We start from the raw sequence: 103779 nt of genomic DNA on the forward strand, positions 1-103779 counted from the left end.
ACTTATCAGTCAATGTCTTTATTTCTTTTGGCTAATAGGAAATGAGCATATTACTCTTACTTCTTTACTTCTTTAAATCTGTCTCCTGTAAGTCCCTGTAAGTATTGGCCCATAATAGATTATGCCAGGTGCTCCTACTCTGGGAGTTCTGCAGCACAAACTCCCAATGAAAAAAGTTACTTCAATAGTCTAAATAGTATATAGAGCAATTTCTAAGTTGTGGCGGCATAAAATACAAACATGCTGATGCAAAAAAACAAAAAAACAAAAACATCTCACAAAAAATAAATAATGGCTATCCATGACTCCACCTGTAACCGAGGAAAACTCCTTATGTGTAGGGAGGGGTGTTTTCATTTGGTTACTGTTTGAAGATTTTTTCCCCTAGTGCTTCAAAACTGCATTTATTTAGACCTACAATATTAAATTACAGCTTTTACCAGATTAGGGTTGCTTGCTTGTAGTAATCGGTTATTTTGGTCAATACTCAGATCACAGTTATTTGACACATCACACACTTAAATTTTTTTTAAAAAAATTGTAAATTTAAAACGTGTTAAAAAATATTATATTTTCAAGGGAATTTCCTTGAAATGTAAATACAATCCAAAAGTAAAGCAAAGGAATGTGCTGAAATGCAAATATAGGAATTATTTTCACAAGCAACTGGAGCCAAATACAGCAGCACAAAACGCACACTACTCTAACACAAGATTAGTGACTGTGTGCTAAAACATAGGAGGAAATCCTTCAACTTTTACTTCTTCCTTTTGCACAACACCGAATTGTCTTCACGTTTTCTGCATGTTAACAATTTGTAACTATCGCTTTATTTTCAAATCACAGAAAATTATGCACACACATGAAATAAAACCAACGGCTCTTACAAGATGCCATGAATAAGAGTGATGAATATTTTGACACCTGTTGTGGGCTTACTTACATCTGCCATCTTGTTAATGAAGAGTCCAACTAATTTATTGGCACACTTTATTGCAGAGCACGGAAAGGTCAGCAGTGTGAATTAGGCAGTCCTCAAACACAGTGAGGCACCCACGTATGTACCCGTGTGAAATTCTCGTGCTTGACTGATCCCTTTCATGACTTTATTGACATACAGATTGCTGGAGGTACAGAAATGATGAGGACAGATAAGGACTCCATGCAGGGAAATACAGTTTTGTGTTGAAAAGACTAAGGGTTCCATCTGGATAAGTCCACACACAACCCAGCAGAAAATTCGAGTGCGTATGGCTCCTAATATCATATCCTTGTTCAAGAATGACCTTAACAAAGCAGGATGAGTCACCTATGTTTAAAGGGCAGCGACAGATAGGACGCGCAGTGCAGCGTCTTATCAAATATTTGTTGGTTTATTTTTATGGAAGAAAACAAGCTCATGTAACAGAAAGAAAAATGTAAAAAAAAGACCAGGAATATGCAAGATGCAAGAAATACAAGGTTCAGTTGGAGGTTATTCCGTAAAATCATTCATAAAGCCATAGTTTAATTTATCACTTTCACCTTTTTTACTTTAACTGCTCACTTGGAACATTTTACCAACAAAAAAAGGAACAAGATGAAAAAAACATAATGAAATTACATTATCACCTAGTGAAAGTATGAACTTTGGATTACCCCACACTGAGAAGTGAAGGAGGTTTTCATTAACTCATTCAACGATTCACTAACACCTACTCATATCTGATTGCCTGGATTTGATCACTTGTACTAGAGGTCACTTTTTTTTTTCTTTTTTTTTTTAACTTTCAGCCTCATAATTAAACCAACTTAAATGACTTCTCTGAAAGAATAATTGTCCACATCAATCAGCATTTTGTATTTGGAAAGTAATAATTGTAGGTTGTGACGGAATAAAGTGAACTTTGAAAGTTTTACTAGTAATTTTCAAGCATAAAAGGCAATTCTTCACCACAGGTTGCCATACCCTACCATGTTTATCATAAAAAAAAAAAATCTTAACACATTCAACTGTAAAGCTCTATATTGCGCTCCCTTTGTTGGGATTTTAAACAGCAGATGGCAGTGTGGGGTGAATTTACAGAAGACTAAATTTGTGATTGAACTAAGAGTTGCAATATAAGTATAATATGTGATGTCAAAAGGCATGAAACTATTGATTTTACTTGTTTGATAAGTCTACAATCTAATTTTTGTTATTACTGTTATATAGTATTTTTTCAGCTTAGTATATAATTATTTTAATATGAGTTTTGAGCTGTGAGTATCATGTCATATGACGCATTAAGCAGTGTGATAGTGGTGTCACGAACACTGACTTTTAAATGGTGGTCTTTTTGGCAGCGTTCATTAAAATGAACAGTTTGCTTTGTGTTTGTCACAGTTTTGAGTGTGAAATCTTTTCAGAAAGACAAAAACACAATATTGCTTTCATTTTATTGCATAAGGAACCTACAGTGGGTTGTTTTGATACAAATGCCATGATGGCTTGCTCTAACTCATCAAATGAGTCAAAGAAGTTTATCCCTTAATTTTCCTGTTATAATCTATGTTTTATCCTTTTGTCAGTCATATCTTCATGTCTGTTTGTCAAGTTGTCTTGATCTGGACTCAGTGTGTGTTATTTCCTGTTTTATTTTGATAGTCTCCTGTCTCATGTGGGTGATGTTCAGTTTTGCTTCCCTTGTCTCGTCTGGTATGACACAGCGGATCCTCTCTGATCCCAGCCACCGCAGCCACAGACTTTTCACACTCCTGCCGTCCGGCAGGCGGTTTAGCAGCATTCAGACCCGCACTAGCAGACACGAGAAGTTTCTACCCACAAGCCATCCAGGCTTTTGAACTGCTGAGCATTCTGCACACACCATTACACACTCACTATACTCTGCACACTGTCACTTCAACAAATGCCACTTAAATGCTCATTGCAACAGGTTTTTGCACAAACTGTAAATACCAACATTGTCTAAATTCTCTAAATATTATAATTTCTTCTCTTACTTTATTATTTTGTTTGTTCATTTTATTCTTTTATTATTATTTATTATTCTATCTTTTTTCTTTATCTATATATATTATTATTACTTTATGCTTTTCTGTTATTCTTCTTAATATAACTGCACACTTTCTATATGTCATGTAAAGCTGAGGAGCACGAGCCAAAGAATTTCATTATGGGTAAATGTGGCTACACTGTTTATCTGTACACGATAAATGAACACTGTGTCTCCCTCTATTCTTTCTCGTGTCCTCCCTCATGCTGTATGAGTTTTATGCCGCTGCTTAGCCTCAAGTCAGTTTGTTCCTGTTCAGCTCAGATATTGTTTTTGGTTTTTGTTTCCTGCACAGTTTTACCAGTGTTAAAACAAAGCTGCGGTTTTGAGTTACATCAGTCTGCTAAGTCCTGCATCTGGGTCAACCCTCTGTTTGCCACACACCCATTCACATGACATTATAGGGTTAATTTGTTATGAAATGATAAAGGATCAGGCTGTTCCTGAACATGAAACTGCGTGTCTTCTCCTGACCAAGTGCTTCTTATGTATAACACACCTTGAATTTAAACATCTGCGCTTCATGGTATCTTGATAGTTTAATTTAAAATCCACATGGTGGTGTGCAGAGCTAAAAATCACAACACTTGTGTTCAATAACTTATGGACCTAACTGTAAATATAAGCAATAAAGTATACTATCTACTAGGTATACTGCTTCAGTTTTCTTCAGCACACATAAACAGTCAGTATTGCTGACATAATCATTAAATAATGAGACACTACTGAGTAACAACCATGTTTCACTAAATGATCCATAAAAAATTAAGCAGATAAAAGAGTTCATCTAGAACTATGCATGAACAAATACTGAACATATCTTCCAGTTGGTTCTCCAGTTAAAAAAAAGAATAGAAAGAAAAACACAGCATCCTGCACAGTTTATAGGGAAGTACTGAAGCACTCATTATCTACTAGGATGTCCTTTATTCATTTTTAGTACCCAGTTGTACCTACTGTAAAGTGATACTGTAGTCAGATGTTTTTGTAGCTGCCACTTATAATAGTCTACATACTCTATATCATGTAACTCCATAATTACATGATAGAAATAAGAAAAAGCGTCAAACAAATCAGGAATACATTGTTGGCGTTTCTTCTGCCTCCCTTTAAAGCATTGGGAAAACACATTCAAGTGATAATATCTCAAACAGGAAATCTGGTGGGGCAGGAGATGGCTTGCTTCTAGCAGCTCCTCTTATGCCCTGCATGAATGGAGACAACATGACGTCATGTGACTTTGTCTGTGTTAGGGGGTGGGGAGCAACCTCAGCCTCCTCTCCTGCACTGAATCTGTCACAGTGTAGAGAGACAGGAGGAACCATGAGGGCCTTTTTATAATATACATTCTCAGCTCCAGCTCCCCTTTCAGTGTAAAAAATGCATTTGTGTTGTCTGACGAATAAATCTGGCATGGTGCTTACATAATGAAGGATAATTAGTTTAAGCTGCAGCATTCGAGGCTGCCTTTGGTGGCTCTGCCAGATGTATCAAGGACTGGTAGCAGGCCAAAGAGAGTCAGTCTTATTCTGCTGAAAGCCTCTTCGTGCAGTCTGCCAGGTAGGTTATGAGCTATTTGATTTTGCGCACCAATTTTATCACACGTATTGTCATCGATGTTGTATGTTATACCTTGTGATTAGCTTGTCATTGGTATGTTATTTCTGTGCTTTGCTGTGTGGGCTAGAAGAATCATCAGATCAGGATGATTGAGCTCATGTCTGCAGACGTCCTTTGCATTGCAGTCACACCTCATGAATATTTTGTGTGCCGTTAAAAGCTGGGCAGCTGTTTGACCATCAATGCCAGTGCTTTAATGTTTAACAACAAAAACGCAGGCAAGAGTCTGGGTGGCAGCGGCACACAGACCGTTGGGCCTAAACAGAGGCCTGGGCTATTTATACATTTTGTTTCTGTGTGTTATGTATCACTGGGGAAAAATGCGCAGGATCAGAACATGGACATCAGCGGTGATCCTGTGTTAACATCATTTATTGACTTATATTTGTGTTCTGTAGCGTAAATATATGAACACGGTGCACAAAATCAGACCCTTATTATACGCTCGCGCTCATTTCCTTTTCCTCCATTTCCTCTCCGCCTCCCCCACCTCCCTGTGTTTTTGCCTCCCTCTCTCGCTCTCTTCTTTCTCTGCACCAGCTGCTGCTGTTTCAGAGCCAAAGTGGAGAGTCCTCTCACCACCTCCCCCCACCCCACTCCCTGCACAGGCAGAGACAAAAGGCCTGGTTCGCCCGCTGAATACTCCATCCGTCCCTTCATGCACGGCCGTAGTGGTGGTGGCGAGGGGTTCAGGATAATACGAGGCCTGGGCTGGGACTGAAAGCTAGGACTGACCCAGGGAAGGAGAGTGGGAGGAGGGGGAAGGGAGGGCTGAGGATGGAGGGTGGAAGCTGAAGTGGTTGGGGCTGAGTAAGGGCAGGTGCTGAGGCCTCCAAAGGAAGACTTTTTTCCACTCAATATCTCTCAGAGTGGGAAAAAAAATCTGAGAAGGGTATGCCAAGTTTACCTTTTCATATGTACATATGTATATGCATGACAGTGCATGTCTATGTCCCTGTGCGTCTCTGTGGGGGTGTATGTGGTGGTGGGGATGGCACGCGATTAAATTTTGGGAGGAAGGTGCATGTGCGGCCTGTTTGCCCATGTTTACTTTTGTTTACACTTCCTGTCATTATATCACAGTGATAGGAATAATTCTGTTAGGGGCCACATCAAAGTCTTCAGTTTTCAGAGGGGTTACTATCATGATTGGGGGTAAAGTACTGAGGGATGGGTCTGAGGAACAGGCCAAGGTTGCAGTATAAGATTTGGCTACTATCCTTATTGTTTAAACTTCCTTCTTCTTCTCAGTGCATTAGTAAGCAGCTATCATAAAGACTCATTTGGATGTCATTTTACCATTTAAGTCTTGTTGGCATCTATTACTTTTTTTTTTCAACATCTGTGTTCAAACCAATCATCATATTCTTCTCCATTATTTGTATTTTTTGGCTTGATTTCAAAGCTGTGCAAGCAACCAGACTAGTGTCCACCTGTGAAATGGTAATAGCTCAATCCTTGTTCTTTTATAAAATCTTTGACAATGTGGACCTGGTTTAGTGAGAATTGTTGCAGTGCTTCCTGGGAGGTGAGCACACTGCTTCTGTCTGCAGCAGAAGGCTTTTATGCTGGGTGACCGGAACCAGCTGAAACCGGTTTGAGGCAGTCAGAGTGCTCACAGGAACAATGCTGTCTCTGTGCTCCATGGGGATAGAGATAGCCTAGGCTGCTTCATGGCAGACCATCACAGCTCAACCATAGCACAAGCACAGACCCCGCTTCTCCTGCTAAATGCTGGCTGGATGTCCGAGCGCTAGCGTGCCGAAGCACAGCTCAGTGTGAGGGGAGCAGTGAGACTTGGGAAGGGACGAGTGCAGTGGGACGTGGCTGGCTGGGAGTCTTGAGAATCTGCAGCCTAGATCCTACCTCACACATACACACACATGCATACACATAGGAGCATGCTTTATCTGTTGTCTGTTTACATGTCTGTGTGCTCGAGTGGTGCAGAGAATCTAAGGACAATTTTTACCAAGACCACCATCACTCACCAGATCGCGGGATGTAACCTGAGCCTGTATTCTGGGCCTTTGCCTGGCTGGGAAGAAACAAGACTTTTTTCTTTTTTTTTTCAGGCAGGGTGGGGTGGTGGATGGCTTTTGTGGGTTAGTAGTATTGTGACTTTGTTTGTTTCAGGATGGAAAGAAGGAAGGAAAGAAGGTTTGGCTAGTGGCTGGAGAGGGACGGAGGCAAGAGGGTGAGGAGTTGCTGATTCACTTGCATGTTTCCTCTATTATTTATTAGACTTTAGTACTCTTTTACACATTGTGTCGATTTCAAGTGCTAACAATGCACGTCTATTAAACTGGTGTTGTCAAGATGGGTTCTATGTTGTGTATTTGACATATTTGCCTGCATTTAACCTTCACTTGGTTTCTACGTCAAGCTGTTCTGCCTGTCATGGCTGTGACTAGCTGTTCTTTCCACCAGGCCTTTCTCCCTCTGCTGCAGCTTCACACAGCTCAGCAGCCATTTTTTCCCCTCACTGCATATGTTTCCTGCCCTCTCCCCCCATAAGATTTCTCCTTTTCTCTGTCATTTCATCACCAGCGAACAATATGGATTACATGGGGAATTCTTTATTTTGCAATCCAAGTCCAGGTTAAAGGATATGGGTCTGTCTGTGGAACTTTGGCTCCTGTAGATTTGGATGAAACAGCAGCACTGATTTAGCTGCACGTACAAGCAGAGCAGCTTAGCTGTCCCTTTTGTCCCCAACACTCATAACAGGCTACATTCAGACAGGCCCAATCATAGCTAGTTTAAATTGTTTTTGTAATAAAAATAAAGGCTGATTCCTAAAAAAAAAAGATGTTCAAAACACAAAACATTTCACCTGACTGCCAAGAATATGTTCCTGATTTGTATTTGATTATGATAAACAGACACATAGTGTTCCTGTTTATATTTAAACAAATTATTTAACTAAGCCAATTTATTGTGAACATTTTATTTCATATTATTCAAGACAAAATTTAGCTGAGCAGTGACAACTGAAAAAGGAAAATCATATATACATATATATATAGTTGAGGCATAATTCCATAATTCAGCAAATTCTTGACGAGAGCTAAAATTGACATAATCAGCACTGTGGTATACTTTTAGTTTATTTCACTTTGACAAAAATATTATTACTGTTTTATTTATTAATTTATTTAATAACAAAGTGCTTTTAATGTCATCACAGCATCACATCTACACACTATGTGGATGGTGTGTTACAACCTGGTGTACCTGTCTAAAACTAGTTAGTGAACTTACTAAGTTATGACAGAAATAGGACTGAATTCTACATATTTATATTTAATGTATGAAGCAAACACAAATATAAATGGAACACATTTTCTTCCGTATCCAATTTTTTAAGACTAGCTTCATGCCATCATTGTATGACTGACCTGATCAGAATTCTTATATACTTGCACACTCTTGTAAACAGAACAATTACAATAGAGTTAAGGGTTGTAGCTCCCAAGACCAGCATAATAAAATGTTTTGATACTTTTGTCTTTCTAGGGTGATCACCTCACTGGAACAGGAGCAGGAATATGGGAGATATGAAGACGCCTGACTTTGATGACCTGCTGGCGGCCTTTGACATCCCTGACATGGTGGATCCTAAAGCCGCTATTGAATCTGGCCACCAAGATGACTATGATGGACAGCTCAAGCAAACCAGTGGTGGTGTGACTAACAGTGAGAATGAGGCCCAACACCCCTCAGCAGCACATGATGTAGGTGTTAGTGTCATTGTGAAGAACACACGAAACCTAGACACAAGTGACCATTGTGGGACTGAATCAGAGAGGGGTAGGCATTTCCACTCCCATTCCCGACTCCCTTCTGTTCACAATGGACTTCATAATATTTTGGTGTCCACAATACCAACTGGGGCTCAATACACGAAGAATGGATGTAAAATTCCCAGAGGGGAAGGCCAGAAAATGAACAATGAATCATGTACCTTCAATCAGTTTAGCCCAATTTCCAGCACAGAAGAGTTTGATGATGATGAGAAAATTGAGGTAGAAGACCCAGGAGACAAGCAGGGAGGTCACACAGCTAGGAAAGGGGAGCGGAACTCCAAATCTGCTAAAAGGGAAAGTCTTTCCAAGCCCAAAACAAATGGAGACCAAAAGCCTGATCTTAACAACAATAACAGTGGTACTTTTAGAAGTTGTAAGTTCAAGATTCTCTCTCAGCCAACTTTACCTGAAGGGAAACTTGAGGAAACAATGCCCAAGTCTCATAGCAAAGAGTACCAAGAAGGTGGGCAGTCATCGGGACTTGGTAATCCATCCAGCCTTTCACAAGTCAAATCCAAATCCTCAACAAAACTTTCATCTTGTATAGCAGCCATAGCTGCTCTAAGTGCCAAGAAAGCTAGTGCTGAAGACTTAGGTACTTTGGATTCTCCTACAACACAACAAGAACCAGCACAGGTCAAAGAAAATTCAAGAGTCCCTGAGAAGCCACAGGATCAGGAATCAGCCATGGAGATTGCAAAGAGACTGCTAACAAGACAACCAGACAGCCCCTCTAGTGTGACCAGTGAACGCAGCAGCAAAGGTTCCCCTGCCTCAAACACAGACACCACCCCAGTTATCCCAAAGGTCAGGATCAAAACAATCAAAACCTCAACTGGACAGATCAAGCGTACAGTCACCCGAGTCCTTCCAGAATTTGATCCTGAGGGTCTGAAAAAAAGAGAGAACAGCACATCTGTCATGACAACCACTAATCCTAGTGCAATTTTTTCAACCACAGTATTAACCACCACAGGGGGACCTTCAATTGAAATAACCAAGCAAATGACAATTAAACCTGTTGCAACAGCATTCCTGCCAGTCTCAGCAGTCAAGACAGCTGGTTCCCAAGTTATCAACCTTAAGCTGGCTAACAACACAACGGTTAAAGCAACAGTCATCCCTGCTGCATCAGTACAAAGTGCCAGCAGTGCTATCTTGAAAGCTGCTAATGCCATCCAACAACAGACTGTCATGGTACCTGCCTCTAGTCTGGCAAATGCCAAACTTGTGCCAAAGACAGTCCATCTTAGTAACCTCAGCCTTCTGCCTCATACAGTGTCCTCTGCTGCCTGTGATCTCCAACACACCTTGTACAAACAGCCCCAACATCAGCAATCACAGCAAGCAAAACAGCAGACAATTCTCACCAGTCAGCAGTCAAAGAAAGTCTCTAGAGTTCAAGTGTTCACTAGTTCTCAAAGCTCTGTGGTGGATGCCTTCAATAAAGTCCTGAGTAGCATGAATCCTGTCCCTGTGTACATCCCAAACCTCTCCCCACCAACCTCAGCCTGTATCTCTCTACCCTCACTTGGCTACAAGTGCTTGGAGTGTGGAGATTCATTTGCTCTTGAGAAGAGCCTGACACAGCACTATGAGCGCCGCAGTGTGCGGATCGAGGTCACCTGCAACCACTGTGCCAAAAGTATAGTGTTCTATAACAAATGCAGCCTCTTGTCTCATGCTAGGGGTCACAAAGACAAAGGGGTGGTTATGCAGTGTTCACACCTAATCCTAAAACCCATCCCTGCAGATCAGATGATTGGTACATCAGCTGCAGGACCACACAGCGTTAATGGCACCACCACTACCACTCAAGCACATGCGCCTGCGGGTCAAATGCAAGACAAGGTATCTGGTGCTGGGAACCAACCTGCAGTGATTTCAGCTCCAAGCAGTGCACCTGTTGTGGCAGCCATGCCGTTGGAGGATGATGCATCAAAGCTCTGCAGGCACAGCTTAAAATGCTTGGAGTGTAACGAAATGTTCCAGGATGACAACTCACTAGCAATGCACTATCAACAAGCATCGGAGCCCAGAAGTCAGGTGTGTATGTAATGCGTAAATCACCACAGGATGTGAGGGAAGCTATTTTTGCCAACTCTGGTCAATTTGACAAAATCTCTACAAAAGCCGCAGAAAATACCATGCTATGAAAACACAAGGCATTCTATATAAAGGGTAGAGTGTATAGTTGACTGTAAATGCCAAGATACATGTAAGGAAGAAATATAAAAATAATTTAATCTGCAGTATATATTAATTTGCATTAATAATATTTTAGTTAAATAACATGATGTATTCTGGAAGCAGTTTTCTAAACATAGTAGGTGAAAAAAGTCAATTTTTTAATGTCTTTTCTTTATCCCATAGAAAACATGCACCATTTGCCAAATGCTTCTCCCAAATCAGTGCAGCTTTTTGTCACACCAGCGGATCCACCAGCACAAATCACCTTACATCTGCCCTGAGTGTGGTGCCAGTTGTCGCTCTGTCCACTTCCAGTCACATGTGACCAAAAACTGTCTGCATTACACTCGGAGAGTCGGCTACTGGTGCGTTAGAACTTTATAAACTTGTTTTTTTGTCTTCTGTTATGCGACATAGTTTTTTCTTTTTCAAAACATGTGCTATTGAGACCCAGATGTTTATATGCATAGTGTGAAATCTGATTAAAATATGAAGCCACGTTGCACCATGATTTTCTGAAAGTGGCCATACACAGAATAAAATGTGTCTTGTTCTTGCTTTCCATTCAAAGTGGCACTTATAGTGTCATTTCTAATTACAGTTATTAAAACATCTGCAGCTTGACAATCCCATATCCCCAAAAGTGATATTATTCACAACAAAAATTACTGAGAAAAAATTAGACTGTCACAGTTGGAGTCACCCAAGTTACATGCCATTAAAAATAAAAGTTTGTCTTTGAGCAATTACAGTTCAATTATGACCCTGGTCAATCAAATTGTTATTAAACGAACAGTTGGCCATGAAGGTAAAATCCGCAACGATGTAATACATTTTATTACATTCTTGGCCTCTTGATGATATTTTTACAGTTGATATGACTTGTAATTGCTTATCAATTAAGAGTGCTATCAACTTCATAGACATGACACTATGTGCAAATGCACTTTCAGAACATTTCAATTTTAACTTAAATTCATAAATCAGCTCAATATACAAAAAATTTACTTTTATCCCCAAGACCAGAGGTTAACAATCCCAAAATATAAATGTATTTTCTATTTCTGTGTGACGATATCTGTATTTCTACTTCAATTAGTACTTTAAAATGTGATTATAGAGAGATTTGTCAGGCTGGTCATTTCCCGCTGTTTCCACATACTAGTTATAGCTTCAGTCACATGCATAGAGACCAGTTGGTAACCTCATGTTGACCTCTGGACCCTGGGTTAAAGTTTGAAATCACAAGGTTTTCAGCTCAGCATATATTCTTCCAATTTCACTTTACAACTGTCCCACATCTCAGTTGCTCACAGAATACACACTTTTACTGATGGCTGCCTGGTGGTCCTGGCAACCTGTCTCTAGTCCAGCAGAAATGGGGCTTCAGCTATTGATTTCACATCAACTGCCAGCAACTGCTTTTTTTCCCTCATGACTAATGGTTGCTAAAGGGTTGCCAGCCAGTCTTTAGGCCTTTGTGACTGGGGCCTAAGTTAACTATCGTGTATTTTAATATCCAATATAAATCTTTATATTTAACTCCTAAAACACATTTATGCATATTTATTCATATATTTTACTATAAACTCAAGAATCAGGTCCAAGTTTGACACGAGTCTTTTGCAGACTAAAGTGCTGGACTTTTGATGGCACAAAGTCAATGACCATTTTGAATTCATATCAACAAAGTTTCTGTTAGGAGAATGTGCTGAATTGATTCATAAAATGTAATTTGAGTCAATATCTTACCTGTTCTTCCTTTCTCCATTCTTTGTCCCTCCAGCTGTATCCACTGTAGTGTGATCTTTGCTGATGTCGCAACTCTAAAGTCCCACATACAAAGTGCTCACTGTGAGGTCTTCTTTAAATGTCCTCTCTGTCCCATGGCCTTCAAGTCTGCACCGGGAACACACTCACATGCATATACACAGCATCCAGGACTGAAGGCAGGCGAGCCCAAGTAGGTCTTCACATGCTGTATCTATCATCAAAAATATGTAAAATAGAACCTAATTCTGAAAATATTTTTGCAAAAATACAATCATTTGCAAATCACATAAGCCCATATTTTATTCACAATAGATCACAGAAAATGTATCAAATATTTTAACTGACAAAATGTACAATTCTAAGAAAAACATTATCTTATTTTGAATTTGATGGCAGCAACACATCCCAAAAAACTCGGGACACAGCCAAGTTTAACACTTTGTAGAATTAACCCGTGTGAAATTCTCGTGCTTGACTGATCCCTTTCATGACTTTATTGACATACAGATTGCTGGAGGTACAGAAATGATGAGGACAGATAAGGACTCCATGCAGGGAAATACAGTTTTGTGTTGAAAAGACTAAGGGTTCCATCTGGATAAGTCCACACACAACCCAGCAGAAAATTCGAGTGCGTATGGCTCCTAATATCATATCCTTGTTCAAGAATGACCTTAACAAAGCAGGATGAGTCACCTATGTTTAAAGGGCAGCGACAGATAGGACGCGCAGTGCAGCGTCTTATCAAATATTTGTTGGTTTATTTTTATGGAAGAAAACAAGCTCATGTAACAGAAAGAAAAATGTAAAAAAAAAAGACCAGGAATATGCAAGATGCAAGAAATACAAGGTTCAGTTGGAGGTTATTCTGTAAAATCATTCATAAAGCCATAGTTTAATTTATCACTTTCACCTTTTTTACTGTAACTGCTCACTTGGAACATTTTACCAACAAAAAAAGGAACAAGACGAAAAAAACATAATGAAATTACATTATCACCTAGTGAAAGTATGAAATTTGGATTACCCCACACTGAGAAGTGAAGGAGGTTTTCATTAACTCATTCAACGATTCACTAACACCTACTCATATCTGATTGCCTGGATTTGATCACTTGTACTAGAGGTCACTTTTTTTTTTCTTTTTTTTTTTAACTTTCAGCCTCATAATTAAACCAACTTAAATGACTTCTCTGAAAGAATAATTGTCCACATCAATCAGCATTTTGTATTTGGAAAGTAATAATTATAGGTTGTGACTGAATAAAGTGAACTTTGAAAGTTTTACTAGTAATTTTCAAGCATAAAAGGCAATTCTTCACCACAGGTTGCCATACCCTACCATGTTTATCATAAAAAAAAAATAATCTTAACACGTTCAACTGTAAAGCTCTATATTGCGCTCCCTTTGTTGGGATTTTAAACAGCAGATGGCAGTGTGGGGTGAATTTACAGAAGACTAAATTTGTGATTGAACTAAGAGTTGCAATATAAGTATAATATGTGATGTCAAAAGGCATGAAACTATTGATTTTACTTGTTTGATAAGTCTACAATCTAATTTTTGTTATTACTGTTATATAGTATTTTTTCAGCTTAGTATATAATTATTTTAATATGAGTTTTGAGCTGTGAGTATCATGTCATATGACGCATTAAGCAGTGTGATAGTGGTGTCACGAACACTGACTTTTAAATGGTGGTCTTTTTGGCAGCGTTCATTAAAATGAACAGTTTGCTTTGTGTTTGTCACAGTTTTGAGTGTGAAATCTTTTCAGAAAGACAAAAACACAATATTGCTTTCATTTTATTGCATAAGGAACCTACAGTGGGTTGTTTTGATACAAATGCCATGATGGCTTGCTCTAACTCATCAAATGAGTCAAAGAAGTTTATCCCTTAATTTTCCTGTTATAATCTATGTTTTATCCTTTTGTCAGTCATATCTTCATGTCTGTTTGTCAAGTTGTCTTGATCTGGACTCAGTGTGTGTTATTTCCTGTTTTATTTTGATAGTCTCCTGTCTCATGTGGGTGATGTTCAGTTTTGCTTCCCTTGTCTCGTCTGGTATGACACAGCGGATCCTCTCTGATCCCAGCCACCGCAGCCACAGACTTTTCACACTCCTGCCGTCCGGCAGGCGGTTTAGCAGCATTCAGACCCGCACTAGCAGACACAGAGATAGTTTCTACCCACAAGCCTCCAGGCTTTTGAACTGCTGGCATTCTGCACACACCATTACACACTCACTATACTCTGCACACTGTCACTTCAACAAATGCCACTTAAATGCTCATTGCACAGGTTTTTGCACAAACTGTAAATACCAACAATTGTCTTAAATTCTCTAAATATTATATTATACTATTTTTCTCTCTTTTTTCTCTTTATCATTATTATTATTATTATTATTATTATTATTATTATTATTATTATTACTGTTCCTTTCTGTTATTTTCTTCTTAATATAACTGCACACTTTCTATATGCTCATGTAAAGCTGAGGAGCACGAGCCAAAGAATTTCATTATGGGTAAATGTGGCTACACTGTCGACAATCTGTGTCTCCCTCTATTCTTTCTCGTGTCCTCCCTCATGCTGTATGAGTTTTATGCCGCCTGCTTAGCCTCAAGTCAGTTTGTTCCTGTTCAGCTCAGATATTGTTTTTGGTTTTTGTTTCCTGCACAGTTTTACCAGTGTTAAAACAAAGCTGCGGTTTTGAGTTACGTCAGTCTGCTAAGTCCTGCATCTGGGTCAACCCTCTGTTTGCCACACACCCATTCACATGACATTATAGGGTTAATTTGTTATGAAATGATAAAGGATCAGGCTATTCCTGAACATGAAACTCCGTGTCTTCTCCTGACCAAGTGCTTCTTATGTATAACACACCTTGAATTTAAACATCTGCACTTCATGGTATCTTGATAGTTTAATTTAAAATCCACATGGTGGTGTGCAGAGGTAAAAATCACAACACTTGTGTTCAATAACTTATGGACCTAACTGTAAATATAAGCAATAAAGTATACTATCTACTAGGTATACTGCTTCAGTTTTCTTCAGCACACATAAACAGTCAGTATTGCTGACATAATCATTAAATAATGAGACACTACTGAGTAACAACCATGTTTCACTAAATGATCCATAAAAAATTAAGCAGATAAAAGAGTTCATCTAGAACTATGCATGAACAAATACTGAACATATCTTCCAGTTGGTTCTCCAGTTAAAAAAAAGAATAGAAAGAAAAACACAGCATCCTGCACAGTTTATAGGGAAGTACTGAAGCACTCATTATCTACTAGGATGTCCTTTATTCATTTTTAGTACCCAGTTGTACCTACTGTAAAGTGATACTGTAGTCAGATGTTTTTGTAGCTGCCACTTATAATAGTCTATATACTCTATATCATGTAACTCCATAATTACATGATAGAAATAAGAAAAAGTGTCAAACAAATCAGGAATACATTGTTGGCGTTTCTTCTGCCTCCCTTTAAAGCATTGGGAAAACACATTCAAGTGATAATATCTCAAACAGGAAATCTGGTGGGGCAGGAGATGGCTTGCTTCTAGCAGCTCCTCTTATGCCCTGCATGAATGGAGACAACATGACGTCATGTGACTTTGTCTGTGTTAGGGGGTGGGGAGCAACCTCAGCCTCTTCTCCTGCACTGAATCTGTCACAGTGTAGAGAGACAGGAGGAACCATGAGGGCCTTTTTATAATATACATTCTCAGCTCCAGCTCCCCTTTCAGTGTAAAAAATGCATTTGTGTTGTCTGACGAATAAATCTGGCATGGTGCTTACATAATGAAGGATAATTAGTTTAAGCTGCAGCATTCGAGGCTGCCTTTGGTGGCTCTGCCAGATGTATCAAGGACTGGTAGCAGGCCAAAGAGAGTCAGTCTTATTCTGCTGAAAGCCTCTTCGTGCAGTCTGCCAGGTAGGTTATGAGCTATTTGATTTTGCGCACCAATTTTATCACACGTATTGTCATCGATGTTGTATGTTATACCTTGTGATTAGCTTGTCATTGGTATGTTATTTCTGTGCTTTGCTGTGTGGGCTAGAAGAATCATCGGATCAGGATGATTGAGCTCATGTCTGCAGACGTCCTTTGCATTGCAGTCACACCTCATGAATATTTTGTGTGCCGTTAAAAGCTGGGCAGCTGTTTGACCATCAATGCCAGTGCTTTAATGTTTAACAACAAAAACGCTGGCAAGAGTCTCGGTGGCAGCGGCACACAGACCGTTGGGCCTAAACAGAGGCCTGGGCTATTTATACATTTTGTTTCTGTGTGTTATGTATCACTGGGGAAAAATGCGCAGGATCAGAACATGGACATCAGCGGTGATCCTGTGTTAACATCATTTATTGACTTATATTGGTGTTCTGTAGCGTAAATATATGAACACGGTGCACAAAATCAGACCCTTATTATACGCTCGCGCTCATTTCCTTTTCCTCCATTTCCTCTCCGCCTCCCCCACCTCCCTGTGTTTTTGCCTCCCTCTCTCGCTCTCTTCTTTCTCTGCACCAGCTGCTGCTGTTTCAGAGCCAAAGTGGAGAGTCCTCTCACCACCTCCCCCCACCCCACTCCCTGCACAGGCAGAGACAAAAGGCCTGGTTCGCCCGCTGAATACTCCATCCGTCCCTTCATGCACGGCCGTAGTGGTGGTGGCGAGGGGTTCAGGATAATACGAGGCCTGGGCTGGGACTGAAAGCTAGGACTGACCCAGGGAAGGAGAGTGGGAGGAGGGGGAAGGGAGGGCTGAGGATGGAGGGTGGAAGCTGAAGTGGTTGGGGCTGAGTAAGGGCAGGTGCTGAGGCCTCCAAAGGAAGACTTTTTTCCACTCAATATCTCTCAGAGTGGGGAAAAAAAATCTGAGAAGGGTATGCCAAGTTTACCTTTTCATATGTACATATATATATGCATGACAGTGCATGTCTATGTCCCTGTGCGTCTCTGTGGGGGTGTATGTGGTGGTGGGGATGGCACGCGATTAAATTTTGGGAGGAAGGTGCATGTGCGGCCTGTTTGCCCATGTTTACTTTTGTTTACACTTCCTGTCATTATATCACAGTGATAGGAATAATTCTGTTAGGGGCCACATCAAAGTCTTCAGTTTTCAGAGGGGTTACTATCATGATTGGGGGTAAAGTACTGAGGGATGGGTCTGAGGAACAGGCCAAGGTTGCAGTATAAGATTTGGCTACTATCCTTATTGTTTAAACTTCCTTCTTCTTCTCAGTGCATTAGTAAGCAGCTATCATAAAGACTCATTTGGATGTCATTTTACCATTTAAGTCTTGTTGGCATCTATTACTTTTTTTTTTCAACATCTGTGTTCAAACCAATCATCATATTCTTCTCCATTATTTGTATTTTTTGGCTTGATTTCAAAGCTGTGCAAGCAACCAGACTAGTGTCCACCTGTGAAATGGTAATAGCTCAATCCTTGTTCTTTTATAAAATCTTTGACAATGTGGACCTGGTTTAGTGAGAATTGTTGCAGTGCTTCCTGGGAGGTGAGCACACTGCTTCTGTCTGCAGCAGAAGGCTTTTATGCTGGGTGACCGGAACCAGCTGAAACCGGTTTGAGGCAGTCAGAGTGCTCACAGGAACAATGCTGTCTCTGTGCTCCATGGGGATAGAGATAGCCTAGGCTGCTTCATGGCAGACCATCACAGCTCAACCATAGCACAAGCACAGACCCCGCTTCTCCTGCTAAATGCTGGCTGGATGTCCGAGCGCTAGCGTGCCGAAGCACAGCTCAGTGTGAGGGGAGCAGTGAGACTTGGGAAGGGACGAGTGCAGTGGGACGTGGCTGGCTGGGAGTCTTGAGAATCTGCAGCCTAGATCCTACCTCACACATACACACACATGCATACACATAGGAGCATGCTTTATCTGTTGTCTGTTTACATGTCTGTGTGCTCGAGTGGTGCAGAGAATGACTAAGGACAATTTTTACCAAGACCACCATCACTCACCAGATCGCGGGATGTAACCTGAGCCTGTATTCTGGGCCTTTGCCTGGCTGGGAAGAAACAAGACTTTTTTCTTTTTTTTTTCAGGCAGGGTGGGGTGGTGGATGGCTTTTGTGGGTTAGTAGTATTGTGACTTTGTTTGTTTCAGGATGGAAAGAAGGAAGGAAAGAAGGTTTGGCTAGTGGCTGGAGAGGGACGGAGGCAAGAGGGTGAGGAGTTGCTGATTCACTTGCATGTTTCCTCTATTATTTATTAGACTTTAGTACTCTTTTACACATTGTGTCGATTTCAAGTGCTAACAATGCACGTCTATTAAACTGGTGTTGTCAAGATGGGTTCTATGTTGTGTATTTGACATATTTGCCTGCATTTAACCTTCACTTGGTTTCTACGTCAAGCTGTTCTGCCTGTCATGGCTGTGACTAGCTGTTCTTTCCACCAGGCCTTTCTCCCTCTGCTGCAGCTTCACACAGCTCAGCAGCCATTTTTTCCCCTCACTGCATATGTTTCCTGCCCTCTCCCCCCATAAGATTTCTCCTTTTCTCTGTCATTTCATCACCAGCGAACAATATGGATTACATGGGGAATTCTTTATTTTGCAATCCAAGTCCAGGTTAAAGGATATGGGTCTGTCTGTGGAACTTTGGCTCCTGTAGATTTGGATGAAACAGCAGCACTGATTTAGCTGCACGTACAAGCAGAGCAGCTTAGCTGTCCCTTTTGTCCCCAACACTCATAACAGGCTACATTCAGACAGGCCCAATCATAGCTAGTTTAAATTGTTTTTGTAATAAAAATAAAGGCTGATTCCTAAAAAAAAAAGATGTTCAAAACACAAAACATTTCACCTGACTGCCAAGAATATGTTCCTGATTTGTATTTGATTATGATAAACAGACACATAGTGTTCCTGTTTATATTTAAACAAATTATTTAACTAAGCCAATTTATTGTGAACATTTTATTTCATATTATTCAAGACAAAATTTAGCTGAGCAGTGACAACTGAAAAAGGAAAATCATATATACATATATATATAGTTGAGGCATAATTCCATAATTCAGCAAATTCTTGACGAGAGCTAAAATTGACATAATCAGCACTGTGGTATACTTTTAGTTTATTTCACTTTGACGAAAATATTATTACTGTTTTATTTATTAATTTATTTAATAACAAAGTGCTTTTAATGTCATCACAGCATCACATCTACACACTATGTGGATGGTGTGTTACAACCTGGTGTACCTGTCTAAAACTAGTCAGTGAACTTACTAAGTTATGACAGAAATAGGACTGAATTCTACATATTTATATTTAATGTATGAAGCAAACACAAATATAAATGGAACACATTTTCTTCCGTATCCAATTTTTTAAGACTAGCTTCATGCCATCATTGTATGACTGACCTGATCAGAATTCTTATATACTTGCACACTCTTGTAAACAGAACAATTACAATAGAGTTAAGGGTTGTAGCTCCCAAGACCAGCATATTAAAATGTTTTGATACTTTTGTCTTTCTAGGGTGATCACCTCACTGGAACAGGAGCAGGAATATGGGAGATATGAAGACGCCTGACTTTGATGACCTGCTGGCGGCCTTTGACATCCCTGACATGGTGGATCCTAAAGCCGCTATTGAATCTGGCCACCAAGATGACTATGATGGACAGCTCAAGCAAACCAGTGGTGGTGTGACTAACAGTGAGAATGAGGCCCAACACCCCTCAGCAGCACATGATGTAGGTGTTAGTGTCATTGTGAAGAACACACGAAACCTAGACACAAGTGACCATTGTGGGACTGAATCAGAGAGGGGTAGGCATTTCCACTCCCATTCCCGACTCCCTTCTGTTCACAATGGACTTCATAATATTTTGGTGTCCACAATACCAACTGGGGCTCAATACACGAAGAATGGATGTAAAATTCCCAGAGGGGAAGGCCAGAAAATGAACAATGAATCATGTACCTTCAATCAGTTTAGCCCAATTTCCAGCACAGAAGAGTTTGATGATGATGAGAAAATTGAGGTAGAAGACCCAGGAGACAAGCAGGGAGGTCACACAGCTAGGAAAGGGGAGCGGAACTCCAAATCTGCTAAAAGGGAAAGTCTTTCCAAGCCCAAAACAAATGGAGACCAAAAGCCTGATCTTAACAACAATAACAGTGGTACTTTTAGAAGTTGTAAGTTCAAGATTCTCTCTCAGCCAACTTTACCTGAAGGGAAACTTGAGGAAACAATGCCCAAGTCTCATAGCAAAGAGTGCCAAGAAGGTGGGCAGTCATCGGGACTTGGTAATCCATCCAGCCTTTCACAAGTCAAATCCAAATCCTCAACAAAACTTTCATCTTGTATAGCAGCCATAGCTGCTCTAAGTGCCAAGAAAGCTGGTGCTGAAGACTTAGGTACTTTGGATTCTCCTACAACACAACAAGAACCAGCACAGGTCAAAGAAAATTCAAGAGTCCCTGAGAAGCCACAGGATCAGGAATCAGCCATGGAGATTGCAAAGAGACTGCTAACAAGACAACCAGACAGCCCCTCTAGTGTGACTAGTGAACGCAGCAGCAAAGGTTCCCCTGCCTCAAACACAGACACCACCCCAGTTATCCCAAAGGTCAGGATCAAAACAATCAAAACCTCAACTGGACAGATCAAGCGTACAGTCACCCGAGTCCTTCCAGAATTTGATCCTGAGGGTCTGAAAAAAAGAGAGAACAGCACATCTGTCATGACAACCACTAATCCTAGTGCAATTTTTTCAACCACAGTATTAACCACCACAGGGGGACCTTCAATTGAAATAACCAAGCAAATGACAATTAAACCTGTTGCAACAGCATTCCTGCCAGTCTCAGCAGTCAAGACAGCTGGTTCCCAAGTTATCAACCTTAAGCTGGCTAACAACACAACGGTTAAAGCAACAGTCATCCCTGCTGCATCAGTACAAAGTGCCAGCAGTGCTATCTTGAAAGCTGCTAATGCCATCCAACAACAGACTGTCATGGTACCTGCCTCTAGTCTGGCAAATGCCAAACTTGTGCCAAAGACAGTCCATCTTAGTAACCTCAGCCTTCTGCCTCATACAGTGTCCTCTGCTGCCTGTGATCTCCAACACACCTTGTACAAACAGCCCCAACATCAGCAATCACAGCAAGCAAAACAGCAGACAATTCTCACCAGTCAGCAGTCAAAGAAAGTCTCTAGAGTTCAAGTGTTCACTAGTTCTCAAAGCTCTGTGGTGGATGCCTTCAATAAAGTCCTGAGTAGCATGAATCCTGTCCCTGTGTACATCCCAAACCTCTCCCCACCAACCTCAGCCTGTATCTCTCTACCCTCACTTGGCTACAAGTGCTTGGAGTGTGGAGATTCATTTGCTCTTGAGAAGAGCCTGACACAGCACTACGAGCGCCGCAGTGTGCGGATCGAGGTCACCTGCAACCACTGTGCCAAAAGTATAGTGTTCTATAACAAATGCAGCCTCTTGTCTCATGCTAGGGGTCACAAAGACAAAGGGGTGGTTATGCAGTGTTCACACCTAATCCTAAAACCCATCCCTGCAGATCAGATGATTGGTACATCAGCTGCAGGACCACACAGCGTTAATGGCACCACCACTACCACTCAAGCACATGCGCCTGCGGGTCAAATGCAAGACAAGGTATCTGGTGCTGGGAACCAACCTGCAGTGATTTCAGCTCCAAGCAGTGCACCTGTTGTGGCAGCCATGCCGTTGGAGGATGATGCATCAAAGCTCTGCAGGCACAGCTTAAAATGCTTGGAGTGTAACGAAATGTTCCAGGATGACAACTCACTAGCAATGCACTATCAACAAGCATCGGAGCCCAGAAGTCAGGTGTGTATGTAATGCGTAAATCACCACAGGATGTGAGGGAAGCTATTTTTGCCAACTCTGGTCAATTTGACAAAATCTCTACAAAAGCCGCAGAAAATACCATGCTATGAAAACACAAGGCATTCTATATAAAGGGTAGAGTGTATAGTTGACTGTAAATGCCAAGATACATGTAAGGAAGAAATATAAAAATAATTTAATCTGCAGTATATATTAATTTGCATTAATAATATTTTAGTTAAATAACATGATGTATTCTGGAAGCAGTTTTCTAAACATAGTAGGTGAAAAAAGTCAATTTTTTAATGTCTTTTCTTTATCCCATAGAAAACATGCACCATTTGCCAAATGCTTCTCCCAAATCAGTGCAGCTTTTTGTCACACCAGCGGATCCACCAGCACAAATCACCTTACATCTGCCCTGAGTGTGGTGCCAGTTGTCGCTCTGTCCACTTCCAGTCACATGTGACCAAAAACTGTCTGCATTACACTCGGAGAGTCGGCTACTGGTGCGTTAGAACTTTATAAACTTGTTTTTTTGTCTTCTGTTATGCGACATAGTTTTTTCTTTTTCAAAACATGTGCTATTGAGACCCAGATGTTTATATGCATAGTGTGAAATCTGATTAAAATATGAAGCCACGTTGCACCATGATTTTCTGAAAGTGGCCCTACACAGAATAAAATGTGTCTTGTTCTTGCTTTCCATTCAAAGTGGCACTTATAGTGTCATTTCTAATTACAGTTATTAAAACATCTGCAGCTTGACAATCCCATATCCCTAAAAGTGATATTATTCACAACAAAAATTACTGAGAAAAAATTAGACTGTCACAGTTGGAGTCACCCAAGTTACATGCCATTAAAAATAAAAGTTTGTCTTTGAGCAATTACAGTTCAATTATGACCCTGGTCAATCAAATTGTTATTAAACGAACAGTTGGCCATGAAGGTAAAATCCGCAACGATGTAATACATTTTATTACATTCTTGGCCTCTTGATGATATTTTTACAGTTGATATGACTTGTAATTGCTTATCAATTAAGAGTGCTATCAACTTCATAGACATGACACTATGTGCAAATGCACTTTCAGAACATTTCAATTTTAACTTAAATTCATAAATCAGCTCAATATACAAAAAATTTACTTTTATCCCCAAGACCAGAGGTTAACAATCCCAAAATATAAATGTATTTTCTATTTCTGTGTGACGATATCTGTATTTCTACTTCAATTAGTACTTTAAAATGTGATTATAGAGAGATTTGTCAGGCTGGTCATTTCCCGCTGTTTCCACATACTAGTTATAGCTTCAGTCACATGCATAGAGACCAGTTGGTAACCTCATGTTGACCTCTGGACCCTGGGTTAAAGTTTGAAATCACAAGGTTTTCAGCTCAGCATATATTCTTCCAATTTCACTTTACAACTGTCCCACATCTCAGTTGCTCACAGAATACACACTTTTACTGATGGCTGCCTGGTGGTCCTGGCAACCTGTCTCTAGTCCAGCAGAAATGGGGCTTCAGCTATTGATTTCACATCAACTGCCAGCAACTGCTTTTTTTCCCTCATGACTAATGGTTGCTAAAGGGTTGCCAGCCAGTCTTTAGGCCTTTGTGACTGGGGCCTAAGTTAACTATCGTGTATTTTAATATGCAATATCAATCTTTATATTTAACTCCTAAAACACATTTATGCATATTTATTCATATATTTTACTATAAACTCAAGAATCAGGTCCAAGTTTGACACGAGTCTTTTGCAGACTAAGGTGCTGGACTTTTGATGGCACAAAGTCAATGACCATTTTGAATTCATATCAACAAAGTTTCTGTTAGGAGAATGTGCTGAATTGATTCATAAAATGTAATTTGAGTCAATATCTTACCTGTTCTTCCTTTCTCCATTCTTTGTCCCTCCAGCTGTATCCACTGTAGTGTGATCTTTGCTGATGTCGCAACTCTAAAGTCCCACATACAAAGTGCTCACTGTGAGGTCTTCTTTAAATGTCCTCTCTGTCCCATGGCCTTCAAGTCTGCACCGGGAACACACTCACATGCATATACACAGCATCCAGGACTGAAGGCAGGCGAGCCCAAGTAGGTCTTCACATGCTGTATCTATCATCAAAAATATGTAAAATAGAACCTAATTCTGAAAATATTTTTGCAAAAATACAATCATTTGCAAATCACATAAGCCCATATTTTATTCACAATAGATCACAGAAAATGTATCAAATATTTTAACTGACAAAATGTACAATTTTAAGAAAAACATTATCTTATTTTGAATTTGATGGCAGCAACACATCCCAAAAAACTCGGGACACAGCCAAGTTTAACACTTTGTAGAATTACCACTTCTTTTAACAACTGTCTAAAAATATCTGGGAACTGAGGAGACAGTTCTGGGTCTTCTTTGTCTTATTTTTAACTTCATGATGTGGCAAATATTTTTAGTTTGTTAAAGGTCTGGACTGCAGACAGGTCTATTCAGCATCCAGACTCTTCTACTATGAAGCCACACTGTTGTGCATTAGTGCTAATTCCATAGGCACTAATGCATACTATCAGAGATGCGCTGCCAATCAAATGACATCCTCTCTTCTGCAGCATCCATGTTTTCCAATAAGAGTTTTAAGTCCATTGTAAATGAGCAGTGTAGTCTGACAACCTGAAGATCGCAGACATGCAGTATTGAAGTTCAGCCTTGTACTTTGTGCACAGATATTTCTCCAGATTCTCAGAACATTTGATCATATTATGTACTGTAAATACTAAGATATTCAAAAGCCTTTACAATTTTACATTGAGAAACATTAATTAATTCTAAAACTGCTTCACAATTTGTATTTCTTGCAAATAGGTGAACCTTCTGACAAACTCTGCCTTTATAAGATACTTCTTTATACCAAATAATGTTACCAATTTGTTACCTAATTGGTTACAAGATACTCCTCCAGCTTTTTGTTTTAAGGGTTAGGCTTTTCCAGTCTTTTGTCCCCAATGTTGCTGCCATCAAATTCAAAATGAGCCAATATTTATCATGTATTTCCATTTCACACTGATTCCTAACATTTTCAGAGCTGGGTTTTCAAATTAATCTCAGTTATATACCCATATGATAATTGTTTCCATGGTTTACTCATCAACATAAATGTATGTAAGCTTTCTTTGACACAAGCACACGTCAATGTAACCCAATACCCATGTCCAATGCCTTTCATTATCTTTGCTGTTTCATCAGTAGTAGGATTTGTGTGTTTTAGATTTGGTGGCTTAGCTTTGGTTTGTTTTTTCCACACAGTAACCTTTCACTTACTTACTTACATCACCCATCATTAACAGTTCTGATGATATATACGCTCAGCAGCAGCTGTCCTTGACCCATTTGGCCTTAATGTCCCTCAAGTTGAATATTTCATGCTATATGTAGTGAACTGGCACCAACATTAATTATAAGCATGATGTAAACCCAAAAGTAGCATTTGAACAGCTCCCATCCCTAAATACTTCTCTGTCTGTCTTTCAGGATGATCTATAAATGTTCCATGTGCGATACTGTGTTTACTCTTCAGTCCCTCCTCTACACACACTTTGACCAGCATATAATCAATCATAAAGTTTCAGTGTTTAAATGTCCCGACTGCTCCATGCACTATGCACAAAAACAGCTCATGTTGGATCATATTAAGGTAGGCAAAAATATATAGTTTGATTTTTGTGCAATAGGATTAATTTTTGTATGAATATTTTTAACTTGAAAGTAAACATTTTACCGTAACTTCCAATTAATCTCATGAGTTGTACTTTAGAAATGTCAGACAGTAGATTTTTTACACTTTTTGCCCACATGGCTCATTTTCAGGCCATACATGGAACCTTGAAGACCACGGAGGGCCCGCCAAACCTGGGGATCAACCTTCCACTGAGCACGAAGCCCACTAATTCTAACAGCACCAACAGCAAGAGCCCCCGTAATAATAACAAAGATGGTAGAAATATCAACGGTCAAAACAAGGGAGAAAAGAAACCTTCAGCTTTGTCAGTAAAGAAAAATAACAGTAACTGTTCAGAAGACTTGAAGAGCCCTCCCAGTTCAGGATACACATGTAAAGACTGCAATAGCCTCTTCAGTTCCAGGGAGCTCTTTGTGGTGCACATGAGGCGAGAACATGGCAAGGTAAATATCTGCCACTCTCATAAGAAAGTTTTGATTTGCCAAATTATTGTTTTTAAGATTTGCTTAGTGCTGATAAATGAGTTGAGCCAGAAATGGAAAGCATTCACCTTCTTAGTGAAGCACATTGCCACTGCAACCAACATGTTTCAAAAGGGGAAATTTTTAAATTGAAGACAAATGGTCTTCATGGCAGTTACCATTTTCCATGCAAACAACTCCAAACGAGGTTTGCAGTGCAGCATCACATACCTCTTTGCAAGCAGTTTCACCTAGTGACAAAAGGCAACTTCCTGCAACTACATGCCACTGGGTGCAGGACTACACATTTTTCCCTAGCATCCAGTGGTTACTAGGGGCCACTGACTCTAGGTCAGGTGCTTAGGCAATCAATGCCACAGCAACTGCTAGCAACCTCTAGCAACCACTTGCAGCTGGTAGGGAATACTCATTTTCCATAGCAAATGGTGGTTTCCAGGCAGTTGCCAAACAGTCTCTAGGTCTGTATGATTTAGTCCTCAGATATTCTTCCCTTCCCTCTGCAGATGTTGAAAAAGCACCCCTGTCGACAGTGTGACAAGTCTTTCAGCTCCTCCCACAGCCTTTGCCGACACAATCGTCTAAAACACAAGGGCTTGCGGAAGGTCTACACCTGCCCGTGAGTATCACTTTCTCTGCAACTGTTTGTGTATGCTTACATTTCCTGAGCAAGTCTCACTCTGTAAATGAGCAAAAGTAAGAAATTATTTGTGTCCATGGTCTCCATGACCAACTCACATTTTTTGTAGGGATTTTACAGGTTTACAAAGTTCAGCATCAGAACAATGCAATGTGCCTTGTACGTAGTAAAGTCTGAAATACTTTTTTTAATGTGCTTTTACTTTTTTAAATTGTGATTTTACAGGCACTGCCCAGCTCTCAGTCAGCCCTTTACTAAAAGAGTGTTGCTGGATCAGCACGTTCAACTGATGCATGGAGTTAAAGATGTAGGAGGAAAGACTCATAACATGGAGGCTTTACCTGACAAAGAAAAGGTACTGTGGAACAATTTTAGAAGGAAATCACTTCTTTGTTTTTCATGACATCTCTGAGCTAACTTTCATATAATGTCCTTTACAGAGCCTCAGCCCCAAAAGGAAGACAGAAGATGATGAAGGAGATCCAGGGCTGAACTCCAGGGGCACTATCTCGCAGCCACTGAAGAGGCTTAAGGTGAACATCCTCAAAGTTCACAAGTGTGCTGTCTGCAGCTTCACCACTGAAGATTTTGCTGCGTTCCAAGAGCACATTCCTCAGCACAAGTCTGACGGCTCATCTTACCAGTGTCAAGAGTGCGGCCTGTGCTACACCTCCCACCGCTCACTTGCCCGACACCTCTTTATTGTCCACCGGCTGAAGGAGCCTCAAGGCCTTGGCCGATATAACGGACGGAGCAAGGAAGATGAGGAGAGTCAAAGAGAGAACCAGTTCGATGTTACTGATGAGAACAGTGATGGGACACCAAACACTAAATGTAAGGTGTGTGGGAAGATGTTTGAAACGGAGGGAAACCTGAACACTCACATGAGGACACACGGGATGGCATTCATAAAGGCAAGGAGACTAAGTGCAGCGGAAAAGTGAAAGAAAGACACTTTTTACTCATTCCACAATTCAACTTAAACAGCTTGTTAAACCTACAGTACCTCCACTGACTGTGTTTATGTTGTAGGTACATCATGCAAATGCAGTGGTATATAACATGTATACAATACAAACTAAAAGGTATGTGATATACATCAAAGATCATTTAACGTGTCTGAGGAAATTGAACAAAGTTTCTGGTAAAGATGTTTCTAAAGCCTTACATAGAACTTTTTTAGAAGAGCCTTTTATGTGAAATAGTTTCCATAGTTGTCTTCTTGCTAGGACCAGATAATGTATGGACAATATATTCTAATGGGATTAATCCTCATACAGTCAGCAGTGTTCTAAACTTTCAATGCCCAATGAATGTCTGTCAGAAAAATATATCAAACTGTGGGAAGCTTCAGCTTCCTACGGAGCCCCGCAGGGGACATGGGAGAGAAAAAAAATTAGGGAGAAAAAAAAAATTAAGACGGACTTTTGCGAGATCTCGCAAAACAAACTCGGGATCTCGCAAAAGTATTGCGAGATCTCGCAAAACTCCAACAATGGCGGCAGCTACTTAGTTGTAATATTACTCTTTCTGGGTCACAAAATACACTTTTAAGATATTTTGAGGCGTGAATGTAGTTGTGTAAACGTCAGATACCTGCTCGGTTTACAAGACATCACATATTTGCAAAAGAGCTCCGACGTTTTTGGAGATCTGACACCCACTAGCTCGAAGCTAACGGGAGGTCGAGACCTACTACAGCCGGGAGGAACACCGCTTTCCCGGCACATCGTGCCTCGACCTCCCGGTCGGCTTCGAGCTGGCGGCCACTAGCTCGAAGCTAACGGGAGTCGAGACCTACTACAGCCGGGAGGAACACCGCTTTCCCGGCACATCGTGCCTCGACCTCCCGGTCGGCTTCGAGCTGGCGGCCTCCGAAGAATGCGGCTAAAACTTTTGCGAGATCTCGCAAAAGTCCGTCTTAATTTTTTTTTCTCCCTAATTTTTTTTCCCTCCCATGTCCCCTGCGGGGCTCCGTATCCCATAGCGCAGCTAATTTGATTTGAAATTGTTTTTGAAAATTCACGGAGCCCTTTAAGACTTACCTTCTACAAAAAGACCGCACTTCTTATAACACACCCAGAAGAACACGTGTGCAGTAACTTTGAGCTGGAGTAAAAGTAAATATCAAACAATTCAGGACAATCGGTTAAAGAAGCAGCTTAGTGTCATTTGAATTTTCATAAAGTAAGCTGCTAACATATCAACAAAGTTTGGAATATGGAAACTTAAATATGTGACGCAGCATACAAAAGCTAGGTGAAGTTTTTTTTTCTTTCCATTTTTATGTTTCCTAAAATTTCCTAAAACTTCTCGATTAACCTGCGAAAATATATATATATTTATTTTTGATTATTTTCTATGAGGTAAATGATCAAACATTCATTACAAACTTCACGAAGCATACAAGTAACCGTCAGTCGATTACAATTCACAGGCTAGAGACAGAAAAAATATTCAGCATCACTAAAGGGAAAATTTCGTTGAGTATCTGAGTTGCACTCGTATGCCTGAATTACACTTCTGAGGCAAATCTACGTAGCGCCTGTGTTTCAGAAGGGTTTATGGTTACAACACACCTGCAGATGCAGATTTAACACAGAAGTATAAATCCCCTGTCAGGCATGTGTAGGGTGACCATATTTTGATTTCCAAAAAAGAGGACACTTGGCTCAATCATGAAGAACTTGCTTAAAGAAACATATTTAAACGGCAACTTCTCTGTGCGGTTATTGAATTGTGAAATAAAATATGCCATATAGGCTTTTACAAGTCAACAAGTGCAAAAAAAAAAGCCTCTGGAATTAAATAATGGTACAGATAATGGTATGCCTCATCTGCATAAGAAAAATTACCAGTACTGGGTCGGTACGAGGGAAATTTCTTTTGCAGTTCGTCTGAAAAGATGGACTTGCGCTTTGGGATCTTTTAAACATCATTAGGTGCGTTGCTGCGCGCTGACTGTCCCGTCTGTGAGTGCAGAACAAGCGCTCACAAAGCAGCAGTTCGGGGATGACGTCACACACATGGGTCCTCTGTCGGAATATAGGAAAACCCGGACATTTTTATCAATCACAAAAATCCCCCCTAACAGAACGTGAAGAGGACATGTCCGGGGAAAAGAGGACGGTTGGTCACCCTAGGCATGTGTGGCTGTGCTGTGTTTGATTTGAACTTGAGCTGAGAGCTTTGATGTGAGGATTTGGGGGTAACATTGCGCATTGTTTATATGCAGTTTATTCATCAGAAGCACTTACAGAATCTGTATTTGTCAGACGGTGAAGTTAAGATAAACACTGGCGATATCGTAAAGTCCCTTTCCTGTGCTGCGTCACATATGAGTTCAAAGCTCCCAACTTTACTGATCATGAAGTCAAACTTTACTATATCCTTTAAAGACACTTGTGGGCCAATTTCTTTTGGAAGTATTTTATAAAGGATTGTGATATTTTTTTAAGTTGATGTTTCATTACTGTCTTAATATACTGTAACTGGCAGCTCTTTGAGATTACAATTCACTTAAAATGTTTATTTACCTAAATATTGTAAATATGAGACAAAGCACTTGCCTTCCTTTGAACAGCAGTCCTCTTTACAGTGTATTAGCGTAATTCTAACAAGAGCACAATAACATTAAAATTGTAAGGACACTAGAGTATCGTTTAATTTGCTGCCTTATTGTGTGGATGTGAATCTTTTTTCATTTCATGGTTCTTCAAGTTATGCGATGTTATGTTCACTGACAGGAATTATACTGAAACAAACTTCTGAGACATAAGAAAACGTCTATGAATGTACGCTTGGCTGTAAATAGGCGACAGCCAATTCAGTGAAATAAACACAAGATTGTTGCTCATTGTTTTCTTTGGTCTCAGCCTTTCCCAAACGAAAGCCTCACTTTGTTTGTTGTTGTTGTTGTTGCTTTATAATGACAATAAGACTTGAAATGTCTTGCGCTGTAAAACTGCATGCGAGAACCAGTCTGTTGATTAGAATGTGTCTTGCTGCCACTGCTGCCATTTTTAAACATTTCTGATGCTTGTAAACAAAATTGTTCTAAATGTTAATAAATGATGTCTGTTACACAGGAGACATCACCTCTTCACTGGGGAAGAAATCCTGTCACGATCATCCTGATGTACCTGATTCTGCTTAATATTACTATTAAGACTAATGTCTAACAGCCAGATTGATATAATTGTACTCAATGATAAAACAACAAGTAGTTCTCTGATGAGCCACGCTCCCAGTAATACTTAAGAGTCAGGTGAAAAAGAAGGAAACTTTTAGCCACTTTTAGCAGAAATAAGTTTAGGGCAATCATTTTCTGCATGCCTTTATCAGTCTCTCACTTTGTTGTGGAAACATTCTGGCTCACGCTTGTTTCACAGTTCTCTTAAGGTCCCACTACAGCATTTCAATCTGCTTGACATCTGAGGTTTGACTTTGCCATTAAAATAACTTTATTCTTTACTTTTCAGTCATTCTGCTGTTGATCTGCTGATTTGTTTGGGACCATTGTCCTATTGTGTGACACAGTTTGGGGCAGGCTTTAGCTTTCAGACAGACGCCCTCACATTTGCCTCTAGAATACTTTGGTACACAGAGGAGCTGATGGTCAACTCAGTGGCTGTAAGAAGTCCATGTCCTATGGCTAGAACACAAGCCCAAATCATCACTCCTCCACCACCGTGCCTGATAGTTGATATTGGGTGTTTGTGCTGATTTGCTGAGTTTGGTTTTTGCATCATGTCCAAACATCTCCACTTTGTTCTTGTCTCTCCAAAGGGCATTGCTCCATCAGATGCAAGAGTCAGCTATTCTGCAGTGTTCTTTTTATATAGAGACGGACTTTCTCGGACAGCCCGTCTAAACATACTCTTTTAGTCTTTTTCTAATTGTACTGTCATGAACTTTAACATTTAACATTCTAACTGAGCCTTCTTTTTTGCATGACTATACGTGTTACATCATGTTTTTGTTTAAAAATATAAAAATTTCAACAATTTCATCACTTATTTCAACACTAAATCCAGTAGCTATCAATGCAAAAGAATCACTGGCATTTAGAAAAGTTTCACTCTGCAGTTCCCCTCGGCTTTTGCTTCATTTTTAGTATGTTGTGGCACTTTGTTATGGTTTGACTTCCTGCTACATAAATTAAGAAAAACTATTCTTTTACTTTTATTGATTGCCCTCCTTTGATGAAGCCACAAAATGTGTGTTCCGTGACAATAACACAAAATTGTTATTTTTTAGCCCAGTGTGACAATTCAAAATCCTCTAAATCGGCATGAAAAACATAAAATAAACATAAATAACCACACTGCACTGTTATCTTTTAGAATTAAATAACCCAGTAATGACTATGAGTATCTTGCAGCACATGGCTAACAAGTGCTGCTAATGCCCAGTATTGCATAGCTCTAAAGGTACCAGTTAGCTGCAATGTGAAAACAGAAAGAAATGTCTATTATTTATTAAAAACTCTCCTTTTCTCTATAGATTCTAATGCTGTCAGCGACAAAATGTTTTAATCATGCTATGGAGTAAGTAGTTAAAATAAGTGGTGATTGTAGGGTCTTTTCCTCTTTGTAAGAGACACAGAAGCACTTAAGCACTAAACTACTATTATTAGATCAAAATAGGGTTGCATTCTATTAAATATGTGTAATGTCCAATGCTGTTGCTAGGTAAAAACGAGACAGCCCAAGAATGTTTTATAGACAATCGCCCCCTCTAGTGGTCAGTTATTTGGAGTGCTGTACTCTGATGGCTGGATGATCTGTGGTGTTTCTTCCATCACTAGAGAAAAGTAGAAAATTGTAGTAATAGTTATAACTGAGCAGAGGAATTTTCAAGTAATTACCTTTGTGTCTCTGTGTCTATTTAATGCTATTTAAAATGTGTGAATATGTAAAATACAATTGGTATATAATAAAAATATAACTTAAAAATGTGTGCTTAAATGGTTATGTGGACTGGTCACCCGTCAAAGCTGCACTTTAATAATGTTGTTCTTGCGTAGTGAGAAAAATCACAGCCTGGATTGTTTTGTTAGCCTCTCATCCTCCTTCATGTAACCAAATCCTGTTTACACCTGCTAGTGAAAACCAGTTAAAGTCATTCAATTTAGCCATGGAAGATGAATTTCACAGTACACTCTGAATGGTGACGTGTTCCCTTCTCTGTTATTTAAACACCTTCTTCCCTAAAAAGAAACAGTCAGAGTCAAAATGATCCTCCATTTGGTGGCGTTTCTTCTTTTTGTGGGGGGCAGAGGAGCAGTGGAAAGCACACAGATTTTGACAGTGTCCCAAAGATGCTTGGAGGATACAAACACTTTTCTCCGGGAAATTAACCAGGATGAACCAAAGGGCTATGCTGTTCTAAGTAAGTGATTGTGATTTTTGTATGGCATTTCTTATGCGCTTGTGTGGCAAGTGGCATTTAATCCACTTTAGCAGAGGAGCCAAGATAGAAAAGTCAAAAATACAGAAATAGATTACAAATTCTCCAGGACAATGCAAGACCATAAGCTTAAGTTCATTTTCACCTTCTCAGAGAATAAAAATACTGCCGCTGGAAGCTTCTGAAAATTACAATGATTAGGTTTTTGTGACTGTCATGCTTACATCAAAATTGATCGATGCATACATCAAATCCGTGACTTTAACCTGCGCAGCTGGTGTAGAGCCTATGAAACTGCATAAGTGTTCAAACGAACTGTAAGAATATTTAAATAGTTAAGATGATGATGTTGAAAGTGTTCATTTCATACCTACATTGTAACTAATTCATACTCATTGTGTGCTTATGTATTTTCAGTGAGACAGTAACAAAGACCAGCCTTGAGGCTAATAACTAACTAACTGTACTACCAGCATAAGGAGTAGCACTGGACATTGCGTGGTCAACACCACCCTCCTGATGGAACCACTGAAATGCAAATCTATGTGGAGCTGTGATAAGAGGCTATAGCTAATAAATGTAGCTGTTAGCTAACACATACTTTTGTAAACTAACAGCTAACTTATGAAGAACAAAATACCTTATAAATCAAAATATGCTAATGCTACTCAAGTTCAATGTAAATGTTACAACTACTTCACTATTTCAATACTTTTTTTAAGAGCCACCAACTATAAACCCTACGCAATTAGCTTCAAAATTCACCCCTATCTGTTTTATTTAACTCCCTTTTCCAGCAACATTAATGACATCACTGTTTGTTTCACACTTACTAATAAAAGTAGGTATGCCAGCTCAGCAGGGGTCTTGGGACACACGTAAATCCAACCTACTAAACCTACTGTTAATGCCCTACAATCCACCTAGAGGGCGCTCATGAGTTAGTCTTCAGTGAATAGAGCCAAATGGCAGAATGAAGTATCTAAGCTTGCTCCTGCCACGGGGGAAAAAAATCTTTTTTTTTGTTATCCAGAAGTCCAAATTTGGGGTTATTTCCTCAAAATTTCAACTTTAAAATTACAAATTTCAAATTATTTTCCAAGGAGATACTAAGTTGAAACTTAACTATATTTTGGGGGATGCACTAGTATGTGTATGTCGTTTTGTGATCAAAATTAGCAAGACACAAGACACTTCTTCTTTATTTGTTATCTAAAGGGTGTCTTTAAAACCTAGAAATTCATGAAAAAGTGAGATTTACTTATATAGTAACACCATGCATCTTTACAGCCAATGGGCCTGTGAATGAATGGCTTTTTTTCTTCCTCTGTGTGTTTTGTCAGTGTATGATGCTTTTGGGAAAGTGGGCAGCAATGTTGTAGGAGGTAACACCAACCAGCCTGGTTTGCTGCAGCAGTGCCGCTCTGCTCACGGCCCCAGCTTTTCTGGACAGTACTGCCAGGTGTTCCTTCGGCAGGTAACAACTAACACGATAAAAAGTCATGACAACCAATAGATATTAGATGAAAGTAAGCATACTTTAAACTAAGTTTTCTTCTTAAACAGGGAAGAGTCCAGTACTTTGTCGGTATTTGTGTACCTGACTCCTGTGAGAAAGATGACGTGCAAACATTGGTGCTTTACGGTCAGTGATTTAAAAATGAATTTATGCGGTATCATCTATACAACACAATATCACTTCTTTCTTTTTTTTTTAAACGTGACTAATTTTCACTTTTCGACAGACCAGCTTCAGTTTAATCAGATGTCCCTCATTCCTCCTTTACCTTCCATCCTGGTCAATCAGTCCACTCAGGAGATGATCATGACTCACTGTTTGTCCAGCAAAATTGCCCCTGATACATCTGATATCACCTGCCTGTCAGTATACGATTACACTGCTCTCACTTTCTTTACTGTTTTATCTGCATGTGCACTTCCATTAGGGTTACCTGTGCAGCAAAGATGAGCATCTCTTCATATGTCCAGGCCTTTAGCTCAGGACACCTTGTTTTTGTCTTGTCAAACTTTATTTTCTCCTGCAGGTTTGTCTGTTGTGTAATGGTAGCAATTCCTCTCGGAGCCACCCTGTTAACAGCTATGATAAGGTGGCAGTGGAAAAGAAAGGTCGAACCTACATTAGAGTCTTCCTGCTTAAACGCTGCGCTCAACCTTTATGGGACCCTGAAGACCAGCAGCTCATCTAGCAGTGAAACTAATAGCTGGAGTTCAGGAGAAAGTAGTAAGTGCAAAGTGCATCATCTAGATTTGCTGAGGAGTAGTACTGCATATCACACATATTATGGTTACTATCTTCAGTAACCAAATAATGCGATTATGTGAGCTGCAGAATCAGTTATTACAGATGTATTTATATTGAGACAATGCTGACCTTGTATAATATTGGTTTTGGCAGATAGCAACCACCCCACACAAACATGCGCTCTTCAAAGCCGTGTGTATGGCTGCCTTCAAGCAATCTCTATACAGAAGACCACCCAGGGCATTTTTAGCACCTCCACATCAATTCCAGTCGGAGGCTACGCTTCACTGAATGGCATCCGTGTTCTCAGCCTGTTATGGATCATATGTGGCCACTCTGCACAGTTCCCTGTAATCAACAGCTTGGGTATGACAGTACATTGATGGTCTCATTACTCCATAACACACATATACTTTCACTTATGTTCATAAGACCTGTGTTGCAGACAATTACAAAGACTGGAGGAAAACTGTTGAAAGCAGCCCTTTCTATGTGCTAACCATAAGTGGACCTGTTTTCATGGCTGTCGATACCTTCTTACTGCTGGGGTGAGACTGGAACAATTTCAGATTGACAGTGTAAACATATATTTTTAATTATTTTATTGCCAGCTTAAGAAATTTGATGTTTTAGGGGTCTGCTTAGTGCCAGGTCCCTGCTGGGCTCTATCAACAAGGCTGAAGACAAACTGAGCCTCAGCCTGGTTGGGAGCTATCTCTTAAAGCGGATTACAAGGTGTTCTATTTTGGTCAGTTAACCAAATTAATTTGTGTCTGCGTCACTCCATTTTTACACTCAAGTAAAAGAGGCTTTCTGCATGTGTTATTCATTTTTTTAAATTGCTGTTCTCTGTCCTCTTTGCAGGATTCAGCCACTGCATCTGTTCATTATGTGTCTAACCATTGGCCTTATCTCTCTGGTCAAGTGGGGACCCTACTGGTTCCCATTTATAGACACAGTGATGGATTGTAAGACATACTGGTGGGCTAACTTACTATTGATCAGTAATCTGCTCCCAGTCCATGAGATAGTAAGTTTAACTTATAATTTAGTCCTACATTGGGTATTTTAGAACAGATTTATTTACCTGTTCTTAACCTTTTATCTTCATATCCCTGTGCAGTGTATTCCTTGGACGTGGTACCTGTCTCTAGACTTCCAGTGTTATGCAACCACTCCTCTCTTGGTTTATTTATACAGACTGTATGTTCACATCCTTTAATATGATTCTGAAATACTGTTAAAGTGATTTCTTCATTCTTGAACTAGAGCATCACTAGGAGCCGTATACATTTTTATTATCTCTGTGGTTGTAATCCTATCCCCTCCATGTTTTATTTGTCAGAAATAGGAGTGTGTTTATGGTTGTGGCAGGTGGCCTCCTCCTGATGACTATTGTGGCCAGTGCTATTATAACTGCACACCTGCAGCTACCAGTCTTTCAGCCATCTACAATGTAAGATTCAATGAAAAACAGCGTTTGGTGAAATGAATATCAAGGTTTTTTGTTTTTAAGTTTCAGTGTTTCCTTTTTCTACAATGCAAAAACATAATTGAGGCTGTCTACCAACTATGCATCTCTTCTTATGATTTCCCAGAAAATGAACTTGTTTATTTTGCAGGACATCTGAGAATTATGTTTTGTATTACTATGTGAAACCCTACACGAGATACGGGCCATTTCTAATAGGGATCTTGACCGGAATATATCTGACAACAAAGAAAAATCCACTGTTAAAGCAATGGGTGAGAGCATTTTGACAGGTTTCAATCCCAGACCGTGGCTTAGTCTTTTCTGAGAATTTAAAAACAGCATATGCCTTTTGGTTTATAGCCGAGCCAGAATTTGAACATTTGCCACCACACTTATGTGCTTATCATGTCTGTTGTTTCAGTGGCAGGCAGCACTTGGTTGGCTCTGTTGTCTGTCACTTTTGGCTCTTTTGGTTGGATTGCCCTACATCCTGAAGGAGACGCCAGCCAATCCATCTGTGCCACATGCCCTGTATCAAGGGCTGCATAGACCACTCTGGGCACTGGCTGTGACCTGGATTATACTGGCCTGTGAGGAAGGCTATGGAGGTAAACCAGGTGTTGGGATGAACTAAATCCCATATCTCTACATTAACAGTAATAACAATATATGAAAGCACATAGTATGTTAAAGGAAATTGAGTCTGTATGTTCTTATTTTTATATGTCTTTATATTTTCTTGTTTTTTATCACTCCAGGCTTTATCAAGAGGTTCTTATCCTTGACTTTCTGGGTTCCTCTTTCCAATATCAGCTTCGCCTGCTATCTCATACACCCTGTCTTCATCATCCTGTACATTGGCTTTCAAGAGACCCCAATCCATTACACAGACATCAATTTTGTAAGTATTTCATGTTGCACGTTCTGTTTTAGTGTGCTTATTTCAAATGATTTGGCACAGTTCTTCATAACATCAGACTTTTCTCCTCTGCTCAGATGTACCTGTTCCTTGGCCACCTGGTGCTGACATTGGCAGTGAGCTACATGCTCACTGTGTTAGTTGAGAAGCCCTACCTGCTCCCAAAATAGAGCAGGGCATGAACGTGCCCAGCTATTCACATCCTTAATAACTACCCTCATTATCTTTGTTTATGCATTGTGATCTCTAACACTGCTTTTATTTATAGCTGCTTTTGTAGCTAACGAAGCAATTTAATTAAAAACTTGGAAGTATGCTTTTAGTGTGTGTGCGTGTGTGTGTGTGTGTGTGTGCTGAGGTTATTATCTGACACAGTAAACACAATTTACATATCTGACAAGTCGCTATGGGTTGATGGAGAAAACATCCTGCAGGGTCACATGACATTTTCTTGACTACATTTTTATTGCCTCACATGTCCATGTTCTTGATGCCTTGCAGATACCACACAAGAAAAAGATAACTTGTCACCATGTGTTAGCGTAAGGTGCAGACATTTTGAGCAACCCCGTATTTCTTTATATTATCTCAGGAAAATGGGAAATAGGTGCAGTGATTTACTGAAGCGTGCCAACATAGATGGAAATACAGTAAATAAGGCAAGAACAGAGTTCAAATTCTGAGAAACAGACAAAAAGTTTATGTTTAGTATGACCACCTTTAAGCCCAAACTCTCTTTCTTGAAGTAGTCTTCGGGAGTAGTTCTCCAGGCATCTTGAAGGACATCTTTAAATGTTGGCATCCTTTCATTCTGATCTCTGTCAACATGATCCCACACTGCTTCAACAATGTTGCCGTTTTAGTCATGTCTATGTGCCACTGATTGACTGAAATCACAAACCATGACAGAGACAGCACTGTGTTTATGGCTGTAGATACTCACTGGTCTTCCTGTCTTCTCTGTACATATTGACAATGATTTGAACCAAAACTTTCAAATTTGGATTCATCACTCCATTACACCTGTTCCTATTGATTTTCAGTCCAGATCTTTTGTAATTTGGGATACCTTAACCATTTCTCCCTGTTTACCCTTCTTTTTGACAGCTACCCGTCTACTGAGACCATTTTTTTGGCAAACAGTAGATAGATCAGCTGAAGGACCAAATGTATGTCTCAGACCTTGTGTCAAGTCTTTGTTTCCTATTTCTTAAGTGCATGACTTTCAGACATTGTTCATTTGTTGTAGATAGTTGGGCTGCCACTTCTTCTTTTGTCCGGTTTCCTCAAATTTTCAAAGAACGCACGCTCTTTGGGAATCCCTTTGTTGCAAAACAAACTATTATCTTTGGTGTTTTTCATAGATTTAATGGAGGAAACTGGGTTAAAAAAATCATGTTCTTTGTAACAGGCTGCCAATATCAAAATGTTTGAAGATATAATTTAAAATTGGTTGTTTGCTAAGCTATGTGTAGACACAACACTGGTTCATCCCTTGAGGTCGATCGCTTTTTTATGCTTGAGTGATTCATAGGTCAACGTGAAGAGCAAAGTTTTTTTCTAGCAGGAGAAAAAAAAAAGAAGAAAACTTAAAAAATGAGAAAATGAGTAGTCATTTCAACACCAGTGCACTGAAAATGAGAGAAAAAGTTGCCAATGTATAAAGAAAGGTTTTGAAAGACTTTGAAAGCCTGGAGAACTAGTGCTCATGATAGTCTGGCCTTGGAAGCAAAATATAAAGAAATGAGCAATGGCTCAGGACTGTTGCATAGTAATGTAGGTATTCAAGCCCATTAGCCCTTTAAGAAAACCAAGCTCTGACTGTACATAGCCAGCCTGTAAGCAAGGTACAGATGGATGTGGTTGTGACTATAGTTATATACCTAAAACAACTACTACATCATTTGTGGTTGTCAAATATATATATATATGCCTTTTTCTTTTACTGAAATTACAGAAAAATACATCGAACACTCTTCTTGAGTGTCTAAGTGCTTTTCTGCTTTTCTTGCAACTGACTCATAGCTCACCCCACCATCATTTCCCTACCATTAACTTTTCTGATCAAGACAATACGTTTGAATTAGACCATGTTTTCACTTCACTTTCCATGTCAGTGACTCATCTTAAAGTGAAACTGATTGACGAGATCACGGCAAAAGGTTTTAAATGTTTGGTGACGCAAAACACACGGCTACGTTTCCATGAAAGCACTTAAAGTTACGACAAGTTTGGTTCTATCAAGATGCAAAATGTTTGGTGAGCAGCCTTAAAGAAAATCATTGTTTTCTCCATTGTGTTGCTTTTCTCTGCCACATACACAAAGACACACATTACATTTTTACTTGAGTAGTCTCTGCTTTTGTAAAATGTTGTCAAGTGGTTTAAAAACTCTTAATAATAGATCTATTTAGCTCATGTTTGACAAAAAAATCTGTATCACTCAAATTTTAGACAAGTTTTCCAGCTGCAGCATTTAGTGTGTCATTATGTAAATAATGTTTTGGTGACCTCGCCTTAATTGGTTATGGAACATCATCCTTTAGCTGACGCTCTCACGTACACGCAAAAACAAAACACGGCTGTGACGCACACTTCTTTCATGTGCGGGACCATTCTCACCCCCGCCATACTGCCCTAGAAGTTCTGGGAGAGAGAAAGAGAGAGGGAGCACATGCCGGGCTGAACAAGTTGGTGTAACAACATGGTGTAAAAATACATCTTGCTTTGGTAAGATGATACTTTTCTCTCCATGACTACACGACTCCATGGGGCCATGTCCCAATGACATGCTCGTGGTGGAGCAACTTGTCTGCCAAATGCTTTTAAAAAATAGTTTTAAGGTTTGTAATGCTGCAAAAATACTTTACGATTGTGTTTTTGTGTAACAAATAAAACTCTATCCAACCAACAGAACGAAGAAATTGGAACATGGACCTTAGGTTGACTAACATCTTCCTCTCACCCTCTGCTCTATGGGCTCTAGGGGACTGTCCAGAACAGAGCTAGCCCTCTTTACTAGTCTATTAAACCATTTCCTATCCCTCTCTGTGGTTCCACCTCCCCAGCAGAGAACCGTATAAAAGATAGCAGAAGCCATCACAGTGTCATAAAAGGTCCTTTGTAATGTTCTGCACATCCTAAAAGACTTCAGCCTGCCCAGTAAATGGAGCTGACTTTGGCCCTTCTTGTTTTGACCAGTCCAGTTTATTGTTAAAGTGAACACCCAGAAATGTGTACGTCGGTCCACTTGGTACCGATCAAGCCTGCCGCCATCGTGAAATGCAGAGTTTTGGAGCCAAATACAGATGGATGGAAACTAAACCAAAAACAAAACAAACTCCAACAAAGTCCGTTAGGAGAATAGACTAAATCCACAACTGGCTGGAGAAATGTGGGGAAGTTAAGAGACGCACAAAGAAGGGCAACCTGGGAAAGCAGACATGGCTTCCCCTGGAAAGGGAAAAAGTAAACTAAACCCAAGACACTGAAGAAATCCCCAAATTAAAACTAGAAATAAGTATTATAAGTAAACGGAGAAACACCATCACATATATGTACTTATCATAAGGGAGATGAAGACTCAAAAGGCAAACTAAGACTCCAAAAGAAGAAAATATAACAAAGGATTCAACCACAAGACCCAGAAACAGACCTAGGCCAGGATCATGACAGCCACAGCACCCTGTGAATCTATGGCAGAAAAAATGCATATCCTTTAACAGTTACATTATAACAAGTTCAGATTCATTAAATCAATAATTTTTCCATCTATACAATTCAGGGGAGGTAAAACTTATTCCAACTGCCAATGGACAAAAGGCAAGGCGCATGCTGGCATATACTCAACAACACATTCACACCTACAGCCTAACTCCATGCATGTGTTTGGACTGTGATTTCATTTTCTAAATCTAAAATGTTACCACAAAATACCAAATCCGGCCTCAGATCTTTTTTCTAAAGTAAAATAACAGAAGATCCCAACAGAAGAATGAAAATTTAAGTAAAAACAAACGCAGCGAAGACAAACAGATACACACTAAATGTCCATTAATATTCCCTGTGTTGCTTGGTAGATTTTCAAAGCCCCCGACAGGAAAGCAACAGCTGTGAGGACGCGAGCGTTACATAATGGCACAAATGAGTAAAATGATATGACACGGTTTCAATGGTTTGTGTCCTCATCCAGTCATTCAGGAAACGTGTCACTGATTTGCATGCGCAACAAACAATTATGATGCAGTGCTTTGTCAAAGCTGTTGTTGTTTTAGAGTTTGAAAGGATTAAACCAAAATACTCATAGAAAATCTGTTACACTGATATTTTTTTCTCTTAGTTTTGATGTATTGCTGTTTTATTGGACAGTGCTGGCTCCTAAACTACTATTTACAATGTGCTGATTTTAAAGCGGTAAAATGATCCGTTCCCGTCCTCTCACCTGTTCCAGGGAGGATGATGCAACAGCCTTGAATCACTTAGTTATAAATCTGTCCATCCCTTAAAGACAGGAACATGGGAAAGATTAGCTAAGAGAGAAGATATTTTACAGTTTTCCCTGCTGATAAAGAGCTCCATTATGACCATTCATGCTACACCAAAGTAATGAAGTAATAGATAATAATAAATAACAGTTAACTTCCTGTTTTTTCACCATCTACTATTGGAATGTCTGTTTTGGTTTGTTTTGTTCATAATGGGCCAACAGTGAAAAAATAATCCTTTCATTTTTCATTGTAATTCACAAATACTTTCAGTTTTATAATTAGAGGACATCCCGGGCAATGAATGAACAGAAATATTCTCCAGTTTTACACATTTATTTCTTACAATTTTCAGCCCTAAAACTTGTAACTATCTAATTTCTCCATAAGCATTTCATTTTGTGCAGAAAAACTGAGATGAAGTGTACATTTTGAATTTCTTTTTTCCGATATAAAGATATATTTGAGAGTAAATGAGTAGTTAAACTTCTTTGAGCTGATAGAAAAAGTAGTTTCATCAGTCCGGCCCACCTAAGAACAAAGTGGTCCATGATTTAAAATGAATTTGACATCACTGTCCTGAAGTAACCAAATGACTCATTGGTCTTCAGATTCTTTCTTCACATTTAGCATACGATGAGTATTGTATAGCACTATAAGACGATCACTCTCTGAATCCACATCTCAAAAGATAATTTGCTTCGTTTCCCAGAACTCTTCACCACTGACAACAGGGCATTGTTGCTTTGCCAGAGTAGTTGAAGGGGTATTAATTTCTCAAGGAAAATAGCCCTCATTGTTAAAGGTGTGCCGCTAGCACAGTTTAATCAGACAGGAACTTTAATTACATGAAAATAACTGAAATAGTATATGCTGTATTTTATTATATGTGTAATATCTGTTGTTATTTAAATACCGCTGTAAACTGGGGTTATTGGGGATGGGACAGAAACAAACAAGATTTTAAGATTTTTTTTTCCTGCAATCAGAATCTACAATTGAGGATAAAAATGATTTGAACAAGAAACCAAACAGACAATTAAACAACCGCAACTCAAGTCTTCAGTCTGTAAAGTAGGCCATCATTGAAACGGCCTGTAAATATAGATATCGGGTGTTAGATCGGCACATGTCCACTATATCAGGTAACCGACTTTGTACTTGTGGGGAGACAACATTTAAAAATAGACTCACACCCCGAGACCACCAGCTCTGCCTATGCTTGTACTGAAGTCCTACATCATAGGTCTATATTCTCAACCATACGGCTATCAAAAGGGTACGTACTACTTGCATGGCTGGAAATCCCCCCCACCTCACCAGATAGACAACTGTTTTAATGCCTTGAGTAATAGTTATACTTTTATCCTTTATGATTCACTTGTGTCATGACTTGTTAGACATTTGTTTGTGGCTTTCTTTGGAATGGTAAACGTGGACAGTCACACTTCATGTGGATATGTGGGCGCATAAACTCCGCTGTGCTACATGATACACAAGACACGCTTGGTTATTTATTATTATTATCATTATATTATTTCGGTTTTCATCTCCCTCTCATTTTTAATGTGTGACTGTCAGGAAACTCTTACATTATCAGGCAGCCTGTGCTGATATTATCAAAACTTTGTTCAAAAGCTTTTCAGGCAAAAAATTGAAAATAGATGCAGCACACTTGGGGAGGTTATTTGGCTGAGGTTGGTTTTATTTTGAAAGATCCACAAGAAGAATTCAAACACAAACACATTTACATTACGCGTTTCAATCCTGCCACCAAAACTGCTTTGAATTGCATGTGCAAGAGTGAAATGTGCTGTCATATCTTAACAAAGTCTCAATATGGGGTTAAGAAATGCACGACATGACACAAGAAAAAATTCAATTTACTTTGGTTGGTATTAAGGTCATTCATCAAATTAACTGGCTTTATTGTGATACAGAAAAATAATATTGGTGTTTTTTTTACATTGATTTTTTTTTCTGTCTAAAATCATTGTGAAATCAGTTTCAAATATAAGTTTGTCAATAAACTCAGAGTAGGTAGGATTTGAATTTCATAGTAAACATCTGAGGTGGAGGGCTGTGCGACGTGTCCTTCCGTGCAGCAGGAATGAATGTGACAAATGCAGGTCACGGGTAAAGATGTTCTGGTATTTTTCCAGTGTCTGTGCCACTACCTCCCCTCCAGAAATCTTGTATATCAGTGTGCATGATTTAAAGTCTCCACCATCAACACTTCATATAATGCCCGCTGCACGTGTGTCGGATTGTCTGCAATGGCATTTTAACGATGCTAAAGTCACGTAGAGACACCAAATAATTGCTGCTGTAGTCTGAAAAATAACAGTGAGGTATTGCTGTACAACTGAAATTGAAATTAAGATGAATGTGAAGGGGCTTAACTAACTATACTATAGCAATAATGATAATAGATACAGACCAGAGATGGTACCTTCCCTGTCGCTTCATGAACATCAGGTATCAGGTTAGCAACAATCATTACATTTTTAATTAACTTCTTTTGTTTTCACAAAGAATCCCAACTTTGCACCTTTTGGTTCGTCAAATAAATAGTATATTGATAATGTAGTCAATGCACATTTCACCACTTGACTATTCAAGAAAATAGACTTTAGAGGTTACAATCTTCCACTGGCAACAAGAAAAGCATCACGAGGCAGACTTCTTTATCAGCAAAGAAGTAATGGCAGGAAGGCTTCCCGTTGATAAGATATGTCAAGTGTGTCTTAAACGTCCTTGAAATAGATGCAACATGCCTCTGAATGAACCATCTCCTGCTGCTTAGATAAGCAAAATGCAAACTGACAGCTGAAAGGAGATAGTAGCTTTTGCTTCAGATACTTCAGGGAAGTAAATTCAAACTTAAGACTCAAGCCAGAGATTGTCTTTCACATCTTTGCATTTTAACTGTTTATTTATTTGAATTTTATGCTAACCTTGTGTGTCACTTTGCAGATATTGAATTAGATAAACAAGGATCCAAATGTACTCTGGGATGGAATAATGACAGAAGGTGCAACAAATCTGTCACTGTACACAAAACTTTGTCGGCCTCATGTTGCTGTCAGTTTTTTTGACAACCTCCCCGAGACGCTCGACTAGAAGTCCCCATGGACGCGTCACTTCCTTGCGCAGACAGCCAAAGTCAGCCGGCTCTGACAGACAGTCAGACTGTGGATTTTGACTCGGTTATGCACAGCCCCTCAGTAGACAAGCTGTCTGGAACGGAGACTGTGCACTGTCTTTCAGACACCACTGATAAATCCACACATCCACATGTTTCTGCAGACCCACACAGCCTAAAGTCTTTATCGTCCATCCAAAATGTATCAGAGCAGTTTTCGCTTTCCTCAGAGGCTCCACCAACGGATAACAATTCCAGGGTTCAGCGCTGTTTGAGCCAGTCAGGAAGGAAATCACCTCTAATACGTCAACTCTGTCAGGACCTCATTTTACCTCAGTCTGAATCTGCTTCATCTCTTCTCATGGAAGGACATACTCCACCTGAATCTTTTGGAGCTGTGTCACTCACACTTGAAGGTTTGATGGAGCAGTCTGTCACTGTCCCCTACTCCAGTCCCAATTTCAGCTCTGAAAACAAACCTCCATTATTTAGGTCGTTATCACCTCAGTCAGACAGTTCAGATAGCGATATGGCTGTAGCGCCTTTGTCAGATCTTTATATCTTTGAAAGTGACACGCAGGACTTCATTGTAAGGCCAAGTATAGCTCCCGGTGAGATTAAATGTTCTGAATACCAGCCATTATCACAAACAAGTGTGGAACAAGTGAACCGTGACTGCGATAAACATGTACTGATGTGTGATTCATCAGACGTGACAGGATGTCATCACAGCTCTTGTGAGGAACAATCCACAGAGAATAATGAGCCAGATGTGAGTGAACACTTGGGGCTAAGAACACCTGCTGTAGATGCTTGTGAGGAATACTTTATGTTTCTAAATGATGAGAGAGAAGGAGAAGCAGAGGTCACTGGAGCAACCCCGCAGCGCGGCAACAGCCCTATGGAGGTCTGGCAGGACGCACATCAGTATCTGGCTGGTGATGATACAGAAGATCGGGATGTTTTGCATCACTCTGTGATCCAAGAAGCTCTCTCTCCTGCCAGTCACTTGTCGTGTTCCCCAAGAGAGACACAGGTTTCACATTACAACCCTGAAGGTAGCAAGGGGATTGGCTGGACGGGCGATGACACCAAAGGTTGGGGGCCACCAATTGAGAGGTGGTCATCAGTAGACAGCTGGGCAAGTGCACTCTCAGATTGGACTGGGATCATTGTAGCTCCATCTGAGGACTTCACATCAGCCTTTTCAGAAATAGGGGCTGAAATAGATGCATTGACACAGGCTCTATCAGAGGTAAATACTCATACAGAAGCAGAGACTGTGAAAGAAGGACACAATCTAGAAACAACAGCTAAGGCACAAATGGGCGTGCAGGATCAACCTCTAAGTGCACAAAACATCTCAGAGAGCTCCATCCACTCTGGGCAAGGCTGTCTCTCTTTGTGCCTCGACTCTACAGGACTTGAACCCCATCACACAGAGGGGGCTGAATCCTTCTGCAATCCAACACCCACCACACAGGGAGACAAGTGCTCCCCATCCAGAGGTGCACCTGGTACAACGGTGGCCTCTTCAGGAGAAAACACAGCAGATGCAACTGTGGTTACACTGATGCCTGGATCTACTTCTGCTGATCTGGACCTCTCTCCGTTTGATGAATGTGCAGAGTCCCAGGACACAGAACGTTTCATCATCGATGAAAAAACCCCAGTCGTACTGAGTATAATAGAAGATACAGATTTGGACCCTCCTACAGATTTAATAACCAAGGAGGTAAGATGATAGATCTTTGAACACTTGAGAGGTAAAAGTTTGTGATCAGCATGAAGTGAAAACATGAACTATTACAGAATATTTTGCAGTCGTGCTTGGGGGATGTGTGCAACTCTTTCCAGTCTGTCTGTTTGCATGATGGCCAACAGCATCGTTGGCCAGCAGACAAATCAGTCATGCCCTTTAGAAACACAGGCACAAAGTTAAAAAACATTCCTGCTCTTGTCCTTGTCGGCGTTGTCATACCTCTAACATCACTAAGCCAGTCATGAGTTGCGCTGAATATAAAATCCACGTATGTCACCACACACCAGGCTCGCGAGCATTGTCGGCTTGCTTTGGATTGGAGCCATTCAGTTTGCAACCAAGTCCTTGCACCCACAGCCTTGATTGGATAAGTCGTTTGGCTCCCAACCTCAAAGACTGACAGCTGTGGGTGCTGAGGGAAAAATGAGTGCCTAAGAGGAAAACTTTGGATTGACAGAAATGGCACCTAATAATAGCTGAGAGTCCAGTGATAATAGCATGCATCCTTGGCGTGTCAGGGTGAGAGGAGAGCACAGCTGAAAACTGAAACACGACCCTCCATTGCCCTCTCTCTATTTGTACGCACCCTTTGACACACCCATTTCCACCACATCTCCTTTAAAAAGCCACGATCAGGACCCTGACAGGTTCTTGGGGCCAGGAGACTGATTTTGGTTGACTTAGAGGTGCAATCGCAGCTGGAGGTACAGTCTTTAACACTGACAGTCAGGGTTCCAGTTGCATGCAGGACATATGGACTGGTGGATTGGGTATAGAAGCATGGTGTTTTATAAACGTCTGATTGTTGGCTCTATAGAAAGGTACGTGCTAAAATAACAAATATCTGATCAGTCTTTAGTGTAATTGCCTGATACTGAACCCTAAGGCAGTATATTAACAGCACTGTTACAGTGTTCTGTGTTTGTCTATGTGCAGCCATAAAGGAAACTGAAAGAGAACTTTTTTTAATTCTCAGTTTAACACTTTGTTGTTCTTTGTCCTTTTCTCTATCAGCCCGTTGGAGATAGACTGTGTGAAGTGACAGATGATCACAGGCTTGTCCAGCTGGGCTCAGTGGCCGAGCCAGAAGCTAAACTGAGCTGTGGGCGATCTGAAGTTAATAGGGATGAAAACAAATCAATAACTGATTTTAGTGTCCTCACCGCGGACGCTCTGACAAACTCAAACGTGCCAGGTGGAGACACACAACCTGGCCTGCATTTTAATGCGGACAACTGCGTGTCTATTGGCACGTTGCCAGACCTTGATAGAGCACGTCAGGTGGAGGCGCAGAGGGACAGTCCCACATTTATTATGCCCTTAGCTCCAGTCAGTATTGGCCCTTCCCTCAACTGTAGGACAAGCAGCAGTGTGGAAGGTGATCAGATTTGTTTGAAAGGCTCTCTCAATAACAACAGTTGCAACCAAGTAAGACAGAGTGCTGTCTTGCCAACCCCGGATGGAATTACTAACAAAACGTCTCTGGAAGGCGGTGAGGAGTTGATTCATGAAAAGCAGAATACAACAAAGACTGCTGAGAGATCTTCACCAGAAGGACTACAAGACTTGAAAACTAGTGACACTATAGACTCTTTCTTTTCTAGAAAGACAATATTTGAGGAGATTGATGACTTCAATAGGGAACTAGAAAACTTCATCCCTATCCACGCTGAAAATCTCTTCATTTCAAAAGAGAAACACATTGCATGCATCACTTTAGATATTTATGATCCATTTGTCTCCAAGCCCGTAAAACCCAAAGCTATTAAATCGGAGAAGACTGATCTGACTCATAAAAAGACTGAAAAGATGCCTCACAAAACCCACAAGAACACCTCAGAGGGAAAAACACGATCCAAAAAGGATAAATCGGCCGGTCATCATCATTTCACCCAACCTTCCAAAAAACAGGAAAGCAAATGTCACCGTGTTTCTGCTCAGCAGACCTCCAACCAGCAAGAAACTCACCCTACTATTGGAGAAAATCATAGCAGTGAGAACAGTCAATCTGGACTTGAGGCCAAGGAGGCTACATTGGTTATTGAGACAGGTGTAACCGAGAAGGCAACAAGCAAGCCACACGGCAAGAAGAAAAAGAAACATGGTCAGAATACAGCGCCAGGGGAGCCACTGGCTGAAGTGGAGAATGGAGCAAAATCAAAGACTGCAAAAGGAAGAATCGAGCTGTTCGAATCTAAGTTGGGTGCCAAAGCTGGCAAAGCTCAAAAGGAAAGCGAACAGCCAGATGTAGCCGAAATAAAGTCCCAGCAGCAATCGGAGGCTAAAGCGTCAGAGGGAGAACAACCTCCACATCCCACAGACGATAAGGGCCACCAGCCAAAGAACTTTACAAGTCCTCTGAATGATGATGTGGTTAAAAGGCGACGTCTGTCAGAGGATAAGTTTGGGAAGATTGTGAGCATTTTGGAGTCTAAACTACCAAAGTCAGATGTGTCAGCAAAAGGAAAGGAAGCTGAGCTCAAGACTGATGTTGGAGGAACTCGTAAGAAGGCGTACAGTGAAGTGGTCAAACAGAGGATTCCACCCAAGGAAGGTACGGGAATTGATTAAACAGCTAGTCCTCTGCATGGAAAGACATAGTTCACATGGCATTATTAAAGCCTATCATAATATCTGCAGAGCCCAAGGTGGTGAAGCCTATACAGGCAGTGCCCGTGAGTGGTGACCCCCAGAGTCTGTGCCTGTGGTGTCAGTTTGCTGCTGTAACCTCGGCCTACACTGTGACCTGGAGCAGAGAGGGTACTGTCCTGGCTGAGATGAAAAGAAGGTAATTCATATGACTTTTATGTCATTTTTAGCAATAATAATGTCCTACCGAGCTGGTTTAGCTTCCCTGCAGCTGCTTTGTATCTGCAAGCTGCTTTGCAACCCACAAGGCGTGTCTGTTTTCTTCTACTGAGTAACACTGTCCCTTTGTCTGAAGTGCAGGGGATGAGAGCAGAGTGACCCTGACCATCAGCAATGCTTCTCACAAAGATCTGGGCAAGTACCTCTGCCAGCTCAGCAGCTTACATGGCTCAGTCAGCTTGGACTACCTGCTCACATATGAAGGTAACAAAAAAAAATTTAGCTCATTTTTGAAAGTGAAAATGTTTAAAATGTTTACATGATGTATATAAATGAAAACTACATGTTTTATTTTCCCTGTTATTTCACAGTGCTCAGTGAGGTTGTCATCCCCCTGGCTCCAAAAACCATTTCATGTGAGTTAAGATTTAGGAGCATGTTACTTTATACAGCTGAGCTTTAAAAAGAAGACCCTAGATGTAATATTGTGTCTATATTTTTTTCCTCCCCAGCTGACCCTGTTGAGGTTAGTAGTGAAGAAGAGGACGCCCATTTCTCCAGACTCTTGTTCAAAGACGATTTCTTATCCGATCAATACTTTGGAGACAGCCATCCTATCAGTATGATCACCGAGAAGGAACACTTTGGGGAGGGCATGCATCGGCGGGCTTTCCGGACCAAGCTGCATGCGGGTCAGATACCCCTGTTACTGCCAGGTCACTCCTGTGTGCTCAAAGTGCACAATGCTATCAGCTATGGGACCAAGAACAATGACGAGCTTGTTCAGAAGAACTTCACCTTGGCTGTGGAGGTACGAATATCACAATTAGTGTGTAGTAATTCTTCATGGCTCAAGGAGTAATTATGAGATTATAGAAGACTGTAGGAAAACAGCCCTCAGCTCACTACGCCCTCGCTAACTCTCCTGATGATATCTAGCCTCTTCACTAGTTTCAATTTTACTTTCAATTTACTTTTAATTTTTAATTTTACAAAGTAAAACATGAGGCTAATTTTGGAAATTACGGTCTCCATTAGAGTCAAAAAAGAGGACAAAGCAGATCATATTTTAAGGTAATTGCACCTCATTAGAGAGGGTGCATGGGGAGGGGTTGGTGGCTGTTGGAAAGATGGCACTGCACCAAAAACCTCCTTGTGATTGCTTTGGTTGTTAGCATATTGGTGCAGTCACCTGTAGTTTGCATGGAAGACACTGACTTGTCTGCAAACACTTGCTAAGCTCTAGCCATGCAGTGGCAAACCTTGAGAAAGTACAACATGAACCAGAATCAAAGTAAAAGTTGCGTCTCAGTGCTGCAGTTGGCATGTTTGCAGACATGTTAGCATCTTCCATGTTATCATGTTAGAACCGTAGCAATCAGCCAGCGATCGAATCAGTCAAAAGAAGGTTTCTGTCAACTGACTGGGGAACACATTTTCTCTCTAGCAGCTGTGGTTGTTAGGAGCTCACCGACTAATCTCTAAGCCTTTGTTACTGGGGCTATAAATCTGAGCAACCACTCACCAGCTGGTTGGAGCATACCTGTTTTTCCCTAATGACCCGCGGTTCCCCTATGCTTTTAGACCATTCTTAAGTGTGGCTGGGGCCTTAGTGATGTGACTCTACACTGTCACACGTCCACTATGGTGGCCAAGTTAGTTATCGTTAGATATCTGACTGCAAAACCTAATTTGGACTAATTGTGTCCAGTTTCAAAACAGTAAGGTAGTGACAGTGTTAAAGCTCAGGGTGAATCTTCATAACAGGAACTCAGTTACATTTTATACACAGTCTATATATGATTAGCTTTATGGTTGTTGCTATCATTTTTTGTTTTGGAGACTGAAGTGACTCTTGACTGTGAGGGAGACATGCTAGGTAGCACTAGCACATTTAAATGTGCTGGTGTGTGGTCTAGCAGCTTAAAACAATTGTTTTAAGCTGATTGACCACACTTGAGTTTCAATCACCAAACACTGCAAAACGGACCTCTTGGGCCAGCTTTAACTGCAGTTAAGCCCCAGTACACCACAGTATTTGACAGCTAATGGCGTATTTAGCACATACCTGTCACTCAAAGTGGCCATTCTCTCAATATTGTAAACTTTAAGCCTTAACGAAAGTTAAACAGCACACTTTTATAACATCTATAAGCCATAAAGGAAAGATCAAAAGTGCTCTTTTACCAGACTACAAAGGAAGTTTTACTTTTATCTTCAACTACATGCATCATAATGACAGTATTCTTATTTTACAACTCCAAAGTGTCTGTAATAGACAGTATGCTGTTCTACAGACCATACTGCAATTTTTTTCTTTGTATGTGTGTTAAAAGTTGGATTAAAAGATAAAATTCTCACCAATTGATTCAGTTCACTTCATTCTGTTTCATTTTATTATTTTATTTATTTTTAATGGTCTGCAGGAATGCCAGGTCCAGAACACAGCAAGAGAGTACATCAAAGCTTACACTTCTGCTGCTCAGTCCACTGAAGCCTTCGGAGACATCCCAGAGTGAGTGACACGTTTGATAAGCTCGTTATAATTTCTTCACTACATTAATTCGCTTTTAACTGGAGACACTTTTTTTGGGGCATTCACCAGGATAATTCCCATCTACCTGATTCACCGTCCATCGAATGACATCCCCTACGCCACACTGGAAGAGGAGCTAATCGGGAACTTTGTTAAATATTCAGTCAAGGATGGCAAAGAGATCAACCTGATGAGGCGTGATTCAGAGGCAGGACAGAAATGCTGTGCTTTCCAGCATTGGGTTTACCAAAAAACCGACGGCAACCTGCTGGTTACTGACATGCAAGGTCAGGGAAACAATTAAAATAAAATTTTTAAAAATATGTTTTTTGTGGGAACTATTTCTTTGCAGGTTAGAAATCTAAACACCTATGTGATTTGTTGCTTTTCAGGAGTTGGCATGAAGCTTACTGATGTGGGAATAGCCACCTGTAAGAAAGGGTGAGTATGTACATTTTTTTGAGACCAAAGATACTCTACGTGCAAACTGTGAATTTGCACTAACTGATCTCTTCATGTTATTTATTTTCTTTGTAGATACAAGGGATTCAAAGGAAACTGTGGCACCTCCTTCATAGACCAGTTTAAGGCCTTGCATCAGTGTAATGTGTACTGTGAGATGCTAGGTCTCAAATCCCTGCAGCCCAAAGCCAAAAAGCCAGCGTCTGCTCCAAAACCCAAACCCCAGAGCTCCACTCCACCCAAGAAGAAAACATTTGGGCCAGTAGTTAAGGGGAAGTCATAACAGGAGGAGAATACTGGACTAAGGATTTGATTATGAATTGAATCTGTTACCTTTTCTTTTTTTAGTGATTCGCGTGATTCACGTTGGACTGAATACTGCAGAGTTTGGTGGACAGTTTCTATAAACTTTTTAGATTTTAGGAGATCTTTTAAAGGTAACAAATGTAGCACAAGCTGGGGCTGACGAGACTGTTGATGAACTGATGAGCGAGGAACGATTTCTTCTTGTTTTTCTACTCCTGGGATATTTTCAAACTATTAGTTCATTAAATTAATGGACTTTTTATTGATTGATTAGAGGAAATGTCTTTAAGTTAGGTTGTATGAATGGGTGTGGGTTTGTTTTGTGCGTGTGTTCGCTTTGCAAACTGGCAAATAATTGATGAACATGTATCCAGTTTAATGTTACATTATATTTGTTCATGTAACTGATTTAGAATGACATCATGATCCTACTCTGGACACAAAACAAAGACATTTTTACCCATAAAGTTGATGTATCACTTGAATGTATGTAGAAGTGTGAGCCGTTGTGAGCATCTCTCAGCATTTCTAAGTTCGGCTTTAGTGGTGTAAAAGTCCTCCAGCTACCCACATTCAGTGCATGTATAGGGAAAGGCACGTAGAGTGAACCCTATAATACCACATTCATCTGACATCGAGAGGCTTTACGACCCCAGGAATATTCCAGCTATTCAGCTGCAGTCTAAAACAGTCTTTATACATTATGCCTCTGACCACTCCTCACGTCTACCTTTCAGACCCTGACCCACATTGCTGGCATGGCACGCAGGTCGCAAATGTTTAATTTCTTTCACATATGCGTGGTAGGACAGGTGAAAGATGTTGAGTCAACATTACTAGAAGGAATACAAATTCCTGCGTGTGTTTGTTCACCGCTTGGTCTTGAAGGCATCCGTGAAATGTGAACATCTGTCAGCAACAGATCAAAAGCACTTTATTTATGGTAAACAGAGACAAATGTGCAATAAGCTTTACATTTACAAAGCTGGCATCAGTAGTAGTAAACCAAGGTCTGTTTTAAGGTCTCCAGCAGCAAATTAGCACCTTGAATCCAAAAAGAAAGTGGGTCACACTCAGAGGCTCAGCATCACATATGATGCATAAACACACCAAATGTCTATTTCCATCTCCTGCTCTGGTGTAGTGTGCACAGAGTCATTGGCACAGCTGATATACAGTCTTGCTTTACAGTTTGTACAACAGATTTAATAAGAGGATTAAAATTTAGAAAAAGAAAAAAAGAAAACCCACACACCACAAACACAACACTTAAACCCAAAAGTGAAGGGGTACGTCGAGGGGCTTTTCACACTGTAGCTATTTAGTGTGATAATGGCGTTTGACGAAGAGGAAACAAACACCATTGTCACACTCCACAGCTCTGGAGGACAAGGTTTTCTGCAGACAGAGGCGCTGTTGGTGCAAAGTGATTGATGGGTGACCTGGTGAAACAGAGGGGGGAAAAGAGCAAAATCAGGAAAGAAAAATCCAGATTAAGTGAATTGTGCAGTTTATACTTGGCCAAAAAAACCAAACCCAAAACAGATGTTGAAGCAAAAAAAAAAAAAAAAAAAAAAAAAAAAAAAAAAAAAAAAAGCCATAGTGTCATGTAAATATTCTAGGCTTATTCAGCATGTTCAAAGTCCAGTCTAGTCGCTCTCCCCCCCCTCCAACTGATTGTAGGGATGACTGCAGCTGTGTGTGTGAAGGAGAAAGAAAGACACCCATGTGAGACTCAATTACCAAGTTTGCCTTAACGTCTTTAAGATGAAGAAATTAAAGACTGGGTCAGGCTGTATGCCAAATGAGCTTAAATGAGTTTTCAGTCTACTTTTAGTGTTAAACACATCTGAGCTGAATCTGTACAGGGGACGGTCCCGAGCTCTTTACAATTTAAACCGTTCAATCATTAAGCTTCAGACCTATTGGAGGGAAATGTCTACTCACCTTAATTTTCAAAAGGTCTTTCCAGATTCATTTATACTTAATAGTTGCACTTTTCCCTGCAGTTACTCTTCTACTCTCGGTCTTCCTGCTCATGCCAGTGTCGCTTTGTTAATGCCAGTTTTAAGTCCAGTAGAGCGTCCGCAGCTGCAGGTTGAAGTGATCCGTGGTGCATTTGGGTTCAGGGCTGTCCCATCCAAGTCTTTATGTAGACAGAGCAGAGTTTGGACAAACAGCCAGTTGCACATTAGTGATAAGCTACGGGGGAAGTATTGATCGACCCTGACCAGAGGTAGAAGGTGGAGGGGAGACTTTTTTTTTTTTTTTTTTAAATACAACTGTTCAGGGCCTTAATCAGGATTCACTGAAAGTCACTGTGAGCTCAGCAACAACAAACTTAAGACAGGTGCTGCTCCCAAACAGATAGCAGTTTGGTGGAAATGAAATTTCTTATTTTTGTTGGAGGTAGGAATCTAAAATACTCATAATGCCATGTGCCGTTTCACATGTTCTAAATTTTAAACACCAAAGTTCCTAAGAGTTTATTCATGATCAAAAACATCAGTTCTAGGGTCACAACTTAATCTGCAATAGCTGCCAGGTGAATGAACAGTTAATGGCTAAACCACACGAATCCCACAAGTTTCAAATGTCACAAGAGTTAGCTAAAAGTAACTTGCTGCAATAGTTGAGTTATAGATATGCCTGGTACTACGGCCAGAAATGTAGATTATATTGAAACGGATGCTTGAAGTGGAGAGGAGTTTGAAATTGTTTTAAAACCAAAAATGAAACTGAGGTTGAATTAATTAAGATAACAGACAAATGGAGAAAGTACTTGTTTATAATGTTAAATATAAAACCTACATGTAATTAGATGTAATTCATACATTTTTATTTAACCAAACTGAGAATAACAGCGTGCATGAATTTGACAGGTAAACAAAGGCCTGTATGACACTGAAAACAGCTTTACATGAAGGGTCTAGTGTTTCACTCAGAAACAAGTGTTTAGCCTGAAATCAAATCTATTAAAAGTTCGTGTACCTACAGGAACAAAACAAACCTGTTTCAATAGCACCTGTGATTTTTATTTATTATTAAGTGAGTGAAAGCGTTTATAAGGAGGAGCTACAGGAGAAAAGTTGGCTTTTGGTTTGTTTGTGACCAGATTGAGGGTAGGAGGGCTTGATAAAATGTCCCCGGACTGGCAGGGTGGCTTTTATTTGCTCGTCCTTGAAGCTGATAACTCTTAGATTGCCTGTGTGAATGAACTGAGGTCCCTTTACCGCCCACGTGCACACACAGAGAAAGATGGTAGTAACTTTCAAATATTTGTCAATGCAGACAAATTTTCTGTTTTAAAAAAAAAAAAAAAAGCAGCAGCAGCATAGATACCTGGAAGTTGAATTTAAATAGTTAGAATTGAAGAATGTAGGCGGGGGAAAGGTGCAGCAGCAGCGCTCCATCTGGGATTACAAAGATTTCTGAAAACTTGTGTGAGTGAAGTAAGTTGGCAGAAGTGCAGAACTAATACACTTTAAGAGACGGTCAGTCATTTTTGAGGAAGGTCAACAAATGATAGGGAATAAAAATATAGGTGCATTTTTATCCACCCAAATTTCTATGAACGATCAGTCAGTAATAAAGTTAGACAAAGTCTCTGAATGCATGTTAAAAATACACTCACCAGCCCCTTCATTAGGTACACCTCTTCAGCTGTTGATTGACACAAATGCCTAATCAGCAATGGCAGCAGTTCCAACGCTTTAGCCAGTGGTTTGATTTCTGAACTGTTTTTCAGTTCCTTTAGGTCATGCCATGATGCTTTTCAAGGTCTTTTACTCTACTTCACTTTGTCAGACAGGTTCTATTTAAATGATTTCATGATTGAGCAGGTCTGGCAGTAATCAGGCCTGGGTGTGGCGAGTGAAATTTAAATCAGCTTTGCAAAAAAAAAAAAAGAAAAAAAAAAGAAATGTCAGTAAAGTGTTCATGTCATTAATTTGTTTCCACTTTAGGTTAAGAGAACTCATTTTCCTTAATAAATGAAATCATTATTTAAAACTCAAATCTGGAAGGCAATCAATTTTACACACACTGCACATTTGGGCATTTAAAATTTGAGGAATATGTAGTTGCAGTTATGGCACGATTAGACAAAGTACCAATTACACTGAATAATCCTTACTATTGTAATTTATTATATTTTTACAGTTTTTGATTCATTATTGATGCAAATTGCAACTTTGAAGCACAAAAGCTCAGCAAACTTTCATTTTCAAGGGAGTCGTGCAGGTGTTATGGAGGACTTAAGTCATACGATGCCAACCTTTCATATTTATAAGAAGCATATGCACAACTATAGAAAGCAACCAAAAGTTTTTGGCTGACGATTTATCCTAACTTTACAGGATGCTCATGCACTTGAGCAGATTTCTCCAAAGGGGCTTTATTGAAACAGTAAACAGTGTCCGTTTCATGGCTCTTCCACCTCGTTTTTAAGGAAAGTCGGATCTCGAATGATTAAACGACACAGTGTGTGAGAAGTCTGATTTTTATTTGACTGAAATTAAATGAACCACAAAGAGTTGCAGAAGTCAGCGAACTGTGAACAAAATGATATTAACCCTCATTTGTTTAAAAAAAAACAACAAAAAAAAACAACAAAAACAACAAAAACAAAACTGTACTGAGTCAGTCTGAGTGTTGGGATCATAGACTGGAAGAAACAGAAGGGAGGGAAATGTAGAGAAAGGGGACAAAGGAAGAGATAAAAGAATATTAAAAGACGTGAAGGCTCAGCTTCATTTCTGTCAACTTTTTGTAGCAGCAGCCCAGATTTACAGACCACATATTGCACCAAGTGAGTGCTTTGAATAAGAGGAGGGGAGGGGGAAATCACATTCAAGTAAATGACAAGAGACATAACAGGCGACATGACCTCAGAGTGATCTATAAAGTGCCCTTTAGGTTCAATAGTGTTAGAAAAAGAGAAACAAGATAGAAAAAAAGAAAACACTTCTTTTCTTTGTAAGAAACGTGCTGCTTTATATTCAGTGGGGATCACAGCTTTTCTCTCAAACATCCACGCGCGCACACACGCACAGCTTCATTTTAGTGTTGATCAGTAATACTTCTGTTAAATGTAATACATACATAAATTCATATAATCATGAAAGAACTTAAAATTGTTTTTAAATCTCCCCTCAAGTACAATTTACAGCATTATGAACAGCAACAGGCATGAGAATATTAATGTAATCGTGACGTCTCAGAGAAACTACCCCCCCCTTAATTTTAAGTTTTCCCTCCCCAACTTCAAGATCAATTACACTTCCAAATTATTACGTAGCAAACACAAGATACAGTTTCATGCTGCTCTCAAAGCACTACAATAAAAACAGTTTTATTAAACACATTTGCTATCACTGTAACAAATGATATGGAGTCATCATTTCCCAGACTAGCCAGATTTTCACTTCACACACCATGGCATATATAGTAAAGAACAATTGTTCATCAGTACAAATACACTGAGAGTACTTTCCTGGAAGAGTTATACCAAATGTTCAAAAGAAAACATGTTCCATGATGACAAAACGTTGCTTGTTTTTTGTTTTTTAAAGGAGAAAATTTTTTTCCCATCTCTGGGAACTCATCCCCTATCTTTGAATCATTATTAGTGCCTGAAAAAAAAGAAAACTTTATTCTACAAAAAAGGCTGCATGGTGATCTCTGATCACACAGTGCAGACAAGGCTCTACGGAGGGGCGTGGCCAATTTCCTGAAATGTGATTGGCTAGCATTCCTAAGGTAATCTGGTGTTGGTCTAAGGATTTGAGAGAGTTGTGATCATAGTGCCGTTGCAGTTTCTTAGAGAAATAGTGCATGTAGAAGCCAGATTAAGGCCATGCGAAGCACCCCTCTGTAGAAGACGGTGCAAATACTGTGCTATAGTGTACATAAAGGAGCTATTGAAATGCATTGGTGTTTTCCAGCACTGTAGATTTTCACAGGACGAGGGTAGAGGGGGGAGAAACAGCGGATCAGGGGCCAGCTCCCGTCATTCATTGCTCATGCCTGTGGATAACAGAATTCAGCATTCGAAACAGTGCGACACTCCCTTCCTTTCCCCAGCACCTTAAAAGGAGGGACCTACCCAAACCGAAAAGATATAAAGACGTAGGCATATTGGCTCGACAAGTCGCTGTACAGTCTCGAACCACCGTGCAGTGGAGGTGGCTCGCAGTCAGGCATTACAGTACAACATGCTTGCACAGAACTGCTACAGCAGCTGGTTTGACATCCCCGTTTCATTTTGTCTTATCGTTGGCGGGTTGGATGCGGTTGGAGGGAGCCGTTCTAGTCGACTCCCTCGAAGCCCTGCGCGTTCTCGACGGCCATCAGGAGCTTCTCTCTCAGGTCTTCAAATGATTCATAGGTGGGTAGATCCAAGCGGTTAAAACTGGAAAAGAAAAACAGGTAAAACAAATAAGGTAACATTTTAAATAAATTAATTAATTACATTTTTTGGTTCTGTATGTGGCAATTTCATATCATCCACAGTGATCACTCGAGTCATTTTCATTTATATCGCACCAAATAGTTGCCTGGAGGCACTTTTTACTGTAAGTTAAAGATCTTACAGTAATTCAGAGAAAACCCAACCCCGTCTCATTATTAAAGTCCTACCCCACAGCTCACGATCATAGTTAAGGTTGAGAACGTAGATCGACCAGTACATCAACAGCTTCACTTCTTACCATGACAGACCAGTTCAATCTCCACATGACCATTGATGCACCACCAATCTGTCTGTCACATGAGATAATAGGAAGAACTGCAAATATGCAGTGAACCTCTGTACAAGACTTGTGTAAACCTTTCACATACAAAAGGGCTTCAAATACTATGGCAGTATATAAAACAGTGGCAGTAGTGCTACATTGTAGTTGAGAAAAAAGCTCAAAAGTACGATTTAGCTCATACGTTCTCCTGCGTGGCTACAAAAAAAAATAAAAACTACAAATTCAGTCCATGATGCTAAAGAGAAGAACACAGACCGCACACACTGAACACTGGACTGGACGACCGACAAACTCAAAACCAAGAATATTACTGCAGAGTTTAATTTGGTCAACAGGGGGCAAAAACATGAATGTCTTCACACTAGCTGGTACCATTCCCACATTTTAAAAAGATAACATGGTAAACAACCTTTAGCAGCTGCACACTTTTACCTTGCATGTGACAAAAACTCTGCCAAGCTGAGATTCCTGTCAGTTTAGCTTTAAGTGCCTGCTGGGAATGCCACTGAAAGTATGTACGATTTTTTGCTAAGCACCACTGTGCAGTTTCACAGAGCTGCTAGCACAGCTGCAGACTCTCGGCTTTGTTGTTCTGTGAGTGTGTGCAGCAGTGACATACCATGTGTGAGCTCTTGGCAACTTATCTGGTGTTCCCCACTGCTCGATGGTGAACAGCTGAGGACCATTAGAACCTGGCACAACGGGAGAAACAATTATGATTCCACTCTTGATGCACACACGAGGACAAATTAAACCCTTTAAGACCTTGGCTGCAGGAAAGCCTTTGGATATTTACTGCATTTTACATAAACATATGTTTTTTGTTTAAAATGGAAATACTGGGTCAAGTAAAGCTGTACAAATAAATCTAAAACAAAGGATTTCTTTTAAACAAATCAATGTGACTTTTTACAACTTAGAAAGAGATGTCAAGATTTGCTATGTATGGAATTACATTTACTCAATGTGGTAAATGGACCACAATTTGTTAGAAAAGGATTTTTGTGACCTTGTTGCATCTTGTTTTGGCCGAGTATATGCTAACACTGCTACAAAAGTAGAAAACACCACACAAACACCAAACACGTACCATAAAGCTCAGCAAAACCATTCATGGGCACTCGTGATGTTCCAGTGACAAACTGGAGGAGTCGAATTCTTTTTTCAGCGTCCATCAGCAGGACAACCTGACGAGAGAGAAACGTTTCAATTTCCCAAAAGTCAACAACATTTTTCAATCAAAAAATAAATAAATAACACTGTCTTTATTAATGCTTTCCCATCAACTCAACACAAAATTATATTTGAGGAAAGTTTCTGCATATAGTTTTCCAATCTTGCCTTTGCGCATGTCTGTGTGGGGATGAAGTTTTAGATCTCTGGCATGAGGACATGGACGGTCTCACTTTGTGACCTTCAAAGAACTTCAAAGAACTGCTGGACTGCATTTTAGGGTTAACAGTTAGTTATTAAACTAGTTGTTAACTAATTGGCGAGCGGTGAGGGTAGGTTTATGTCAACGAGTGTCCTTACAAATATATGCAGATTATAAATGTACATTTGAACACATAAAAAAATTAAAGGAAAAAGTGATGACACAAAATGAAACTGAAGCGGTCGAAGCCCTTAATCAGATGACACGACACAGCAGTCTCTGTGGCTGGTGTGTGTTTGCTGTGTGAGTGTGTTAACGCTCAAGTCAAGACAAATGATAACGAGGGGCAGGTACCACTTTCATCAGAGCAAACAAGCCTGTTCTTCCAAATAGACTTTGATCTTCAAAAACGAGGCCAGCAACTTCCACTCGCAGGCCAGATGGAGGGAAACGTGCTTTTATGATGAAACGTCCAGAAACACGTAGACTAACAAAGTTTAAATGGTTCTGCTGCATCCAGTTATGAGTCTCGAACTGTGTAACTGAGTAATGAGCATACCTTCCAGAACCACTGTATGACGGGATGATTGGGACAGTAGCCATTCTTGTAAACGGTGTGTTGTCTCCAGTCGTTGACGTCAACGTCACCCAGACCACACATGAGCAGCTACAGAGAGACGGAGGTAAAAGAAAAAGACAGCATTTACACCCGGTGCCACATTTTACCATAAAATAAACCCTTAACAGAAATTTTAACGAATCTTTCAGCTATAGCCTTAAATAAGTGGTTTAATATACGTTTCCCAGCAAGCAAGGTTACTTAAGACAGTAAAGATGACAAAGCAGCTTAAGAGTAGGATAAAATATTCTCACAGAAGTAGTATATTGATTTAAAAAACAATTAATTTTACCCACTGGCTAATGAATTAAACTTTTCTTTCAGCTTTACTAGAAAGATATTCATACCTCCAGTTCGTTTTCGTCAAAGATCTTGATCAGATCTATTTGAATGAGCTCAGTGAAGCCCTGAAAATTAAACAAAAAGAATTATGATAACAAGTAAGCAGGTTTAGAAGAATTTAATTTCAACTCTTAAACTAAGTAATGGTAAAATGGTCCTTATATAGCACTTTTCTACGTTACCTGAGCACTTAAAGTGCTCTATACAACAACCATTCACACAAGCACTTTTCTATGCTTTGTTTATGTAAGTGCTTTCTAGCTAACATTCACACACATTCATACTTGGAGTTAGTATCTTGGCCAAGGATATTAGGCATGCAGACTGGAGCAGCCAGCGATCGAACCACCAACCTTTCGATTAGTAGATGACCTGCCTCTTAGGCTCTTAGCCACCCCAAAGGTTTAGGTAAACTAACTAAAAATCAGTGGCCACATTGCCCTCGAGTGGTAAGCATATGGCTGTACATAAATACCTCCAAGAAAGCGTTCATCTGCTTCTGGACCCGATTGACAAATCTCCACTGAATGACCAGACTGACGGAGGGAAAATTCATATATTATTGTAGATGAGCAGATGATTGCAATTTTGTTTATAAATATGAGTCAACGGATGACATGAAAATCAAAATACTTACTCTATGTATTCCTTCTTGTTGTCATTGGTGACCACCATGTCTGAGCCACTGGGCTTCAAGTCAACCTGGTAGGTCTGAAGGATAAAAAAAAAAAAGAAGAAGCTGAGTTTTCTTCTGATACGCAATAACATTAGTATACTGAAATTAAAATGAGGTTTTAACTGATTAAAAGTGACTGCTTCGATGCCTGCACACCTGCCCAAAATTGTCCTCATCAATGCAAAACCTCAAGTCCAGTTCAGTGGGATCATTCTCCAGAATCCACTTCAGAGAGTTGTAGTACTCACTGTCCTATTAGACACAAAGAAAATTAAAGAATTCATTGGCCTTCCCTTGTGAGAAAGAAGAGTTTGACTTCATCAATGTGAAACTGTTCCAAAGAAAGCTAAGCAAAAATATATTTATTTTAGTAAAGCAAGTTCAAGGAATAAATATTTCACGGATCCAAAGTCACTGTCTCTGTAGTGCAAAAAGAAACCTTACCACAGACTCCATGTCTTTAAGAGAGATCTGTTTTCCTAGCATCATCTTATAGAATGGTCGGATGAAAAAACCTGAAAAGAGGCACAAAAAACCCCCCAAAACATGATGATAATCATCAACATCACTTTTATTTTCTACATTCTACAACACGTTTAAAAACACAAGTGACAAACTGCTTTAACCGAGCTAAAATTCTGTGCCAACTTTGCAATATCAAAGCAATCCTCTACAATCAAGTCGCCTACCATCCAGCAGCTTTCCATGAAACACGGCCATTCCAGCAACACGCCCGATGAACTTGAAATAGGAGAGGTGATCCTCATTGCATAGGCCAGAGTTGGGATTAATTTGGAGAGTGTAGTTGTCCCTGGAAAGACATGAGCACAGATTTAAAAAAGTATTCGATTAGACAGTAATATCGATATCATAAGAGTAGACGTTTAAAAGCATACACAGCACAAAGTAAGTAATTTAGGTAAGCAATGAAAAGAAAAAACAAAAAACACAAACAAATAGGAACAGTGGAGTGGAGACAGACATCTTTTAAGGTGATTTCTAAAAGTTTTATTAGCTTTTCATTGAACCACATCTATAGACTACTTTTTCCATTTAAAATTTTCAATTCTTTGCCCTTAAATGTCACCATTTATTTTCTTTGGGTACCTCATGTCAAAAATATGTGAGAACAAAGTCATTACATATTGATGACGGTACAACATAAGACACTTTGACCACCTTAATGCGTATTGTGTGTGGGAAACCCTTGTTCGACGTTGGCTTTTTGAATAAGAGGAAAAGCTAATCAAAGTAAAAGGAAACTTTCACAAGTCTCATGGGGGTGACACGGCAGCACTGCCCCTCAACAGCTAACGCAATAAATGAGTAGAGATGGATGTTTTCATGGCTCAGAACAGAAAGAATGGTTCCTTTACGACTAGCTTTGTGTAACACTATGTCCTGAGTGGTGTGTCAGATCCTGTTGAATTCTCAAGGGTTCAACGCCTTTCTTCAGTCTCAAAAGCAGCTCTTAAAGGAGGCGCACACAAACGAGCAGACACTTACGTGGCAGAGTATTCGAAAAGGCCGTAATAAGGATTGAACATCTCCTTAGATAAGAGGAAAAACCACTCTCTGGCCACACCGCCGTAGTCTAATCCTTTCTCCGATTCAAACTCGATCCATAGACGTGCCTTCAAAACATCTGGCCTCTTTAGTGACATGATTCGACGGTAAGACTCTTCAAAGATGTTGTTCCTGTGTAGCTTCATCTCAAATCGATTAGGGATGTCAGCCTGAAATGGTTAAAAGTAAAAACTGTAACATGTGTTTTGTTGGAAATAATAATAATAGAAACAGCTAAAACAAGACAGTTTTTAGAAGAAAGTAATGTCAATGTGTCATTATGCAAGAGTAGCACAGACAGAAACTAGAGACACAGGATAGAAAGTCTTACCGGTTTCTTTAATTTCTTTCTGAAGTAGTCATATTTCTGCTTGAATTCTCTGGAGTAGGGAACCGCCTGCAAAGACAAACAAAACACAGAAGTCAAGAAACAGTCAAAAATTATCAGTCTCCTCGTTGGGTTTCCTGATATAAATGTGTGAACACAAGCGCAACATGGTGGCGACCTTCCAGTGAGAGTGAAGTCTGAAGTGGTACACAGAAGGACACCAGGTTAGCATGTTAAGTGACAAATGCAACAACTAAGTGATTTATCTCTGCTGTGCACAGACGGGCCGGGGCTGATGAGAGTGCACGGCAGATAGAACTGCTATGTTAAGAGAAAAAGCTGTCATTTGTATGTAGCGACTCCCTAAACAAGTGGGGCAGTAAGAGGAAACAACTCACGGGTCCTGTGATGGCTGGACTCTGTAGACGCGGGTCCTCCCACTGCGTGTTCTTTGTATCTGGATAAAATGAACACAACAGAACATAATTTTACTTCATTTCATTTGTATCTTTAAGAAATTATGTTCAGGGACACTGGGACGAAACAGATGTTTGAAACCAGTTTGAGTAAATAGGAAACAAAAATAATGGCAGAAAAGCAATATAATGTGAAAAAGAAGGTTTTCATAGGACTCCATGCTATCCTGTAAAAAACTTAGTACACCCTTACTGCTGCCACAGGAACAAACAGGTCAAAAGCTGCTGAGAGGATGATGAGAATGAGGATGATGATGTAGCCAGAGTCTGCAGCAATGAGAAGGTTGTTTGTGATCTTGATGAGAGCAGTCTCTGTGCTGTAGTGCGTTCTGAAGCCAAAGTGAAAGGGTTCACTGAGTTCATGAATAGGCGTGTTGCAGGGATAGACTATTCAAAGGATTTGATGATGATGTCAACAAAAGCTAAAGCCATGCCCTAACATATCTACTAGGTCTGATTTACTAACAGACTTGATGCGACTAGATGAAACTCAACAAAAGGATGGCATGGAGGTCAGAGTTGGTGAGGTGAAATACTTGACTGTCTTCAAGTCAGATCAGGTGAACACCAACAGCTAGTTTGGAACTTAGCCTTCATGAGAGAGCCAAATCGAGGGAAAAGTCTATTCCTGAGTAGTCTAAAACAGTTTGTGGGAAGTGATGTAAAGTATCCGGAGGAGTTAAACATCCCGGCATTAAAGAAGAGTGCAGTCTGACTGCTATCAGAGAGAACGTTATTAGTAAAAGTCCATTGTAACATAGCGATGATCATAAACTGGATCCAGCAAGAAAGTACAGTAGAAGGTAAGTACACAAAATGTAGTACAGCTGTTAAACTGTAACAGCACAAGGTAACCCAATGGGAAATACAGATTCCCAGAACTGCAGGTAGAGATATCAAAATGGAGATATTCTGCCATAATTCACAGGACCACATTTGCTAAAAATCAAACACACCATCTTAGCACAGCTTAAATTTACTTTGCAGTCATTCCCCAGCCATGAACTGTATTCTAGAGTCAAACATGAGGCCATCTGTCTGACAGCTAAGGCTTAATCAGGACAATAATCCCAAGCACAGCAGCAAATCTTTATAAAAAAAGGGTGGGCCAAAATTCCTCCAGAACAATCCGAGAGACTGATAAGGTCATCCAGAAAATAGCTACCTCGTGTTTCTTGCTGCTAAATGTGGCTCTATAAGCAACCGAATAACAGGGTGTTACTTGGTTTTTCACATGACTGCACACATAACCAAATGCAAGCATGGAAAAGGCATCTTACTGTGGTCGATGTAAAAGGTGCGTCCGTCTGTATGAACTCTTTCTTCCCATCCAGGCTGAAAAAGAAGAAGAAGAGAGGAAGAATAAGAATCTACTAGAAAGCACCAATAAACAGGCCGTGCTCAAATAGCAATTTAAATCCATCCATTTATTTTTCCTTTTCTTCAAATTTATGTTTAATTGAACTTCAGTGACCATTAAATGGTCCAAACAATGACATCCCAGCACTGCAAGCAAGGTAAGCTCAATCAAACACCGACAAAGGAAATGAAAGGATTTTGTGCCTTATTTGAGTTCGGTCTGGCACATCAGCAAGGCAGGGATACGACCACAACATAAAGGTTAAATCACCACTATGAGTTCAAACCAGTATATCACGACTGACACGGTGACCACTCAGTACAGTGTCACAGTCCACACACACTCGTACGGCATCAGCAATCAAGCAAATAAAAACATTACAGTAGACTGAGTGTAAAGGGGTGGGGGGAAAGGCACAGTTCAATCTGTTGAACAAGGTGTAGCTACAAGACGTACGGTATATGTGTAAGTATGCTGCTGCTGCATGAGTGGAGACCAGGCTGAAAAAACTGAGAATACATGCAGCATACAGCCAATTCCTTCCTCTGATATATATGTATTTATATATATATATATATATAGCTCCTTGTGTTTCCTTTGAAACCTCCCTCCCTCATTGTTTTACTCCCATTATGTACTCTAGTCTCACTCCTTCAGTCAGCCCAACTCCAACAAATGCCTGGGAAATCCGTCTAGTGTTAACCGTTTTCTCAGACATTGATACAGACTGAGAGATCCAAGGACAATGATGGGGAGCTCCAAATGTTAAACACTAACAGAAGGAGCGGCAGTGGTGCAAGGAGGCTGCACACAGAGAGAGGAAGTGGGGTAAAATACCAAGGAGGTAGAGCGACAATCCACCCATGCTGGTCATGAAAAAAGAAAAGATTGAAAGAAAGAAAGAGAGGAGAGGAGAAAAAAAAAGAAAAAAGAAAACAGAAGGCTGTCTGCAGGCATTTGACCAGACTGGACTGGACCAGACAGGTAGGCAGGCAGAGGGAGGGAGGCACCAACCAACCTCCTCTGGTAGGTTCTGCCAAACAGACATGGCCAGGTGTAGAAGAAGCATACATTAGATCCATCAGAATGAAGAGAAAAGAGAAAGAGGGGGAGAGAGAGAACACATACACACATGCACACACACCACACAAGCCTGTGAGTTGTACAAACCCATAAAGCTTTTTTTATTATTACTGTCATTAGTAATATTCTTATTATTAATACTACATCTAGCTACAGTAACATTTTGCCCACTTCCAGGGAAGGTTTCACCTCCTAATAAGGTTATTACAGTCCCCAGACCCTCTTGGGTAAGCTTCACACAAACAGCTTCTGTTCTTACAGGACTAAAAATGGAAATGTGTAATGGAGTCTGATCACATGAACACATGAAGTTTCATATTTTACTGTCAAAGTAATTTCTTTCATATTTTAATTTTAAACATAAACAGACCAATCACATGCTGATTACAACATGCACCATAACACAAAAAGCCAATTAATATGTTGGCTTGATTCTACTTTAGCTAAGACTACATGGTTGTACTGCTTCAGAAGAGCAGAGTTGTTACACACACATTAAAGACGGAGTACATATTGCTAATGATGAGTGCACAAAGGTATGTAGTCTTTGTGATTCATGAGGTTGTTTTGCATCTCCATTGCAGGCCAAAGGTTAAATATCTACTTAGTCTTATAGTAATTGTACTTACAGGAAGAGGGCCAAGGTCACCAGGCTCCATTGAGTTCTTATTCCTCATATGGACCGGATATTTCAACCTGGGATCCTCCTGATTGTCAACAGTAAAAGACAGGAAAGTAAACAATTATATTGGAAAAAGCACAACAAACTCTAAACGTGCACTTTGTTCTCTATATCAAAGTTAAAAAAGCAGCTCTGTCAGTGTACATAAAATTGACCTTACCACCACCAGATGTCACTAAAAGACCAACACTAACTACTGCCCCACATTTTCTAATCACTAGATTAAAAATCACAGAGCGTTTTTTCTTCATCCCTAAACAGCAATGTGCTAGCTCACCCAGGTGGTGGTCCTGCTGTTGTGGTCGATGAAGAAAGGCCGTCCGTTTGGAGCTATTCTCATCTCCCATCCTGGGGGCAGGAAGCTCTGCTGGGTCTTGTGTTGCGACTTTGGGGAGCTGTAAGGGGACGGCTGGGGAGACTGAGGGTTAGAAAGTGTGTCTTTCACAGCCCTCCGTACCTGAATGTTGTTGGCTCCCTGGGGGGGGGAAAAAGTGATATGAAATAAATAAATAAAGGTCATGTAATGTTATCTCCCATTTCATGATAAAATAAGGATACATATCGAAACTTAAACGGACACTCCAAAAGTTGATTCTGTTCAGATTCTGTTCATCTGGACGTAGCGTTTGTGGGAGACTGAAGAAGTCACTTGGATGAGTGACGAAACGTTTCTCCCACAAAACGCTACGTCCAGATGAACAGAATCAACTTTTGGAGATTTTCTTTCCTGGATGATTGAGAATGCATCAAGACGTTAAACGGACACCGACTGACAGCGAGATACAAAATTAGTGATCATTAACAAAGACAGAAACACATCTTCCAACAAATCGCTTTTTCTTTGTCTGCTCATAAAAAAAGAGAGAAAAAGATTAGAATTCTTAGCACCATGAGATTTCCATCTAAAACTTGCAACATTTGAACGTATCATCACCACTTTTCTCTTTAAACTATTATATCACTTAACACCAGGCTCATTTCTGATTTCCATGTTCCATGCTGTTTACTCCATCAACCTGTAAATGAAAATGTCACACACATCTGATTTATCACCCTTCCCAGATAATGCGTAAGACTTCTCTTGCTCTCTCTTGGTTACCTAGATACTGAAGAAGTACAAGAACAACTAACAAATGTTTACTTTAAATCCAGCAGAACTCATTAATCTAAATCTGGTAACAGAGCTTTCTGTCAAGGCTAAAAGGAAACCTAATTACAACATAATACCTGAAACTATTTATATACAGGAAAGTGAACATCCCTGGTAAAAGCTCCTTATGTCGTCCAGACTAAAAAGTGTCCCTGCATCAGATAATTATTATTTTTTTAATAGCAGTAATCATCACTGATTGACCTTCTTTTTTTCTTCTTTCAAACAAGAGAGAAGAGTGCATTAATTAACCACATCCCCTGCAAGTTGTAATTACAACAATCTGCTGCGACTATTTCGCTTTCTTTTACTTCCACAATACTCGCACACACTTTAATTAAACCTTGTTCAGGTCTGTTCCCTAGGTAGCATCTTCGCCACCGAACGAAGCCATTAAAAGGCTGCAGAAGCACTAGATGAGATCATGCATTTCTACAAACGTGTTGATCAGACTTACATTTGCATTCGTAGTGCATAATTTAGGTTGAGGAGAAAATGTACGTGCAAATTAATGCGATGCAATTAAATTGACAACCTCAAAGGTTATCTGCATGATGTAGCCTGCAGCTTAAAAAAAAAAAAAAAACACATTAAAATGTGAAGTAGAAATTTCAATATTTTACCAAGGTGTTATACGGCTAACGCATTAACCACTTATGCTGTGTGAATATTAACACCCTCTGACCAATGAGTGAGAGAAAGAAGTCATGTAAAGCATAATGTTGGGAACAACGTAACATGGAGGCGGCAAGATGACTCTATGAATTGCTATTGGTCGTTAACATTCAGGTTATTAAAAAGCAGCAATGAAAAAAGCTAATATTTAATCTGTCCACTAGATGAGTCAAACACCAGGAATGTACACGGATTGGCTACATAAAATCTCCTTGGCAGAAAGACAGATGTCTATTAAGCTTTCTGTGTGCTTTGTTACTTTAGTTAGACCTTTGATGTTTTGTTAGCATAGAGTAGCATCGGAGAATGAATTAGCCTTGAATGCGGTCTTATTTGATTATAAAAACTAGTGCAAACACACAGTAATATTGACACAGCCTTCCTTAAGTTCCTTATTTACAATTTGTCACGCCTTCCCAAATAAAACCGATTGGCCATTGCGTTACCAACACAGTCTTTATTTAATAGTTTTTCCACTCCTTCACTTATGTCCCTAGTTTTATTTTAACAAATGACATCATTAGGGGCCCATTATCAATTTAAGTAATTTAGCCATCTTAGATTTACCACACCAGGTTCATGCTATTATTCTTTTAAACCATAGCGTGAATCAAGGTGCTTAAGGAAAGCTCGGATCATATTATTCATCTAATCAGCGTTTAGCTGCAAGGTCCTTTAGTACACACATGAGCTCAACTTTCATTAATGAGGAGAAAGTAAGAGCAATATGAAAAAAGAAAACTGTCATTAATGGAGAGATCCCAACAACACTTGAGAAGATTTCATTAAGTTTGGCAATGAGGAGAAGACAAAAGCAGCAACCTGAAAAGAGGAGAGCTAACAGGTGGAAATGTTAATCTTCAGAAGGAACAGGCAGAAGTGTGAGAAAGTGAAGATCACGATTTAGTCATTTGGAGCACATGGCAAGAAAGGACAGGAGGGTAAAGATTCAGGAAGGTAGGACACAAATAGGTGGTCCTCAAGTATGTAGAGGAAAATGAGATGGGAATGATGGTGGAGAGGGACAGTACAGGTGGCTAATTCTCACCTCCAAGGGGGTGGAAAGGGTGACAGTAGGGGAGCTGAGGCTACGAGGTCGTCGGACTTGGGGCTCATGGAGGTGGTTGTTGGAGGCATTGGAGGAGGAGGAAGGGGTGGATGCAGGTGCCAGGGCTGAGGCTCCTCCTGATGCTGCTGCTGCTGAGGTGCTGGCGCCATCTTCAGTCAGCTGTCAGTGAGAACAGCACTTTTGAGGTTAGGTTGGGAAGAAATCAAGCATGCCATGCCGTTTGCCAAAAATAAAAAGAAAGTCTCTTTGAGAAGCATGCTTTTCTGCACTGGAAAGGTCTGGATGCAGGCTTTGTTTTCCTTGGGAAATAAGCCACTAAAATCTCAAAGGCAGGGGTCATTTCAGGGCCACAAACAAAACAACAATAGGATTTTATGTCCAACTAGAAAACAATGACAAAGGTTTGAAATAGTGAGATTACCACGTAACTTTCACCCCTAGATGAGGTGGGAGGTACAGCCCACATTTACAGCGGGGTATAACTTCAGAGCAAACACAGAGGAATTATTTGATAGATTTGCCTCTCCTTCCGAGTACTTAAGAAAACAGATGAGGATCAGAGAACGAGGAGACTATGACATTTATAATACAGTCACAGAGTTACAGAGTTGACCATAAAAAGGCACAAATGCAAGGGTGGATTTCAAAGGAGAGCATTAAACATACACCCAGTCCCCTCTGTCTCTCTGTGAGCACTGCTTACGTGGGGCTGCCTCGCTTGCAGACAGAAAGGCAGGGTGGAAAAATGGAGTGGAAATGGGAGGAGGGAGGGAAGAGTAGTGGTTGCGGTCCCATGCCAGGGTTTAGAAACACGTGACCAATACACAGTTGAACTTCATCCTTGTGTTACACAAAATGCTAGACAAGAGAAGGAAGACGCACAGTAAAAGTTGGACAAAGTAGGAAACAAAACAACGCAGAACTTTGACATTTAAAAGCTCTCTCTCTTTTTCTTTCACTCTTGTACACAGAGAAAAGGAGAAACACAGGAGGGGGAATAGAGTGGGAAGAGATCCAACACACAGGTGAAGAATCATGGGGCCGGGTTACGGTCCAGCCAGCCCGACAGCTACACTTCAGACCTGCTGTACCTGCACAACTGGCCTAGTCCATGTAGTGGTGCGGTTGTTATGGTTGACGTAATAAGTTCTTCCCTTGGCATCCTTCCTCTCCTCCCATCCAGGGGGCAGGCCAGGGGTGGTCAAGGTGTAAGCAGTCGACGAGGGAGACTGGCCAAGTGCAGAGAGAGAGCAAAGCAAATATGGCTAATCAGTACAGACTAGTACATTTAGACAAGTGGAGGGGCTCTAATATTTTATATTGAGGTTGCAGGGAATAGATTATTACAATCCAACTAAGTGAACTATTAACCATTTCCAGCATAAACATTACAGAGTGTCAACCAAATAATCACAGCATAATCTGGTGATGTATTACACAGACAGCATGGCTGAACACTGGCAACATTTTACGATGCAGCGTCATGGCTCGTTATCAATGACTGATCAGTGGCATTCGTTATTTACAGCTAGGCTGTCAGTTCTTGGTCAAAACACAACAAACACAGAAACACACACATATAACAGACAACTTCTGATCTAACGCTGCAGATCACAATAAGAGAATAAAGAAAAGACAGGTTTTTAAGCTATGTGCTAATCATGATGATTTATGTTTCTAATGTGTTCAAAAGTAATTGCTTTATTAAGCTGTTTGCGTCCATTATGAAGTATGTGTAGTGTGAAAGGGGCAATCTGTTTTTTGATGATTTTATAAAGTACAGATCATCATTTGGCATATGATCTGATTTTTAGGGGAATCAGAAATAATGTTCCTGTCAATAAATGAATAAGTAACAGTGCTGTTTAGGCTTTCCTGGTCCACAGGAACTGAAAAAAAGCTGTATTATTTTCTACACTGCAAAAATAATTTAAAATGCACGCAAGCATTTCTTGTAAGTTTGTACTTCGCTGAATTTGCAAAGTGATTTCACGCTGTGAAAAATGGGATTTAAATAAATATTACTCCCTTGCATAGCTGCCAAGAAACAGCTACATGGCTTTAGTCTTGACCTAAAATGTGACTCTATTGTGATATCATTTTCTTGATCACACTGCCCTGCTCAGCATATGCTCGTACAGGACTTTACTGGAAAGCAACACTGGTGTAACAATGAGGAAATCTTCCTAATGAGTAAGCTCTAACTGAGTGCAGGATTTATTAGAAGTCATTCACAAAACTAGTCGGGTGACAGTCCCATCCTACATAGTGCTGTGCATAAACTGAGATATTACCATAGGCTCCTCACCACCTGAGACTGTTTGAGCTCTCGTTCTTCTGGACTGGGAACTCTGCTGGTGGTAGACAACATGGAAGAGGGTCTTTAGTTCACAATAGGTTATGTTTTAAGGGTGTAAGTGTAAGCCAAGTGTGGGCACAAGCGAAGGCTGAAAGAGGAAAACTGAGTGGACAAAAGGGGGGAAAATTCATTCTCAGAGGAGGTGAGGAGTGGCAGAAAGACGAGAGAATCTTTTGGTTATGGGCCTAAGAGCGCAGTGACTGTGAACAGCAAGGACACAGGACACAGAGTGAAGCACACGGCTGCTGTGATTGGCAAGAGGGGGACAAAAAGAAGTATCATCCCTGTGCAATCAATAACCTTTGGAAAACAGATTTTCCCCCTCCATTCAATGTGCAGCATCTTTAATTTCAACCAGAAACAGGTGCGTCCTGAAAATGTGCAAGCAGGTAAGTGATTTACAGTGCTGAAGGTGGAAAAAGGAACCAGCCTTAACAAAACAATCAAATTTTGAAGGAAAAAAATGAAAGAAAATGTATTTTCTTTCATGTACATGTTTTGTTTCTCCGTTTTAAACGCAGATATGCAACTAGGTGTTGTTCTGCTTACACAGAAGTACATGAACAATATCAGTCCTCCAACAGCAGCCTTTTATAAAGCAATTTAATAGCTACTACTGCCAAAACAAATAGAAAACTAAAATATGGGAACAATTTTAAATCTGTACCGTCAAATTAAAGCTACCTCATATCCTCCTATTAAGTTAATGACGTATTTTAAAGTATATTACAGTCAAATTGACAAAAGAAAAAAATAATGAAATAGAAGGGGGGGGGGGATTTCCTGTGGTTGCTCACTACGCCCACAGGAAAACATTAAACCTTGTATAGACCTCAAACAAATGCTCCCCCCCCCAATGGTTTCTAAACAGTCGTCCAGTTCTGAGAAACGTATCATGGAAGGGAAAGAAAGACACGAGCACCTGTACTGTCACTTCTTCTTAACAATGCTAAAGCTCACTGCTGTGTCTCAGCTGTGTGACTGACAAACATCTGACTCAGATCTTGTGACAGTTTGTTAAGCTGAATCCCAGCTGACGCCATGACTCAGGACTCCAGGGGAACCTTGGTGCACTTCTTAATCTTACTTTTTTGTCTCAGAGTTTTTAAGTGGAATCATGATTCTGGTGAGACGTAACAAATCAAACACAGTGGAATGTGAATCACAAAGAGCAGTGATGAGAGACGAAGAGGTGTGGTAACCCTAGAGAGACAAAAAGTAAAGTAAGTAGAATAAGTGGTACAGTTGAAGCAGGGAAGAAACAAAGGGTGAGGTGGGTAGTAGCATCTGCTGGAGGTTGAAATGCAAGAGGAGCAAGAAAGGTGATTTAGCATGTGGTAAACTAACAGGACAGACACATCCACGAGGAGGAGGTAAATGAGACATTAGCAACCTGCTTAGACAACACAGAAAGAGAAGGAAAGTAGAAAAAGCTGGAGGAAGGGTTTGTGGCTTTAGAAATATGTACCGTAAGAGGAGGAGCCTGGGCCTGATCACTGACGCCATCCGTCATACTTGAGGAACGGAGTCTGTTTGACAGCTGGCTCTGTTCAAAGGAAGCAAAGAGAGAATAAACGCCGCTGCCAGCGCTGCCTCTTGTTTGGCTGCCTACATTTACACCAGGTCCAGGTTTTTGACAATGGAAAATTAACGGTTCTCCAGTCTCACCAAAGCAGAGCTGGGCCCTGGCACTTCGCCGTTTGTATCGGGAGTCAGCGACAGCCTCAGATTTAAGTCTTCTGAGAACTCCTGGGTGATGGGTGTTGGTGTGTGCTGTGGTGTCAAAACGGAGGAGGGACCGGGCAGAGATTGAGCCAAGCTGTCGTTATCCTCTTCTGTGATGAGTTCCCAAGACTACCGGCACAACAAAGAGACAAAATCTTGATGTAACACAGATCTTTTGGAAATTTTACCACTGTAGATGAGTTTAAGTGTGCGTGAGTGGACTGCTCTTTTTTCCCCCCCCTCACATTATCCAAGTCCCTGGGCTCCAGGTGTTCGTTCTCCAGGTCTTCACTGATGTGGCGCCTTGATCGGAAAACGCGGTGGGCTTCCTGATGGATTTGCCGCTGTTGATTGTCACTCTCAATCTCTGAAATCACGTCTCTGAGAGAGATTTGGTGAGAAAATGTGAATGGAAACCAAAAGTTAATAATCATGAATTAATTCTCCTGTGCAGGATTATTTAGTAACAAGAGCCAAACACTGTTATATTTAGTTATTTCAACAACAATTTACAGTCTATCAGGTGTGCTCAGAATAATGATGATATAAAATATGTCCATCATGTTTTGTCAACCGCGTATACTTTGTTGAAGGATTACTTTGACGAGTGATATGCTTTTTCATTTTACTGCTAAGAGCTACCTCAGAAGGTTAAAAGCCTTTCTTCTATCTGTCTCCTAAATATAAAGCTAAGTCAGAAGGCTAGCCTAGGACAAACACATTAGATTACTGACATTCAGTCCATTCTTCTGTCTTCAGTTTTGTGCAAAGCTAAGCTAAGCTAAGCTAAGCTAATGGGCCCTTATATGCAGGATTTTGTTTTTACCCTGTGTGCACTTATTTAGTTTTTAGCAGAAAAAGTGATAAAGCTCAAAAATTGAACTTTTTAAAAATATTGTAATTCATTTTTTCTTTTTAATATATCTATATAATTAATAATAATAATTTCCCAATTAAGTGGAGACATGGAATATGGCATTATTGTGTGTATAGAGAGGGAATTTGTGTATATTTTAAAATGTCCAATTATCAATTTTTAAAGGAGTGTAGCGTCTACAAATAGGAATAACTGTGGCTGACGCCAGTTGTTTTGATGTTAAAAAAAACAAAAAAAAAACATCTTAAATAATATTTTTGAAGAGTATTTCCTCACTAAGCTTGCAGTACATGGGCAAAAATCCTCAACAGACTTTAACATTGTGGGGGTTTTTTATGTATAAAAACCAACAGTGACATGTGAAAGGTTCGAGGCTGTATTAGTGCGAGATCAGGCGTACACGTTGGAAGGCCGTTTCCACTGTGTAGTGCGGTTGTTGTGGTTTACGTAGTAGGTGCGTCCCAGGTTGTCCACTTTTTCCTCCCAGCCTTGAGGCAAAGGAGGCAGCAGCTGCTGGGGTCGCTGGGAGCCTGAGTCAGCAGACTCATCCCAACCCTGAAAGACAGTATGGTTGAAGGGTAGTATGGTAGGTTTAAGCCAAAGATCAGAAAGAAGTACATTAAAGATGTAGCTGGTTATATTTTTCTGCTGGTTTTTTTTTTTGTTTTCATGTTTTACTTAATGCCTGTGTTTCATAGCTGCCAGCAGGCAGGCGTATCTATGCCTACAATCCAAGACGGAGCTGATGTTTAAGCAACAATCTCACTCGTAGTGTTGGCAATTTTACGCTTAATTTAATACGTAGGCAGAAAAAAAGAGCTACTACAAAGGGAAAAAAAGCATTAGTAATGAGGTTTTAATACAATGAAAAAGAAAAAAGAAATACAGACAGTCGGGGGGGGAAAGAAAATTTTTTGCAGTATGAACATGAGGGGTGCCATTTAAGCTTTCACGCTTTGGCTGCTAAATGTCACCTTATCTGTGAAGCCTTTCGCTCTCTAGCTCTCTTCCACACATCCAAGAACACATATTAAAGTAGGAAAAGCTCAATTTTCTCCAAATAACAGGCCACATTGTAAATGTTTTTTCCAGACCCTGACCTGGAAAAGACTTTTACCAGATGCTGGCAGTGAGCGGCTTCCCAAATTCTCAGAGAAATAATAAAAGAAAAAAAGAAAGATGCTCTCACATTACTTTTGGTTCACAGTGGGACATTCACTTTCAAGCTTAGAACTATGTTGCCTTCATGTGGCAGAAAGGAATAACAGTAGAATCTGGTTTGCTTTTATTGTGGAAAAAACAGTCCCAAGAATGTCTTAGGTAATGCAAAGTCAGCAGTTTATACTAACAACAGAGGATTAGACCTTACCTCAGCCTCCTCCCTCATGTCTCCCCCCTCCTCCTCATGCCCTCCTTGTTTGGGCAGATAGGCCATCTTCAGACGCAGGTAACCCTTCACCCTGGACTTGTGACTGAAAGGAAAACATCTGCTTTAAATACTTCCTGCTCATTAGTCCTAGTTGGAATTCCAAGTTCAGTATTTAGCTGACAGCCGCATGAAGTTATCGTTGTCTAGACTCCAATATGGCCAGAGTCTAGACAGTGTTGTGAACCAAGATCTAACTTTAATAATGTGTCATTGTCTACTCCACTTGCTAACAGGGGCCAAACTAGACAGACACAAAAAAGCAGCTACTATTTGCCATCTACGTTTTCTCATTTTATATCAAACACAGCCAAAACTGACCTTCTTGGCCGCAACAGGAAGTCTTTAAACGTGTAGGGCCGCTCCATGGCAGGATCCTCTGTCTGCAAATAGAGGAGGTTTTTGCTGACGGCATTTAAGTGAACACAAGCAAATACACATGTTGCGATATCAGAATATCACAGTCGCCAGCTTTCAACAGAGGGTACAACCCTCTGCACAGACATCCCAGGATCATTATGCAATCCTGAGCTTCTCCTGTTACATATTGAGCAGCCTTTTGTAATTCACAGCAATCTCACACCGCTCTCTGACAGGGCCAAACCAGTCTATGCTGGCTGCTCACCGCATAATGCCCTGTGAGATACCGCTGAGGCCAAAAGTCAGTTTTCATATTTAAAAGAAAATGCTGGAAAGTTTTGTAAAAGGAAAAAGAACATGTGTGAAAAGTACCAGTGTCAAGTTTCCAAATAATGGACCTCAATTACAGTCAAAACACTGCTCTCAAAATATTAGGTGGGGCTCCTCAAAGCAGGAATATGAAATAGATTGGAACAAAATTCCAAGTCAAAATATTAGGGGCAGTATTAACATGAAATAATATCTAATATTAATTTTATCAATCAAGCTCCCATTTAGGATGGTTTCCTTGTGGACTAAAGCAAGTTCTGCAGACACATTTCAGTCCATGGAGCTCCACTCTGTCCTCCTCCAATCTGAAGAGGTTAAAGTCACAGGGAGGCAACTCTGATGAGTCAGGTGAGTAGCGAATAAAATGGTGCACAGTTCAAGTTGTTTATAATGACTGGTCACCCATAGTTTGAGGTCATTATGGACTCATAGACCTAAATCTGGCCTCAGTGGAGCAAACTGTGAATGTGGCAAAAACGACCAACGAGCTCACTACCTAAGCTCCTGTCCTAACCTTGAACATTAACATCCTTTCAATGAAAACACTGTTCGGTCTCCAAGTTGAGAATCCCTGGAGATTAGTTCTCATCAGCCTGATGATAATCCTTACTACAAACGTCAGCTCAGTTTGAGACAGAAATGCACAGTATGGATGTCCTGGCAGTTTCACGGTCCCATCTAAAATTAGCAGCAGCACTGCAAGAAGTCCAGAGGTGCAAAAGCAGATGACTTTAAAGGGGAAATTCCAATCATACATGGTTTTTGATTTGCTAAACTTTCAGACCTCACGTGCTTTTATTTATCTGGTCTCACCACATACAACACAGAGCCCGGTAAAAAGAGGTAGTTGAGTGTGGAGCCTGCTTAAATACAGACGACCAAGAAAAAGAGGAATGGCGTTGTCCTGTTATTTGCTAAGAGGAGGTCACGGTTCCATAAGGAAAATGTAGCTACCAGATGGACTCTGATGAGTCAGTATTCATGTCCTGTTTCATGAAAAGTAAAAGGACATTTACAAGAAGCTATTACGGAGAAAGGAGACATGACTAAGTTATGCCCAGTAACTATGAATAAGACGAGAAATTCTGTAATGCATGAAAAAATAAACCAAATAAAAACAGACGCATACTTTTTTATACATCGCGTATTTGTATAAGCATTACAGCAGGTTATTCATGCCAAGCCTCCATGTTTAATCAAATTCATTAATTAATTAAAAACAAGCCTTGGTTTGTTTTTGTTTTTTAGCATAAGTCACATCAGGACTAAATATTATCCATGTTGTCCCAAGGCTTCAACTCTCAACGTGACTCAGCTGTAAGCTTTTATCTGCTAATAATTTCCTGGGCCTGTGGGACCCAAATAGGGCATTAATAATTAACCTCAAAAACTTTTACTGATAGGCTTTTAAGGTCGACAACTAAGACAGAACTTTAGGGAGCCACAACCAAGCTGGCAGCAAAGCTCCCAAATGTGCAGAGGTGCTGCTGCTTCAGGATGATTTGTAGGTCTCTTAAGCCTTTTGCACATAAGAGCTCTACTCAGTTTTGCCATTTTCACAAGAAGCAACTTCAAACGTGTTCTCTGGGCAGAGTATGCAGAGGGCAGAAGGACATCAGACGCGAGACAACTACCTGGTTTACTCTTGCATCACACCGACTTACTACTAAGAAGGTTTTAAAAACAACAACAACCACAAAAAACCATTTCGTGTCCAGTCCAGCTGAACAGTTGCAGGTGTGAGAATTGGCTTGTGCTTGCATCAGACCTCAACTGTAAAAATTCCCAAGCACCCTGATTCTGCAGGTCGATGTTGTGTGTTTACATGCTAGACAGCCCGCTTTCCCTTTCTAATACAGAGAGCGCTGTTTAATCACAACAGAAGCATTACCTGTGACTAGCACTTTCTCACACTCAAGATGGGAAAACACAAACAAACTCCCTCCCTGACCTTCACAGAGGTTAATCAGGAACAGCAAAATTGTAGATAAGAAACAGCTGAGCATTCAAAACAGTGCTAAACCAGCCAGTGTGTCCACACGCACTCAAGCTTTACACACATACAGACGTAAATAAATGACAGCAGAGATGTAAATAACTTACTGGCAGATGACTGAGAGGAACATCAACTTGCCCCAGGAAATCATCTCTAGTCTAGAGGGAAAGAAAAAGGTCACATTTAGAAGCTGAAATTCAAAAAGAATGACTTTTTGTTTTTGTTTGAGTGTCTGTGAAAAGCCCAAAGTATCAGTAGGGATAATGAAGGGAAAACCACAATGTTGAGGTAAAAATCACCAGATTATCCAGCAGCATTTTGTATGTATTAAAGACAGGTGGAAAGAAAGGCAAAAAGAAGTTCATTTCATGGACAGCCCCATCCAGAAATACAGTGACCTCCAGCCTAATTTGTGAACACATGTGGAAACCTGAGAATCTAAAGTTTAAAGGCAGTAAAGAAAAACTGTTCAAGTATTTCCACGCGGTCTTACTGAAAACAATTGCACTTGATTAGTTATGATTTAAGATCAGCTTCTCTATCAATCAGGACAGATTTCCACATGTGTCCAGACAGAAGGTTCAGAGCGAGATTTATTTATGGACAGGCCTTTTGCAACACTTTATGGGAGAAAAACCTGCGATCCCAGCAAGGAAAAAAACATCTACAGCCACCAGATAAAAGCCAAATCAGCTGGACAGAGGGAGAGAAGGGCAGATGTGACCACAAGGAAAAATTTAAAACAGGGAAGGTTTGTGTCTGAAATTTAAGAGGCCCATAGATTTGTCCGTTACAGAGTATGGATTACCTGTCCGAGATGGAAAAGCCCATTCTTGGAAGTAGCCTGTGTGTAGGACACAACTGATTTAGACAACAGGCATAAACTAACTGATTGACACACAAGTTGGGTTGAATGATGCAGTGACAGATTTACGCAAAGACAACTACAGTAGTGCAACAAAAAAAACCTACTGGCTGTCAATTATACGCTCTCCCACTCACCACAATTACAAAAAATTAAATTAAATTAAAAAAACCTTCAGTCTGTTTTCTACTTTAAAGACTGATTATTGTTAATGTACAACAGAGGACATTTTCAACATTGTTTCCACAACTTTCACACGTGCCACAATTTCCAGGTAAATTAAGTGTGGGGAACACTGTGTATATGCTTATTCTGACAGTAAAATGTGATATTTATGGCTACTTAACTTGAAATTAGCAAAAAAAAAAGTTTTCAGAAGGAATAAAAATCAAAAACTGACTTAGTTCTGAAAACAGTATTATACCTCTGGATGAAGAATAAGAACAAGCAGAATTTAAGCCTCTACAGAATAGACTGCATGGCCTGGAAAGGATTTTTTTAACACTGATTTGAGGTTAAGGTGTTTAAAGATTTAAAACAAAAAACAAACCAAAACACCAGCTTATTCTGATAAACAAAAGAAAAAAGAGCTGTGGAGTGACTGCACTGGGCTCCCACCACAGTTAACCGAGCTGGAATTCAGTAGTGAAAAGGTTACAAATGAGTCACATAAAAATGATGACTGATTAACGCACAGGCATGTAAGCACACACACACACACGAACGTATGTGAAGTCACTCATCCTCGCACGTCCACCCACCTCCACTGAATAACACACTGTAAATGAGCCCTTCTTGGAAAACAGGAGTCACTACTGTGCAAATTACCGCAATGCATGCTTTCAATTTCTAAACCAACCAAACTAAACGATTCACTTACTGTTAACATAACTCATTTAAAGCAGTCCGACATAAGATTCCTCCAAGTTTGAGAGAGCATCAAAAGCAAACTTGACCACAGCATAACCACAACTCTTTTACCACATGATCACATAAACAGCAGTAGCACTGTCACTTCCAGTGTATGATATAAGCAATTGCAATGATATTATCACATGGAAAACAACACCTTCTGCAGGCAAACCTGTTTTGTTGTTGTTTTTTTAAATGTCACTAACCATAACAAGCATTTCAGCTCTGACCTTATATACGGAGTTGGATTTAATTACAAAGTCATTAAGAGGTCAGATTTGAGTCTGCAACTGCCTCCCAGGACCAGGTTACACTCTGAGAGTGCGACCAAAGACCAACAGAAGGAAGTACGGGTGGACAAAGAGGGGTGGCTTGAGGTATGAGAAAAAAAAAAAGAAAAGAAAAAGAGGAAGGTAGCCCAAAAAAGTTTGAAAACTGAACACGAGTAAGTCACCGAAACAATTGCTTTTCACACGCTTCTAATTTTACTCTGGCAAGTTTGGATGAGAATATAACCATTTCAGAGATTTGTGCTGAAATACCACTGCAACATCTGTGGATTACAAATGATTTTGTGGTTCTCACAGCACCAAAAAAATGATAAAATGAAATAAAAAAAATAAATAAATAAAACCCTAAATGTCGCCTGCAGCAACATCTCTCTCTGACCCTGCAATTAAATCCAACAAGCAAAAGCACCCAGACAGCAGCTTTCATGGCCAATGTTTATAGGATATTTTGCTCTTCACTTCAATTCACATGTAATGAACGAGTAAAAACCTAATCTATTGTCATTCCTAAACACACTCCAATCTTTCAAGACTATAGGAAAGCAGCTAAAGTGCTAAGAACTGGAAATGCTATGAAGCTACAGGAAGATGTGGTGACAGGGTGTTTACGACAAAGGGCAATCTGGAGCAAGTCCAGGCTGGCACTGAGGTGTAAAAAGGCTGTCTCACCTTCTCAACAGTCTCCCTGCTGACACAACTGTATTACAATACCATGCAATTCAGAGAAGTCCACGCTGTCAGAGAAAAGCCCTTCGCAACACAAGTGATTTGAATGCCTCTTACATGCTATCGGACCAAAATAAAAAGTGTGCCCTCACCGCACTCATCCACAATCTTGCCTCAGGTAAATATAGCCAGCCTACTGGCCTCCAGGAGCTCTCAATGAATGGAAACCGAGGGGTACTAAGGCAGGGCTGTAACGAGGGCATGGCACGGAGGCATAGCCATTTGCAGCTAGTCCATCTGGTGTGCGCACACACACACACACACACACACACACACACACACACACACACACACACACACACAACACACACACACACACACACACACACACACACATACACACACACAAACACACATCACACACACAACACACACACACACACACACACACACACACACAAACAAACAACACACACACAGTTTTAAAAAGGGGCAATCCAACTCCAGGCAATCAGTTGGGGAAGACCTGTCATTATGGTCTAATTGGGGACTTCCTCGTTGCTTGAGAAACAGGATGCCATGGAGTCTCACATCACTACCATGAGGGGCGAAGGAAGAGGTTAATTTTTCCCACTAGATCTGAAAACGTTTTCTTTCTTTTTTTTTTATCCAAACCTAGGTTGTCTATATCAACACCACCCTTGCCCTTTTCATCATCACCTTTGCTACTGCATCTTGGCATCTCCTTTTTCATCACCTGAATAATGCGAAATCACTGGCAGGACTGTGCATCACAGTATCTGCCTGGATGCAGACTAAGCTCAGTCAAACTGAGTGGGAAGAGATATTCTTTAGCCGACTGGTCACAACTTCTACACACACACACAAGCAAGCAGAAACCGATGAGGTGCAATAAACTCAAGCTGATGATTAAATGCAAAAAACTGCAGTTCCTGGAGTGGCCACTTGAGGCTAGCTCCAAAAGGAAAAAAAAGCATGTTTCTACTTTTACAAATAACCAATCTGGTTTGTGGCGGGGGAATCTTTTGGGTTTTGGGGGGGGTTGACTCAGATGAATGAAATCAGTGGTTTGGTCAGATGAACTAAAACATGATATGAGCAAATAGCTTCCTGTTTAGGCGGTCCTTCCTGGAGCTAAACATCTCATGATAAACCTGCATCCTGCTGGTGTAAACCTCAAACAGTCAATGACGGCCCTATCATTTAATTTCAAAATCTACTATATTTAATTTTAGGCTAAAAATTGAGTTTACAACTCCAAAGTGCCATTTAAAAAATAGCTTAAAAGAAACATCTAAAACGTTCTACATCGAAAGTATTTAAAAGTTTAATAAATAAACAGCAATTTGGGTAACTCGATACACTGATTATAGCATTCTAGCACCAGAGTTGGACATATGCATAAGACTGGAGAGCAACACCAAAAGATTTCAGGCTTTGAGGAAACCGACGCTGCTTGTGAAACTTTTTGATCATTGTTTGGGCTGCACTGACATGTTAGTTCTTAATCGCCTGCTGAGCAGCTGCAACGATTCACATCCATACCAGCCAAGAACTGGAGAAGACATGCCGTTTGCCTGCTTTCAAAACCAACAAACACGCTCGAGGTAAACTAAAAATAGACACAGCCAGCTCTTAAAGAGTGCTGACTGCACTTAAGGGTATTATCAAAAACCCCAGTGTCGCATTTCTGTGAAACGGAAGGCAACAAGTGCATGGGAACAAATTATCCATTCATCCATTTCTTGCACAACTGAACTGGCTGACGTGTGTGAGATTTTAAGTCGTTCTGGTTATGAAGTGAAAGAAAAGCAGCATGTGTGATTTAGATCAGCAAGGTTGTCTGGGATTTTTAGGTCCAGGAAAGTCACCACCCTGTATCAGCACCACACAGATCTCTCCCTGTCTAGCCTATATTCTTAGTGTTAAATAGTACTTAAGCAACCACTGCAAATTAGATGTGTTAGACTGGCTTTTTCATTTGTTATGTCCATGACAGTGCTGGACCTCACCCTTTTGGCAACAAGAGGAACAAGCCAAGTCATATTAAACTAAATGTCACATGCCACCCACTATTTTTGGATTTGTTTACTATTCATTCTAATATCAGTTTCTCTAGGAACATTAGAACAAGTCTATAAATGTTACATAACGCTTTTGTAATTCAACAATTTTTCACCAAACATTTCAGAGGCAGAGTATGCTTCTACTAAACTTTTCCACACTCTTTACCTTGGAATTACTTGTCGTTGCTTCATTGCCAAAGCTCACATCCTGATTTCCACCTCCACCCGGGGTAAAATATATCTTCAAATGTGGCTGCCTTCTGGGATTTTCCCCACTAAAGTTTAAAGTACAACCATCAGGTCTGTTTCTTGCTTCTGTCTCCACATCTGTTTCATTCTCGTCTATAGTCTGACTGTCTGCACCACTTTTCTGATTATTATTTTCCACCAGCAGCCTCTGATGAGACGAGCTTCTATGTAATCGAATTCTAGGGTAGCGCACCCTATGGCAACCTCTTAAGCTGTTGGGTCCAGCATCTGTGCATTGTTCTTGTGATGGATCATCCGGTTGTCTGCCCTGCTTCTGATCCTGGCTCTGATTTTGCTGGAGCTGAAACACTAGCCTCTGCTTTGTGCCATTAACACCAGAGGACTGGTCCAGGCTTTGCTGCTGGACAGACCAGCCGGTACCGCCATAGGGAAGGATTCTGAAATGCTGGACATCAGAGCCGTCAGGAGAATTCCTCTGGATGTAGATGGCACCAACACTGATGCCAGGCTGGCGTCTGTTATACGTACAATGACTGCTGGAACCAATACTAAAGACCCTGCGCTTGGGAAGGTTTGGCTCCGCCAGAGAAGATTGCACACTTAAAGAATCAGGGCTGTAGTATGGAGGAGGGGACTGCCGCGGAAAGTTAGCTTGACTCTGTGGTTCGGTATAGGCAGGCGCAGGTCCTGGAGGAGTATAACAGGGTGGTGGGACATCATCAGCATGACCACTGGAATCTCCATTACTGGATCCATTGGAGCGCTGAAGGGAGATGTGCATGGATGAGCTCCTAGTAGGACGTGGCTCAGTGTAGGCGGCAAGCTGGGGTATGAACATGGAGGAGCTGCGTTTAAGCGAAGGCTCAGAGTGGAAACCAAAAGCCGCCGACGGGACGTGCTCCGTAGCAGAGTCCTGGGAAGGCCTCGATGCTGGACGTGGCTGCACAAGGTGTGCCGTGACCCCATCGTCGTCTCGCTGCTGCACCTCAAAGTCTCCTTCCAGTATGTCCGGGGCTGTGTTACTGTGTCCTGAGCCAAAGTACAAACGCAGACGCTGTGCCATTTTCACCACACGTCCAAATCTCCCGTTGCCTTTCACTTTCTTACTGAGTGGCTGCTGGTTCTCTCCTCTGGCTCTTGCCTCAGTATCCTAACTGTTGCCCACTTCTCCTTTGGCTAGACAACTGATCCTCTTTTCTTCCATTCCCCCCTCCCCACTCCCCTCTCCCAGCCTCTTCCGCAACTTTCCTTCCCACACCAAGCTGAACTGAGAAAAGAAGTACTCACACCACAAAAGCAAAACAGCCACTGCAAAACAGCTGACAACTTTACACAACGCACTCAAAGGAGAGGGAGAGTGAGGGCTGATGGCTACGAGGAGGAGGGTGCGGGGGTGGGGGGTGTTTTAAAAGAAAAAAAAAAAAAGGAGGAAAAAAAAGAAAAAAGGAGGAGGATCCCTGTATACCAGTCTCTTAGCACCATCAAGCACTAGCGACAGACGGCAGAAATAGCCTTAGCCAAGTGACAGCCAGCATTCCCGACATGATTGGATATGAGTGGCCGGCACTCCTGGTTTCCGAGGTGACAGTGGATTGCCTGGCAGTCACGTGACTACAAATGGCCCTGCCATCTCCTGTTACGACCCCATACTGCCCTCACGTAGCAAATGAACCCCCCCCACGACCCCACCTACATCCTGCTTGCTTACTCCTATCCATCCTCCCCTCTATTAACATGAACTTTTTCTAACCCCGCCAATTCCCCTGCCTCCACATCTCATTAATGTCCTTTCATCTGGCTTCATGAGTTTTTAAACTATTTTCTTCATAATTTAAACATCATCTGGAATTTGATTTAATTTGCTAAATTTGATATCTCAGTAAGAGTAGCTCATTTCCCCAGAGTAGCACTCAATATCAAAACACCACTCACCAAGAGTACACCTATTAAATTAAATCGTAACTCATTCCGTCTTCAATATTGTGGCTTATATTATTTAACAAAAGAAGTTCCCAACGTATTCATCTTAAATACAAGTCATTTCGTCTTTTGACTGTGGATTTCTTTGAATGTAAAAATAAGTTAATAGAAACTTAACTAGAGTGACAAATGGCTGAACTACTGCATGCTCACCTACAGAAACGTTCGTCTATCGTTGACTAAACACTCTTTCTGGATCAAACTGAACTAAATGGCGAGCAGCTTTGGATTTTTAGGGAGGGGTGAAAGTTCAGCAATGTGATCAAAATGGGAAAGCTGGATAAAATTAGAGCATTATTACGAAAAAGAGTGCAGCAATGTTGGCAATGCCAGTCAGCTGTTTATTTGCTCCCACTCAACTCCTTCGGCATTGAACGGTTCCAATCATTCAGTGCTGCCTGCAATCAGCCTGTTCTGGAAAAGACATGCTGTGAACTGAAGGAGCAGAAAGAAATGGAAGGGAAAAGGAAAGCATCAATAACTTCTAGATTCTAGATTCACAGCAAGGTTACTTGTTAATTGATCACCAATTGCCATTTGGTGCCAATCATGTCAAAAATTCAACACCAAGTCTGGAGAATATAATTTATCCTGTAATGTCTTGCAGCTTGGAAACAGAAAAAAAAAGAAGCATAAGGAAGTTGGTGCTAAAAATGGATCAAGAAAAAAAAAAGTGAGATTGAGAGTAAAGAGCAGAGTATCTGACAGATCACTCGGAAAAGGCATGTCTACTTGAAACAGAATAAACATGCAATGTCTGCCATACACAGCCAAACATTTGACGCTGCTTTTATAGGTCATTCCTTTTGCATCCAAAAGCAGTCCGAGACACAACTTGGCTGTGATCCTAGCCTGCAATGCTGAATGAAATCATGCACAAATTCTAATGCCTAACTCCAAGTAACAACATAGAAAAAGACGCTTTGTATGCAACATACTGTACATTAATGTAAAAAAGCTCCTACAATTTGATTCACCACAGCATCATCATGTGAAAAAGTAGGAGTTGGACTACTTTGCCCTGAAGCCAGAGTTAGTGGGGGAGTCATCCGCCTCCGTGCACAGAACTGACAAAGCCCCTATCACAACTTGCCATTTCAGAGCTACACGCTTGAAAAGTAACTGCCTTGTTTTAACCGCTTGGACTGGTTCAACCTATGGCTTAGACCACAGTGCGTCACCTTATCTTTTTCAAAAAACAAGTTGCAACCAGCAGCCTGTAGTATTTCAAACGAATGAAAAAAAGAAATAAATATCAAAGGTCTGCATTGTGGACAAGAGGGCATCAAGAAACAATACTGACTGGACAAAGAAGCCAAAAGAAAGACACTGTAATACAGGAAGACTCACGGCTTGGCAGCCAGTTACACTTAGTGATGACACACTGCCTGCAGTGTTAGGCACAGTCAATAAATGTGTGTCTGTGTGAGAAATGTTATGGGGAATGTTCTGTATAAAAGAAACAAAATGCCAATGTGTGGTCCAATGGCAGCGAGCCCAGCTTGCCAAATGACATAACATGCCTGCTTCAAACTGCACTGTGCTGTAGGTCTATTCAGCCGCTTCTTCAAATTCAACCATCAGTGTCATACATAGTTCTCTTATATTTGTACTATGCTCCAGTACAAAACGAAATGCTGACCAGTGGTGGGGGAGCTGCCTTGGCACGCACCAAGAGAAAGACAAAAAGCACCTCTTCGGACATATAAGGAGAGGACCGTGCTTGAGGCTGCGTGTGCTGTGCTCTCGTCTCATCCTCTTATACAGAAAGTGTTCACTGTACTGAAGGAAAATTAGAGCTGCACTTTTTAGAAGGGACGGAGTGCAAATGAGCAAGTTAGACATGTGTTACATGCTTAGATCAATGAAATAGTCATGTCTTTATATGGTTCACCTAGAAATAAAACTAGGGATCGTGTTGTTACAAAAAGACACTCCCCAAACAAATCCCAAATGTTTTAACCTCCCACGATGGTCCTCAGCAACAGCCCTGAATCTGAGAGGCCCCGACAGAATGTGCCTTATCCAGCCAAGATCACCAAAACTATGTTGGGCTGCATCCGCTGTTTGTTTTATACAACATCAAACCCAGGACCCAGAGTTACTGAGAAGACATAGGAAACAAATAACACTGCTAGCAGAGCCTTTTGCTTATTCTACAGAACAATGACTCCACAGTGTCAGCAACCACTTCTCTTATGCACGCCTTCTCTGAAGATACTCCAACCAAGGTGACGTTTAGAGCCAAGAGTGAATTAGTAAATTGATTATAAGACCTATTTGTGATGGTTTTACTCACTGCAAGACTTGACAATGTGCAGACATTTAATTTAGTTGTCAAGGCAACTGAGGGCCTAAAAGGGGTTTTAATTTCACAAGTCAAGGAAACCAGTGTTCTCGTCTGTGGGGGAAATCTGAGAAATTTGACATAAGAGAAATGTAGGAGCTGTTAGTGGATTACAGTCTGAAAGCAGAGTACCGAAACTAGCAGTCAAACAAACTGTACGCTGTTTATAATCTACAAAGCCTAAAGCTGAAATCATGTCATGTTAAACTGGGAAAATGGTTCACATCTCGAAAACTTAACACACGAGGGAGGGCAGACAAAGTCAATAAAACGTCTTCTAAGTTATTGAAAATCTCTGCGGTATAATGAAAGCAGAACTGGTTGAGACAAATTTAGCAATATCAGTTTTACAGTCATTATGTTTTATTGGCGTAACTGAGACTAGAGAACAAAATAAAGTGCTACTGGAAAGCAAATTATCACCATAGGACATTAAATGAAAGACAATATATTGTGCAAATATTTCCAAGGAGAACAGATTGCACGAAGCAGATTAAACGACACGAGAGAACTAAATAAATCTACAAAAGTGGGAATCTTACCAATCTGTTTTCATCGAACACCTCAAAGAGTAGCCTGTGATTCTGTGGACACACCTGTGGGAGCAACAAAATAAGGAAGATGTTAGAGATGTTGCTTGCTGTTTATGTCAAAGTGTATGTGCATTTGCGGGTAACTGGCTGCTTGCTTTTTGTTTTGTAATAATTTAAAACTGTGCAGAGTCTTAGAAGGCAGTCAGCTGTCTAATTATCGAAATAGAAGCCTGAGCTGCACTCATTTTACTATAATACACAAAATCTGTTTCCTTGCAAACAATTCCTACACTATCAGGAGTTGAGCAATCAAAGTTGACACAAAGGTACAGCTTATACTCTTAAAAGGCTGTTATCCATATTGCACATTATGACATCATTATGCAACTTAACTACGTAACAACAGGAAATGACCAATTTGTATCATTTATTCACCCATGAAATCTTATAAACTATTCTATCGTTTTAATTTCACAAAATGTTATTGATTTTAAAAACTTGAATTATAGATGCCTAGCAACCACCTAACAAACTGAACTAAACTAAACACCCTCAGTCTAGAGTTATCATGTCACTATACTTATAACGTCCTGTTTGATTACAGGGGTGGAAGACGTGGCTTTCATCACCATGTTAAACTGCAACCAAAGATTCACAGCTATACAACTCCTGCTCCAAAGTAGAGCAATAACAGACTGTCAAAGCAAAAATAAATAAAAATAATAATCATCATTCACGAAAGCATTTCAAAATCTGAACTCACTCTAAAGTAGAATTCTTCGTTCCATTTTGGGTTGAGGGTCTGAAACACAGTGTACAGAAGCCACAATGAATAACTGCATTAAAACACAATAAACAGCATCATTAGTTTACACAGAAAAGAGAACAGATGTATGAAAAGCATCCCACTCAGAGTGAGAGAAGAGAGGCTACGTGCAAAATTAGGCTCTATCTGGCATGCCAATGATCCTCTCTTATATTGTTAGAGGAGGTTTGTAGCAAACTTGCTCCTGTGATAAGAATAAGCCTTCAGATTAACAGGCGTGAGGATTTTCACCCACTTTCTGGATGCATCAGCTCAGCAGTTACACCCCCCTCCAATCCACTCTCCTTCTGCCTCACACATTTGATGTTTTTATTAGACTGGACTGGGAACTAAGTGACAGTTCTCATTAAAATTCCTTTGGTGACTCAAATGACTTAAACACTCAAATGTCAATGAAACCTGAATTTCACAAGTTACACTGAATAATAAACATTAAATGTTTTACAGCAGCAATAAAATAACATCTGTACTAAAACTACTGAGATACCACAATTACATATTAACTCGCTGTACTTGGATGAACAATATTAATGAAATCTGCAGCTCACAAGGCAAAAACAAAAACAAAAATATCCAGAACAGCCTAACCTCGGCTCTTCTGTGCTCAGGGCATCATCTAGATACTGATGTTTGCCTCAGATTGGTTTTTTATTTCTTTGTCATATCCCATTTTTTTCATGTCATCTTGCCACAAGCCAAACTCTTAGCTTCAACAACAAAGATGCCATCAAAGGTGTCCCACTTAAAGACACATGAAGCCCACAGAAGAGCGAAGCACCACTGCTTCTTTTTCTGCTCCACATAGCAGTGCTATTGTCAGCTATTTATATCCTATAAAGAAAACCATGGCCACTGGCAGCATATGTTTGGCTGCATGTAGGCCTGAGCTGCTTGACTCCAACACAGGCTTTCGTTGGCAGCTTCTTATAACCAACTTTACTACCAGGAAGTAAGAAACTGAGTCAAGCTATGCTTTAAAGTTTAACCCCTGCACATTATAAAGTACAGCCTCAGAAAAGAATAAAATGGAGTGCAGCAGAACCCAATACATTTCAGATCAAATTAAAACCATGCAGCTCAGAAAATTCAAAAATCCTGGAAATCAATATGCACTTCCACTCAAATTACAGCTTCCTTTGAATTGGAAACGTCTCCTGTCCTGGGTTTACAATAATGGCAAGTAATAGCTCCCCCTGCTGTGAAGAGATTTCCTCCTCAAAAAGAGGCCACGGGGGAAGAGCTCGACCAGTGTCTCCCTGTCCTGAACAGATAAAGGAAGCACCACCTTTTTGGGCCTTTCTGGAGCTTTGCCTTGATTGGTAGGTGTGGGGGTAGGGAGTGTGTGTTGGTATTAAGATGATCTGTGATCCCACACCTGTGACTTTAAAAGGGACTCAATAAGTGCACATTTAAGTGGCTGAAAAGGCCCATCTAAAGTGCAGGTGTGGAAGTAGATTCGTTTGGCAGGAGTGGCCAAGCTAGCCAAGCAATACAAGTAGGTTCATTAGAGGTCATTGGGCTTTCAAGGCTCAGGTGGTCGAGCGAGCTCTCCACTAATATAGGGGCTGGCCATTCGATCCCTCCATGTGCCAAAGCACCATCAGGCAGTACAATGAACTCCAGATTACTTCTTGCATAGCAGTCTGCTGCCATTGGTGACTGAGTGTGTGTGACTAAGGAATAAAGCTACGGCTCTGTTCTCACCTGGAATTAACATGCATCTTGGGTGATCCAATCACAAGGAGAAACCTCCAAGTACAGGTGTAGGAATGCACACGCAGATTTAACTGCTCACACCATATTCAGATATGCCGTGGGCTACACAATGCCATTCGCTTGTTTTAGCAGTGTGTACATAAATTTATCTGGAGCCACATTTAAAGAACGCCTACACAATCGGTGTTCTTCCTACCAGTGGAGAAACACAACGTCCTCCTGCACTAGTACTGGCTAACAGACTTATTCCCAACAACTCTGTTTACAACTGTAAATGTACACGATAAGAAATCTCACCAGCACATTAGTGTGATAGCATGAAATATCTCCAAACTACTGCCCATTTCCCGTTAGCTTCTGCCATTTATAATAGTTCTCCCATTAGCGACAGGTGCCCTGCTGGTGAGACCGGCTGTAAAATGAACATAGAGCAGCACACTGTTTTGAGTCAAGATTAGACTTTAATTTGAGACCCTGAATAATTAAGCAGGTTTGCAAAACCTCTGTAGGCTCCATGTTTATTTGCAGAGTAGCTGTCCACTTGTGACTGCGTCACCCAAGACATAAACAGGACCTCTAAGACAACAAACATCAGACTAAACATGCTACAGTTCAACGCTTCAAAGTCACTGTTTACTTATGGACTTACCTTTTTAATCGTTTTTGTTTGGACTAGGGCAAGCTCTCTAGTTTCATCAGCAACATAGAGGGAAAGCTTGACATAAGGATCACTGGAAAACCAAAGCAGAAAAAAAAAAGTCGGAAGCATATCCAAATTCAAACCATCTGCTCCCAGCAATACATATTTACCAAAAACAGCACACATCTATAATAAATAGGATACATACATTTCATATTACATTTAATTTCCATATCAAAACAATGATTTCCAAAGTGATAAAAGACCAAAGCAAAGCAAAGTATTAGCATATACAAACAAATTAAGTTTTTTTTTTTTCTCAATGCAATCAGTTATAGTTCCAGTGTAGACAGTTCACACTTAGAAGAAAAAGAAAATTGCGATTGGTGCGCCTTAGTTAGACACTCCTTCCATTTGAGTATCCTGAGAAATAAAAATCCTGTCTTATTGGTAAAGACTGCTAAAAATAGAAACAGCTAAACGTTTTGAGGAGAGAAGTACAAACAATAAGCAGACCATGTGTGACTGTGCTATTTAAAACTCCCCACATGGCTTATTTGAAGGTGCTGACAGGGTAGAAATCTCCAGTGAGCTCTGGTCTGAGCGGCGATCTACTGTTCACTGCGAAGACCAATTAACCTGATGTTAGTCACAGCAGGCAACACCTGGTACCGTGTCACACTTTGCCAAAACCCTTCCCTGGGAGAACTGACTATTTAAAAGGTCTGTGTACATGTGGAGGGGGTGACTTTGCAAAGTTACATAGTCCTACATGAAACTTTCACGTTAAAATTACAACGCAATTAACACAGACGATGCTTTTATTTGTGCATTTGTATATCTAAATAGGATATCTTAAAGCATCCTCTGTGTTAACAACTTTTTATTGATCAAGTTAATCAACTAGGTTTACTGAAAGCTAGAGTTTGGAGGCTAAAAAGAAAAAGAAAAACAAAGAGTAAAGCAAGAAAGAAGCTAAGCAACAGCAGGGTTTCTGCACAGACTTTGTTTTTCCTTTGCTCAACCTAATGTAATAAGATATTTGTGCTGCAGAGACAGTTTGGTGTGAATTACACTTTTCTGGATTTGCAGGTTCAAATTAGTTTCTCTAGTAGTGTTAGAAGAGAGATGGCTATATTGACATTAGAGATTTATTCAGTGAAAGCAAATGTAATACACTTTAATTGGTACCTCACAGTCCACAATTTATAAAAGCAACTGTAACTTATTAACAGTTGCATATTACCTGCATTACAAATGAGTGGTGACTTCCCAACTTGATATCTCATCAATATGTAACCTGGATTCCAATCAAGAGAGCCAAGTCCAGACTTTAAATCATTAAAATATATTCACACACCTTAGCTGTTACCCAACATGATGAAAAGAACTGAAATTAAGTGGTATCAACACAGCTAATATACGTGTTAGCCACCACCAGACACTGTTATCTGTGGTATATAAAGATGATGTGGAAGATAATGTTAGTAGGGCAATTTAGGCAACTCAATAACTGCCTACTACTACTACAATAACCCTTCCCCTGCTACTTACTCTTCAAACCACTGCAGTCAAGAACGCGACTGCTTCGGCTTCAGGTGTCTTTGGTCAAATTAGCAGTATGCTGAGTTGACACAGGTGAATGGTGCGATTGCCGTTTTGTGTCGAGATGATGATTTGGGGTTTCTGGCACGACCCACATGGCACATTTCAGCACCCTTCACAGAATTTACTGCCACAGCATCCTGTAATAACCTCTTGTGGTCTCAGGAGCTACAATTGTGGCTGCTTAGCAAGAACTGCTTAGTATAAGGTTAAATACAGGATTTTAAACACTTTTTAAATATCAAAATATTAGAGAATGGGTTTTAAATCTATTCAGACATAATCAGTAACCATAGCATTAGGACTGACCTAATCAGCAATTCAATTTCGCAGCTACAGTGCAGTCTTACTTTCATTTGAAGGAAGCAGTTGAGATAAAACAAAAGAATAAGAACGAAATTAGACGGGCAGACAGACGGATATTGAAGGAGTTGCAAACATACCCTAGGCAAAACAGGTGCTGCTAGTTAACCTCTTCAGGAACCCCACAGCTTCTAATTGTGTGTTTGTGTGGTTCTATGATATGTTGCGATTAAACAAAAACAATGAGACCACTGTGTCCCAGCTGCACGGAGACTTCTTGTCTCCTTCCTTCTATGAGCAAAAATCCTTCTAAGGGTGGGAGAAAGGCTACTTGTGGTCAACACAAGATTAAAGATACCAAAAGCAGCCGGAATCAAAGCATAGCCCCGTACACTTGTTCTTTGAAGTTACTTCCTTGAGTTTCTCTCATCGCCGCACAAAAACGGTGAAAACAAAACCTCAGAGTGTTTCATTTAATCTGAAACAACAGAATGTAACACACGAGCCACAAAGGAGCACCGACAGGAACACATTTGGAGCAAAAAGAAGAAAAGAACAGGCTGGAACTGTTTGAGCATCTTATGAGGTGACAGACTGCCAAGTCAGCACTGTCTCCTGTGGTAGCTAGCCACACATCAAGACCTCATTCAGTGCACTGCATTACACTTCAGCTTTCTCCTGAGCCAGGCTGAGCTGTCCTGCCAGCAGGGCATCAGGATGCTAACACATGCACTCTGGCATGCGAGTAGCACTCACACAGTGCTACACATGCCAAGCTCTTCCTCAAACAATGTCTGCATTCTTACAGTTCAGATACATTACTGTGATCAACAGTAGGCACAGAGCTCAAATTCAGAAGAGGCTTCCAGTGCTCCTGTGGTGATTTCAGACAGATATACAGTTTAATATAGTTAAATATTTCTTTACAGCCTCATGCAACATTTTACTTTAAAGAATGATGATAAGCAATCTTCAGTGAGTCTGTCCTGTGAAGTCTTGCTACATGTTTTGCATTGCAATCACATTTGCAAACCTACTCAGGCATTCAATAACATGTAGCTAAAAGACCTATAACAGCAAAAAGCTGTCACATGTTAAGATTTAGATCTCTTCAGCTGAAGTGCTGTGCCATTTAAGTGACTTACTGGTCATTGCTATTTCTAATGGAAGTTTGCGCTTCAGCATAATAAATATTCCATGTTTAGTTTGACACTAGAAAGCTAGTTTCAAATTAAGAAGAAAGTCTCTGATTGGCACATGGAAAAATACAACAACAGCCAGCAGGATGGCAGAGGTGGTGTTGATAGAAGTGACAGCGAGTCATTCAGCATATTATTAGAGCAAAAGCAAAGCTGTGGGTAATTAAAATTCAAGGAGCAGACGTTACACTGCTTAACAAAAATAAAATTACAATAACTAAAGTTATTATGTAACATCATGTAAAAACTGTATTAACAGTCTGTTGCACTTCACAGACTCACACATGGGAGGGGGATATTGATGGACATAACGCTTCAGAGATCATCAAAAGTTTAACCACACTGTGTTCCCACATGTGGGAAGGTATGTGGCATGTATAAGAATTAGTCAAGTCCAGACAGAGGGAAAGAGATCAGCTCTTTTATCTGGAAGAAGGGTAACAGAGGTGGGTTATGAGTAGGATAGGAGAGGCAGGATGGAAATCATTGATTAACACTTGAGGTGCAAGGTCTGTAACTAGAAGGAATGTAGGAACTGTGCATAACACTGTGCTGCTCAAGGTTAAAAACGACTGGCTAGAAGGAGAACCCCAAAGAGTTGGGATGCTAAACACAATACTACAACTAAGGTCTGTCTAGTTTTCCTTAAGCATGGATTTCTTCATGTAATGATCCATGGCGAATCATTATTAGTGAGTGAAGTAGCTGACATGTTTGGCATGACCTATCTAAACTGTGATGATGTGTATGCAATGTTGAAGGCCTCAAAAGACCTAGTTTTGTGAAGGAAGAGAACATGTAGAGCACCAGAAAGAAAGAAGCCCAAGTCCACTCACCAGACCTTCACAATGACAGCAGGAAAGCAACCTAACACTTCTATTATTAACACAAAAACAGTATCTTCTGACGTGTTCTCAGAAATCCCATGATACGCACCTGGCTCCAAGGATGTCTTTCTTCGCCAGATCAATTCCTGCAATGACCTTAACCCGTAACACTCGTGTTTCATGCTGCAGACAGAGGGAAAGAGATGATGGGTCAAAACATTTAATCAGCTAAGTTAAGTCATCTAAGATATTTCAAGCAGCCAGCTGCAATGAGCTGCCTTTTAAATCAATAAAGTTCACCTATAAATAAATGGCCGTTTGTAACTTGGCACCAAAACTCAAACGCAGTATCCGAAAATATGTAGACACTTAATATGCTAAACCACCTCATGCCAGGCTGTGACTACACTTTTCTCCAAGTCACTGCAGCGGCAATTAATGTACTGGGGAAGTCTCTGACATAGTTAATGATGTTAGCATAACACCAGATGACAAAGTGAGAAGAAAAGGGGAGTGGGGTGCCTTACTGAATGTTTACCTCATGATCACAGTAAATGCTTTGTTTCATGGTATAATCATCAATGAATACTATCCCCATCTGTTTAGTGTGTGTGAGGGAAGTTTTTACAGACAAGCCTCATGTCAGCAGGGTACCCCAGAGCTATCAAAGTGGGTTAAATGATAGGGTTCACCTTTTCTTCTAATGATTACTAAAAAAAAAAAAATTATAATAAATACAATGTTAACATAAGAAGGCACCTAAATTCTACGCCAACATTTCAAACCCGATGTTAAAAATATTTTCTAGCCAATAAAGATCCTTCCCTCAGATATCATGATTTTGGTGGTGCTGTTGGTATTTGTTTCCTCTTTGCTGTCACTGAAACATTTAAGTCACATAACATACTAAAAACTTGAAGTGACAGAACAAATTACCAGTGGCTAATATAACCAATATTGATAATCGGGAGCTAAATCGGCCAATCCCTACATAGATGTTAGAGAAACTAACGTCACAGAGTTCAAAGTGCATCTACGTAACACAGATTCAGTGAATTGCTGAAGCTGAACCCTCTTACATCCTTCCTGGTCAGACTGACAGATGAGTCAAATGCAGGCAGAGTGCAAATTCAACAATCAAGAGTCACACCCCTATTTCCCCTTTGAGAAACCATTAAAGATATATTTTTAGCTGTCCACCAGGATTATCCAAAAAAAAAATTCCACACTGCTTGCCATTTGAGAGTACACTGCTCCGATCTCACATATAACAGCTCCCCTATTTTAAAAAAATGTTTGGAGATATACATAGATGCCCAATGTTTGACTCGTGACTATGATGCTGCAGTATTAAAAACAAAAACAAAAAACAATAACGCTTGAATTATTTCATAATTAATGGCTACATGCTTTATGTAAATCTGAATGCCATGGCAACTCAGTCGTCTACATCCAAGATCACCTCACTTATCAGGCAGCCACGATTACAAACAAGAGGTAGTGTTTAAATCTGACACAGCGGTCGAGCTTGTACCGGGATCGAGCCATCGCACCCGAGAAATCGGTCGGTTTCCCTTCTGCACATCTGGGATTCAACAGAGCATTGCGAGGTAGCGGTTAAGCTCCAAGTCGCCCATAAATTGAATTAAACCGAGGATGGAACGAACCAACAGAGGCTGCTCGACTAACTTGGACTGCTTGGGTTCACGACTGTAGGCACAGTGGTGAAAGTGCTACTGAAAATGAGCTGAGAAAACTAGTGGACACGAAGACAGGGAGGAACTGACAGCTGCCGAACATTACACTGGAATGTTATCCAGGGTAAGGGGTTGTTAGCTTGCCAATCGGGCTAACGCTGGCCATCTCTGGCTGCACCCCTCTTGAAGAGACTCCTGGTTGTAGTATACTTTTTATGGGCTCGGTTGAGTTTAAAGCTTACCTCATCTTCTGAAAGTCCATATATCGGTTCGTAATTCGCAGCCATATAGCCTGCGGTCCACGCTATATACACACAAAAACAAGCCGCTTTGCAAAGCTAGCTAGCTAGCCTTGAACAATAAAGTCCCACTCTCCTCTCTGTGCCGAGCTGTGAAGGTAAAGTCCACTGTGAAAGCAAGTCCTCGGCACGCCGCGGGTGGTTGGTTCTCAACCGGATAACGTAATCCTTTCCCGCGTGGTCCGTCCAGGACCCAACTTGGAAATGAAAAAAATAAAAAAAAATTACAGTGTAGCGAAATGTTTCGACTGAGGCAAACCGCTTTTGTCAACTCCGAGCTTATCCCTCCCGAAATGTTGTGACACTTGACTTCCTCCTAAGAGCTCAGCCAATCGTGTGCCAAGAACACGTGATTGCTGTCAAACTCAGCCAATAAAGTGCGCCTTGAATTCCCTAACGCGCCTGGCTGGCCAATTAAATAAGAAGAGGACGTCGAAATTAAGTGGGTCGTTTAATTTTTTCTCGCTCTTTTTTGTGTTATGTAGAAATATGTCTCACTGTTGAAATAGCCAGAATGTGTAAGATAGTTTTCACATATAATATCACCATCTCCACCTAACTGACGTCACGGAGAACCCGAAGGGGATCGTGACGTGGGCGGGGCTTGTAACAGGCAGCCAATCACGTGCTGCAGTCACAGCAAGCAGCAGGTCTGGTCCGCTGCAGGTACTGATCTGGATCACGAAATTAATTGAGTCCAGGATGGGCGAAAACTGAGAGTCACTTTTGGAAATCGAGTTAACTCAGCTCAAAGAGGAGTCAGGTATTGTATATTCATTGTATACCCTAAAATTACAACTATAACTTTTATTGCATGTGCGATCACGTATGTTGGTGGAGTCTAAAAAATCCATGGATTGTGACAACCTTGACATGTCGCTAATTAAAGAAGTTCTTTATAGTGCACTTCAACCGTTAACATATATTTGCAACAAATCATTTCAAACTGGAATTTTTCCAGATAAAATGAAAATTGCCAAAGTGATCCCATTATATAAAACTGGTGATAAACAGATTGTGTCAAATTATAGACCGGTATCTTTACTGCCTCAATTTTCGAAGATTCTTGAAAAACTATTTGCAAACAAACTAGATTCTTTAATTGATAAATATGATTTATTGAATGATCATCAGTATGGGTTCAGAAGAAATCGTTCAACATCTCTAGCTGTGATGGAATCTATTGAAAATATTGCAATGGCTGTGGATGAAAAACAATTTGGAATAGGTTGATATACATAAAGTCTTCCATATGATAGATCATTCTTTACTTTTACAGAAGTGTGAAAGGTATGGTTTAAGAGGTGATGTATAATTTTGGTTAAATAGTTACTTGAATAATAGGTTCCAATATGTGAGTATTAATAACATGAAATCTAAACTTAGAAAAGTAACTTGTGGAGTCCCGCAAGGATCTGTTTTGGGACCTAAGTTATTGTTACTTTATATAAATGATATTTGTACAGCCAGTGATACTTTAAAATATGTGATGTTTGCTGATGATACAAATTTATTTTGCTTTGGAAAGGACATAAAGAAATTACTGAAAACAGTGGAAACAGAACTCATGAAGTTAAATAGATGGTTTGTATTTAATCAACTATCATTGAATGAAAGTAAAACAAAATTTCTGTTATTTGGAGGTAGTAAAAGTAATATTAAAGTAAAATTGAATTTAAATAATGTTGAAATTGAAAGAGTATATGAGACAAAATTTTTAGGAGTAATTATTGATGATAAACCTTGTTGGAAGCCCCACAAAGAACATGTGAAATGGAAATTATCCAAGCCTGTTTCTATTCTTTATAAAACAAGAGACTCTTTGAATAAGAACTGCCTTTATTTATTGTATACTTGCCTTTGTTTGCCTTATATGACTTATTGTGCGGAAATTTGGGGGAACACATACAAAACATATTTGGATTAAATTTTTAAATTGTAAAAAAGAGCCATTAGAATAATAAATAAAGTTGGATATAGGGAGTCCACCAACCAGTTTTTTGTAGGATCATCTATGTTAAAATTCATGGACATTATATATTCTAAAACTTTAGAAATGATATATCGAGTGATGAAAAAGAATGTTCCAATTCGTATTTTAAGTATGTTTCAACTAAGAGATGGAAAATATGATAGAGAGGGTCTTATGTGTTTGAAATACCTAAAGGAGAACCAATGTTAAGTATAGATTTGTGTCAGTTTTGGGAGTGAAATTATGGAATGGACTTAATGATGAACTGAAGACATTTTTCAGGAAGAATTTAAAAATTTGTATCATACAAGGTTATAGAAATTTGGCTTGATGAATAATTTTGTGTTGATTTAATTTCTTGATTTATCATTGATTTCTTTTCAAATTGTTACATAACTTATTTATCAATGTTATTTCTTTTCTTGGTTAAGGATTTGATTATTCCTATGGGGGTAAAGGACAGGATAATTATAAGCCACAAGGCTTCAGCCTATTCCTTTTTCGGTTACTGTTTGATTGAGTACTTTTATGTAAAATGTAAAATGTTAATCTGTTGTTGTTGACCGAATAAACTTAAACTTAAACTTAAAATTACGATTATTCTATTATGCGAACTGCTGTGGAAAAAAAAATCTGTTCTGGTAACACTCCGACACATTAGAGGCTTGTTCAAGTAAATGATTTGCAATGACAGAAAGAAATGACAACATTTCCTTTCGTTTCTTTAAGTAGTCTTTAGGAATAGTTCTCCAGGCTTCATGAAGAGCATTCAAAGCTCTTCTTCTTTAAATTTGCCTGCCTTTTTGTTCTGTTTCCTGTCAAGTAATATTGATGTCCAGGCTCTGGGGAGGCCCATCATTGACTGATAGTGTTCCACTTTGTGTTTTTCTATGCTTTAACCGCACTGGCATTGAGTTTTGGGATCACTGACACTGAAAAATAAAGCTGGTGATAATCAGACACTTTACAAATGATATTTTATTGCAGATCGAATCCTAATGGTGCATTTCTGCATTCACAATTCCACCAATTTTGACAAGATCTCCGACACCAATGGCTAAAATGCAGTTCCTATCATGACAGACCCTCCACCCTGTTTTACGGTTAGCTGTAGACACTCATTGTTGTACATCTCTCCTGACCTCCTCCATACATATTAACAATAATTTGAGGCAATATTTCAAAGGTGGATTTATAACTTATAACTATTATGTCTAGGGTTGGCTGAAGACTCAAGACTTTAAAGGAGAGTTAGCACTTTAGAGGGTTAGACATGCCAAACCCTGCAGCTGGCATAGTAACAGATACCTGAACCATTAATAATAGATTGATTACACCATGTAAACCCGTTATTAAAGAAGCCTTATCACAACTTGCACACTATGCACTGACTAATGTGTGCAATGAATACAGGAAATGAATCTGATGATCTGATGAGGCATGTTTGTCTTTCATTGATCTTCCATTCATAGCGCGCCAACATTTGAAGACTGCAAATGATTCTTAGTGTGTCTGTGTGTGTGTGTGTGTGTGTGTGTGTGTTTGTTTCACTTTTCAGGAGCAACACCGGTCCTCTTCTACAGTCTAGACGCTTTCTTCCCTAATTAAAAGCTACCAGAGCATACAGACAGGCCTGCGACAAACACCCGGCTTTTATCAGCCAAAGCAGATCTGTTTTATTTGAGCCTTTGATTTGGTCCATTTAACAGACTTTAATCTTTAGAAAAGAAACAGTTCCAGGAAGTAACACTAGATGCCACTGTAGAGCTGTAATTGCTGTTTTGTTTGACCCGTTCCGTCCTCGAACTGGTGTGCTTTTAGTTAGAGAGCGCAGACATC

General features: G+C 40.2%; 6 protein-coding genes and 1 long non-coding RNA gene across 22 annotated transcripts; 5 read left to right on the forward strand and 2 right to left on the reverse strand.

The window, feature by feature from the left end:
* Positions 1 to 4332: 4332 nt before the first annotated feature.
* Positions 4333 to 12865, forward strand: LOC121815121 (zinc finger protein 532-like). 4 transcript variants are annotated; one of them, XM_042224429.1, is made up of 6 exons: positions 4333 to 4595; positions 5196 to 5547; positions 6792 to 6852; positions 8175 to 10510; positions 10838 to 11019; positions 12441 to 12865. In XM_042224429.1, exons 4-6 carry the CDS (start codon positions 8207 to 8209, stop codon positions 12619 to 12621), a joined length of 2667 nt encoding a protein of 888 aa, XP_042080363.1. In that variant the 5' UTR covers positions 4333 to 4595; positions 5196 to 5547; positions 6792 to 6852; positions 8175 to 8206; the 3' UTR covers positions 12622 to 12865. The 4 variants fall into 4 exon arrangements, with proteins under 4 accessions (XP_042080363.1, XP_042080365.1, XP_042080366.1 ...); XM_042224431.1 differs by lacking the exon at positions 5196 to 5547; XM_042224432.1 differs by lacking the exons at positions 5196 to 5547; positions 6792 to 6852.
* Positions 12866 to 16113: 3248 nt separating this feature from the next.
* On the forward strand, positions 16114 to 28584 carry znf532 (zinc finger protein 532). Of its 4 annotated transcripts, XM_014336475.2 has the most exons (11): positions 16114 to 16380; positions 16981 to 17333; positions 18580 to 18640; positions 19963 to 22298; positions 22626 to 22807; positions 24229 to 24405; positions 25841 to 26003; positions 26177 to 26491; positions 27034 to 27146; positions 27393 to 27522; positions 27608 to 28584. In XM_014336475.2, exons 4-11 carry the CDS (start codon positions 19995 to 19997, stop codon positions 28109 to 28111), a joined length of 3888 nt encoding a protein of 1295 aa, XP_014191961.1. In that variant the 5' UTR covers positions 16114 to 16380; positions 16981 to 17333; positions 18580 to 18640; positions 19963 to 19994; the 3' UTR covers positions 28112 to 28584. The 4 variants fall into 4 exon arrangements, with proteins under 4 accessions (XP_014191961.1, XP_005931323.1, XP_005931322.1 ...); XM_005931261.3 differs by lacking the exon at positions 16981 to 17333; XM_005931260.2 differs by lacking the exons at positions 16981 to 17333; positions 18580 to 18640.
* A 4826-nt stretch (positions 28585 to 33410) lies between these two features.
* LOC121815120 (O-acyltransferase like protein-like) lies at positions 33411 to 35575 on the forward strand. Its single transcript, XM_042224414.1, has 5 exons — positions 33411 to 33560; positions 34922 to 35055; positions 35145 to 35223; positions 35324 to 35463; positions 35525 to 35575. Coding segments are annotated over exons 1-5 (405 nt in total). The 5' UTR covers positions 33411 to 33559.
* Positions 35576 to 36894: 1319 nt separating this feature from the next.
* Positions 36895 to 38533, forward strand: oacyl (O-acyltransferase like). The gene is made up of 5 exons (XM_042224378.1): positions 36895 to 37297; positions 37464 to 37587; positions 37737 to 37923; positions 38074 to 38216; positions 38312 to 38533. Exons 1-5 carry the CDS (start codon positions 37203 to 37205, stop codon positions 38402 to 38404), a joined length of 642 nt encoding a protein of 213 aa, XP_042080312.1. The 5' UTR covers positions 36895 to 37202; the 3' UTR covers positions 38405 to 38533.
* A 5395-nt stretch (positions 38534 to 43928) lies between these two features.
* On the forward strand, positions 43929 to 54978 carry alpk2 (alpha-kinase 2). 4 transcript variants are annotated; one of them, XM_005931255.2, is made up of 11 exons: positions 43929 to 43997; positions 45695 to 47598; positions 48640 to 50179; positions 50266 to 50413; positions 50570 to 50697; positions 50805 to 50849; positions 50946 to 51244; positions 52860 to 52948; positions 53039 to 53256; positions 53362 to 53410; positions 53507 to 54978. In XM_005931255.2, the coding sequence occupies exons 2-11, from the start codon at positions 45850 to 45852 to the stop codon at positions 53712 to 53714; spliced, it is 4473 nt and encodes a 1490-aa protein (XP_005931317.1). In that variant the 5' UTR covers positions 43929 to 43997; positions 45695 to 45849; the 3' UTR covers positions 53715 to 54978. The 4 variants fall into 4 exon arrangements, with proteins under 4 accessions (XP_005931317.1, XP_042080360.1, XP_042080361.1 ...); XM_042224426.1 differs by lacking the exon at positions 43929 to 43997 and having other exon boundaries at positions 44677 to 47598; XM_042224427.1 differs by lacking the exons at positions 43929 to 43997; positions 45695 to 47598 and adding an exon at positions 47630 to 48446.
* On the reverse strand, positions 54655 to 57594 carry LOC106633391. The gene is made up of 3 exons (XR_006054800.1): positions 57372 to 57594; positions 55685 to 55883; positions 54655 to 55179 (listed from the first exon to the last, which is right to left on the reverse strand). It is a non-coding gene; the product is annotated as an uncharacterized LOC106633391 (long non-coding RNA).
* Positions 57595 to 58222: 628 nt separating this feature from the next.
* nedd4l (NEDD4 like E3 ubiquitin protein ligase) lies at positions 58223 to 100277 on the reverse strand. 7 transcript variants are annotated; one of them, XM_005931249.3, is made up of 32 exons: positions 99912 to 100277; positions 98082 to 98155; positions 94048 to 94129; positions 91620 to 91658; positions 90866 to 90919; positions 81775 to 81810; positions 81074 to 81124; positions 78602 to 78663; positions 78224 to 78326; positions 77255 to 77409; positions 76223 to 76358; positions 75921 to 76106; positions 75721 to 75798; positions 74188 to 74247; positions 72985 to 73122; positions 71873 to 72052; positions 69277 to 69474; positions 68947 to 69024; positions 67155 to 67209; positions 65797 to 65855; positions 65402 to 65467; positions 65011 to 65240; positions 64194 to 64315; positions 63949 to 64019; positions 63661 to 63756; positions 63466 to 63539; positions 63304 to 63364; positions 62834 to 62893; positions 62427 to 62534; positions 61583 to 61679; positions 61112 to 61184; positions 58223 to 60149 (listed from the first exon to the last, which is right to left on the reverse strand). In XM_005931249.3, the coding sequence occupies exons 1-32, from the start codon at positions 99954 to 99956 to the stop codon at positions 60047 to 60049; spliced, it is 3030 nt and encodes a 1009-aa protein (XP_005931311.1). In that variant the 5' UTR covers positions 99957 to 100277; the 3' UTR covers positions 58223 to 60046. The 7 variants fall into 7 exon arrangements, with proteins under 7 accessions (XP_005931311.1, XP_014191960.1, XP_014191959.1 ...); XM_014336474.2 differs by lacking the exon at positions 81775 to 81810 and having other exon boundaries at positions 74188 to 74244; XM_014336473.2 differs by lacking the exon at positions 81775 to 81810.
* Positions 100278 to 103779: the final 3502 nt, after the last annotated feature.

The sequence above is a fragment of the Haplochromis burtoni genome, unplaced genomic scaffold (assembly GCF_018398535.1).
Source record: "Haplochromis burtoni strain Fernald_Lab_line unplaced genomic scaffold, NCSU_Asbu1 Contig_137, whole genome shotgun sequence".
Classification (NCBI taxonomy): domain Eukaryota; kingdom Metazoa; phylum Chordata; class Actinopteri; order Cichliformes; family Cichlidae; genus Haplochromis; species Haplochromis burtoni.

Coding starts and splice junctions, on each gene's coding strand:
- znf532 (XM_014336475.2), top strand. CDS start 19,995: ATGGGAGATATGAAGACGCCTGACTTTGATGACCTGCTGGCGGCCTTT. Junction 26,004..26,176: donor TCATGTTGGATCATATTAAG/GTAGGCAAAAAT, acceptor GCTCATTTTCAG/GCCATACATGGAACCTTGAA. Junction 27,523..27,607: donor CTTTACCTGACAAAGAAAAG/GTACTGTGGAAC, acceptor TGTCCTTTACAG/AGCCTCAGCCCCAAAAGGAA.
- LOC121815120 (XM_042224414.1), top strand. Junction 35,056..35,144: donor GCCAGGTGTTCCTTCGGCAG/GTAACAACTAAC, acceptor CTTCTTAAACAG/GGAAGAGTCCAGTACTTTGT. Junction 35,464..35,524: donor CTGATATCACCTGCCTGTCA/GTATACGATTAC, acceptor CACTTCCATTAG/GGTTACCTGTGCAGCAAAGA.
- oacyl (XM_042224378.1), top strand. CDS start 37,203: ATGGTTGTGGCAGGTGGCCTCCTCCTGATGACTATTGTGGCCAGTGCT. Junction 37,924..38,073: donor CTGTGAGGAAGGCTATGGAG/GTAAACCAGGTG, acceptor TTATCACTCCAG/GCTTTATCAAGAGGTTCTTA. Junction 38,217..38,311: donor ATTACACAGACATCAATTTT/GTAAGTATTTCA, acceptor TCCTCTGCTCAG/ATGTACCTGTTCCTTGGCCA.
- nedd4l (XM_042224381.1), bottom strand. CDS start 87,059: ATGGCACAGCGTCTGCGTTTGTACTTTGGCTCAGGACACAGTAACACA. Junction 77,410..78,223: donor ACATGAGGGAGGAGGCTGAG/GTAAGGTCTAAT, acceptor ACTGTCTTTCAG/GGTTGGGATGAGTCTGCTGA. Junction 62,535..62,833: donor TTGACGAAAACGAACTGGAG/GTATGAATATCT, acceptor GTCTCTCTGTAG/CTGCTCATGTGTGGTCTGGG.
- alpk2 (XM_005931255.2), top strand. CDS start 45,850: ATGGACGCGTCACTTCCTTGCGCAGACAGCCAAAGTCAGCCGGCTCTG. Junction 53,257..53,361: donor GCTGGTTACTGACATGCAAG/GTCAGGGAAACA, acceptor GTTGCTTTTCAG/GAGTTGGCATGAAGCTTACT. Junction 53,411..53,506: donor ATAGCCACCTGTAAGAAAGG/GTGAGTATGTAC, acceptor TTTTCTTTGTAG/ATACAAGGGATTCAAAGGAA.
- LOC121815121 (XM_042224429.1), top strand. CDS start 8,207: ATGGGAGATATGAAGACGCCTGACTTTGATGACCTGCTGGCGGCCTTT. Junction 10,511..10,837: donor CATCGGAGCCCAGAAGTCAG/GTGTGTATGTAA, acceptor TTTATCCCATAG/AAAACATGCACCATTTGCCA. Junction 11,020..12,440: donor ACTCGGAGAGTCGGCTACTG/GTGCGTTAGAAC, acceptor TTGTCCCTCCAG/CTGTATCCACTGTAGTGTGA.